This window comes from Myripristis murdjan, chromosome 19 (genome assembly GCF_902150065.1).
Source record: "Myripristis murdjan chromosome 19, fMyrMur1.1, whole genome shotgun sequence".
Classification (NCBI taxonomy): Eukaryota; Metazoa; Chordata; class Actinopteri; order Holocentriformes; family Holocentridae; genus Myripristis; species Myripristis murdjan.
Genome location: NC_043998.1, coordinates 18,967,171 through 19,089,066, shown reverse-complemented (window position 1 = coordinate 19,089,066; position 121,896 = coordinate 18,967,171). Strand labels below are relative to the sequence as shown.

At 41.8% G+C, this 121,896-nt stretch overlaps 4 protein-coding genes across 7 annotated transcripts; 3 read left to right on the top strand and 1 right to left on the bottom strand.

The window, feature by feature from the left end:
- The first annotated feature begins 278 nt into the window (after positions 1–278).
- On the top strand, positions 279–36,714 carry tmem94 (transmembrane protein 94). 2 transcript variants are annotated; one of them, XM_030077713.1, is made up of 32 exons: positions 279–392; positions 2,534–2,931; positions 9,045–9,164; positions 11,736–11,863; positions 12,693–12,829; positions 13,467–13,675; positions 14,323–14,474; positions 14,781–14,883; positions 15,045–15,131; positions 15,641–15,757; positions 16,850–16,906; positions 20,127–20,231; positions 20,508–20,681; positions 22,275–22,496; positions 22,746–23,058; positions 23,605–23,778; positions 24,325–24,427; positions 24,875–25,083; positions 25,262–25,443; positions 25,612–25,744; positions 27,549–27,664; positions 28,094–28,193; positions 28,403–28,511; positions 29,257–29,446; positions 29,557–29,634; positions 30,437–30,522; positions 30,616–30,697; positions 31,934–32,097; positions 32,184–32,278; positions 32,369–32,462; positions 33,238–33,408; positions 33,910–36,714. In XM_030077713.1, the coding sequence occupies exons 2-32, from the start codon at positions 2,908–2,910 to the stop codon at positions 33,980–33,982; spliced, it is 4,107 nt and encodes a 1,368-aa protein (XP_029933573.1). In that variant the 5' UTR covers positions 279–392; positions 2,534–2,907; the 3' UTR covers positions 33,983–36,714. The 2 variants fall into 2 exon arrangements, with proteins under 2 accessions (XP_029933573.1, XP_029933574.1); XM_030077714.1 differs by lacking the exon at positions 16,850–16,906.
- A 728-nt stretch (positions 36,715–37,442) lies between these two features.
- On the top strand, positions 37,443–51,272 carry tdrkh (tudor and KH domain containing). Of its 2 annotated transcripts, none has more exons than XM_030078331.1 (14): positions 37,443–37,551; positions 43,303–43,466; positions 43,592–43,683; positions 44,116–44,317; positions 44,654–44,793; positions 44,906–45,242; positions 46,193–46,359; positions 46,626–46,801; positions 46,937–47,001; positions 47,517–47,668; positions 47,804–47,914; positions 48,766–48,820; positions 50,459–50,536; positions 50,657–51,272. In XM_030078331.1, the coding sequence occupies exons 2-13, from the start codon at positions 43,334–43,336 to the stop codon at positions 50,512–50,514; spliced, it is 1,686 nt and encodes a 561-aa protein (XP_029934191.1). In that variant the 5' UTR covers positions 37,443–37,551; positions 43,303–43,333; the 3' UTR covers positions 50,515–50,536; positions 50,657–51,272. The 2 variants fall into 2 exon arrangements, with proteins under 2 accessions (XP_029934191.1, XP_029934192.1); XM_030078332.1 differs by lacking the exon at positions 37,443–37,551 and adding an exon at positions 40,338–40,417.
- A 627-nt stretch (positions 51,273–51,899) lies between these two features.
- On the top strand, positions 51,900–69,017 carry mbtd1 (mbt domain containing 1). 2 transcript variants are annotated; one of them, XM_030077548.1, is made up of 17 exons: positions 51,900–52,052; positions 52,895–53,099; positions 53,253–53,386; positions 53,555–53,669; positions 53,788–53,870; positions 53,965–54,082; positions 54,905–55,039; positions 55,176–55,264; positions 55,475–55,709; positions 56,682–56,737; positions 57,216–57,320; positions 57,447–57,594; positions 57,743–57,825; positions 60,373–60,607; positions 62,334–62,405; positions 63,066–63,218; positions 64,284–69,017. In XM_030077548.1, the coding sequence occupies exons 1-17, from the start codon at positions 52,032–52,034 to the stop codon at positions 64,400–64,402; spliced, it is 2,106 nt and encodes a 701-aa protein (XP_029933408.1). In that variant the 5' UTR covers positions 51,900–52,031; the 3' UTR covers positions 64,403–69,017. The 2 variants fall into 2 exon arrangements, with proteins under 2 accessions (XP_029933408.1, XP_029933409.1); XM_030077549.1 differs by lacking the exon at positions 63,066–63,218.
- Positions 69,018–70,405: 1,388 nt separating this feature from the next.
- On the bottom strand, positions 70,406–75,220 carry nme2a (NME/NM23 nucleoside diphosphate kinase 2a). Its single transcript, XM_030078312.1, has 5 exons — positions 75,110–75,220; positions 72,961–73,093; positions 71,348–71,449; positions 71,142–71,254; positions 70,406–70,889 (listed from the first exon to the last, which is right to left on the bottom strand). Exons 2-5 carry the CDS (start codon positions 73,087–73,089, stop codon positions 70,775–70,777), a joined length of 459 nt encoding a protein of 152 aa, XP_029934172.1. The 5' UTR covers positions 73,090–73,093; positions 75,110–75,220; the 3' UTR covers positions 70,406–70,774.
- Positions 75,221–121,896: the final 46,676 nt, after the last annotated feature.

Genomic DNA, 121,896 nt, shown 5'->3' with positions numbered 1-121,896 from the left:
AGAAGTGCTTGTGTTCAGAAGTGTTTACCAAAGTGGAGGCAGAACTGCATCATCCTGACGTGCGAAAGCTTCAGACAAATTTGCACGGGGGAAATATTACACATTTGAAAGTGGTTGTTAAACACGAATGTGGGTTTCCTATTTCAAAATAGAGCCATAAACCTGCTCGGAAGATAGAGACCCGCCCCTCTGCTGTCAGCCAATCAGAGGAGAGTGCTACCTAACTCCGTCCAATCATAGCACAGGGGCTCTTCTCCCCGACAGAGCTCGACCCATTACTCGAACATGGCGGCTGTGTTACGGGAAAGGCACCGAGCCACACTGGATATCCGAGAGAAAAAACAACATTAGAGAGGGCGAGGATACAATCAGACAGTGGGACACAGGGAATGGTAAGATCTTATAAAAAAATATTGTATACAGGCAGGCGGAGCTGTTTGAAAGCGAATGATGCAACAGCACAATTCGTAGCACCTCTTAGCATCTGGGTTTGACATCGAGTGAAGGGGTCGTCTGTCATCCAGACAACTAACGTCAAACGCCAAACTCCAAACTGCCAGTTTCTTTCACCGGTTGCCCGCAGCGTCACTTATCTGCTAGAACACGGTTCACGATGTTTTCTTATTTTTAAGGCTCTTTCCCATATCATATCAACGTGTTAGCTACCTTTGAGAAGCGCCTCTTGCATTATCACAGGCTTGACGTTAATACCGTTTGTGGGCGGTATAGCGACTATGAACGAACTCTAATTGCGGTTAAAAGTTCAGATTAAGTGCGTCTTGGTGGATGAAACTGCAAAGAGTAGGGGCTCCTAACGAATGATATAGTGGGGTCACATGGTATTTACTTTACTGTAGATAAGCAGTGACACATCACTTGCTTTTTGAATGGTGTTTTGGAACACGGCTAAAGCGTGTCTAGCTAGCGAGGTACAGTAGCTAGCCGCCGTATGAGGTAGGTAGGTAGGTAGGTACTTTATTCATCCCGCAGGAAATTCACATTTTCTTCAGCAGTATCCACAGATTACAGATTAAGTAAATAAAAAAAATAGAAATAAAGAATAAGATCTAAGTATAACAGCATAAGAATAACCTAACAACAGAACAACAGAATAACCTAAGTACAACCCAGTGTGCAAAAAGCAATGTGCAACAAAAAAAAACAGAAAAAAACCGTGTGCATGGGTGTATAAAATGTGCATAGAGGTAGGTCAATGTGCAAATTTAGAAGAAATATACAGTATACACATGATAAATAGCAGTAAGCAATATAAACACTATGAACAAGGATTATAAAAAGATAGGAATATGAACAGTTTCAACAGAAGTATTAACAGTTAAACAGCAACTCTGTATATGTAATTGAGTGCAATTTAGTTACGTTACGTGTCCCGAAGTTACTTATTTAAAATTCACGCGAAATGGCTTGTGGCATATGTTAGTGGTCATTATGTGTGTCAGTTGAGATCCCTGATAGGAGAAGGGAGAACGTGTTGAATTTCCCTGAGGTAGGCCGGCTATTTATTATGCATTTATTTGTCCCCTTGGGGAAATTTGATTTGCAGCAGAGAAATTCTCATGACATTACATAAAACAACAATTGAACACATCCACAGTCATTCAAGCACACCAGCTATACATAAGGAAAAGGAAAAATAATGTTTGTAAACACAAGTATCCTCAAATTAATGTCAGCTTGTTGAGGAGTTTACATTAATATTAATATTAGTGTTAGCATTTGTTGTTAGGTTTGGTTTGGTCGGCCACACTTACCAGAGAGACTGATGAGTCCAGGCAAAAGGGACGGGATCAGCACTCCAGCCAAGAAACTACAGCTCCAGTTAAGAGTGGATTTAGTTTGGGACTGACAGTAGAGGGCCACATAGATAGCTTTTGTTGGCACATGATGATGGTTGTGAGCTATGATTCCTATAATTGCACACACTCTGCAGTCCTTCATTAAAGCAAGGTGTGGCTACACCTCGCAATATTACCTGTAGGCTGTTTTGATTTCACTTCCATAATCTACACATGACATTTTCTCCACTTCCACTGTGCACCGTATGCAGTTAGATTTTTTTTTTTCCTCTCTGGATAATCATATTTAGTTGTCAGCGTACCCCCTCACCCTTGTGTCTGCCTGCCTCTTCCCTGTTTGGCTGAGCATTGTCAACTCTTTGCCAATGGAGACTGCTGACTCTGGAGTTCAGTGGGTTTTTTGTGCTAGAGGAAGCTGCTTATGTTGTCAGAGTGAGTGAGGCTGGTGTCAGTAGATTCAGGGCCTTCGTCCCCTTTTCAATAGAGCTATTATGCTAACATCTGGGGGCTGTAGTGCAATGCTATTTATAATGATGGAATGCAAGGTACTTCTTATAAGTAGCTCAAACTGGTTTGGTGACAGTAAAACCTCCTGGACTAGGATGATATCTCTTTAACACCCAACACCTTAACTGACATTGCTTGCAGTGCAGGGTGTTTGTTTGTCATCCAGTTGGACTTCCATAATAATCCATACCTGTTTGATTCATCCACAGATCCCTAAATGAATGTAATGAGGAGGACACTTATGCTGTGGCGAGGCCTAAACTGCAGTTAATCCTCCAAACAAAGCCCCAAACATCCCTGGTTCACTCTGCTGGCCACTGCAGGTGTGGGTGTGCCTCCTGTCAGACTGGCAGAGGAGGCGGGGAGGGAGGTGTTGCCGGGTGGAGGACTGAGGCCGCACCCGTCTGCCTTCTTTGTCTTCTTCCGTTCTCAAGCTGCAGCTTCCAGAGGCAGCCGGCTGAGAAGGATCACCCAAGAGCCTCAGGTGTGCGGTGGCAGGCATTGGATACTGCAGAGTGGCATTGACAGGGCTCTGCCCAGCGTCATCGGCCAGCTGAGGAGCGGAGTATGTTGAGTGGTAACCATGGAGCCGCAGGATAAGAAGCAGGTGAGTCTGGTTGCCTAGCGCCCCTCAGCATCTGCTTGTGCTGCATATTGGTCCCTGAGGTGGGGAGGTGTTTATGGGACAGATAGCGCCCCTGGGACTTTGAGGAGAATGCTTAGCTAGGCAGTAGAATGTGCCAGCATAGGCTCATGCTGTTACAGTGATTTTTATGTGTCTCCAGTAGTGATGTGTCGATTGGCTCTGACGTTATCTGAATCTGCATGCAGGCATAAATTATCCACCTGCCAGCCACCCTGAATGAATTATTTTCTCAGATTTAGAGACCCATACCTGTATGGATGTTTCACACAACCTCTATATGTCCCTGGAGGCTGTGTTGCTTTTTAAATTACATTGAGCAGCACAAGCTTTCCAGGTGATTTCTGTATGTTATTGATGTTTGAGTGTTAAGCGATTTACTTTAAAGCTTTGAATGGCTGCTCTCAGTAATTGTAAGCTTTTCCTTGCATAGATCAGTGTCACTGTGGCAAATACCGTGGCATATTTAAGCAGCAAATCTAAAACCTGTAGCTACAAACTTGTCAGGACAAAGGAAACTCTCCAGGGGAAACAGAATTAAACTTTTAGCTTATGAAACATTTTATTTAGATTGCTCGTAGAGCTCAGGATTTATCAGGAGGATGGCTGCTTTACTTAAAACAATTTCACTGTATGTATGGACTGTGTGTGCATGTGTGTTTGAGACCTTTCCGTATGTGCAGAAGAACACGGAACATTAATTACCATTAGCTCCTGACTGATTCAGTTGGCATGTCTTGAGATTTCAGTAATCAGCGAAGTTACACCGTTGTGCCTCATGAGTAAATACACACAGCCTTTTTCTCAATTCAGGGGAGATGCAGGTATCATGGATCACTTTAACTATTCATTAAACTCAAAAAATATTTTTTCACCCATCTGCTATTAATCAGAATGTTAATTTTTTTATGACCCGAACTGCCAGATATGTGCATTATCTGCGGTGCATGTGGATGTTACTGCAATCTATACAGCACTAGTTTCCAGTAAATGGTGATGTATTACATAATCTTTGGAGAAAGTCTTTGTAATAGCAGATGGGTAGGCAAAAAGCATAATGTGACGTGGATTGAGATGCTAAAGGGGAAGTTGAAATTCACTTCACAGAAGTGTCAGCTATAGTTGACCAGAAGTTGTTTTTTTTTTTTTAAATAGCAAAACCATTTTTGGTACTATGAAGACCTTTTTTAGAAAGGACTCTTATAGCACCATACTCAAATGGCTTTGCCTTATTTTTTATTCTTTTTTCAACTATCAGAGAGTTCTTTGAGCCGTTACGGTATCATATAGAATTGGTAGTTGCTACCATAACCAAACAACTATTGAAGCTTCTTCTCTGGCTGCTTTCTCTGCATCACATTCTCCCACATTCATTTTCTCACATAAGCTCTCACCATGACTGTGTAGGCCTGGGCATTTCAGATTACTCATCTGAAGGGTCAATAGATTAAACCTCTTTAGTTAAACATGGATGTGTAGGAGAGGCATTTCACAATGGAGCGCTGCTGGGTCAACAACACTCGTAGGACTGGAAAAATGGCTGACTGACCTGTTGCTCAACAGGTTCAAAGACAAGCTCTTTCTTCCTCTCCTATCACAGTTTTTCCACCTATGTGCTGCTTTCTATTATGCAATCATTAACTCATATCAGTGCTGGCAGTAGTGTGTAGCAGGTCCTCCTTCACAAGGAGGCATGAATGTCCTAGAAGTTGTAGAGGTAGAGTAGACGCTTCTTTTTCCACATTTCAAATTTTTACCCAATAGCTACAAGTAATTCAGTGAGCAGTATATAGTTCAAAAACACACTCTTTTTGGGTATTGTGTGTAATGACCATACTATATGTAAATCTGTGATTGCATGTTAAATTTCATAGTGACGCTGCTAAGTGTATCAAAAGCCTTAGTTGCAAAGGACTGATATTGTTGAGGCAAGTCCATTTGCACTGATTGCAGAGATTGTTTTTGATTTTAGTCCTGTGCAACTGTGTCATTTCTGTGATTTGTAAAGGGATTTTCAGCACAAAACACCCCAGACCTGATTGCTCAGAGCTAAGATAGTGTATCTCAGTCCTCTCTGCAGTCAGGTTTCTGCATTTCTGCAACAGGGTTTTATATTCTGTATTTATGCAGGATTGTGTAATGGGACTTTTGTTCGTGAGGACTGTGCAGCAAGCTTTTATTGTGTATGGGTGAGTGTCCAGTATTTTTTTTCCATGCTTTTGAGAGTTGTGCTGATGCACTTGCAGTTTTTCTAATTTTTCATGTATGATTGTGTCTGTATTGGTATGGATTTCATCTAAGTTTGTATATGTGTACATGTTGCCTGTGGCAGCTAGCAATCACATTTGCCTTTTTTCGACCAAAACTGTTCTGTTTCTTGAGCCAGTTCCATTTGGGGGTTCTTGAAACCGAGGTACTAACCAGTGAAGCAGGCATGTTTGCACCAGTTTGGAGTGGAACCATTGTGTCATGATCTCTGGCCACTGCCTCCAGCATAACTGTGGCTGAATTCAGCCCCAGTCTGTTGGTTTGCTGCACTATGACCCAGAATGGCGTCAAGGAGTTTTTAATACCCCTGATATTATCCTGTCCAGCGCCACTTATTCTGGGTCTTTTTTGGAGTCCTGGGTCCTAACAGACGCACCCTTCACCAGCTTTGTAGCAATTTTGAATATGATTTACTTAGTCTAGTATTCCTATCCATCCAGACTGCTGCATGCTTTTTGATTTCTCCCTTGTTTTCACCTTTCCCTGTAGAATAAGACATGCCCACTGTTGTTTTTGTCATAGCTCCCATTTCAGGTCCCACTATTTTTTTGGTTCCATCTGGGAACCAACTTTTCAGGTTCTGAGCCAATTTATTTTTGGTCAGAATGCTCAGAATGGTTCAAAATGAGGTTCACAAATTGTAATGGAGCCAATTCCTTGTTGGTGGCAAAGGCCTAAGTGAATCAAAGCAAAAGCTCCACTTGTGGATGATAAAGTATATCTTGGCCAGATTTTTGATAATAGTAATGTCATGCAAATCAAGATATCAAAAATTTTACATTTTTGGTGAACAATATATGTAAATTTCTTCTTATTTTCCAGGGACATCATTTCTGTCTTCATTGTGTCATGAATTATGGAGAACAATTGAAGTGACAAATTGTAAAATCTTGCCCATTATATAATTGTATCCTTGGTACTGGTGATGTCAGTGAATTTCATTATCCTGTGCGAGTGCATTTCATGAAACCACAGAAGTAGAGGGATAATTCATTAATTACATTAGATTCCCATGTAATTCTTAATCCCATGTGACCATAGCGGGAAGAGCTTGAATGACATTTGATGGGTCATTTTGCAAGTTGTCTCCTCAGCACCAGCACATTTATTTCCCGGCATGTGGGTACATGATTTTGGCTGAGAGACGCTGCTCTGAGTGCAGTGGAGGTTAAAGTGCTGGGACTGGTTGGAAACAGGCGGAAACAGATTCGTAAGGGCACCTGTTCTTCATTTCTTGCTTCGTCTTGCTGTCTGTCTTGCTTTTGATGGTTCTGTCTCTGTCTCTCGTGTTTAGTTGTGTCAGTTTGCTCTCTGTCCCCTCTTTGTGCATCCCTACATCATTGCAAAATATGCTTTGCTGGCTAGAGTGGAACAAAGCCCAAATTGGGGTTATACAGGCCAGGTTGGCAACGTTCCTCTTGTCAAAAGAGCCTCTTTCTCTCCCCCTCACTGTCTGGCCCTATTTTTCTCTTTCAGCCCCCCTCCTCTCTCTCTGCAGTCGAGGCTTTGTTGCTTAGTTGCCTAGCCAGACGCTGAACTGAACTGAACTGAGCAAGGTTTGGTCCGAGCCAGAGAGGCAGGCAGACTTTGTGTTTTTGAATGGGAGTCCAGCTGGCAGCCTGCACTGATGCTGGGCTTGGCTGGCTGGGCTCTGCTGTCTGCAGCCCAGTGAAGAGAGAAATTTGGGTGAGGTTTTTGCAGCATCACTGACTCTTTCCTGGCTGTGGAAATGAGCAGGCTGTTTCTCCTGCAATGACTTAGTTAAAATTTGCCTCTTTTTTTTTTGAGAATTAGTTTTCCGGAATATAACTATTCTCGTCACGCATCGTGGCTGCTGTTTAGACGTTGTCCTTGCAGCTCCGGCAGCGGTAATACAGAATTGACAGCAAAAGAGCAGGGCCGTCATGGTGTTGAAGATGAGAGAAGGGATCTGTCTCAGGAAAAAGAGGACTGTAAGTTGACCATCTTAGTGTTCTGTCTCTTGTCTGATTAATGCTGTATCTGTCAGTCTGTTGCGGATTAAAGCTCTCCTCCGAGTAGGGGGATATATAAATGTAACAAGGCTGTTTAGTGCCTGTGTGGGCAGGAGACAATGTCTGCCATGTAAAGTTCAGACAAGTCTTTAGTACCAATAGTCTTGATTGCATATTTTGTGTAATAAGCATGAGGCATGCTTGCCTGTGTTTTGCCGGTGAGTATCTGAGGTTAATCGAGGTCCTTGTTGGTTAGTGGGCGTCCTCTGCTACACTAACGCTGCTTAGGTTTCTTGTGTCTCAGTGTGTTTATGTCTGTCTTGAGGATTTTGTTGAGGCTTTGTTACTCTGGGGAAGTGAGTAGATATTTATAGCCAAGCTGAGTGGGATGCAGAGCTTGAAAGCTGAGCCTTGTGTGTATGTGTGTGTATATGTGCTCATAACTGTGTACGTCTTTCAGTGTGTGTATACACAGACCCTTGCAGACACACACATCCTCACGCTGACATGGGAGTGTGGGAAAAGGTTGCTTTCCCACTAACATATGATACGGCTCTGTAGCTTTCCCTTTCTCTTGCGAACACATTGATTTCCTCTTTGCTCAGCTAATTCCGTATATGGTCAATAGCCTGCAATTCAGCATCAGTATTTACTAGTCATGCAACAGTGTAATTTTCACCTGGAATTGACTTAAATCAACAGCTGTTCATAGTCAGAGTATGACTTAACCTTCTAACAATGTTTGTTGTCATCATTCTTTCATGGGTGTGACTAGAATGTGCATGTAATGACCTAAGTTGAACTGTGAACTGTCATTATTCAGTGGTGTTTGTTTCTGTTAGGGCTGTTTACTGTTTATTGTCTATTGCAGTTCCACACTAAATAATGTCAAAACACTGGCATGTCATAACAGCTCATTTAAAATGTCTGCATCATGTATCAGCATCTTCACTACTATCAACTACAGCAACTTGTACAGTAAATAATCCGGATCCGGATTCATTAAATCTAAAAACAGTATTCTCAAGTGCCTTTTTTCTCTTAATTTTAGTATTTAGAAAAGAAGAAAATAATATTCACAAAAACAGTTTTCATGTATTTTCACTAGTTTCTTGTGTTTCTTTCTAAGAAAAAAACAACGAATAAATGGTATTCTTGAAATGAAAATTCTCCAATTTGGTCTTGAATTCTTTTCTTAGCTTTAAGACAGTCCTTCACCTGTCTTAAAATTTCTACAATTAATAGGTAAGCCTCTACTTTTAGTCAAATTGGTTGTAAGTCTTCATAGGTTTTCTTACACCTAACATTAATTAAAGCATTATTTGGTATAGACCAAAGATGGATGGATTTAGTGATGTGATGTGATGGATTTGTAGGCTAATACATCAAATTAAGTTTTCTGCTACCTGAGAGACACCATTAATATTGATAAACATGCTTATGCCTATTTTAATGAATGAAAATTTAATTTGGTCTTCTAGCCTCAATGTTGGTATGGCTAAACTTTATTACCAATAATTAATGCAGGTCCTACTTTAAGAAGTTTTACGTGTATTTGTAAGAAATAACTTTAAAGAAACTGAGAATGTGTTGAGTGACTGCATGTAGGAACTTCTTAAAATTTCCTCTAATGTCATTTATTAAGATTTATCTTGACTTATCTTGATTTGTGAATCAGGCCCCAGGTTTTCACATCATTAGGAATGCTAATTGTGATGATGGCACCTGGAGAAATATTCAGGATTATTGTTTTACCCAAAATGGTTTCATTCGTTTGGTGGAATGAAACAGGCATGGCATGGCAGTATGAAAGCAGTGTGGAATCTGTCGTTGCAGGAGGAGGAGGCTGTGACTCTGGGCCTGTCCACCAGCCAGGCTCTGGGGAAGCTCAGGGACCAGCTCAGCAGCCTGCTGGAGCAGCACGAGAGGACTGCACGCAGACGGGTCTCTGCACAGGTACACACATATGCTCCTGTCAGTGTACATCCCCTCTAGGGATGCACCGATCCGACTTTTTCAGTTCCGATGCCAATGCTGGGGCCTTACGTATCGGTCGATACCAGATACTGATCCAATATCATTGTTGATTTAAGAAGCTACAAATCTCAACAGCAGCAGCGGCTCCCTTTGATCTGTTCAGCTACTGGAATTCATCGTGCTCCTTCGCGCGGTGTTTCTGGAGGTGCTGGATTAAATTTGGGGTATTATATCTGGCAGTGCTACCACCACCCCTGGCAACATTCATTTTACATACATTGCAAAAGCTAGTTGGCGTGCTAAGGGTGAAGTACCTCCTTATCGCAGACCCTCTCTTTCGCTCCATGTTGCTTGTGTTTGCAACTCAACTCAATTAACTCTCGCGGCATGCGGCACACGTGCCACACACGTGCCATATGACGTAGCCCGTGTCGCAAAGATTTAAAGGGGAAGGATCGGCTGCTTTTACAGATACCTGATCCAGGTTAAATGTTGATATTGACGCCGATATCTTATACTAATATCGGACCGGTGCATCCCTAATCCCCTCAGTACCTAAACCCAGTCTGTATTCATACAACACGCAACTAGTTTGCTAGTGCTGCTCCATGTAAGCCTCGTCCAAAACAGCTGAAGTGGCCAGGTCCTGCATCTTTAGAGTTCTAGGAAATTAGAATGAAGACCACGATATTACTACAGTAATAAATAAATTACTCCCTAATTCAAGTGCTCTGAAGCCAAAAGCATGTAGGCTCCAGAAGTCCAATATTTACTTTATCATCCATTCGATTTTCTTTGTTCACAAAGCTCTGGTTGAGTGACAGTGGTCTGGTGGAGGAGTTTCCATTTCTTGTTGTGCTCCTTGTAAACTTGTACGTCTGAGTTAGCAAGTTTTAAATATAAATCCTCATATATTCAAGTAGTTTTTGGTCAAAAATGGCAAAATTCACCCTGAAATGAAAGTAGCTTTTTCTTGGTAATTTATTTTGGACATCAAGTAGTACAGACGTATTTTGTGCTAGTGTAGCAGAACAAAGTGGAAAATATTCACCTGAGTTTTGTAATTGATATTTTAATAAGTACATATGCTAAAGGTTATTGTACATTCATGACACCTAAAAGCTAGGGTGACAATGACACATCCTCCTATCTACCTTATTAATCAGCCGTCTGAAAAACAGTGTTGGCATCAGTGATGTGGCGCTGGACTGGTTCATTTCCTATTTGTCTAATAGATCATTTTCTGTTATCCTTGGAGATGCTTCCTCCTCTTGTGCTCCTCTTGTTTCTGGTGTCCCCCAGGGGTCTATTCTGGGTCCTCTTTTATTCACTGTTTACATGTTACCCCTGGGGCAAATCCTGCATAGTTATGGTATTGATTTTCACTGCTACGCGGACGATACCCAGTTGTATGTCCCGTTAAAATCTGGTTCCTGGTTTGCACATTTTGTCCTGTCTGTCTGAAGTTAAAAATTGGATGTCAAAAAAAATTCTTAAGCTGAATGACTCCAAATCAGTAGTAATCATAATTACTCCTTCCGGCCCCAGTACTAGCAACATAAACAATCCCTCCTCCAGTCTGGGTGCCCTATCAAACAATGTTTGTACAGAGGCCTGTAACTTAGGAGTCATCTTTGATTCTGAATTGACTTTTGATGCTCAGGTGACTAAAGTAATGCAGTCCTCCTTTGCACACCTCCGACAACTCTAAAATCAGGTCATTCCTCTCTCCAGCAGATTTAGAAAAGGTCATCCATGCATTCATCACTTCCAGACTCAACTATTGCAGTGCACTTTATTCTGGTATAAGCAAGTGAAACATCCAAAGACTGCAACAGATGCAGAATGCTGCTGCCAGGCTTTTAACTCGTAGCAAGAAAACCGACCACATTACACCAGTCCTAGCTGCCCTTCACTTGTTGCCTTTGAGTTTTAGAATTGATTTTAAGGTTTTACTGCTTGTTTTTAACGCCTTGAACAGTCAGGCTCCTGCCTATATTAGTGAACTGTTCATTCCTTATGAGCCTGATCGCTGCCTGAGATCTTCCAGCAGGGCTCTACAAGCCGTTCCTAGGGCCCAGCTCATCACTAAAGGGGACCGAGCCTTTGCCGTCCAGGCCCCTAAGCTGTGGAACTCCCTGCCTGGAGATCTCAGGCTGGCAAACTCAGTGTCTTTTTTAAATCTCTTCTTAAGACTCATTTTTATCATATGGCTTTTGATTAACAAGTGGTATTATTGTAACTTGTATTATGTTTTTATTGTTGTATGGGATCCTTTAATTGCTTTAACCGTAAACCCAAATTTTAATCGTTGACTAACTGGTAGAATGCCTCCACTTTCGAGGATTTTCGTTGTCCTTGGATTCTAGTGAGGACGGTTGGTCCTCTTAGAGGTACAAGAACACGCACACACAAACCACTATGCACACACTGCGCTGATTCCATCTCCCAATTGTGGCACAGCTCCTGATCCAAAATAAGCGTCACATGTTCATGTCAAATGTGTTACATAACACTGTACATTGTTTTGCTGTTGTTGTTTTATCACAGGAGCAGTGGGTGAAGAGCTTCCTTTACCATGGCAACCGTCACTCCTGTCTCCATTGGCCGGGAGCTGCACTCACTCTTCTGGTGGTGCTGGGTCTTTTCTGTTGCCATGGCAGCCAGCCAAAGGGCAGGTGGGTGCCCTTTTTTTTTTAAACACAGAACTTAATCGTCCTGGCTTAGTTAGTAAGGACTTGCTGTGTATTTCTAATGTGAGGAGTGTAATTTTGTTCCAGTTGGCATTACCTCTTATATTTCTTTTTTTTTTTTTTATACATTGGCAAATTAAGGTGATATGGCCCTGTCCACATGTTGAAAATCACCCAATCTTTGATGATCTGAAGCTAGCAGTCATGCTACAATTGCTGCAAAATAAATTGTTGGTGAACTATTCCTAAACTCAGGAGGGATTTTAAATGTCCAATGCCTGATAGCAGCTACAAGCCAAGTGTTAGCAACATGGAGGTCTGCCTGTTTCTGTCATTCTTGCTCACCCACCCACAGACCAGTTCCCTCATCCACAGAACTTCAGTACTGATGAAAAATAATATGCAAGCTCAAGCAGAGAAGTGAGAAATTGCAAAAATCGCATTCGTGTCATTTTACACCAGATGTCATTGCTCTCTCTATACACCACGACAACCTTTCACCGCTTTTCTTCTCTCTATTGGACACTTTCCGGCAACTTTATTAATTAGGCTATCAGCTAGTCAGAACACCTACTGAAATCAGGTTATACTTTAAGTTTTTTGAACTGGGAAGTAGATAGCAGATGGATTCTTTTGACAAGCTAAAGGAATAGTTCCTTTAAAGACATTAGTTAAGGTTCAACAAAGGTAATAGTTATATTTGGTCAAATACTATATCCTTTAAAGGGTGAGTAATTTTCACTTGTCTGCCTCACATTTTGGATCTGTGCCCTCTGTTCCTGTCCACTTCTGACTCGTCTCTCCTCCACCACAGTTCTGGTATAGAGCTGGTGAATGCCGCAGCCCTCCTCCTCCTCCTCCTGCTGAACCTGCTGCTGGTCGGACGTCAGGAGAGGCTGAAGAGGAGGGAGATGGTCCGGCGCCTTAAGGGCATCATCACACAACTCAATGGTGAGTCAGGCTGGTCAGCTCAGCTGTTGAAATACAGCAGAATTGTGGCATTTGTACTTTTTATTTCAGGTGACATTACTGCCTCTCTGTATCACTCTCTAGCTTCTTCTAATTTGTTGTTGTTCCTTATGATTAAATCTCTGATGGAATATGGATTGGTCTGTTCATTTGTTTGTCTATTCTCATGCAATATCTCAGACTTCACTAACCGAATTTAATGAAACTTGGGTGAATGATGCACCTCAACACTATGTTCTTGCACTTTTAGAATTGCACAGATTAGCTCACAGGGTGTGCTGCATTGTTCATCTGTTCATCAGTCTGTCATAGTGTAGTCACAATACCAGAATTTTAACTTTTAGACCAAAAAGTCAGTGTTGATTGTAATCTAACAATGTCTGATATCGAAATACTATTGAAATGCATCACATCACAGTGTTGTGGTATTTCGAAAATTATGCAGTTTGGGTCTAGGGGGATGCTACAGTTACAGATGTGCAGTTATATATTTGTTGCTGATTGGCTCAGAGAGGAAGTACATTATTTGTGGGTGGTGACAAGTGTATGGTTGCAATATTCATTTTGCCTAAACTCACTCTCCATCCTCATTGTCTCCCTCCTCACTGCATCACTCCAGACTATCTGTCACGGTGTGTAGGTGAACCGGTGCAGTGGTCTCCATCTCTGTACCCTGACTTGTACACACCCTCGTCCCCCTCCTGGTCCCTCCACTGGACCTATCGCGACTCCCAGCTGGTCAACCTGCCTGTCAGTCTGCTTGTGGAGGGAGACATCATTGCCCTGAGACCTGGCCAGGAGGCATTTGCATCCCTCAGAGGCATTAAGGTTAGTCTGTGTTTGGATATACATGCTGCAAATAAGTAATTAGTTTCACACAGCCCACCAACACACAGCTGGTCAACAGCATCTGTTGTTTGGTTTGCATTTTTTGTATGTCCTTTTGGCTGCGTGTTTTCTTATTTTTTTTCCTTTGTTAACATTTCATCCGTTCTTGCCCAGGGAAGTATCCGTCTGTCTTTATCATGGAAGTATTACTTTGCAGCCTTCTGTTGCTCATTTCCAAGATCAAACAGATTCACCTTTTTTAAAATCTCTTTTCCTTGTCTCCTCCCATCTCCTAGTGAACACTACGGTTTGCAAGCTCCCCCATCTGGCGTTGAGTGTCATTAAACAGATCTCAAGACACTGATCTGATCCCCACCCCATTTACCCAAACAATTATTCAAAAAGTACCGCAGAGTACGCAACTTGGGGTATTCTAGGAGTACATTTGGGTAACTGAGCATGTTTGGGTACTTTTGGGTGATAAGTAGGACCCGTAAACTGACATTTGCTGTTTGATTTGATTTGATTTTTTTTTTTTTTTGCACATTTGTAGTATACTTCTGCCTTTACATCTAGGTCACAACAACCCACCCTGCTTGAAAACTCCACTCACACTGTAACCGGCTTCATCTGTTTCATCTGTTCAGGATGATGAGCACATTGTGTTGGAGCCAGGAGATTTGTTCCCCCCATTCTCCCCTCCTCCCTCCCCACGGGCCAATGAGAAGAGAGGTCCCCAGAACCCCCAGAAACACCGTCTCTTCAGAGTGGTCCGAACCCCAGTACTGGACACTGTCAGGTGGGGAAATTGGATATAATCTGTCCTTGTGGTTTTGAGCTGCCTTTCTAAATGTATTGCTTGAATTTTTCCAAATTGGTGAGTGTGACGCATTTTGAGTTCAATTATTGGGTTTCTCACTTCAGATTTTGTTGTTATGTAAGAGTTTGGTTTACTGATGTGGTTTACAATACACATGCACAATAATAACAGAACATTAATAACAGAACATTAATCTAACCCTAACCCCAACTATATAAGTGGATGTTTCGAGCCGTGTAAAAGTTTACTGTCCTTTCCTTCTTTGTTGTCTGTTTGTTTTAACAGGAACAGTTTGGAGCTGGCAATGTCTCGGCCAATCACAGCGCTGGATAATGAGAGGTTTACTGTACAGTCACTGATGGCCAAGCTAGCCTGTCCTATTGTGCTGGTGAGCCATTGCATAAAGAGTGTCTGAGATATTTGGCATTGTGTGTTCTTAAAACAGCCCAAAGGACAGCTCTTTGTCTTAGTAGCCGACCCCTTTATCTAAATGCACTGTGCTTGTGTGTGCTGAGCCTCATTGAGTGCATTTATGATCTCTGCCTTTAGGTTGCGTTCCTGCTGGTGAATACTGTCCGGTATTTCTGTGAAGCACCAAGTCTCACCCCGGCCCGTTACAACTTCTTTCAACTGCAGGTAACCATTCAAAACTATAAATCCACAAAGACTGGAGTCTCTGGAGAGTTTTGCTGTTCTCACCACGTTGTGTATTTGCTTATCAAATCATTAGAAATGAATGTTAATTGATACGTCTGGGCCAGCTTTTGGAATGGTACCGGACTGCTTCCTTGTGGCTCTGCTATAGCAAGCACATATTATGCTACGTATTGTACAGTTGTAATTTTTGATTTTGGACAGTGTATGTTGTCTGTCTTGAACTTTTATGTTTGTTAAGGATGTACTGCTAGCAGGAGCTGAAAAAGTCAGATGTCAACCCAAGGCCTTCAGTAGTCTTAAATAAAGTTAAATGAAGCATTGAACATCTTTAATTCAGGTCTTAAAAATGTTGGAACTAAAACTGTCTTAATTTGTCAAACAAATGTTTTTTTTTTTTTTAAATCTCAATGAAACTCCTTCATTAAATAAACATTTAAAGTAAACTAAGTAATTACAAATGAGATGACTGTCGGAAATTGTGTTTGCAGTTGATGGGCGTTCTGCCCATTTTGCCCTTGCTCTTTCCTGTCATGTGGGTGCTGGTGAATGCCTACGGAGAGGCCCGAGTCCTTGCTGAGTCCAGCCGGGCTTCACCCACGGGCCTGGTAAGACACACACACACACACACACACACACACACACACACACACACACACACACACACACAAAGAAGTTTGTGTTATGCACTGACAGGAGCTAAAAAATGCTATAGCTACTAACGCAGAGAGGACTCAAGCTTTTGTGTTCTGTGTTGTAACTAACATCTAAAGACACACGGATGCACACACACACACACACACACACACACACACTAGGGTGAGACTGTGTCATCCAGCTCTGATATGATGGAAGATTGATTTATCACTCATTTCTAGTGTAATTTATCAGTAGTACTACTGTCTGTGGGAGGCCCTGAATTGATTCTAGTGAGATATTTTGATCACATTTCACATGCGTTTGTATGAATGTCATTACAGTTTGTTAGTGGAGATTTAAAGTGTCCCATTACAAGCTAAACAGTTTTTTGTGCCTTGATGAACATACATTTTTTGATGAAATTTGTGGAATTTTACTGAATATGGGCAGAAATGATAGCCAGCTTCACTCCACAATTGGTTTTGGGATTCAAAAGGTCATTCTGCCCTATCAGCCAAAACACACTGACACACATACACACACGCCCCCACACACACCAGGGTTGGAAATTAACTTTTTTTTTCTCTACCTGCCACCGTGGCTAGTGGATTCCAAAATCTACCAGCCACTTAATTTTTTTTTTTTTTTTTTACCAGCCATTTTCTTGTTTTAAAAAAATAATAAAATGAGATCACAATATTCAAGCAATAGGCTGTTCTTAAGGAAAATACTGCTATTCTCCCCCTCTCATATGCACACCTTGTGCAGACACGCACGCACACACACACTCTCTCTCTCTGAGCTAAATCCTTATGTAGAGTCCAGTGCCAGACTCATTATTCAGTCAGTGTTGTGTAATGTCACAAATCCCTCTGTCATGCTACCACTTTTATTTACCTGCCACCATGGCCTGGTAGGTTGAGCAAATTCACCCACCCCTACACAAAATCACCAGGATGTGGCTGGTGCTAATTTCCAACCCTGACACACACACACAGACACAGAGGAGATGCAGTAAGGTCCTCCCTCTGTGTTTTAACTAGCCTCTTCTCTTGCCCCAGCTTGCTAAGTTCTCTGAGGATACTCTAAGCAGCTACACCGAAGTGGTTTCCTCCCAGGTATAACCTCTTGCTGTCTCGCTGCCCCTGCTCCCTACTTCGCTTGCTTGACCCCTCCACCCCGCCTGTCTTCACTTGCTCGCTGTCCTCGCCCCTGCAACCCCCTCTGTGGAACCCCGCACACAGCTCTCACTATCACACCATGCTTTTATTTCTTCACTATGGAAATCGTCATGGACGTCTTCTGATTCACATCACCTCTCCAATTCTCCATCCATTTGCCACCCGTTGCGTGTTTTTATTTTAGTATAAGCACATTACTTTTTTTTTTTTCAATATTTTCTTCATCTTGCACGACAAGTTATTTTTGTTTCCTTTGGCTCTTTGGTTATGGTCACTTCTTCATCTCTGGATTATCAGTCAACACGTCTTGACCGAGCACCTCTGGATGTAAGTTTATCCTCGAATGACTCCAGTCATATTTGTCATTTTTTTTTTGGCAGTCTGTCCTTGTATTTTTTTTGCACCTTTAACCCCTGGATACTACTTCCTGTTCCCACGACTCACGCAGTCTCTGACCAAACCCAGTCTTTGACCCTTCCATTGTTGGCTGGTCTGTAGTAATCAGAGAAAATCCAAATCAAATCCACAATCAGCAGTATATTACCACTGATCTGTTTTTCTAAGTGTGTATTTGTCTTTGGCTGTGGCATTGCCACACATGAATAAACAGGAAGTGGTAGAGTTTTCACCTTATTTTCCATGACACGAAGGAAGGGGCCATCTATGTTCATTTTGTCTTGAAACTTCCAAAGGGACAGTTATTTTACTGTTTTAGACATGTCAGGGCCGCCCTTTTTGAAGCTAGCCATGATAAAAGTAGAGGTGCAGTCACTTCAGCCCTGGCACGGTTAGATTCAGAAGAAGACATTGGAAAAAATACATGTATAACAGGCGTCTGTGTGTTTAAAAGTGTGGGCATGAATACAGTAATAAAATGTGATGAAGCAAGATGTTTGTGTGGGCAAAGCTAAAGCAAAACCTGTCCTGAACATGATGGTGCCGGTTTCTGAGGGTCGTGTTGTCAGAAGCTGAAGTCATATTGCTTCAACCTTGGCATAATTCAATTTAGCAGAAAACAGTAAACAATTTGGATGTATTACATGTCTATAGTCGTTTAAAAATGTGGACACACAGACAGAAATGAAGAGCCATTTAAAGCAAGTTTCTGCTGGAAACATAGATTTCTAGTTTCTAGGTGTCGATAACTTGGTTTACTAGCTTGCTAGCCAAGTAGCTGACTGGAATTTCTAAGTCAAAGGTGGAAAAAACAAACTTAAAAGTGGGTGTGATGGAATAAGGCGAAGAGGGAAGAGGTGATCTGAGAAGGGCTTTCACTTAAATCTGTGCTTGACCTTCCACCTCTACTTGTCTGCCTACACTGCATGACTGGAAATCAGCCCCACTTGGCCCTATGCCAGTAATTCTCTAGGTTTTCCTGTCCTGGTGTCCTGTCCTTATCTCCTTGGGATTTAACGTGAAATGTTTGTGATTTTGGCACAGGAATTAACACTCGCGTCAAATGCGTGTAGAATTGGTCCTCGATCCATTGCTTATGTTCACCTGCCACTCTAAAACAGTAACTTTTTGATGCAGAATCACAACATCTCTGCTTTGTTTTTTGCCTGTTATAAGACGTTGTCCCTGGCAACAGTCCACTCTCTGTGACTGTAAGCAAACCAAATCAAACCGACTCCTGATTGGCTGCCTGTTGCACCGCTCTGCACAAACCGGTAGCACCCAAACTTCTGTTTCTCTGCTATCAGGATGGTTAACTTGCCTGATGTTAGTCATTAGCATTATTGCCATGTGGTGAGTCACGTCATAATGAATTGTTAACTTGATTAGAGAGGCACAATATATTGTTGGCTGACATTATCCTCCAGTAATTGAGAAAATTAAATTATTGTTATTGTTCCGATAATGGAATTTCAGTTAGTAATTAGATCTGATGATGCGGAGCCTTTGCTTACAATAGTGGCGTTTCCTCTGTGACTCATTGTTCTGCTACATTTTAGTCATTAATGGGAAAAAACATTCAACACTGTCAGAAGTATTCATGTTTCTTTTAATTCTTTAATATGTATCTGTTTGACTGTCTTTCATTAGATATTGCTACGTTAAACAAACACTACATGTTGGGTGTTGTAGAGTGCAACATGTTTAATATGGGGCTCTCCACATAATTTTCTCTTCAATTTAAATGAATTCCATCACTGCCTGTTAACACCTGAAGAGAGAACAGGAAAAACATTGGATGGAGAATGGTGGTAAAAATTGCCCTGCTTTTGTTTACCTACAGTTTGTTTACAGAAATTGTATTGACATTTGACATCTAAAAAGGTTATTCTGGTCAGTCTGAAAAGTTAGCCTTCATTATCATCATCACATTTTTGCAAATGCAAGAGTCATGTTATCGGTTATCATACGTGTAGGCTGCAACAAACAGTTAATTATTGGTTATCATCATTATTTTCCCTGAAACTCCACATTGGTGCCTCCGTAAACTTGATCCATTGTTTAAATATGTTTTCAATTCTGAAAACTTGATTCAAATTCTATATAAAATAGCATTCACTTTGCCAGCTATTGGCAAGGAGACCAAAAAGTACATTTCGGACACTGCTTGCATTATAACAAGAGGACTAGGAAGCTGCTGTGACTCCATCAGGACCGCATCCTCATGACTGAACCAGCCATCCCGGATTCCACCCAAAACAAGAATCAAGAAGTGCATGGATGTGTTCGGACCATTTACAAATGCTGCTTATTTCTTTCGGCTTCAGCTTTGCGTTGTAGCTTAGAACCTTTGTCTTTTTCTTACATTTTCAGCCCGTTCACCAAACCAATATAGGCACGTGTTTGTTTTAGAGCTGGTTTAGGCTTTTCAGGCTTAGTTTTTCACTCCATTTCCTCTTCTTTGCTACTGAAAACTAGCTTTCCAAATTCTCATTTTAGTAGCTTTAAGCGCTTTAGTTAAAAGGATGCTTGTGCACTCTGTAATTTATTTTTAATCACCTGCATTGATTGAAATGTGTGCCCCTCTTCTACCATGTGGTAGAGACGAATAGTGTGACACTGTGTGTGTGTGTGTGTGTGTGTGTGTGTGTGTGTGTGTGTGTGTGTGTGTGTGTGTGTGTGTGTGTGTGTGTGTGTGTGTGTGTGTGTGTGTGTGTGTGTGTGTGTGTGTGTGTGTGTGTGTGTGTGTGTGTGTGTGCAGGAGATGCTGCGCTGTGTGTGGAGACACCTGGTGGGCGTCCTGAAGGGAGAATCTCAGACACTTTGCTACACTTCCAGCCTTTTACACAATCTGGGATCTGTTACTGTAAGTACTGTGTGTGTGTGTGTGTGTGTGTGTGTGTGTGTGTGTGTGTGTGGAAGTGCACACACTGGTATGGGCGTTGATTTCACTAGTTTGCATGTTTCCTACACATCATGTGTTCCGTCACTTCTGTTCCGGACATATAGCTCTAGTTATAGTTAACAGATTTACATATTGTAATGTTTTAAAATTCTCAGAATCAAACAGGAATAAATTGGAAGAGAATACTTGATGCATGAGTTTACATCTAAATCTGTTGTGTGTGTGTTGTGTGTGTAGGTGCTTTGCTGTGTGGATAAGCAGGGCATCCTGTCGTGGCCCAACCCCAGTCCGGAGACGGTGCTGTTCTTCAGCGGACGGGTTGAACCACCTCATGACAGCCAGGATGACCTCCGAGACGACCTGTCAGTCAACTCCTATGGCCGATTGGAGACTGACGATGACAGGGATGAGGTAGGGGTGTAAGTGTGTGTGTGTGCGTGTTTGCTGGCTCAGAAAACCTTTTTGTTGTCTTTTTGTCATCAGTTAATTATTCTGTCTGATTCAGTTTCTCCTCACTACAAACTTTTTGTTGTTGTAAAGCATTCCTGGCTGCCTACATACGTGAGTGACATGTAGTTAGACCTCATAGTGCAGCTGCATCATGATGTTCAGTTCAGTGTTGTCTCTGTGGTTGAACTTCCTCATAATTGTAGCCATTTGCCTTATTTTAGTCACAGTTTTTTCACATTTGTGGTGTGTACAGTTGTTGTTTATATATACATACATATATAGTAGTTAACGGTAATAATTAGGTATATTCACACAAGCACTAGTTCCTCCTTTTTTGTGACAAAACCGCCACTTCCAGCATTTTGTGCTGATTTTGAAAAAAGGGTCTTGTTTCCATAACAACCAGCAGTGGCAACAACTACATACAGGACTTGGATACAGCACGCCAACACTTAGCTGATAGACCCTCAACACAGTCAGTGTTCTCCATACTGTTGCATTAAAACATGCATTCAGTAATCTGTGACTTAATCACACTCAAATTGTAACTGGCAGGTCTCTGCTTCAGCTTTACGTTCGCCTGCAATTGGCAGAAATATTTGGTGGCGGGAGAGTCTTTAAATTCCAGTGCATGGTGAGTTACAGACTGGAAGTGTCACACACTGGACAAGAAGTCATTAGTATCGACTGGCGATGTGAATAACAGATATTTTGAGAACTGGCCATCCAATGTCATTATCTGGTTGAAGACCGGATATCCATTTTTCATTTGTTTGTTTTGTTTTGGTTTTACATTCATGCCTCACACAATCTGCCCGTTTCACATCATTTCTAATTCTATATACTAGGCTACATTCCTGACGGTAGCTAGCTCTTCTCTTAGCACACATGAGCAGTCCTTGTCCTTTTTGTGGTGCAATATGTTAATATTAATAACAAGTTATTAAATCTACTTCTCAGATTGCCATGATAATTGGTAAACGCGTGCATACTCTCAAAAGGAGCCCTCAGGCCAAACATGTGACTTCTATGGAACACATATCTATGCAGCATTAAATAAAATTTAATGGATGCAGTGCCATGTAATTTTCTGAGCATACTCATGCTTCCCAGCAAACAAAACTTTTGGTGTCACCATCACCTTTCCTTTAGCGCCACCATTGGGCCAAACTGTTAAATTTGTTACTTCAAAACATTTTGGGTGGAGTGCTGTGAAATTTGGAAAAAATGCTCACATGAGAGGCTGAGTCCAAAATGTACAAAACCCATCTTCCACTAGTTGCATTCCTCTGACATGTACCAAGCCAGCAGGGCACCAGTGGCAGAGGGCCTATGCTAGTTTATCGTCACCCTCTCCATTTTCATGCCATCTCCTCTTGCAAAAATTTTGTCTAAGTCTTGTGCCCCCCCCCCCCCCCCCCCAACCCCCCCCCCCCCCACCTCCCCCTGTAGAAACAATGACACAAGCCTACTTTGCACCAATTTGAATTCAGCAGTTCTGGTGATGCAAAATGGTGGATCAACTCCTGATTGGCTGTGCCTGCTGTCCCTCAGGTCCAGGAGGCAGAGGCTCTGCTCTGTCTGGGAACGGAGTCATCAGTCATTCTGGGGGAGGGGCCCGAGCCAAGCGAGACCTCACACGACACGGCTCGCTCCTCTGACACACTCCGGCCCCGGCTCTCCTGCCAGCACGCACACACTCGCACCAAACACCACTCCGGATCCAACGTCAGCTTCAGCCACGACACCGAGGGAGGAGATGATGACCAGGCACAGGTAATCACAGCGTTCTTACCTAGATTTGGAAAATCCAGGAAAATTAGAGCAAATGCATGTTTGTCATCTCCAGGTCTTATGAGTCACATAATTCTATCTGCTGCCCTTATGCTTTAATTAAAAATGAGATCTGCAATGTATGTCCTTTCTGTGTGAATTACAAAACTGCTCACAAAGGTTTGCAAAAGTATGTTGCCTGCAAATGTAAGTACACAGTGAGTCCATCTGACTTTGGTTTTTCATTCCCAGGACCTAGTGCTGGGCTGTCAGGAGGCTGAGGCCGAAGACTTTGTGTGCGACTACCACCTGGAGATGCTGAGCTTGTCGCAGGACCAGCAGAACCCCGTCAGCATCCAGTTCGACGACCTGTCCTGGCAGTGCCACCTGCCCTCCCTCAAGCCGCTGGGCCTCAACATCATGCTCAATCTGTGCAACGCCAGCGTCACCCAGCAGCTCTGCCGCTTCTCCGACCATCTGTCCAACCTGGCGCTCCAGGAGAGCCATGGCACTGTGCTGCCTGTTTACGTACCGTGGGGGCTGTGCGAGCTGTCCAGGCTCATAGGTCAGCATGGGACAGTGGGAAGACAGCAGGGCTCTTAAAGAGTGTGTTTAAGAGTGTTTTAAGAGTGTTTATTTTAAAATCCAGCTCAGTTTACCCTAACGTGGCTTTTGAGCAAAGCAGTCAGTCTGGAACTACAGTCTTGTAGTCACTGAAGCACATTTTCATTTATTCCTTTAACACATATTGCACAGTGCCTCGTGTTTTTGGTGATGTCACCCTCTCATAGCTTTCGCAACTGACAAAAAACAAACAAAACATAGTTGCCGGTGAGAACCATGCATACTCAGCCATCGAATTTTGTGCTTATTTCTTATTTTATTGTTAGTTTTTATTGTCTAGTCCAAAGGGTCCTCACCATTTTCAAAAGAAAAACACACTTGATTTAAGAAAATCATTTTTATAAAACAGTTGCATTGGTAACAAGTGCAATCATCCCAATTGGGTGTTGGTTTATCTCTTATATAAAGAAAATAATATTTTAAGAGTCAGTATTGGGTAGTGACAATAAAAAAAATATTACATGTGCTTTGTTTGTTTGTGTGTCAGGATTCACCCCCGGCGCCAGGGAGCTGTTCAAACAGGAGAACCACTTGGCTCTTTACCAGCTGCCGTCTGGAGAAAAAGCCAAGGAGTCAGCCTCCCGCCGCCTGCATCACTTCAACAAACGCCAGCCTCCCATCTCCCACCTCATCTCCCTGTTTGTACGAGACTCCTCCTCAAGTGAGTTCACATGCTTGTCTCTCTCTCACAACCTGCCTACTTCAGCTTGTTTTACTTTGCTGTTTTGTTCTGCTTCACCTTTTTTACAATCACAAGTTCATGTAAGGGAAGTGGAGCGAGACACTTTCCAACACGTGCTGTTAAACTTCCATCAGTGTACAGAAAGTCATTTTGTCATGTTTCTTTTTCACAGAGCGGTATTTATTTGTACAACAGAAACTGTAAACCTCACCTTAACTGTTTCCCCCACTGTAGACTTTTTGTAGTAAATGAAATTCATATGTAATCACACTGTGGGGGACAGTAGTTCCAGGTCTGTTTTACTGCTGCCATATTTTGTGATACACACACGTGATGATAATGCAACACATTTCTAGCATTTTACATTACCCGCCCCCCCCCCCGCCCCCCTTTTTTTCCTCCACTGTTTCTCTATCCGTCCTACAGTGTAAGGCAGAGTAAATTGAAGAGTTTGTTTTTCAGTAATAGAATTCACTCAGTCTGCTCCATGCCTTGACTCCCTGCCCTCTGCTGCCTCTGCTGTAGATAACGTCCAGATGCTGTCACATGGTTCAGCTGATCTCATCCTGGAGGCCTGCACTGACTTCTGGGATGGTGCTGATATCTACCCCCTGTCGGGCTCAGACAGGTATCAAGAAGACTGATCATTGTGTCAAATTACGACAGGTCTCAGTATACTTCAATTTAACAGTATGATCAAACAGCAGTGATCAAAACATTATATTCTAAAGATATAAACTACTCCGGTGTACATAGTGTAGGGTCAGTGTTTTGATCATTTCTATCAAGCTCTCACTCTCAGCTGTTTGAAAGACAAAACAATCGATGCATCCCTAGTTTAGATATGCATCACTTGCAGCACTTTTTCAGAATTTTTCCTCCTACATTTTGACTGTTTGGGCAGTGTTTCTGCTCGCAGAACAAGCAGAATGATGCAGTTTTACCACAGCACTGAATAGTCAAATGCAATGGTTTAAAGTAGAGTTATACAGGTGTATGTTTCCTGCTATACTTTCACCAGCACCTTACATTTTACCCTTTAACTCCTTTTACTCTTTCCTTTCCCCTCCTACAGAAAGAAGGTTCTAGACTTTTACCAGCGTGCCTGTTTGTCAGGCTACTGCTCAGCTTTTGCCTACAAGCCCATGCAGGTGTCACTGTCCTGCCAGCTGAATGGGAAGTGTGTGGAGCTGGCCCCGGGTCCCAGCCTCTTCTCCGGGGTGGAGCTGCCCTCCACCACCCCCATCAAGCACAGCTCCCGCAGGAATAGCTGGAGCTCCGACGGTACATGGGAGGGAGGCATAGTTAAGGGTAAAAGAGAGAGGGATCTGCACAGAAAAGGGTAGCATTTTGGAATGTGCTTCAGTGGAAAAGTGATGGATAACCGTCTCCAAATCCAACCCTCTTTTTCTCCCTCTCTCTCTCTCTGTCCCTTCCAACATCTTTACTGTCATCTCTCCAGAGGGTATCGGTGAGGGTGTTGAGCGTGAGGATTGCGTCCAGGCCCTGAGCGGTCAGATCTTCATGGGTATGGTGTCGTCCCAGTACCAGGCCAGGCTGGACACCGTCCGGCTCATTGACGCCCTGGTCACTGCCTGCATCCGCTTTGTTTACTTTTCTATGGAGGATGAGCTCCGCAGCAAGGTCAATATACTTATGAACCGCTGCATCATGTACAGTGTGCAACACAATACATGAGAATTAACCTGAATATGAAAATACACTGAAAATACGAGATACATGAAATATAAATTGAAAAAAATCTAAAAAGGTTTTATGCATCAAATAACATCTTAAGTGTTGTCTTTGCAGGTTTTTGCAGAGAAGATGGGTTTAGAGACAGGCTGGAACTGTCACATCTCTCTGACTCCGAATGGAGATGGTCCCTGTGATGGAGCTCCGTCCAGTCCCAGTCAGGGCTCCTTGCATGAAGACTTGAACCAAGGTACCATACCTGCCTTTTTACATTTTAAAATAGAGCTTTTAATGGGTTCCTGTGTGTTCTGGGGATAGACTGCCTGACTTTTGGGCTGATGATCACTGCAATAGTCCGTTTTCACAGTAGCTGTTTTGACATGAAAGAGCAGGGTAAACACATTACTAATACAATCAATGAAGGTTCTGTTACATTTAGGTCTAGCAGAGCCTTGTGTATCCTGGCTCACCAGAAAGACTCCAGTACACTTGAAATGAACAGAACTTAAATTAATGTCATTACATGCTATTTCATGTCAGAATGGATGCTGTGAGAAAGGTCTGATTGGTCATTTAGCACTGATTTTCAACACTGGTTGCACTTTGGATTTTCCATAATGACTTTGTAGTGTATGTTATTTCAGAACTTGAATTTCACTCACATCCAACTGGTTATAAAGTACACTATATTACCAAAAGTATTCGCTCACCCATTCAAATGATCAGAATCAGGTGTCCTAATCACTTGGCCTGGCCACAGGTGTATAAAATCAAGCACTCAGGCATGCAGACTGTGAAACAAGACATTTGTGAAAGAATGGGCCGCTCTCAGGAGCTCAGTGAATTCCAGCGTGGAACTGTCATAGGATGCCACCTGTGCAACAAATCCAGTCGTGAAATTTCCTCGCTCCTAAATATTCCACAGTCAACTGTCAGCTCTATTATAACAAAATGGAAGCGTTTGGGAACAACAGCAACTCAGCCACGAAGTGGTAGGCCACGTAAAGTGACGGAGAAGGGTCAGCGGATGCTGAAGCGCATAGTGCAAAGAGGTCGCCGACTTTCTGCACAGTCAATTGCTACAGAGCTACAAACTTCATGTGACCTTCAGATTAGCCCAAGTACAGTACGCAGAGAGCTTCATGGAATGGGTTTCCATGGCCGAGCAGCTGCAGCCAAGCCACACATCACCAAGTGCAATGCAAAGCGTCGGATGCAATGGTGTAAAGCACGCCGCCACTGGCCTCTAGAGCAGTGGAGACGCGTTCTCTGGAGTGATGAATCACGCTTTTCCATCTGGCAATCTGATGGACGAGTCTGGGTTTGGAGGTTGCCAGGAGAACGGTACATTTCAGACTGCATTGTGCCGACTGTGAAATTTGGTGGAGGAGGAATTATGGTGTGGGGTTGTTTTTCAGGAGCTGGGCTTGGCCCCTTAGTTCCAGTGAAAGGAACTTTGAATGCTTCAGGATACCAAAACATTTTGGACAATTCCATGCTCCCAACCTTGTGGGAACAGTTTGGAGCGGGCCCCTTCCTCTTCCAACATGACTGTGCACCAGTGCACAAAGCAAGGTCCATAAAGACATGGATGACAGAGTCTGGTGTGGATGAACTTGACTGGCCTGCACAGAGTCCTGACCTGAACCCGATAGAACACCTTTGGGATGAATTAGAGCGGAGACTGAGAGCCAGGCCTTCTCGACCAACATCAGTGTGTGACCTCACCAATGCGCTTTTGGAAGAATGGTCAAAAATTCCTATAAACACTCTCCTCAACCTTGTGGACAGTCTTCCCAGAAGAGTTGAAGCTGTAATAGCTGCAAAAGGTGGACCAACATCATATTGAACTCTATGGGTTAGGAATGGGATGGCACTTCAGTTCATAGTATGAGTAAAGGCAGGTGAGCGAATACTTTTGGTAATATAGTGTATGTGCTTCCTGAATCAAACCAAGTTGTCAAGTGTATGAGTCTGAGTGAGCAAGATAAAACAAATCTATGCTGTGATGTCCAGTTTTGCTGTGTCCCCAGCTGTTTTTGTGTGTGTTGTAGATTCTCGGGACGAGGCAGAAGGTCCGTTACTCCCAGAGGAGGAAGCCCACTCTGACCTGGCCAGTTTCCAGCCCACAGACAGCGATGTCCCCAGCTTCCTGGAGGACTGCAACAGGGTAACATTGGCTTTGTCAATACCAACAAAATTACTGTTAGTGAAAACGAGCTGGGAATTCAGTGACTTGTCTTAAAACCTTAAAAAAAACAAAAACAAAAACAAAAAAAAAACATGATGTTATCAGAGAACAGAGGTAGCCGCCTCTGAAAATGCTTTATGAATTGTCAAAATATGAATTGTGTTTTTTATTTTGTTCTTATTTTTGTGTTCTTTGCACTCGCCCTTTAGCATCTCACATTTTCATTTATCTTGTTAAGGACTGTGTAACCCAGTTTTAGTTATCTCTGAATAAATAAAGGGTAAATAAAGGGTAAAACCAGGCAAGTTTGTGGGTAAATTTTCCCTGGCGTTTCACATATTGCCTGTCCCATTATGACCTCACTGAATATAGTTTATATTGTTTGCGTTCTGTCTTTGCTCTCCCTAGGCCAAACTACCTCGTGGTATCCACCAGGTTCGTCCTCACTTGAAGAACATTGATAATGTGCCTCTTTTGGTGCCCCTCTTCACCGACTGCACCCCTGACAGTGAGTTTTCATTGTATTTTGTATACACTTAATGTCTAAAATATGAGGAGCAGCCTTTTAATATTTAACCCACCTCCTTTTTTGTCAAGGTGTCCTCCTCATCGTCTTTATTTCCTGATTCATACATGAGGTTGATTTTAATTGTTGCTTGGGTATTTGGCCCAGAGTTAACATTTACATATGTACTTAACACTAATGTTTGTCCACAGCCATGTGTGAGATGATGAAGATCATGCAGGAGAACAGGGAGGTTACTTGCTGTCTGGGAAGCTCCGCCAATTTCCGCAACAGCCGCCTGTTTCTACAGAGCGACCTCAGGTATACACACACAACCCGAAAAAATCTAAACAGTCATTGTTTTCCTTGAAATGGTGAAAGGTTGAAAGGTTGATGCTGATTTGTTTGGGATTAATGCTGTTCATAAGCAATATTTTACACTGGTAGTCAATATTTGGTCATGTTAAATTGTACCATTTTCCTGCCACAATCAAAAAACTGTGTGTATTTAGTCTTTCCTCTGGAATTTGATTCTTGGTAAGGTGGAAAAACCTCTGAAACAATATTTAGACTATTTTGCACAAAAACGCCATCATCAAAATCCAGGTCATATTAATATTCATACACTCTTTCATTAGTGTTTCCTCTGTAATTTTATGCAGCTGTGGTGTTTTGGGCAACAAGTCTACTTTTATCCCAGATCTGTCACTTTTGGGGTCTAAGTTATGTTTCAAGTTATGATTCTAGTGCTAAAAAAGTTTTTAATCATAATATAATACAATAATTACTTATAAAACTTTTGAGTTGCACTTATTTATTATTAGATAGTAGATTCAATTACAATATTTGTTTTCATTTCACATTTTCTCTTACAGTGGTGCTAATTGAGTAATTACTTTTGTGTTAAAATGTCACACAGCAGTCGCTTCATACCTCACATCGTATCAGAGTTGGACAGCATCGGCTTGCCGCATCTTAATTTTGACACATACAGAACAAATATTGGCCCCTAATCGTAATTGCTAGATCATGTCTGCCATTAACCCTGGCCCTCCTCCCTCCGCAGCATTGCTCTGGACCCTCTGTACCCGTCCCGGTGCTCATGGGAGACGTTTGGCTACGCCACTGGAGGAGGATTCAACAGAGACACTGAAGGCTTGTCTCCTCTGAGGCTTTCTGGACAGCTCAACAGTCTGGGCTGCTCTGTCACCTTCCACCAGGGAGAGAGCGTCAGCATGGTCAAGCTCATAGAGCAGGTTAGACACACACACACACATACACACACTCACTGTCTCTCAAGCACACTCAGAAAGTTAAATAGAACTATTCCAGCTATTAAGTTGTCTAATGTGTGAATACATTCTAGGCGCGACACACAACCTATGGCATCCGCAAGTGCTTCCTTTTCCTGCTGCAGTGTCAGCTCAGTCTGGTCATCATCCAGGTGAGAAACAAATGGAATAGAGAAACTGATGTAAAACTGTTATATGTGTTTAGAATGGTTGAAAATATATGAAAATGATTATTACATCGGTTTACAGTGAAAACAGGAAGCTGTGTTTTGCTTTTAGGCGACAGATAAACACATTTTCTTTTTAATGTATTTTGGGTTCTTTAGAGCACACTGTAACACTATTGTATGAAATCCCATACAGAAGCAAAGTCTGATCAATTGACTGTGGATTAAAGTTACACTTTATATAAAGATTTTAAGAAAAAAACACAAAAGTAGGGGTTGCCACAGCCATTCCACAGTTCAGATCTGTGTTCAGTGCCATTTACATGCAACCTCCACCCACCTTAATGTTTAATTAAGGTGATATATTTAAATACACTTTATTATTATATTGCATATACAAATTTTAAGAATGTTATTTACTTATTATCAAAATATGGAAATAAATGAATTGCCCAACATCATGCACAAAATGTCTAAAGCACAAAGAGTAGATCCACTCATTAATCCCAATTCATTTTTACACTTCCTGTTCTTTGACTGTGCTTTGTTGGTTGATAGGTTGATGGGAGTGGTGTGTCTTAGCCCATAGAACCTCTTTGGTCATTCTATCACATGCCTGTGAAGCCAGAGATATTAGCACCAAAGAATTGATTTGTGTGCCAGCATTTAAAAAGAGCAGATGATAAGAAGCAGGTTTAATGCCAAGTAGTGTAATTATGTATGTGAAAAGCAGAATTCATTGATATTGTTTGATTGATTGCTGGTGTCTCTGTTTTTTTCCCTGCAGTTTTTAGCCTGTGTAGCCCAGCTTCCCCCGCCCATAAACACCACTGACATACTGTGGCTGTCCTGTTTCAGCTGCCCACTGCTAAGGTACACACACACACACACACACACACACACACACACAGAGCCTCAGCTGCAACCGAATGTGACACTAACCATGTGCATGTATTTTGTTGACAGCGTGTCACTTCTGGGGAAGCCACCAGATAGCTCAGTCATGACAGTGGCCACAGGGAAGAACCTAGATGCCATCCCCAGGAAGGTAGGATCACATACCACTCCAGCTGCTGTACCCATCCCCCTCTGCTTCAGTTACTGCTAAAGTGTCTCATCATCATTATTAACCAGCGTATACTGTACATTGGTGCTTATAAGGGCAGGGGGGCCTCCGACTATATCACCAGCAGCACATAGGGGCGCTCTCTCACCTATAAGTCGGTTTGCATTGTCTGAATCAAAGTAAAACTGATGCTTTTGTTTCATTTTCTATTTGGTCCGATGTGGTTTCACACTGCACAAAGACAAGCATTTGAATTAGAGAAGTGTAAAGCCACATCCGCTATAGTTGGAGCCCTTCCTGCCCTTATAACCACAGTGTGTTGCTGTGCTGTGCTGCTGTAGTGGGAGGATGTGCTTGATGTTGAGCTGTTACTATAGAAATCTAGGGGCATGTGGGAAGGGGCACTGCTGCAAACATGCTATCAAAAGCCTTCCACTCATTGGTCCACACTATACTGTACAATATACCAGTGGAAAATGTAAACATAGCTCTCACTTACAACTCAAGGAAAATACTGAGCATGGAACATGAAGCTGGTTATACTTGTAGATACTGGCAGTAATCCTGCTTATATGTTGTCACCAAACACATTTGGAAGATTTTTATCAGTATGAAAAGTTTGTGTTGGTTGAATAAGTGGAATTTTGTCAAAACTTTGAACTTAAATAGCTTTCCCTGCCCTCCCGCCTGAGATTCAGCACCTCCTCCAAGCCCCTCCCACCCTCATGCACACTTGTACATGTGGCTCTGATGTTGATTTGATTTAGTAGGAACTGATGATCTGGCTTCCTGTGTGAAAATTCAAGATTCAAGATCTTGAATCTTGAATTTTCAAGAGGTTTATTTGTCACATGCATGATTGTACATGTACAACAGCAGTGAAATGGGATTGCAACTACTCCAGCAACTATGCAAGTAAAATAGAAGAAGTAATAAATATGTATGACTTCTATTTACAGGAGAGGGAAAAAGTTAAAAATAAACATAAAATATAATAATAATAAAAAAGAAATGAATGTCATATTCACAGGATCTATATGTTCATAGTAAAAATATACAGTTTGAGTAGTGACGCAGTCGCAGTGTGCAGGGGACTGTGAGGAGTTATCAGTCAGCAGGCAGGTATAAGGTGCTGAGCTGGGTGCAGGAAAATCTTGTGTAGGCTGCATTTAGGTTGAATTAATCTGAGGATTTTACTGTCACGTCCTCTTCCACCAGACCCAGAACTACTTCCTTGGCTGTTTCCTGTTAAAGTTTGGCCTGACTGTGTGTACCTACCTTCTGGGCTTTGGCTTCACCCTGCAAGAGGTTTGCCTCAGAACCAACAACTTAACCCTGGCTAACAACACCACCATCCCCTGCAAGAATATATTCACACTCAGGTGAGGAGGAACCCACACCATTGTCTTAATATGTATGAGAGATTTCATGGATCAGTACTGACTACTCGCTGTGTTTGTGAATGCAGGTCCTTCGAGACCCTCCCCCCTTGGTTCAGTGAGCTGTCCAATGGTCTGCTGCTAACTCAGAAGGTTATGGCAGGGTTCCTGGCCTTACACACAGGTAGGAGCTCTCCCCCAGACTGCAGCGTAAACAATGGTTAAAGTTGAACATTTTTTTTAATGAACACCTATGTGTATCTTAATTTCTCAGTGGTGATCTCCCTGAGCTATGTGCACCGCTCTCAGCCTCTGTGGAGAAAGAGTCCCTTCAGCAATACCTGGTGGTGCCTCACAGTACCTGTGGTGTAAGTGATTCTTCCTTCACTCCCTTTGCTCTTGCTCTCACACTCGTCAGTTTTTCTCCTTGTCTTTCATCTGCTATACTTAATCTGTGTAAAATTTTGACAGCAAATTTGATTTTCTTTGAATCTTAGTCTTCTGACTTAAATGTGTTTAAATTTAGGAACATTTTAGTCATTAAAATTGTGTTAGTTTTAGTCTACTTTTTGTCAAAAACGTCACTGGTTTTAATCAATGAAAACAAATTATTAAACTAATTCTACTGAATAATTTTCCACGTTTTTCCTGTAAATTCCTCATTGAATATTTCTAGTGACCTTTATACATAAAGTGATCTACATTCCTCATTATAGCTTCTTGTATGTAGTATCTAGCTTTTGTTTTTATACTGTAAAGTGTGCCCATATATCTGTTACCTTCCACACTGAGGTCATGAGCAGTGTTTTCATTGATTTATTTCTGGCATCTCCATCTCTTTTTTATTTGCTTTATAATCATTTTTGTTTAGATTTCATCTCATTTTTGTCCTGGAAAAAGTGTTGCTAAATACATGTAATCATGCTTTTAGTAAACAAAATGAACACTGATCTGCTCTGCATATTAAACATCAAGGTGTTTTGATGCTTCACAGATTTAGACAGTATTTGTGCTTTTATCTCATTTAACTCATTTAGTTTATCTCTTCTTTTGAGCCTTCCTCTTTAAAGTTATTTAAAGTCACTTTTAAAATGACTTTAAAGTTTATGCACAGTCTTAATCATGACTCCCTCTCTTGTCCAGTTTGCTTGGCCAGGTTGTTCAGGCCACAGTGGATTACCAGTTATGGTGCGACAGGGAGAGCACCCTGACCTTTAGCCTGGGAAACATACCACTGCCAGCCTGGCTGCTGGTCTCACTGTCCCCGTTGCTGGTGGTGCTGGTCAACGAACTGGTCAAGCTCCATGAGATCCGGTATGGAACTGGGTGAAAATGTAGGAGGGAGGAATACAGAACAATAAAGGGAAGGTTTTAGATTGAGCACATGATGTGATGCAGGAGAAATCCACATTGTAACTTATGTCTTGACTAGTGTTGGGTACTGGAATCCTGAGTACTGCTGAGTACCGGTACTCAAGTTATCCTGGTCTTAACAGTTAGTCATGCGAAAGAGGGTAAAATAACCTTACACATTGTGTTGCTGTTTATCATGGGGCATTTTGTGAGAAACAGATGGCAGAAGGGGAGAAAGTGAAGCAGGCAAGGCAAACAGTTTAAGACTGAAGAAAAAAAAAAACCCAGATGGCATCCGAGTGGGATTACAGAGGATTATTTTGAGATAAGATCAGACTTTCATTTTCTCTCATTGTATGCAGGGAAGGGGAAGTGCAGTGAGCCTGGAAGAGAAGCTGCATGTTGTACCACGTCTCAGTCATGTTATGTGATATGTCCTCTGTTTGCTCTGTTTGCTTGCAGGGTGCGAGTTCGCTACCAGAAGAGGCAGAAACTGCAGTTTGAAACAAAGCTTGGGATGAACTCTCCATTTTGATCCAAGGAACTCTGCAGTATGGCAATACTGAGAACCAGTCACTATTGTGGAAAACAGGGAAAGGGCAGGGTGCAAGTAGCACCCTCCATAACACTTTGTACCCCTGCCTTGTTTTAAGGGCACTTGTCCTGCTTCAGCCCAAAAGCACTGCAACCCTCATCTGGAGCAGACATCAACCAAATGGCAATGTTGGGGCTTTATGATACAAATACTCAATTACTGTTTTAATGAATCAATTGGTATTATATCATGGTTATTTTAAGGGCGGGGAAGGAAAAATTCCAAAGCATATTCATTTCTCTTTTCCTTTTAATAGAAAAGAGCCAAAAATAGTAGACTATTTATTGTATGATTTTAGTTTGTGGCATGAGGAATGTTTTCTGAAGAGGTTATGCTCCTTCACAATCACTTTATTCTCCCACTGAGAGACAAACACTTTGTGCATGGTCCTTCTCATCTAGTGCTTCATGATCGTCCCAGGAGCAATGCAGGTCCTTGAGAATCATGTGAATGCATTGGACTAGCTTCATAATTTCAAAGCTATTAAATGTAGTGATCCTTCTTAGTCTGAGATGACCAAGAAGGATGAGAGGCTGAGGTTTCAGCTTCGCTTCCTCGTCCACCCACACAAATCTTGATGACCTGCAATGAACTGTGACGTATCTAATCCAGCCTTTGTTTAAAGGACATTAGTGAACGTCAGTGTCTTTACCATTGAAAGTAGGTGGGGCTGAAAGCAAAAAGGTAGTTTGTGATCTTTTGCATAAGTTTGATATCGGATTGAGATGCCCATAATTTGGCATCTTACAGGAAAGGCTGTAATGCTACCTCTTGCAAATCACAACAGCTTGAAGTAAATGTGACAAAGAAGCATTCATAAACAGGCTTTCTGTGGGCCGGTCTGTAATTCAGCCCCTGAGCCACATTATCAGCATAATCTTTACTGTACTAGACATTAGGTTATTTATTTATTTTTCCAACAAAGGTTCTTTGTTCTTAACTACATGCACCAATTCCTGAGCTAAATCAAGGTCAATCCTGCTGTAATGCAATAAGGAATGAATAACAATGTGATTATCCTGTGAAGGAATAAATCTTGATTGGTCACGTTTTATATATATCTATATCTATATCCATATCTATATATACATATACCTATCTATCTGAAGAATGTGCTGGCATGCCACTTTAACCCATGTACTGTTTGACAGAGCAGTGTTTTTTTTTTTTTTTTTTTTGTGAGAATCCACACGACTTGCTGCACAATGATCCCAGCCAATCCCTACAAAAGTGAAGGTTTTACTGAGCAAATAAGGTTCACTCTGTGGTATCTGAGCATACCAGTCTTGTGAAAGGTGCTTCATATCATTCAGTTGCCTTCTCTCTCAGCCTGTCTGCCTGTTTCATCACTCAACTCTGTAGAAACCCATGGAGGAGAGACAGGAGCTCAGGATACTGTTCAGTTTTGATGTCTAAAAATGACTAGCTGAGGAGATTTCGTCCACAGAGTTGTTTTAATAACCCAGATTTATTAGTTTATCCTCAGACCAGCATATTTCAGAGATTAAGAGTAATGTGTTTGATCTTTTCTTCCCTGATAAACATCACCAGATAGTCCTTTTAGCCTGCAGCTGTCTACCCAGTTCTTTTTATACCACATCTTCAAGCCTATTTATTCATTAAGTAAATGTGTACCATCAACAGCCGACGTCTGTATCTCTGATGGTCTTTTTTTAATCAGACCTGCCTTTTATGTGGTGCTTTCATTGTTTCAGACGGACGTCATTTAATACTGCTATATGAATGGGATTGTTGTCACTTTCTGGCAACATATTTTTCAAAGTTTGCTTTGATGGCACCCAACCCTCTTGACATGAATATGAAATAGTGAAAGTCATTCATGTCTAATGAGAGTGTGGCTTGAGCTCAATGAGGCAGAAAACATGGCAACAGGGGTTAACTCGTGTGGTTGTGTGTGCCTCTTTAGTTATCCTGCAGTTAGTTTGCCCTCTCAAGCACACATTTGAATTTGGGTGTATGTGGATTATCTGAGGGAAACAGTTGATGTAAAAGCACCAGTTGGTCATCTGGTGCCATGTAAGGCACTAAAGTTGTGACAATCACTTTTGGACAAACAAACTAGTCGGCAGGTTAACCGATGCCTCAAGTGAAACTATTGAAGATGACTTTAAATCATACACAATGCTGCTGCAATGCAACAGCACGTTTCTAGCAGATGGTTTTTATTTGTATTTTTGTTTTGTTTGCCCTGCTTTAAATTTTGGATAATTTATTATCATTGCAAACATCTGGGCTATGCTGCATGAATACACAATGAATGCTCAGTCTTGGTCAATGTTGATACTATGTATAATTTTCCTGTTCCGTTGTCGTTTGTTCGCTGCACAAATTGAATTCAGTCAAGCATGGACTGCATATGTTGCTTGTGTTTTCTCACCACACTGACTGCTAAGCCAACAGCCCTCTGTCACATATTGCGAGGCTGATGCTAGCCATTTTGAGAACATTTTCATGCATATGCTAGGAGCTGAACCACGAGTCAGTTGAGTTTTGGGGGGGAAAAGTGATGGACTATGATATGGTTGTTCACAAGATACATAAATGTATATTTTGTATTTTTTAAAGTGTCTGTAAAATTATTATTATTATTATTTTGGCAAAATTTTGTTTGTGTATTGATTGTCATGTTAATAAATAGCCTTTTTTATTTACATGATTGTTGTGTCAGTTGATCCAGAGTTGGAAATTGGATTGTTGTAGCAGCTGCGCACAGCAATGAAGTGTTTAAACATTCAAGTAACACAAGAAAGAAAAGTATGAATTACTGCATATATTAGAATACGCAAAATGACAGCAGTAGCACATGCATAAAAGTCAGTAAAGGCCTGACATGCAGTATGAAAGTAAAAAAAATGAAAACTAATTATATATGATGCAAAACAATGAAAGCAATGCGATAATTTAACGCACAGCTAGCGAACATACTTTTTTAAAAAAAAATTCATAAAAAATTTTTATGATTAAAAAAAAAAAAAAATCCAACAACATAGCAGCATGGGGCTTAGTGCTGTCATCTGTCTTAGCGCTGATTGGTTGAGGTACCGTCCCTCTTCCGCATGGGTCATTTCAGTTTGGACACGATTGGATCAGAGAAAAAAAATCAGTGGAGTGATTTGCAGAAGCTGCATACTGTAGTGCAGACAGACAGACACTAGTGTCAAGCTGGCAGAATAACACAAAACACTTCCGGTTGAACTATCAAAATAAAACACTAGCTAAACTAAAATTCTAGCAACCAATTTCGGTTTGTCTCACTACTGTTGAAAGAGTATATTTACGTAGGAATCTATTGAAAATGTAATGTATTTTAAAATTTATTACTGTGATAAGTATACTTAAAAAGTAAAAACCAATTTCTGGACACAATGTGACAATTTTATTACACTTTTATTTTAAAAGGCAAAGTCATCTAACTTCTGTCAACGTTACATTGTAGCCAACTAGACGGTTCTTGTAGACGGCAGTCGAAACAGAGAGAAGGTCTATCTGTAAGTGTCATACGTTGTTTGTGATTTTACTTTATGTCTGTTCATGAATTAGACCTTAATGGTAACCAAAGGCCCCGTTAACTTGCAGAGTCTGTGTGAACCTTAAAGATTTCGCCTCTTGTTAAGTATTTGAATCGCTTGCTCACGTCAGCCGGCGGCTAGCTAACGTTAGCTGGGTTAGCAAACAGGAGAAAGTGTGTTTGCGGTCGTTTTGACAGCTCGTCAGAAACAGAGGATATATTCTCGCTGTTTGGATACTGTTTGGGCTGCGCATAACTATGCCGAGAAAAATAATTATTCCACATGACATGCCTCGGAGGTTAGCGTCAAGACTGGTCAAGGTTAACTAGCTAGTTACTTGTCCTAGTTAACCGTTAGGTGCCGTGTTCTGTGGTGCGGACGAAACGTCACGACAAACTCCGTGGAGAAAAAAAAAAAAAAAAACACATGGAAGTAAAATGTAATTTCGCTTGTCGACAGCGGTACATATTTAACAAAACATTATGAACAGCTTTTACAAACCTATGTAGGAGCCGCTCGTCCATTCTGCAGAACTTTAATTCAGCGCACCGTGCAGAAAATGTAAGGATGCGCCGTTCAGATTATTCCCGCCCGTTATCATCTCCCATCAAAATAAATCGTCGGTAGTGGGCAGCGTCAGCCCATTATAAAACTTTTCAATTCACTGGTACAGATAAAGTGGTTACTGGTTGATCTATGTATGCCGAATTTTTTAGACGGCCATAACAACTCGAAAAAAGACCTTGTGTCCTGTTTTCAAGGATTGTTTTCCATTCAGTACACACGGCTATAATAATTACCAGATTTCTGGTAGGTAGGTAGGTAGGTAGGTAGATACTTTATTCATCCCGCAGGAAATTCACATTTTCTTCAGCAGTATCCACAGATTACAAATTAAGTAAATAAAAAATAGAAATAAAGAATAAGATCTAAGTATAACAGAATAAGATCTGAGTACAACAGAATAACCAAAGTACAACCCAGTGTGCAAAAAGCAATGTGCAACAAAAAAAAAACAAACAGAAAAAACCGTGTGCATGGGTGTATAAAATGTGCATAGAGGTAGGTCAATGTGCAAATTTAGAAGAAATATACAGTATACACATGATAAATAGCAGTAAGCAATATAGACACTATGAACAAGGATTATAAAAAGATAGGAATATGAACAATTTCAACAGAAGTATTAACAGTTAAACAGAAGTAATAACAGTTAAACAGCAGTGGAAACAGAGTTTGGTTTTACATTCTGTCCATGAGTAAACGCATCTCGATTTTTGAGATGCACCTGCAACCCAAGCGCATCTCAAAAAATTAGAACATCATGGAAAAGTTCATTATTTTTTCCCCCGTAATTTAATTCAAAAAGTGAAACTTTAGTATATTCGAGATTCATTACACATAAAGTGAAATATTTCAAGCCTTTTTTTTTTGTTTTTAATTTCGACGGGTACTACTTACAGTTCATGAAAATCAAGAATACAGTATCTCAAAATGTTAGAATATTACACAAGACCAATCAAAAAAAGGTTTTTATAATACAGAAATGTGGTCCGAAATAAAAGAGAAATGTATTCATTAATTCCCTCAGTATTTGGTAGGGGCTTGTTTTGCATGAATGACTGCGTCAGTGCGGCGAGGCATGGAGGCGAACAGCCTGTGTTTTATGGAAGCCCAGGCTGCTTTGATAACGGCCTTTAGCTCATCTGGACTGTATATAAAGTTTATTATAACAGCTTCTAAGTATTTCACTTCATTTTTAACTGGAATCTAATACAAATCTATCAGAAGATGGTTACATATGGCATAAAGCTTGAGAAAACTTGTATATCTTCTTGAGTAGCAGAAGGATCTGTTCTGAACTGTTGACTAAGATGGAAGAATCATCTGCCAACTCAGTTATGTACAGATGATTTTTGCACACATTTAAGGGCTCTATATCAAGGCTTTTTTTTTTTTTTTTTTTTTTTTTATGAAAATAGCCAGCAATAATGCAACTAAAATAAGTGATAATCTGGAGCATTCCATGATATTCAGATTTTTTGAGATGCACCTAATGAGATGCACTAATAATAGATTAATCTGTCCAGTATTTGTTTGATTTATGGATTAGTGGTTTGGTCCATGAAATGTCAGGAAATTGTAAAAAAATGTTGATCATATTTTCCCACAGCCTAAGCTGATGTCCTCAAATGCTTTTTCCCCCAACAAAACAACAATCCACAAACCAAAGATATTTAGCTTACTGTAATAGAAGATGAAAGAAACCAGGAAAAATTCACATTTAAGAATATGGAATCAGAGAATGTGGAAATTTTCTTCTTAAAAGTAATTACAAATGCTTAGTTGCTTATCAGAATAGTTGGCAACTAATTTAATTGTTGGCAACTTATCGATTATTGGTCCAGTCATTCCAGCCCTAGTTGAATTATCTTCATTCATGCCAACCGTGAGCCCACTGAAATCACTTGAAATCATTTTGCTCTTAGAGGGTAGAGCCCAGCAGGCTAGCCAGTATTAGTCTGAATGCTTTTACCACAGCCAGCCAACTAACTGCCTGTAGGGTTAAGATGATTTATAATACCATGCTTGCTCCACAATAGGTTTCTGGAAGACACCAGACCACAATATGTCAGTGGTGGCTTGTAGGTGCAGGCTATGTATTGCAAATGCTATTAAGTCTTTTCCCCTTTCACCTGTCTGTCAGTAGTCTAACTTCAAAAAAAGCTCTCAGCTGAGATCGGAGAAGATTTGTGTCTTACTGTCACGATTCTTCCAAGATGGATGTGGGAATCTCAAAGTCCCACGTGTTTCTCAACTACAGCCCCAGAGCCTTCTTCTCCCAGTGAGAGCAGCATCTGCATGGTGGTGGTGTGTCGCAGTTGGCTCCTCAGTCCCGCGTGGGCAACATACACTTGGCTGTTGGCTTAGCTCAAATGCTTTTTGTGTCATGGCGTGAGTCGTAGTTATAGCAGTACAATGTTAAAAGCCTCAAAAAGAATTGGGTGGAAGTATTCTGTGCTCATTATTCATTTATTTATTTAATTATTTTGACCTTTTTAATGGAATGGCTGCAGGTCACCCAACTCTAGTATTTATTGTGTGCAGCAGTTTCAACTGCATTAGGTCCTGCAGCCTGACTCAGGGCCAGGGGCCTTAGCAGTTTGGCTTGGTGCTTTAAGCAGGACCACACCACCATTTGTGTATGAATGTGTGTGTACAGTCAGCTCCATAAGTATTTGGACAGTGACACAATATTCATAATTTTGCCCTTGTACACCACCAACAGTGGATTTGAAATGGTGTAATCAAGATATGACTGAAGTTCAGACTTTCAGCTTTAATTTAAGGGGTTGACCAAAAATATGGCATCAACCTTTTAGGAATTACAGCCAGTTTTATACATCGTCATCCCATTTTCAGAGACTCAGAAGTAATTGGACACTTGACTAAAAAGCAATTTCCTGGCTAGGTGGGGCCTTTTCCCTCATTATTCCATGACAGATTAAGAAAATGAAAGGTCTGGAGTTCATTTTAAGTGTTTGCATTTACATTTGGTAGCTGTTTATCAGATCTCTCAACATGTGATCCAAAGAGGTGACTATGCAGATGAAAGAGGCCATCATTAGGCTCAAAAAGCAAAAAAAAAAAAAAAAAAAATTACGATAGCAACAACTTTAGGAGTAGCCAAATCAGTGGTTTGGTATATCCTGAAAAAGTAGGAATGCACTGGTGAGCTCAGCAACACCAAAAGTCCTAGAAGACCACAGAAGACATCTAAAGTGGATGGCCGACAATTCTCTCCTTGGTGAAGAAAAACCCATTCGCAACGTCTTGGGAAGTCAAAAACATTCTCGAGGAAGAAGGTAAATCATTGTCCAAATCTACAGTCAAGAGACGTTTGTGAGAAAATAAATACAGAGCATGTACAGCGAGGTGCAAACCACTGGTGTCACTCAAGAACTGGAGGGTCAGATTAGACTTTGCAAAAAAAATATCCCAAAAAGCCTGCCTGATTCTGGAACAGGTTCTTTGGACAGATGAAATGAAGATGAACGTGTACCAGAATGACCAGAATGATGAGAAGAGAAATATCTGGAGAATGAAAAGAACAGCTCATGACCCAAAGTAGAGCACATCATCTGTCCAGCATGGAGGAGGCAGTGTTATGCCATGGGCATGTATGGCTGCCAGTGGAGCTGGGCCACTGGTGTTTATTGATGTGACTGCTGATGGAAGCAGCAGGATGAATTCTGATGTTTATGGGGCTCTACTATCTGCTCAGATTCAGCCAAATGCCACAAAACTGATAGGACGGTGCTTCACGGTGCAGATGGACAATGACCCAAAACATACTGTGAAAGCAACCCAATACGTACTGAAAACAAAGAAGTGGAATATTCTTCAATGGCCAAGTCAGTCCCCAGACCTCAACCCAACTGAACATGCTTTTCACCTGCTGAAGACCAAACTGACCCACAAACAAGCAGCAGCTGAAGGAGCTGCAGTAAAGGCTTCAGAGCATCTCAAGGGGGGAAACTCAGAATTTGGTGATGTTGTCCATGGGCTCCAGACTTCAGGCAGTCATAGACTGCAAAGGATTTTCCTCCAAATACTGAATATAATCCTTATAATTATAATGATGGATGTTATGTATAGTTTGTCCAATTACTTCTGAGCCTCTGAAAATGGGGTGACAATGTATAAAACTGGCTGTAATTCCTAAAAGGTTAATGCCGTATTTTTCTTAAACCCCTTAAATTAAAGCTGAAAGTCTGAACTTCAGTCACGTCTCGATTACTCCATTTCAAACCCACTGTGGTAGTGTACACGGGCAAAATTATAAATATTGTGTCAGTGTCCAAATACTTACGGACCTGACTGTGTGTGTGTGTGTGCGTGTGTGTACACTAAATGTCTAATCATTTAGTGAACCATTGTGCTAGTGTGACTATGCTTGTGCACATTTTTTGTGCTAATAAGCAACATTTTGGCAAGTGATGTAGTGAAAGGCTACATCATAATACTCTACTGCAGTGGTTCTCAAATTGGAGTCCAGGACCTCAAGGGTCCTTGAGGGGTTTCTAGTGGCTCCCCAATACAAAGAGGAATAGTTATAGCCCATTATAACTTAGTTCACTGCAAATGATCCCAATTAGACAGTGTATAAGTCTGTTTATTGTAATAATAAGTTTATCTCACTATGATTATCCCTCCTGTACAATGTGGACAGTTGCTCAGCCCATTACTAAATTACCGAAAACAAAAATCCCCCTGTGTCACTGGAACAAAATCTTATCAAATGGGATTATCTTATCAAATGGGTTATTATTTTTATGCATGTCTATTTAAGGAGATATAATATGAAAGTGTTTGAGAACCCCTGGTTTGTTGTGTTGAATTCAGGCTGGCTTATGCTTTCATTTTCTGCTGCATGACTGAAGCTGCCCCGTACCGATATCACACTGTGGACAGTAACTGATGCATTCTGATTGCAGTGAGGATCATTTTTACATACATATGTGTTTTAACACAATATTTGATGCCTTACTTCATGTGAAGACATTTCTTACACAGATGGGTTGCTGAACAAATGAATGACAGCAGCGTGAACGTCTGCTGGCATGACAATGCATCACATGACAGATCACGTGTAGATGAAGGACAGTTCAGATCAGTTGTAAGCCTTGGCTGCCAGTGTAAAGACTCTTGTTCCATGTCTCTGTTTAGGTGGAGTCTCCCGCTGGGTGCTCAGCGTGTCATGGATGCAGTGAAGGAGGGTCAAAAGAGCACCCTGAGCTCAGGCAAGATGGTGGCCCTGGCTGCAGGGCTCTCAGTCGGGGCCACGGTGGGCTACATTGTCTACCGCCATATAAGCAGCATCAACAACAACTGTGAGTCTGTGTCTTTAAAAGGTTAACATGCAAAAGGCAAATGTGTAATGTGGATATTTAACAAATGGAAGATTTAGTGTGGATTATTCCTTGATTGACTTGGCTGTGTGTTTTGCCATTAACAGCTCAGCGGCCTCATACTGAGGAGTCCAAGATGACGCTTCCTTTAGAAATTTATAAGAACATATCAAGATGCCAGGCCTCTTTTTTGGACATGGTGAGTGCCAGAATATTCATTATTTGTTCTTTGTTCTTTTGTTTGCACTTAAATATACAGTACATATCCACTTGAACCTATAAATCTGTCAGTGAAGATACTGTATTTTTATTTGTTGTGTCATTTTTCTATTCATTTGGATGCTATCTGGTAAAAATAATTAAATAAATAAAGTGAACTGGCACAGCTAAGACTTTAGTGTAGGAGAAGGACAAAAAATATGGCAAGTGTGGGAAGAAAAATACTCAATCTCTCTGCTCGTTGTTTCATTGTTGCTGTGGCAGAAGATCTGTGCAGCTTTCATACTTATTATGTGTTTCACCAATACTAGCTGGTCATGATCAAATGTGTGATTTGTAATATTTTTCTCCTGTTCAGCCATACACTGTAATGTGTCCTCAGCCTAACCCTGTCCCTCTCTCTCTCTCGCAGGTGAACCAAAAGTCTGGAGCCCAGGTTCGGGTCCTGTCAGAGTCAGGGGAGCCTGGATGCCAGACAGCTGTGTGTTTTCTGCTGCAGGGCTCTGCAGAGCAGGTCCTGTTGGCCCGCTGTGTCCTGGAGAACCTGGCCACAGACTGTGAGCCAGCCACTGAAGTCTTGGAGGTTCCTCAAACTGCCTTTGGGCGGATCATAGGTAGAATAAATTAACTAACAAACAAATTGAGGTTGTTGCGGATGATTAGATTAGGACTTGTAGCCCTTGATCAGTTTTCTGCAGGGCTTTTGGTTTTCCCCTTGGATGAACTCCTGTGATACAATTTGTCTTTGTCTTCATCCATTAGGGTTTGTCTTTCCCCAGTTTTTTTCCTTGTCAGGGTAAAAAAAACTTTTAAGCTGCATTTAGAGTATCATGGGACACTAAATCTCTTATTGAAACCCAGGATATACGACTGACCAGACCATATTTGATTTTTAGTTAAAGTTGAATATATGTTTGTTTAACACTAGTGTCCTTACCTTTGTGTTGCAGGCCGTGGGGGAGAATCTGTGAAGCTGATCACCAGGACCACTGGGGCCAGAGTGGTGTGTCCCAAGGATCGGGCGCAGGGCCTGGAGGCAAAGGGCAAAGTGACAATCACAGGGACCCGGCAGGAAGTCAGACAGGCCAAGGTGAGTGGCATTGCCCCCACTGGTCAATGACTCAGCTAACTATAATGTTGTCATACCACTGTTTATGCTGCTAGTTATATGTCATTTACATTTTTACATTTTCTGTTCTCAGGAGATGATTCTAGAGAAAGTCAAAGAGGACATAACTGTGAGGAAGAAAATCTCCCAGTCGTCCGCCCTGCGCCTGAAACGCCGCCCCCAGGAGCTCGAGGGTCAGAGGCCAGACATCATAGAGATTGAGCCAACAGTGGGTTTGAACAACAACAGGTCCTGTCCTCTCAAGGCAGAGGAAAAGGGGCTTGTGCATGCCAATGGGACCACAGGAGAACCAGAGAAAATATGTGACAACCCACAGGAGCTCCAAGTCACCAACCTAGGGATCAACAATGAGGAGGAGGAGCAGGACATCATCTCCCCAGACTCGCTTTCTGAAGTGTCCAAGTTTGAAAGTGAGTTTGCATCCAAAACCATGCCGTATTAATTCACAGTTCACAGTAGAAAAATACAAATGTGTAGTTCTTTGGAATAAGCATACAAATTTTACAATGTATAACAGATGTTGGGCCCTATGACAGAATTATGAAATTTGCGAAATGCAGAATTTGTGAAAATGTGGATGCAATTTATAAAAATCATTTTTTTTTTCCATAGGGCCTAAGCCAAATGAACAGGAAAAAAAACTATGCTGACATTTTATTGATATTGAAGCACTTCCTTTGATTTAAAAAAAAAAAAATGCAATGTTATGTTACAAATTCAGTGATATTCATAAAATTTTGAATATTTTGTTCTTGAATTATTGATATTTTTTCCGCAAACACCACATGATTAGACACTTTCTGATGCCAAAATGTGGTTAAATAGTAATAATAATATATTTAAAAAAATAAAATTAAAACAGAAAATACAAAATTGGGGGAAGGAAAAATAAAACAGAACCGGGAAAACTGATTTCATAAGGCCCTAAAGATGCAGCAATGAAGAGGAGATATTGTACAATTATAATCTATTCTAATAGCTTGATGAATAAGGGCCGTTGCTCCCAGAGAAAGCCATAATAAAATGCATATGTGTATTTGAATATTTACACATATTCATGTTTCTTCTGTACAATGCACATTTCCATATTTATGTACATTTCTCACCCCTGTGAGAACAGCTGGTGATGCACACTCACCTCAACCTGCAGTCTGTCAGTGAAGACTCTGTATAGAATTCACTGCATTGTTTTTCTTCTTTTCTTATTTAATCACATTTCAGCATTTTCTGTTGTGCAATTTTTTTATATCTTATTCTGTGTTGTTATTACAAGTCTCATCACAGGGATCATGTAATTGAATCTAATATTGCTCAATTTCCTCTAAGGGATCATGTTTTATTTGCTCCATGTGGTGTCCAGTTCCCAGCCCGGACCTGAGCTTTCAGCCTGATGAGCATCTAGAGGTTTATGTTTCTGCCTCGGAGAACCCAAGCCACTTCTGGATCCAGATCCTGGGCGTTCGCTCTCTCCAGCTGGACAAGCTGACGCAGGAGATGAGCCGCTTCTACAACAGTGGCACCCTTACTGTAAGGAGAAACCCTGCTTTTGGTTAGCTTTCTGTTGCAAGGAAAACGCAAAACAGAAAAGGAACATATCTAGGGGTGGGGGGAAAAAATCAAGTCACTTAAGTATTGTGATTCTTTTTTTATGATTGATTTTTAATCCGTTTTTAAAAAAACACTGAATGGGACGTATTCAAGTGAAAAACTAAAAATCGTAATCACCTAGTTATCTCAGAAATTATGCAAAAGTTGGCTTTCTTTCACTTAGTGTGTGGTTTTCTGTCCTCCAGGAGCACAGGGTGGACACCATTGTTGTTGGCGACATTGTGGCAGCTCCATACAGAGACCACGGCACATGGAACCGGGCCAGGGTGCTGGGAGTCCTGGGCTCAGGCCTGGTGGAGCTTTACTACGTGGACTTTGGAGACAACGGGGAGCTGCCCAGAGACAGCCTCCGCACTATGAGGTGAAGGACCTGCTGAAAGATAATTATTTGTATTCTGTATTTTTTTGGTTTTCTGTATTATTTGGTGTGTGGTATTTTTTAATAAATGGCACATCTGAGTTATTTACAGTAACCTTTTCTGCATTTGAATTTCAGGAGTGACTTTCTCAGTTTACCATTCCAAGCCATTGAATGCAGTTTAGCAGGAGTGAAACCAGCAGGTAAAGCTGGTGTTTTGAACTTTATCGCACAAGCATATTTACTATTACTACATATTTACTACATACAAAGCTCTCAGTTTGATATTGTAATTCAAAATACAAAATTAGGAAATGTAGTGCATTGTTCTAAAACCCCAACCTGATGCTCCTAGAATAAACACAAAATTGAGACAACTGAGACAAATTTTGAATTAGTGAAATGTGGGTCTGTACCAATAAGTAGGGGTATTTTTAATTTTAGCATCATGACATACAGTCTGGGTTTTCTTTTCATTTGTCAGTGGAGCTGAATGTCCTATCTAACTTTTTATTCAAAACACCCCAGTTTAGCGTCCTAAGACCAATATTTTAGTTTTCATTTTTCAAAGCAAAAAGAAATCATGTATGCATTTATCCGAGGGGCAGCAAACTTACAGTTTAGAATTCTGCCCTAAATTTTACAGCGTCTGATTTTGAGTGAAAATATCAAATTGAGGTGCGTTGTGTTGACCTGCTCTGTGTCTCCTGTTGTTCAGGAGAGATGTGGACTGAGGCAGCTCTAGACGACTTTGACAGACTGACATACTGTGCTGAGTGGAGACCCCTGCAGGCCAAGTTGTGCAGCTACTCTCACTCTGAGATCTCCTCCTGGCCCAGCGTCAAGCTCTATGACAACAGTGAGGGCAAGGTTGGCTACAAGTTCCTACATATTTCATCATGAGTCTTTTAGATGTGACTGCTGTTTTTATATATCATTGCTGTAGTTTATTTATATTCTCCCTGGGCTCCCTGTTTTGCTGAATACACGTCATCTGTATTACAGGCTGTGGATCTGGGTGAGGAACTCATACGGCTGGGCCACGCTATCAGCTGTCAGGATGCGGTGAATGGGAGAGGTGACGGAGACAACCTCGGCTCTCTGCAGAGGATGTTGGTGAGTGACTCAGCACACCACACTGTTATTGGCCTCATCAACAGTGAAGGTGATAACTAAAGTGCTGCTAATGTGTTTGTGAAGGTTGACACCTTTGTAAATGGACAAACTAACAATTTCTAGTATTTTTGCCCCTATTTAGTGTCCTTTAAATTGGATGATTTTCATGCCAAAACATCCAGTTTTTCCCTTGGAATTGAATCTTTACAGAATGGAAAAGCTACTGAAACAGACAATATCACTTTCCATTGAACCCCTGAATGATAAAAATAAACAAACCAAAAAAAAAAAAATGCAAAGTTTTGTGAAAACTTATCAGAATGTTACAAAAAAAAATCTCCCCATAGACAACCAACAATGCATGTAATCAATCAAGCTGCATCATATCAGGTGGACAGCACTCATTGTCTGATATCTAAATTCTATTAAATGGCCATATCGGCCATCAGTCTAACATTCTGTTCTATCTACAGGTGTAGCGAGCAAGTGTCAACAACAACAATAAAAAAAATCAAGACTCCCATTATAATCAAAGAGGTTGTGTAAATGTGACGCGTCTGCTTTTCACAAATCATCAAGAGACACTTGGTGTCTAATTTTGATGCGTTGTGTCACCTTTTTTGTGCCTACTGGCCCATTTTGCCATTGCCAGAGTTATATAAATCAAATCTTCCATTTGTTATAACTTTTGATTTGATGCCTGGACTTGATGTTTGCAGTGTAGTCACCATAAGCTCCTGAAATGTGTTGCCCAGACACATGGATGCAGTTAGGACAAGGTTTAGCCTTGTGAAAATGCATTCTCCATCCATAACTACATTCAGACATCCTTATTTCTCCTCCTCCTGCAGGATGATGTGATAGGAGCGTCATCAGAGCTCAGTCTCTCCTGCATCAGTTTATCAGGTGGGTTCATCACAGTGACCTTACTGTTATTTACTGTGGGCTAGGATTGTTTAAAGGCACTAGCAGCAAAACAGAGAGTGGGTGTCAGCCAGGGTGTCATCCTTGATGTCACCTACATCTTCACTGTGTTTTCTGAGATTTCTGGACCTCCAGAAAGCCAACATGGATGACACATCCTCATCTGGATTCTGCGGCTGCTTGAGCCACTCCATCCCTGCCAAACTGATTCACAGTGCCAAGTCATTCATGCTAAACCACAACAGACTTCCTGCTTCCTACTCCTCCACTTCCTCCTCAACATGCTCCTCTTGCGTTGGGGGTGTTGACTAGAGACTTCAGCTCTCTGACAATGGGAAACAGCAGCCTCCTGGAAGGAAGTAAATGTGATAGAGATTTAGAGAGCGAAGTGGCTGCGTCATCTGCACGGGGAGGAACCACAGAGAGCTCCCTCTGAGAGTCCCTTTGGATCTCAAGCACAGAGGTGGAAGAAGGGGTTAATAGCAACCACAACAGGACTGGAATAGATGAGTAAACTGAGAACCTGGGAAATGGATCGGGTGAAGATGAGATGGAAGATCCAAGGATGCCGGCCTGCTCTGATGGTAATAGCAGCAAAATCAAACTGGGAGACAAAAGGCTTTAGTCGAATTCAGTTCAGCAGGAGATGTTGAGGCAGAGAACAGACAGTTCACCAGAGCATCTGGCCATGACTTCCAGCCAAGGCTTTAACAGGGAAGTGAATCAAAAATGTACAGCCAGTTCCCAAAAACACCCGGGAGACACTCAAATACTTTGTATCCAACAAATTGAAAAGGTGAATATTGAATTGGAGCTCCTAATTTCACATGATGGGGATCATTTCTTTAAGAAGCACTGATATCTCTACACCACTTGTCATCTGCACGATACAGGAATATTGCGTATTGATGCACCATGGGTAACAAATGTATTCGCTCCCCTGCATTTGTGATTCCACACAGGCAGCACTGGCACTCCAACACCAGAAGCTGGATAATGTAAAAACCTGTCAAAGTGTAAAAAATGTACTTGAAATGGGCTGAAAATGTAATGAAACCCTATAATTAATTCTTCAGTAATTTAATATTATTTCTTTATTCGTATTATTCCTATTACAAATAGGGTACAACCCATGTAAAATTATAAACATCATTTAAAAATATGTTACACCCCTTATTGCCAGTTAATTCAGGATCATGTTTTATTGTGGTTATTGTGTGATTAACATATCAATACCAATAAATCTAACACTCTTCAGAGTATTAGCACTTTCATACAATAGCAACAACAAATACACAAGCACTGAGTACTTATTTAATCATTTTAATTCGTACCTCCTCCAGCAAATAAACACCCTTACTATTATAATACCAGGTAAATAAATTGAATGTAAACCAAGTGGAAGGATACCATTCAACTTTTGTTATGCAAGTTTTTTATATTGTGATTATAATCCCTTATAACAATGTGACATTACATACCTTACCTGTCAGTAATTACATTATCAGTTGCTACAAGGCATCTGCACTGCAGTGGATACTCAGTGAAAGGGGATATGTTGTGATTTCTGACAGGATGATTGTTGATTGTCCATTAACTCGTGTTCTCTTTACACTTCAGAAGTGGCCTCAATCTCAGGAAGTGTTGACGATGTTATAGAAGATGAGCTGCTCTGAGACCAAAGACATAAATACCCAGGTATTAAATTGTTTGGTAATATTTATTTCCCAAAACATCTGTGCAAAACGGAGGTGTTGCAGGATTTGTGCAGCTTTATCTTTGTCTGTAAAATAATCACAACCTCCTGTCATCTTGCAGCAATGACCATTCAGTCCTCAGCATCAATTCAAATGCAGTGAAGTGAACATTTCCTTACCTGACCCAAACCCAGCCACATGAATCCTCATCAAGAAGCCTTACTTACTCGACAAGTGTGCAACAGACAGTTCTTCCAGCCATATTCATTTTCCTGTTGTTTCTCATATATGGGATAAACTCTTCAGCCTCTGTTTTGCCTTTCATGCCATTCTGTTATGCCTAATGCCGCTTTGCTTTTATGTGTTATTACTATGTTACGTATTCAGTTACTGAAAAGTGAAGAGAGGAACAATAAAACAGAATTCCAGTATTTTTGAAATGTAAAGCACTGTGATATGAGACACTGGAACCAGAGGACAGTTGATCTGTGGCTGCTGATGTTTTTGTTTGTTTGCTTTTTGTATGTACATTAAGATATAAAGGCCAACATATTGGACCTCAGATGTTACTTATGTTGTGGAAATGAGAATATATTATGGAATGTGGTCCTCAGATTTTGTTCAATAGGAAAAATGTTACATATATCAAAAAGATATCATACAGAAGAAATTCTTGGTTTGTCTGCAGAGAAATGTTATATTGCACTTTAATAAAGGCTTTATTTTATGTCTTTAGCCTTGTGGTGTGTCTTGCACTTTGAAACACTACACATGACACCATAACCTTATTAATAAATAAACCTGTCGATCATTCAGAGCAATGCTTTTATTTTAGACAGCATGCAGTATACTTCAACTAATTAGTCCTAACTGGAGAATGCTTCAATGTGTAAGTAAATGTATACCTTTTTAGGATCTAAATCTAAATTGCATAAATTCATAGTGTGCATCCTATTAAATGGTATCAACTAAATGTAAGTTATATGAATATGAATACATGAATTAATACCGATAATATTTAATTGTCTATGCTGGAGGTTGTTTGCCTTGGTGATTATCACTTGGAGATTTACATTTCTATTTGAATTACTTGTTGATTCTGCTTTGCCAGATCAAAGGTTTAGTCTAGAAGAAATCACCTGTTTTCACTTTAAAAAGGGAATGACACTGGAAGTTTCTCCATAGTATGCTATATTATATTATAATATATGGTATTATTTTATGTTTTTACCAAGGAAGTCATTCATTCATTTACATTGCAGGGCCTGGTGTTGTTGTTTTGTGCATCAGTCGATAACCCCCAATCCGCACTGACCAATCACATGAAAGTAGGTTACGCTCGCGCTTGCGCAGATGCAGCAGAGTAATTTGTTGATATCCTGCTTGGTAGTATTCATTTTTAGACTGGTATTTCAAGCCAAGTACAGCCCCAAATCTGGGGTTTTATTCGTATTAGGCAGCCCAGTTGACTAGGACGTCATCTATATGAAGGGCTAATGGAGGACACAAGGGATTTGGTGAGTTGAATTGTGAGATTTTAGGGCCGAGAGGCTCCGCGTACGGAGGATTTGCTTAGGCTAGCGCTCCTCCTTTGTTGTTATCTGTTTATAGTGGCTAGCCAGTGGTCCAGCAGGTAACGCTAGCTAAAAACTGAAAAGCTCGCTAAAATCCACAGGCGCTGAAATGCAGCATTGCCATGGTTATTTTTTCCATGTGTGCATACATGCTCCCTTGCACGCTATTTGAAAGCGTGTGCTTTGTTTCTGTGAAACTGGAAAAACAGGTTTCCGCTTGCTAGTTATGCTAACGCTAGCTAGCACTTGGAGCTAATTCTCAGATAAGGCCGCCAGTGTCTTGCATTTAATTAGCTTGCTGTTGTACCTTGTGAATGGTGAGTTTCGGATAGTAACTTATAAATAGCTGATGCACTGTTTCAGTTTAGATTTTAGTCTATTTGGTCACAAAATAATGAACGGTGAATAGCCAGTGAGGATGTTCCCTTTAATGGCAAAGTAGCGTTAGACAAGTCACCTGTGATGTGATGAGGAAGTGAGCTACATTAATAACAACAGTCATGACTGCAGCAGGGCTCCGGGTCCAGTAGATCCTATGAGCAATGCACACCTCATTCTCTGCTTCTTAATCGCATTATTTATTCAGCCTGGACTGCTCTTGCTCTTTGCTTTACCTGTCCACGTTACTCAGAAAGCTAACCTCAGATTGTGATGCATGACATTTTCAGGCATTGCTGTGCTATCAGTTTTGGAAGAAGCTGATACAATGTAACAATAAGCAGATTAAACGTATCCCATGCATTGACACCTGCTGCCCGTGCTTGTGATTTTGGGTTTTCATGAAGGCTGAACGCACCCCGCGGTCAGAGCGCAAGCGGAGAGACTCTTTCGGGATGTTTGATGGCTATGACAGCTGCAGCGAGGAGTCCACCAGCAGCTCCAGCTCAGAGGACAGTGAGGATGAAGTGGTGCCCTCCATCCCTGCCAGCCTGCCCATCATCAAGAACAATGGACAAGTCTATACCTACCCTGACGGCAAGGCTGGAATGGGTCAGTGCATGTTTGTCATAGTTTTGCAGTGTGCACCGTGGTATGGATTCATGTTGTGGATGATTCATCAGTAGCTTCACCCGCATGTACTACGAGCTTGATGGATTTTTTTTAGCAGATCTTCTGATGTGTTTTGTGATCCCTGATTCACAGCCACCTGTGAGATGTGTGGGATGGTTGGAGTACGAGATGCTTTTTACTCCAAAACCAAGCGCTTCTGCAGTGTGTCCTGTTCCAGGAGTTATTCCTCGAATTCCAAAAAAGCTAGCATCTTGGCACGCCTCCAGGTAAATGCTTACATGTTTGTGACAGTGGGAGACGCTGCAAGTATTGGAATGTTCTCCTATTTTGGAGTAAGCGATCCATAGGAGTAGAAGCACGATATTATCCCAAGAGATGAAAGTGATGATATCTTTATTATGCACATATATTGACACCTGCTGTCTTTTTTAAAGGGTAAACCACCAACAAAAAAGGCAAAAGTCTTACAGAAACAGCCCCTCATGGCAAAGTTGGCAGCTTACGCCCAGTACCAAGCAAGTCAACAGAACCAGGCCAAATCAAAAGCTGGTAGGTCATGATAGAACAATGATCATAGCTGTGTTGTTGTGTTACAATGTTTGTGCTAGGATGTTATTTAAATGTAAGTAAAATATCTATCTCATGTAACACTGTTTATTTCTCTCAGTGGTCCCGGTGGAAAGCTTTGACTGGGGCCGATACATCTGTAGCAATAACACAGTCGGGGCTCCTGTCAGCTGTTTCAAGCATGTGAGTGCAAACTGAGGGCTGATGCATTGATAGATGTTGACCACTGATCGCTTGATTGACTGATTGCTTGATTGTGGGTGCCCCTGTCCTCCAGGTCCCCATGGGTACATGCTGGGGGGACATAGAGGAAGGAATGAGGGTTGAAGTCCTCAATTCTGATACCAACCTGTCCACTAAGGTGTACTGGATAGCAGGAATCATCAAACTAGCAGGTACGACTAGCTCTACAGTTGCAAGTGTTAAAAGAAAAATCATTCTGTACGTAACCGGCCAAACATTGACAATGTCAAATATGAATATTTCCAGTTCTTACAAGAGTTTGAATGCGTAAATGTTTTTTTTTTTTTTTAGCAATGTTAAAACATCCCTGGTAAACTTCAGGTTTTGCTGGTCGTCCCTCAGAATCAAAAAACAAGGGCTTTTTTTGACTCAAAATTTTGCACCAATGTTTAACAGTCTTAAAAGGAAAAAATCCATCGACTAGGAGAAAGAGAGATAATTCCCCCACCAGCAGTCGCCTCAGTAGCCCAGAAGGCAGTGTTGCCACAGTTTGCGTCACTGTACATCTGTTGTAGTTAGCCTGTGAAATACAACGCCTTCTTCAGTTGCCTTTTTTTTTATATATTTGAACAACCAGGCATGGTACTGTTGTTTCCCTACTCTCCTCTTTTCTCTCTATCACTCTCTCCACCTACATATATACAGCGCAGAGAAAACCTCTCCGGGGACTATTGAAAGGCATTGTGGCAAACATAGGAAATTGCTAACAGAGGCAGATCTAAATGAGGCGGGCTGAGGAAATTGACTACACCAGTACATACATTACAGCGTTTAATCCTAAAATTCTGCATTAAACATTACAAACTGGGGGATGCATGTAACCGTATCCGAGGCTGGAGTTTCCCTGATGTCAGACTTTTACCATATTTTGTATGAATTCCACAGTCAATTTCATCTCAGTTCCTTTCAGTTAATTGTTTTCTATAAAAGGCATGTTTGAATAGCTTCTGGTTGTGTTGTGTATTGTTCTCCAGGGTTCAAGGCTCTCCTGCGGTATGAGGGCTTTGACAACGACTCCAGCAAAGACTTCTGGTGTAATCTCTGTGTCCCTGAAGTGCACCCAGTGGGATGGTGCGCTTCTAGCGGCAAGCCCCTCGTACCTCCAAAAAGTGAGTTTGATCCGAGCCCACTTGTCTTTCACAGTCGGTATTCACCAACAAATGAGCCGTTGGGTTTTTTTTTTTTTTTGCATCTTTGTATGGTTAGTGCTAATTATTGCTGTTGTTTTTATAATCTCCCTCACAGCCATACAGCATAAGTACTCTAACTGGAAAGCCTTTCTTGTGAAGCGTCTCACTGGAGTCAAAACTTTGCCACCTGACTTTGCTGCCAAGGTGAGACACAAAAACCTGCAGGGGTACCTGTTGGCGTTTCACAGAGATGCCATAGACCACCAGAGTAAAAAGTATTCAGTCAAATAAACTGCATCATATACATCATCTTGAGTAGACAACATGTATTTGATCAGATATTATTGTGAACAAACCAAAGTACAGTGATCAAACTAGTAACTAGTAAAATCCATGTGTCCTTGTCCCATTTAGGTACACGAGAACATGCAGTTCCCCTTTAAGAAGCTGATGCGGGTGGAGGTGGTGGACAAGAACCACCTGTGCCGGACACGGGTGGCCCTGGTAGAGCAGGTGATCGGCGGCCGGCTGAGGCTGGTGTATGAGGAGAGCCAGGACGGCTCCGATGACTTCTGGTGCCACATGTTCAGCCCCCTCATCCACAACATCGGCTGGTCGCGCAGCATCGGGCACCGCTTCAAGCGATCTGGTGGGTTTGGAACAAGAAAAACTGGTTATGTTTTACTTGAAGTGGGAAAGGCGTCATTACCAAATTAAAATCACATTGTGCGTGTAGGATAATTTTTTTTTTTTAATCACAGCAGGACATAATGAGCACTGAGCAAAACTTTGAGGGTGTCGGGTACTTGATGGGAAACTGTAGTTAATAATATAAAACTGAATGTCATTTTCTTATGTTGGATTTTTTGTTAATTTTAAAGTATAAGTGTGAGATTTTGAAATAAGCGTATCACCAACTCTGGTATCCAAAAAATCACTAAGTACAAAGAGTTTAAAAAACTGAAAACATGTTGTTATGTTATTATTGTTGTATATGAACATTATGTCTGACAATTATATTATAAGAAATAATACCTCACAATACCCTTCAAAAAAAACTCATAGGCATATAATTGCATGCCATAAACTGTGGAAGCATTTGAGTGGCATCACAGTTTTTAATCATTGCAATTATTTTGAATGTAAAATGATCTAATGAATATGGGATTTACTCTCCAGACAGTCATTTTAAATTGGAAGAGATTTTTAAACCTCCTAGATGAATGGGGGGGAAAACAGCAGCATGTGCCCTGCTAATTCAGAAGACAGATTAACATTTTATTCATTTAAGAAGTTAAAGTTAATGAAATAATCATGGCACAGAAGGCATTGGTCGTGGTAATTTGGATGTGATTTGCATCATTTAATTAAATACTTAGAAATGAAAACGAATCCATTCCCTTAGCGAGACAATTGATGCGTTTCTTTCCTCATTTTGTCAGAAGCAGTTGATGTTCCCAGAAGCCCAACCAATCCTCAGCTGCCACTGTCTGTACATCTAACTTTATAGTCTTTATGTTAAACTGGTGCTTATGGAACTCTTACTGTTGAGGCTGTATTGCTCAAACACCTTCATCTCGGGCACGATAAGCAATTCTTATAATAATTTATTGTTTTACAGATATCACAAAGAAAATCGAGGGTCAAAGTGATGCACCTGCACAATTGTTCCAGAAGGTGATGAAAAATAAACCTTTTCTCTTTTTTTTTACTGTTCAAAATGACTTTTTTGCATAGTTCATGACAGTAGTTTTCACATTTCATTTTTCTTTATAGTGTATGATTACTGTTGAACTGGTGTTCTTGGGGTTATTGCAGTAGGTCCTTGGAAAAATCAAAACTAGCCCCAATGTCATATTAATTAACATTGAATAATCAAATTACATAGCTCTGCTTGGTAATATGAGGTACAATTTTCAAGTAATCCAAACATTGTTTCATTGATTTTGTCCAGTCCTAGCATGATGTCACTGGTATAAATAAATCACAAAATAATATACATTATCACTGGCTTTCTCTATACCATTGCTTTTCAAATTTAGATGGATTATGGTGAATGTGTTTCTGTGGTCAGATGAACTACCCACTCTCTTTTGTAGGTGTCACAAAACAGTATTTAAAGCAGATGAGTTATGTTTTTATGCTTGTGTGTCAGGTGAGAGACGTGGACCAGAGTGGGGATTGGTTCAAGGACGGAATGAAGCTTGAGGCCATCGACCCCCTCAACCTCTCAGCTATATGTGTAGCCACTGTAAGAAAGGTGAGCCAGCTCCACCTCCTCGCATCAGGCCGGGAGACTGACCCACAAACAAATACAAGTGGCTGTTTTACTGTCGTCAGTCACGCTGTGTCTGGCACCTCCGGACTAATCTGTGGCGCTGTGCAGGTCTTGGCAGACGGGTACCTCATGATCGGGATTGACGGTTCGGAGGCAGTGGACGGATCAGACTGGTTCTGCTACCACGGCACCTCTCCCTCCATCTTCCCTGTCGGCTTCTGTGAAATCAACAGTATCGAACTGACGCCCCCTAGAGGTGCACTCACATCCCCACTTCTCTCTTCACCATAACTTACCAGCATTTAATTAATCTTTCACAAATCTAAACGGACACTCGCTCACACTGACAGAACCACAGAGCCTCTGTGTCTTGTCCTGGTCTCACCATTGACTCTGTTCCCCAGGGTACACTAAACTGCCATTTAAATGGTTTGACTACCTCAGAGAAACGGGTTCAATAGCTGCTCCTGTCAGGCTCTTTAACAAGGTAGGCCCTGTTAATGGTTTCTACACCTTTTGTTCCTTCTTTTTTTAAGATTGCATCTCTGTGGCTTCTAATATGCTCTGCTTTTGCAGCCAATTTTAGCATCCTACTTCCCATTTTGATACCGCATTTTCTTTTGTTTTGAATTCTGCATGTGTGGTGTTGGAGATATGAAGACACCGTAGCCTCAACACTGAAGTACCCCTAGCAATAGACCTTTTTCAGAGCAGTCATTTTGACATGGATAGCAAGTAAACACAGGTGTTACTAATATCAGTAATGACATTAATTAAGGTTTTGTTCCATTCAGATCTAAAAGAGCCAGGGATCATGCTGGCTCACTGGAAAGACTCTGCTAAACTTAAATGGAACAGAACCTTAATTAATGTCATTAGTAACACCTGCCATTTCATATGAAAACAGCTGCTGTGAAAAAGACTGTTAGACCTAAATGGAGTGAAACTTGAATTAATATCATTGGTATCACCTGTGTTTACCTGTTATTCACGTAAAAGTGGCTGCTGAGAGCAAGGTCTGTCTGGATAAAACAAAACCCTCCAGCCAGCAAATGATTGTACATGAATTGTATTAGATACAGCACATGCTGTTAACCTGCATACTGTTATTGTGGAAAGAAAGAGAGTGCTTCTGCTAAGGGGACTAGGATTTTAAAATCTCAAATGTAGATGCTTGCAATTGGTATACAGTGTATTATAATGATGACAATATGATACCCAAAATCACAAAATAATACTTTCTCTATAAAATGTTTACATTAAAAATTGATTTCTATAACAAGAGCCAGTGGCATAGAGATTATGTTAACTGTTTTGATTATAAATAACTGCTTCTAGCAGGTCACCAAACACTCTCACCCTGCGTTCCAAATCGCATACTTATTTTTACTTTTAGTATGTACTGCAGCTGCCCTTACAAAGTATGTAGTTTAGTATGTATTGGGACATACCAATTATTTTTTTCCCTACTAAATAGTATGGTAGCATGAGTATTGGAACGCAGGGTCAGTCTATATGTATGGAAGTTACTTCTGGAGAGGATGCACTCCATGAGCGGTGGCTTCACAGTTGCGCCCTCTGTCAACAATCTGTTGTTACTACACGTAAAAAGTACATATGTTTATGTTTTGTAATAAATAAAGACTCTTGACTGCATAACAAAAGTGTTGTGCAGTGTCTATACGATGGCTATAATGCAGTACTAATGCAATAGCTCATAACTGCTATTTATGTGTTGACTGACAAACTTTTCAACAAGTATGATTAGGTAGAGGATGAAGGTTTTATTCTTATTTAATAACTGAATGATTGAAAATAGAGACGTCTTTCTGCTGCTATTTATTGGCATTTTCTTGATGAGCCACTGCAGATAAAGTGACATTCTCCCTCAATGTTTTTTTTTTTTGTTTGTTTGTTTGTTTGTTTTGTTTTGTTTTGTTTTTTTCTTTATTCAGTCTACACTAGCTGTTGGTGTGGAGGACCACTGCACCACTGCACATTGCAAAAAAAATAACACCCTTATCTTTAACTTAATGTACCATGATTCATTTTGAACATCAAACTCATCTGTTTAAGTTTTCTGATTTTGAACTTCAAATCATTGATTGTCTTGACTGTGAGAAGTTTCAGTGTTTACTCAACTCCATCTTGGAAGTTATTGGAAGTGGTAGAGTGGAGTTTTCCCAGCATGCTTTTGGGCACCAGACATTACCTTAGTCCAGTTCATTGTTGTTTGGCTCATGTTCCCTATTTAGTTCTTGTTATTAAGTTTAAGGGTGGTTTTACATTATTTGCGTGTACACAATGACTCATATTGTCTATTCTTTTGGTCTACATCCATCTGCAGTGCATTTGGCTGTACAATATCTGGTTTAATGCTGCTTCAAAGTGTAAGACTGAATATTGAAGATAGTCAAAGCAATGTTATTCTTCACACTCAAACCCAGATTCTGAAAATATGCTATGAATCATTAACTTTTAGAAAAATGTTGGAAGGATACTTTTTTCATCAGAAAGCCGTTATTCGTGACTTGCCGAATATGATTTGGGATTCGGGTGCATCCCGACAAAGCATAAACCTTTTCTCATGACTGATGTGAAATCTTCCGTTCTTTTACAGCAAAGAGTGAACTTGAGTTATCAAATAATCATTAGTTACTTCACTTTTACAACTTGGACTATTGCATTGGAAAAATTGAATCCTGGCAGTTGTATCAACATTTTAAACTTTAGTTTGTAAGTTGAATCAAATTCTATCCTTAAGTGGGTTTTACTCATGATCTTAAGACAGGAGGGAAACTTAAGTTTTTTATTTGAACTGCTTTTAAATGTTTTGCTATGCACTTTTAGCCAGGCACATTATTTACAAGAAGCCCAGATCCTTACCCTGACCTGTAAGGATCTCAGTCTGTCAGCAGCTCTTAGTCCAAAATGGAAAGCGGCTCCCCATGTGCCTGATTGGTTCTAACAAACTGACCTTTCTCTGGTCTCTTTCTCTGTTTCTCCTGTCTCTCCATCTCCTTTTCGCCTCCAGGATGTTCCCAATCACGGCTTCCGGCAGGGCATGAAACTGGAGGCCGTCGACCTGATGGAGCCCCGGCTGGTATGCGTTGCCACGGTGACGAGGATCGTCCACCGGCTGCTGAGGATCCACTTTGACGGCTGGGAGGACGAGTACGACCAGTGGGTGGACTGCGAGTCGCCTGACCTCTACCCCGTGGGCTGGTGTCAGCTGACGGGCTACCAGCTCCAACCCCCTGCCACACAGAGTGAGAGCACACACACACACACAATTAAATTCAGTTTTCTTTGAAGTCCCAATTCTTATCTTCATTTTCATTTGGTGATTTACACTGTCTACATCTGTTAGCTGAATATATTTGACAAGGCAAATAGTTGTTATACAATGCAAAGATGCTTATGCACAGTATTTGCAGTGCAGACCTGTTAATGTGAATTTTCCCTAATTTTTCCTTCCTTTCTTCACATATAAACTTACACTTTTTTTTTCATTTGTACATACAGTTAGGTCCATAAGTATTTGGACAATGACGCAATATTTATAATTTTGCCCTTGCACACTACCACAGTGGGTTTGAAATGGAGTAATCAAGACGTGACTGAAGTTCAGACTTTCAGCTTTAATTTAAGGAGTTTAACAAAAATACGGCATTAACCTTTTAGGAATTACAGCCAGTTTTATACATTGTCACCCCATTTTCAGAGGCTCAAAAGTAATTGGACAAACTATACATAACATCCATCATTATAATTATAAGGACTGCCTGAAGTCTGGAGCCCATGGACAACATCACCAAATTCTGAGTTTCCCCCTTTGAGATGCTCTGAAGCCTTTACTGCAGCTCCTTCAGCTGCTGCTTGTTTGTGGGTCAGTTTGGTCTTCAGCAGGTGAAAAGCATGTTCAGTTGGGTTGAGGTCTGGGAACTGACTTGGCCATTGAAGAATATTCCACTTCTTTGTTTTCAGTACGTATTGGGTTGCTTTCACAGTATGTTTTGGGTCATTGTCCATCTGCACTGTGAAGCGCCGTCCTGTCATTTCTGAGGCATTTGGCTGAATCTCAGCAGATATTATAGCCCCATAAACATCAGAATTCATCCTGCTGCTTCCATCAGCAGTCACATCAATAAACACCAGTGGCCCAGCTCCACTGGCAGCCATACATGCCCATGCCATAACACTGCCTCCTCCATGCTGGACAGATGATGTGCTCTACTTTGGGTCATGAGCTGCTCCTTTCATTCTCCAGATATTTCTCTTCCCATCATTCTGGTCATACTGGTACAAGTTCATCTACATTTCATCTGTCCAAAGAACCTGTCCCAGAATCAGGCAGGCTTTTTTAGAAGTTTTTTGCAAAGTCTAATCTGACCCTCCTGTTCTTGAGTGACACCAGTGGTCTGCACCTCGCTGTACACGCTCTGTATTTATTTTCTCACAAACGTCTCTTGACTGTAGATTTGGACAATGATTTACCTTCTTCCTCGAGAATGTTTTTGACTTCAAGTGTCCAATTACTTCTGAGCCTCTGAAAATGGGGTGACAATGTATAAAAGTGGCTGTAATTCCTAAAAGGTTAATGCCATATTTTTGGTCAACCCCTTAAATTAAAGCTGAAATTCTGAACTTCAGTCACATCTTGATTACTCCATTTCAAAATCACTGTGGTGGCGTACAAGGGAAAAATTATGAATATTATGTCACTGTACAAATACTTATGGACCTAACTGTACACCATACCTTTGGTTATTTTTTTTTGCAATTTATCACTCAAGTCACACTGTATTCATAATCATGTTTTGTCATACTTTAATATTTTCTTGTTTTCCATATGTTCAGCTACTGTTATTTTCCAATACTGTATCTGTATTTATGTTCTGGTTTGCTTTGCTTTATCCTACCCCTGCTTGGCGTTGCAATGAAGTTTCATTTTGTGGTTTTCCAGACCTCTAATGGCTTATGGTTTCATCCCAGGTAACAGAGAGATGCCACCATCTGTGCCCAAGCAGAAGAAGAAGGCCCAGCAGTACAAAGGCCAAAAGAAAAGTGAGTAACATCTCCTGTAATTATAGTCTGTCTCTCTCTTATCCATCCCTTCTTTCACCGTCTCTTTTTCTTATCCTCTTAATGGCACCGGTTACCCTTGATCATGATATGTTCGGTGTGTGCGGAAGATTTTCACTGTCACTTTGCGGGATGTTGTGAAACAGACATAGCAGTTTGTGTTTTGCCCTTTTGGGTGGGAGAGTTAACGCCCGGCCTGCACACCTGTAGCAACACAAGGAGTTTGTGGTGTTTTCAGACAAGCATTTGGATGCAGAAGGCCTGGTCTTGCACATCAATTTAAGGCTCGAGGTTTCGGAGCACTTAAGTGGATGCTAAATCGGCGCAGTCTCCGCAGAGCATCTTCAAAACAGTTTGATACAGTTACAACAGCTTTGCTCTTGTTAGCTAACAGTGCATTTGCTTACCTGGGTCCGGCGGTCTGAGTACAGCTTACCAGGGGCTTATTCAGATGGGCATATCAAGTGAGAACGTTGTGAGGCCAATGCTAAATTAAAAAATTTCACCCTAAGCTCTAACTTTTGTTTAACTTTTCTTCCTAATATACAATCTAAACTTTCACCAAGTAACAGAACAACTGAACTGATCCCCTGTATGTAATAAGCCCCTGGTAGCTTACCTCGAGTCTGGCTTGGTGTTTAGAGAGGAAGATTCCGGTTGGTCGACGGCCCTTCAGTCAGGCAGGCAGGAGGAGGAGCTTCTCGGGGGACGAAGAGCAGAGTCCGCCCCCTTACCCTGCCCAGGGGCCCGCTCGGCCCCGGCCCCGAACCCACCTCCACCAAGCCCACAAACCAGGTAACGGCACACTACTGATAAATCAGCACGGTACTGAACCCTCAGGAGGCTAGAGGGCGCTACCAAGGAGCTGTCTGTCACTCCCCGGTCGCAGGGCCTCACAGAGGAGCCGGCTGGATGCTGCTGCTGATGCTGATGCTGCATGTTCAACTGTTCAATCAACCTGGTTTTGTGTATACCTGCATTCTGACTCATGTTCTCCTGTCACGTTCATTGTTATCACCAAGGTTGTTTCCCATGTTAAAGGACTATACCAGTGATTTTGAATGTTTGGCCCATTTACTACACTTTCCCCACATTTTACATGGCAACAAACCATTTTGCAAATCGTGCGAGGGTACTAAAGATTTCACAGCGCATAATCAAAATCCCTTCATTCTCAAATTTGACATTTTGGTTGAAATACCCACCTTTATAATATTTCTGTGGCTAACAAAGTTGTCCACATTCATAAACCACAGAACTGATAATTCAAACATTTCAAGTCATCAAAACACAACAATTAAAACTAATGTGGAGCACTTTATCACAGTGATGGAATACTGGTGTGAAGAAAGTTTGATGTCTTTGAAAGTTCATTTTTATATCCTATTGGAATTAATAGAAACCAGTGGCTATATGAAAGGGAGGTAAAATGATATTTGAGTCCTAAAATATGACTGCTTGCTTTGGAAAAAGTCAGTACATTACAAACTGTACACAAAGAGTACATACATTTTGTAGATTTTAGGCTAAGCATGCAAAATTGCTGGCATGGTCCTTTAATGTAGGTCTGGAATATACTGCACTCTTCATTTATTTTACAAGAATTGTGATTTTTCTCATTATTAGTGCCACTGTTTGATCATACTATTACTGCCCTTCTTTGACAGTCCAAAGGCATGTTGTCGTTTTCCATTTGAAAATCTCCTCAAATCAACAAGTAGCTAACTTGATGCTTGTCATGCATGTGGATAGTAGTCAGCTGGAATCAAGGTTACCAAGGCTCCCCCCCGCATGACCGTACCTCGCTCATCTCTGTCGCCATTCTTTCTCTCTCTTATCTGCCTCTGTCCCTTTCGCTAGAGTCTCTGCTGCGACTGAAGGAGGAGACTTCAGAGGTGGACGAGTTCACCTTCTCGCAGGGCGTCTCCGACCAGGAGAGCAACGGCTCGGGCAGCTACTACATCAAACAGGAGCCCTGAGGTCGCCGGGTCGGACGGGAGCAGGACGAGCCAGGACAGGACGCACACCTCTGGGAATGCAGCAAACTCACCTGCAGTCAGAGACCGACGTCACAGCCCTGCCGTCCAATCAGAGCAAGAGACGGCGAAGGGGTGCTCGTGTTTTGTCTGCGAAAATCCTGGAGGAGATCCGCGTGAATTTTTTTTCAAATGTTGTAGCTGTGTGCTAATACTTGATCACTCTCAAAACCTGCTCAGATCAAAGCACCTGGGGTCTCGGTGGGTTACTGATGTCTGGGCATTTTCTTTCGTACCACCGTCGAGTGATTCCGAATCGTCTGTCTCCGCTGTCCCATCTGAAAAATCTACCCAGACGAGAGACATTTGAACTCTGGATGAATCCACACACACACACACACACACACACACACACACACACAAAACCCCTCTTTCTCCAGGGGTGGAGTCCTGCAAGACGGCGTCAGTCTGTCCTGCCTCTGCCAACACTCTGGGCCACGCACAGAGACCTGTAGAAACTGTGAGAAACTTTTATTGAGCCAGGTCTTTAGGTTGTTTTTTTTTTTTTTGTTGTTGTTGTTGATTTCATTTTCAGGTTATGAGAGTCAGCCACTGAAGGCAGCATTTCCATCGGCCTGCAAATAGAAGAGAGGCTGGCAGTGAGAAAAAATACTTGTGTATATTTTGATTTTTTTTTTTTTTTCCCCCTTTTGAACAGTTTTGCCAGGTGGACTTATGCTTTGTTTATAGTACTTGAAGTTTTGACTTTTTTTTGTCTTTAATTTTTAATGTTCTGTTTTGGAGTTGTTTTGTCTTAAACAATGATTTACTTATTTTGCTTACACATTTTTGGTGGCTGGATGGGAAACATACATGTGCGTTGTTGCATAAGAGTTATTATATTCATATAGTATGATGAGACCTATTCATATAGAACTACAGTATATAGATATTAGGGTCTGTGATTTGAAGAGAGTGAGCTTTGAATAGTACAAGTGCTGCTCAGCGTGATCGGTATTCCCAACAGATTGGCGAATGCTTTGTTTTTCCACAGCTGTGTTTCTCCATTTCACAAACATTGCAGAACCAGTTATTTATGATTTAACAATATCATTTAAACAAAAGGGAGTTTAGAAAAGCATCCAGGGCTTTATTGGCACCACACATAACCTCTTGAAACTTCCATAAAAGTGGGATGTATGATCCGTGTCACATTATGAGCTTAAACTGGAACAGGCTCATCATATTTCCTTTGAGTTCCATCCGGTAAGCTTTCCAGTTGTCCGCTAATGGATCAGATCACCTAAGATAAGCTTAATGACTCTCTGAGATTTTGGAGTAGCAGTGTCCGGCTGGTTCGATAGACCCACGTAGAGCTCTGGAGATCTGTCACGTTTACTTTGAGTGGCCTAAAAACTCTCCACTTGTCATTTCTCATGGAGGTTTCCGTGATATCTTTGCTAGAACAAAATGACGAAGCTGTGGAGATACAAAACTTCCAAAAATCACCTCCTTTTTGAATAAATGGTGAGTAAACTAATTAAGGTGTGACAATAACTGAGCAGCAGGGTATGTTATATAAATGAGAAACCTTACTGGTATGATAGGGCACACTCTGACATACTTTTTTTTAATTCCCATTGTCCAAACTTGCATACTTGTAACAGAGCACCTCTGTGTGTGCACAGGGTTTGACCGATACTGATACTTTTATGTTAAAGCTGCCCGAGGCAGGCATTCACTGTCTTTCAGTTTTCCATCTTCAGGCCAAAAATTACAACATTTCCCCCACAGTAGTATTCTTTTCAGGGTGGAAAAGCTTCTGAAACAGCACTGGGACCATCACGGGACACTAAAACTCACCACCGCAACCCAGACTAATTCACTTCTTCAAAGCAAATTTGAACAAGCAAAAGCAAAATCGGTAGAGTGTTGGGTTGTATAGTTCCCTGAGTGTGATATGAGTCCACAAGCTGATGAAATATCCTCATTAGTTGATCTGCTGGCCTGCTAATCCATAATACTTATCTCTCTCTCTAAATTCACTTCCAAAGCCGCTCCCAAACTAAAACTTTCAGTGCATAAACAAACATCAACACACTGGATAATGCCAATATAAAAAAACAAGCCCCGGTACACATTTTTTTTTCTTTTCATGTAATTACAATTTTAAGTATTTGTACTGTATTTGTAATTATAAGTACTATCAGGTTGTTTCTTCCTGGCGCAAGGATACTATGCAGATGTTTCCTGCAGACACTACCCACCAGATCTACTTTCCCATTCAAATAGGGAAATAACAAGAAAAGTGCTGTTTCATTTCCTTAAAAATGGGTGCTGTGGCTTCTTGTTTTTGTTTTTTTTTTCATATATATACTGGCAAAATCTACTTTGTTCATGCATGTTTGCTAAAAGTGTTATTTTGGGAGCCACACTATCAAAGCGACACACACATCCAGCATTGTGGATTCGCAGCCCACAGTGCAGAGCAGCTCTGTTGAAGTTCAGCTTTGCTTTATGAGTGACACCCCCACCTGACCTCCACCTGTTCCATGGTAGAGGAGATGTTGTAACGTGTTACTGCCTTTACATGAGGAGTGAATATCCAAAAGCAAAAAAGAAAGAAAGAAAATGAACAAGGAAATGAACAAACTGTTTGAGGGAAGCAGGCGTTACAGTGTTTTTTGTAGCTGTGGTCGGGGAGGACCTGCCTGGCTCCTGTCCCATACGTGATGAAAGGCCAGTGTGAGCCCCATGTGTTGGTCTAACCCTGCTGCACAGCACGGAGTGTTGTGGATGCATCACCTACACACTGCCCCAGGTTGCAGTACAGAGGTGAATCAGATTGGCCCGTTGATAGCGCCCCACACAAGCCCGCAGGGGTCCCCGAATCCGCTGCGAGCGCGTTGGACTGTGTACTGTATCCATGAAGGGTCCAAAGCCGAAGCTGGAACTCCTCCTCATTCAGCATGTCGTGGCGCCACACTTTGTTTTCCACGGCGGGAAGCAAAGACCGTGTACACTCGTCAGCAGGGAAATCTGACTCACAAAAGAGATCGGCTGAAAGAGCGGTTTGATCTCCACATGCTGAATGGAATGTGTCACGCACGGCATTGAGATGATATGCAAAAAAAAAAAAAAAAAAAAAAAAATTTATTTGGTTTTGTTTTTTGTTTTTCATCGCTTGTTCTCATGTCAGAGCCATATGTATGCAAGCTAGTCCAATATTCAGCTGAGCCACAGAATAACAGTTTGTCGTTGATGATGAAAACACAAACAATGCACTGCTTTTCCATTAGTCTCTGAAGGCAGCATTCACACAGACAATGGGATCTAAAAGTGGCATAAATACATAGCAGATTCTATATATAACCATGACTATGATGGTATGGAGCAACAAATCCTGATTAGTCAAATTCTTTCGACTCCGTGCTTTGGGCATGGAAATAACCAAGAATCCTTATCCTTTCATTCTTTTAGAGCTAGATTTTCGCAGCTATTTATCTACTACCTCCTGATGCTAGCCAAGTTTAGCAAATATAAGAGTGTGAAATAGGCTATGGCAGTGTGTAAGCATATGCAAATGCAAACAGTGACCTAAAATGATCCACTTGAAGACTAGACACCAAACATGGAAAAAAATTTATCACAGCACATGAGGTAGTCCTCTAATTTGAATGATATGCAATAATAGTTCCCGTATTATTTTGCTATGTTTAAAAAAAAAAAAAAAAACCCTCTAGCAACCTTATGTCAAAATCACTACATTAATATAATTTACATATGAAATAATTTAACAAAATTGTATTGTATAACTGTGATTTTTTTTTGTGAAAAAGGGTTCATACAGTATATAGGATACTTTGCATGGCTGTATGTCCAAATGCTATATTGAACAGATTTAAAGTGCTCAGTGATGGTTAAAAGACCCAGAATTTCTCTTTATACCAGTAAGGTTCACAATTCAATTCTCAGGAAGTGTTTGCTATTTTTTTTTTTTTTTTTTTCCTTTTTCTGTTTTTTAACTAGTCACTAGTCAAATCAAATTGCATTGGGTTGGAAAAGCTCAAAGAAGGCATCTTTACCATGCGCATCCATTCAACCGAGAAAAAGGTCTTATCTCACCATTTGTTGTACTTTTTCCATGTTTCGTTGCCTCTAATTCCCTTCAAAGTGTTTTATGTTCACACTATCACTTCGAGGTTTTGTTCAGTGGAGTTTGTGTCGCTTGCTTTTTGTAGCTTGTTTTCCTACTGTTATTTCCATTGGGATGTGAGATGAATATATTTTCTACCAGGTTTCCTTTGTAATTTGTCCAGCAGCTGGATTGGATATAAAACTTAACTTTAAAAAAAAAAAAGCGCTATGGTTCTAAGACCAAATGAGCAATAAAAAAAAAAAAAAAGATAAACAGTGTCTCACAATCAAATGAAGAGGAAGGTTTCAGGTTCAGGTTGGGGGTTTAATTCTCTCGTTGGGGTTGTTTCCCTCTGATATGGGAGGGCAGAACGAAGCATTAAGAAATTCAGTCACAATGTTAATTCACTTACCAAACTGCATAATACCTTAGTACAAAAAAAAAAAAAAAAAGAGACTGTTCTATTGACTAACTTTGCTGCTACCCTCTTCCAGATTAACCCAAAATTAATCAAATGCACAATCAACACTGTTTTGGAGCGTGTTTTTGTGAGGAGGAAAAAAGCCTCTCTCACGTTTCCTTGTAAGTTGTAGATATGAAACCTCCCTGTTTTCACCTTGACACCCAAATCTAGGAAGGAACATGTGTTTTTATTCCCCCCTCTGTTCTGCGTGTCTCTCAGTAGAGGACATCAGGACTCACTGAGGTGGGGTGGGGTGGGAGGGGGTTTGGCGGTGATTTGGGACTGGGTGCACTGATCATCTGAATGCATGTAGAGCAGAAAGCGTTGTGCTGATGTCGTGCTGAGCTTGTTTTTGTTGTTAACTGTCATTGGTTGTCTCTTCTCAGTGCGTTCTCCTCCACCCTGATCAGGACGGAGGCTGAGCTCGTCCCTCCAGATCAGGGCAGCGATGAGAAGCAGACTGGAGTTGGATATTTGTTTTCCTTGGATACTAACACGGGTCTTTTGTATGTGATAGTCCCCCAATTATATTCAACCATTATATTGTGGTGCTATATATTTGATAAAAATGACTTATTGTATTGGGATTATTATTGTCTGAAACTAATTGTGAGTTGAGAGGGTTAAGTTATGGTGCGAAATTTATTTTGGATACAAATAAAAAAAAATATATGTTCATAGTTATAAATCTATTGAAATTATTAACACTGACCCTTGAGGTACATATTAGATTGCAGTTTAAAGTTTGTACATCTTTTTGATAGTGTCTATACATGTTTCCTTTCATATGGTAAAATTTGTGCTGTGATCAAGCTTTGATAGACTTAAAAATTTGTAAATAAAAGCCAAATGTTTGGATCATGATATTGGTTGTAATGGATTGCTTCTTTGTTTACAAGCATCGCAAACTGTTTCCGCATGGCTGTGAAAGGTTATCTGGTGATTTTTTTTGTAAGATCAGACTTTTACACTGAATAAAAATGCATATGACTTGGAACGCTCTGGTATCAGTCTCATTTCGTTCCAATGAATAAATCTTTTCAAAAGCCTGGGGCAGTTTAATCCATCAAGGGCAGTGTGTCGTTTGGCCACAGGTCACCTGGCTCAGATCCAGGCCTGTGTGGCAGAGAAACCGAAGCGTCCTCACCACTGGCCTCCTGTCTGTCCCAGTACCAACCACTGGAGCTCGGAGGGAAACCTAATCCTCATCTCAGATTATGGAGCCCAGTACTAATCTGTCCTAGTAGCCAGATGTAGGCTGGTTAATGTTAACCATCACAAGATAATGCACCATTAAACCAAACCCTAGTTCCATTTAAGGCTCAGAGCAGGACAGCACACTACTGCACTTAGTGAAACATCAACATGCACCGAGAGCACTGGACCACAAGAAAAACCTCAGAGCCATGGTATTGTGTCTTTTATTGGAAACAGGACCACCGTTTAACAAAACTGACAGATGCTTTCAAGTCAGTAAATGTACAATCAAGTTTGGGAATGGAATGCTTGAAAAAAAGGGAATGGAACATGGAATAAACCACAAACACAGACATGGCCCTTATGAAAGACCAAATCAGACAGGTACAGCATGATGAGGCATAGAGGAGGAGGAGGGAGGGGCGACAGGAGGCGAGGAATGTGGGGAAATTGTCACTGATGTCAAGTCGGTTCTACCCTCTGTCCCGTGTGTGGGACAGACAGCCCACAGGACGCTGAGGTGAGTTGACTGGACCCCGGCCAGGTGTGAGGAATCCCGGAGAGGGGCAGGAGCGGCTCAGTAGAGCCAGCTGAAGGCACAGCTCGTGTAGCTGACCAGCTCCTCGTTCTTGAACCACAGGGCGATTTCCTTCTTGGCACTCTCTACAGAGTCGCTGCCGTGGATGATGTTCCTGCAACAGACAGAAAACTTTGAGGACAAAGGAATGGCTAAAAAGACAAATGCCGATGTGATGTTCCAGCACATTTAGTCTTTTGCATGCAAGCACTTCCTGGCCATTATTTAAAAACCTGGGCTCTAGATGCATTTACGCCAATTCACATTCAGGCTCCAGAAGTTTTCTAGCAGGACCCCAGAGGAACATGTTCCAGGTGAATCTAGCCTAGTGCCATGAACAGGAAGGCAGAACACAAACGTGACTAACTTGCTGACGTCGATGCAGAAGTCTCCTCTGATGGTTCCAGGGTTGGAGTCGGCTGGGTTGGTCGCGCCCAGCATGGTCCTGCCTGTCTTCACCGCACCCTTGCCTTCCCACACCTAGGATGACAAGAATTTCTCATTTCTGGTGAAAATGCAACAAAATCCAACACATTTCCCAACACTAAATAGGAAGGAAGCACTAATTCTTACCATGGCGACCACTGGGCCAGAGCTCATGTACTGGATGAGGGAAGGGAAGAACGGTCTGTCCTTCAGGTCAATGTAGTGCTGCTGCAGGAGAGCATCAGAGGCCTGCAGGAGGTAGACACAAGATGGTGAGCTCATTAGTTTCTGTATGCTGAGGTAAATCCAAGTCAAATACAGCAGCATGAGACCTCTCCCATCATCATATAATGCATTCAGATTTTATGGGGAAAAGTAGTGACATACCAGCTCCCTACTAGGAAACCTCACCTCAACCTTTCAGCTAGTAATATTACCAGGAAACTCAAGGTTTGGTATCACCAATGAAGATACACCTTTAATTCAAGTGAAGCATGAATTATGCCAAATAGAACCAGCAAACTGACCTGCACAGAACCCTCTGCAAATGGAGAATAGTTCAGTTTTGCTATGACTTACACACAAAAAGGTGATTATTTTAACATGTTTCAGTCATTTGGTCACTGTGCATTTAGGACACTGAAACAATGCAACACTTGACACAAGTCAAAAGCTTTATGTCAGGGTTCCTATGGCAACAGTCTTGAAAAAAAAAAAAAGGGTCCACAGCTTAATCAAAGTTGGAGGCTTTAAACCCACAAAAACAGGATATTGAATCTTACATCCATATAAGATGTGCTGCCCAGCCCAAACCGGTTATGGTTTTCATGTGTGGTTTGTTGGTGCTACAGTGTTTGATTTTCTGTCAGACACATGCATGGGTTATGGGTGAATGGTCTGCTCAAAGAAACCAAAGTCTACAGACAACATGGGAGTGTTTGACTGTGTTCAAAGTGTCAGCAGTTGGACATTGTCACTTTGACCTGACAAGTTGTTTCTGTAGCTTCGCCCCAAACACTCCGAGTGCATTAGATTTCTGGACACGTCGCTCATGCTCAGCAGGAATCTTTGACAAAGGCACAAGAGGAAGAAGACCTGAGGCTAATGAGGCCAGGTTTCTCTGGACTGAGCTCTCACAGGAAACGAGTTGCATGATGCTGCCAAGTTATATACCGACTCCCTGTGCCCACAAGACTTCCTACCATAATCTCATTTGAGCACACAGGGCAAACCAATGGTGTCTCAATTAGTCTGATACTTGACTGATCCCTGAGGAAATGTAGGTGTCTACTAGCTCAGCACAATACACAGTGTGGTAAATACAACTCAGTGCAAATTAGAATGCACATCAGATTTGCAGCCTACAGTAAAATAAAGGAGCCTGAGCATCAAACAGTGGCCCGAACTCTACTCATTAGCCTAAAGCAGTTGTATAGCCTGTACTTAGAAGAATGGGAAGCACTTGTACGCATTCTTGCATAATGTAGTTTTAAAATAAACCACACTGAATCGTGACTAGTTAAGAAGCAGCCTGCTAGGTCAGAGATCATTGGAAGAAGCCACAGAGAGGATAACAAGACCTCAACTCAGCCCTAATCGGTGGTGCTACAGTCAGGAATAGACAATCGAGCTAATCAGCTCACTGGAGGTCTTAGCTGTTTCTGTGCAGAGTCACAAGACCATGTGCATGTACGAGCAGCACCGAGAGCTATCACGGCATCTTTTCAGGCAGACAAGACAAAACTGAATTTGTTACTTACATGGAGCATTTTCATGCCCACGAGTTTGAAGCCTTTCACCTCAAACCTCTTGATGATCTCTCCAATAATTCCCCTCTGAACTCCATCGGGCTTGATGGCGATGAAGGTGCGCTCGTCAATGTTAGACATGATTCTGCAATAAACCAGGAAAGATTTTAAAAAAAGAAAATACAAGAACCATCACTACCACCAACATACAAACTGCACGAGCACTTACACCGATGGGCTGCATTTGGCACAGACGGTGGTGGTGGGGCCGGATGCCGAAGGCCCCGACCCCATTGTAAAAAAGCTGCATTGACGGAGCTACTCTGGTTAGTCTGAATCCTCCGGTGTGATCAACTTAACTGATTGACTTAGTGTGAGTTGACAAGTAAGCTGTCAGCCCTACGCCCCACCCCGAGCACTGTCACTGCCTGCTGTCAGTGTCACCCAGTGCTGAAAACTAACTGTCAAAGTCAATGAAACTCTTAATCCAAAATTGTCTTGAGTTTTTGTTTTTCTTCTTAAATTCTGAATCTAACCCAAGTTTCTGCACTGATGCTTCACTGATGGAAAAACAAGGGTGAATCACACTCTGCACCTCCTCAACGTCAGACAAGCCAGAGGAACACTATAATCTTAAAAATAAAAGCCTGTTTAAATTGTTCATATTTCTATTTTTTCTATATTCCTTGTTTATAGTGTTTATTTATCCTTGTTTATAGTGTTTATATTGCTTGTTGCTATTTATTATCTGTTTATACTGTAAATTATGCTTCATATTTTGCTATCCACTTTGCTGCTGTAATGCTTGAAATTTCCCCACTGTGCGACTAATAAAAGAATATCTTATCTTATGTGGAATATAGAGCCGTCTTAAACTTGCAAAATATGTTTCAACTGGGAAATAAAGCTCTCATCTTAGCAGTAGTAAGACTAGAAAGGTCAAAACAGTCATTGAGAAAGTTGAAGTCCACCGCTGTAACAGGACCGTCCAATGACGCGTCATGTCCCGAATGCACCCTAAACGTGTCCTTTCCGTGCCGGGGAATTATCAATACTTTACAGAGAAGGCAACACGCACAGTTGGTGTTATTTATGTGACTTGACGTGCCGATGCCCTGCCGCTGTAGCACAAGACAGCTAACGTGAAGAAGAAAACGTCACGGCCAAGCCCAACGCTTAAATGCTGCAACCACACGCTTCCACTCTGCTTCTCTGCACAAGCGCAAACCTGGCAGGCCGTGATTTGTGGTTTTAGGAAGCGGGGGCTCACTCCGCTCACATCGGCATGCAAACACTCAACCGTGCAATATTTTTGCTCTGCTAAAATCGATATACCGGTAACTTGTTAAGACTGCTAGCTATGAATTTGCTCAGTTTTGGTTTAGGTTGTTCGTCCAGCCGTTTACTTTGGTTGAACTAGATGATATACCGGTAGTTTCAGTAATTAAATTAAGTTTTGCTCTCTGGGATAACTGTGCGCCGAGTATATCAGCTAGTGCACACCGCTGAGCCTCTTGAGGTATTTTGTGTTTCACTCAGCATGTGTCGTCCATAGGCGCTTCCCTCAGAAATGGCTGATCTTTGACTCCGGCGGGATCGTGCTCCTCCGCGCGTCATGACGCCGGCACGAGACAGCAGGCAGTGACAGCAGGCCGCGCAGCTGCTCCGGGGCTAACACCGGGGCGTCAAGCTCACTCAGCCCCACTTCATCACTTCATGTTCAGTGACCGGTGACACGCCAACCGAGCCGTCACTTACATAATGTATAGATATATAGTGCTGAAGTACATTGTGCCGCCACACTTTGCTCCCCAGGCCTGCGCAGGCCTTCATAAAAGCGCGTGGTCTTTTGTTCGCGCAGCTGCGGCCGACACATTTGCACATAACTTCAACACAGCGCGGAAAAAACACCGACTGCACATAGACACCCCGCGTCCTGTCGCTTTCACTATTTTGGGTATTATTTTCATACTCGCCGGCTTATTTGCGATAACGTAACAGCATGTACCCGGAAAAGGTGTCTACATAAAAGGCTCTTTGATAGGGTTTCGGGTCAAACTCGGCTGTATCGGTAGAAGGTGCAACGCATCAATGCATGCCTCGTAATGAATACGTGTGTGCTGCAGAATCACGGCAGAAGATGAGTATTTTGCCACGTTACCTTGTCAGTGGCGCTCTGGCTGGGGGACAGGCGGATAATCCTCCGGTGGATGTGGCGTGAAGACCGACTGAGGGTGCGCAGCGGCTTTTTATACTTTAGGGCGGAGACTATATAACGGCAAGCGACTGGGCTCAAAAATAATGCGACCCTGCTTGGAGAAATGTATGCTGGATTCAAGTGCTGTAGGAGTTTTAAGCATTACAACATGAGCGCACGCTGAAGGCGCCCAATGCAGTTTTAAAGGGGACAGCTTCATGTACGACGGCGTACCAGGGCCGTCTTTAACAATCAATAATACTTACTGTAATTCTGAGCTAAAATCATCAGTATTTTCATCAGTATCTCTGCTGTTTTAACACTGGTCCTCCACTACTCAGCACCTTAACTGTTCATTTATTATTTTTATTATTTATATCTTAGTTAATTTACACTCATTCTGTTTTTAAATATTGCAAGCATCTTATATATTTCATACCATCTGTATATTTCACATTTACCATCTGTACATTCCATATTGTTAGATGTTTATAGTTTTTACTGTATATAGTCTTTATTGTATATATTTGTGCATTTATTCTATTTAATTTTATGTTTCCATTGCTGCTGTAACATAAGAATTTCCCAGTTTGGGATCAATAAAGTACATCTATCTATCTATCTATCTATCTATCTATCTATCTATCTATCTATCTATCTATCTATCTATCTCTCTATCTATCTCTCTATCTATTTTCTTGTCACTACATGTGATTGCAAAATGTTATTTGATGAGGTCATCAACTGCAAGCATGATACACGGCAAGCAGCAGCATCTGCATCTGCAGTGTGTGGCTGGTCCAGTCTCACAAAGTGAAGCCATTTGGTTCCCTGACTAAAAAAAGAAAGGAAAAAAAGTAAAAAGAAAAACAAATTTTCAGATTTTCTTCACATAAATTTATGGCTTCATAATATCAGAATTTTCATTTTTTCCTCCAAAATGGGTTCGTTTTTTCTTATGTATTTACCACTTTAATCCCTGAAATTCTGAGTTCTCAGTTTGATTTAATTTTTGATACCGAATTCAATTTCTTATTTCTGTATTTATTGTTGTACTATGTTCTAAGATTAATGCACACATTTAGACATAATGCACATCCTTTTTATTATTTCTAAGGCACATATTTTATTTTTTCTTATTTATTTTTCTGTTTCTTATAATTTAAATTTTGTCTTGAGAATCTGAGCAGCTGCAATTGCTGGCAGCTGGTCCAATTTCCCCACAGGGATCAATAAAATATTTCTAATTCTAATAGGAGAATTTCAATCTGTTTTTTTTTTTTTTTTTATGATCTTGTGTTCATTTGGCAGCATAAATTAGATTGAGACATTTAGAAGAGTTCCATTATTCCTATGGGTTTTTAATCTTGGCATGAACCTGAGGGGTTTTATCCCTCCTCAACGTCACCCTCAGTAAACAGCGTGTCGTGCCTCCCCATTTGAATCTCCATAGTCTGCCTTTAAAAGAACAGCACATCCAGAATGAATATTTGGTCATTATCTATGCATTGTTATGTCAATAAAAACCTGGTAAGTGTGTATGTCCACACTGCATGCTGTGGGTTTGGTGGCACAGCTCCATGTGGTGGGGGCTTCACAGTTTAGTGTTTATTTTTCAGAGGTGAAAGAGTTAAAAATGATGGTTAAAAGTTCTCTCAGCAGCTTGTGCAGCATAACCCAAATGTTCTGAATACAGCAGTTGCACTGTGGGTCTAAAAGTCCACATTTGCCACCATACTTGTCTACACCATATGGACAAAAGTACTGGGCCATACCTCTTAATTAGTAAATTCAGGTGTTTCATTCAGTCTCATTGCCACAGGTGTATGAACTCCAGCAGCTAGCCATGCAGTCTGCCTTTACAGACATTTCTGAAAGAATGGCTCGTCCTAAAGAGCTCACTGAGCTCCAGCGTGTCACTTTGCTTCCAATTTTCTAGGAACAGTTTGGGGAAGGCCCTTTTCTGTCCCAGCATGACTGAGCCCCAGTGCACAAAGCAGCTCCATTAAGGCATGGTTGGGTGAGTTTGGTGTGGAAGAACTTGACTGGCCTGCACAGAGCCCTGACCTCAACCCCATCTAACACCTTTGGGATGAACTAGAACAGAGATTGCGAGCTGGTCCCTCTGGTCCAACATCAATGTCTGAGCTCACAGATGCTCCTCTGGATGAACGGGCCAGAATTCCCACAGACACACTCCAACATCTGGTAGAAAGCCTTCCCAGAAGAGTGGAAGCTGTTGTAGCTGCAAAGGGGGACCAACTCCATATTAATGCCTGTGGGTTTAGAATGAGATGGCATAAAAACTCCCGGAGGTGGAATGTGGAGGTGGTCCAATACTTTTGTCCAGATAGTGTGTATCAGTTAAATTATTGGAGCCAAAGGTGCAACAATAACTGATAGCTGACAAAATCTTATTATCTGGTCAGTGTGATAAATGATAAGCCATGAAAAATATGAGCTTAGAGAGAAAGTTTAGATGATGGTGGTAAACGCTACTCTTTTCCATATGTAGTCGAAACCCATATTCAACTTAGTGTCCAAATGATCCTCCCTCCAGGCTGCTGTTACATAAAAAAAAAGCATCTGAGCATGTGAACCTGCAATCATGCATCATCACCATCATGCTAACACTCTGGCTTCGGTTGCTACGACGCCTGAGATTTGGCCATCAGCGTCCCACACATTTCATGTTAGCCCACACACAAACACACACACAAAAAAAAAAAATAGACACTTGCTGACACACACATGTAAACACTGAGCTGTTTGCTCTGCAGGTTTAAAGCCTACATGAGAATGCTTTTAAGGGGGATTAGGGATAGATATGGACCTTATGGCGCTTATAGTAAGAGCATCATATTTCTGCTGTTTGATGTAGGAGCTCTAAGTCATTGTGTATTGCATAAACGTCTAATGGCAGTAGCCCTAATGCAGGCTGTGATATTGCGGCCATCAGGAAACCTATTACCTCTCACCTAAACCACTAGAATTCCCACATTGCTCACTTTATTCAATGTAGATTAATGGAGTTTTTCAGAGTGCAGTGTGTGCAGCCCTCGCTCGCTAGCAGTATGAAAATATTAGGTATGTCGGCCCAAACCAAATCTCCCTCTGAGACCGAATCCGCTTTGAAACATTAAGTTTTCACCCCTGCTTGGTTGGCTGGCTGCCAGTGGGTTTAATGAATGCTGAGGCAGCATAAGTGAGTGAGACTGGGAGATAAAATGTGTCCTCCTGCAGGCTGACTGGACCATTATGCAAGGCAGGCTTTTCCACGCTGCTGTATTTGTGGCTCTGCACGCTGCCTGTGATTAAGTATGATTATTAGATGGGTGGAAGAAGAAAGTGGCGTTACACAAAAAGCCCTGCTTGACACCATGCAGCGCCGGGCAGATAAAGAACTCATTAAGTGAGATCTACGCCTCCACACACACACACACACACACACACACACACACACACACACACACACACACACACACACACACACACACAGTCATACAGAGTTAGGGCTAACCTGTTAATGGTAGCCTGCTGCCTAATCATCAGCATCACCAGGAGACGCATGCACACACACAACATCAGAGCTCATCCATTTTGAAGGATTCAATAGTATTGCACTTGCATTGACTTTGTATGTAAAACTCCCTTCACACACCCTAACAGTTAGCATGTGGAGCATCCAGCCAGTATCCAGCACTCAGTAACAATGAGAGGAAGAGAGCACCACTACTGTCCTACAGAACAGCTGGGGGGAAGTGAAATAATATCACATTTCTCAACTATCTTTTTAAGGTGGCTTGCATCTTTATGTTAAGAGATACGATGCTCACACACACGTGCACACACATACACACATGCACGCACGCACACACACACACACAGGTAGAGACACACTGAGGCTGGGAACAAACACTGCTCACTGATATTTTATTGATGGCTGCGGTCTTTGCAGTGCAAAGATTAAAGATTTAAAGATACTGTTGGACACACAAATAGTGTGTTTCCTCAGTGTTTTGCTCTCACACTCACACACCTACATGAACACACACACACACACACACCTCACCTACCATGAGACACTTCCACTCAGTTCTACGTTTGCCAAAAATCTCCCACCCTCTTATCGCTCTTATTTCTCTCCTCTCTTTATTTCCTCTCCTTGTTCCCTCCCCCTTTCCTTCCTCTCCTCTCCTCTCCTCTCCTCTCCTCTCCTCCAGCACTTCCTTCCTCTCCTCCTGAACCTCCAGCAGCGGATGCTCTTAGAAAACAAATGGAGAGTTAATCCCTTGGCCTAATCTCTTGCCTTCTACTCCCAGTCCTATTTTTACCAAGGCTTAAGGCCAGGATTAAACTGCCTTTTTTTTTTGCCACCATGTTGTTATACTGGAGGACAACACTGTTGATGGTTAAGTGCTATTCACAAAACTCCAGCAAAAGCCTGTTAGTTGTGTGTGTGTGTGTGTGTGTGTGTGTGTGTGTGTGTGTGTGTGTGTGTGTGTGTGTGTGTGGAGTGTTGTGCCAGTGTTGTCTTTTTACTATAAAGGCCTCCCGCGGTGCAGGGAGGCAAAGCAGACTGAGGATGGGACGTAACACATTGCCTTGGCATGTTTGTGATCTGTTCTTACTTGTTCTTACTTGTTTTTATTAATATATTTATACATGTGTACAGTGTACATAATTCAGTGAAAATGTAAGCTGGGAAGCTGTTTGTACTGTAATGGGCTGTAATACAGAGTCATTATTTTGCTTTTTGAGGCGCCCTCTTCCAGGCTGCGACAGGGTGAAGCTGTTCTGGAATTGCTTTCGACGTAAAATGATGTTGACAGGAAAATTTTTCGCTGGCAAAACGGTCGCCTTATTGGTTCCAATTGCTCACGCGGAGAGGCAAATGAGTGATTTCAGGTGTCATATTGGGTTTTTAGTGGCAGGCGGCCAGCGTTCCTCTAAATCCTCCCTACATTGTGAGGATGGGTGCTTGTCTGGGCTGAGATGAGGCTGCATGTGTACACAACACACACACACACACACACCGAAACACACCTGCCAGCCATATCTGTCTCTCCACAGCTCAGAGTTACATGAGGTTCCAGGGTCCGCCGACAGAGATGAAAAAGTGTAATTTTTTGCTAGATTCACTGCTAAGGTTTTATGAAGTCAGTAGATCTCTGTACCCACCGCCTGCCCAGAGGGGATTATTACACGGCCCAGAATCATTACTGTAATATAACATGCGTTGTTTTGGGACTGAGATTATGACAAGCCCATACTCCCACAGTCCATTGCCTCTGACTGTGTACTGACTATATAAGCAGCAGAGTCTGTCGTGTGGATTTAAAAGGCCAAAAGCCCCCCCTTCAGAAAAACTGTGTTTTATGAATTCATAATTTAAAGGAATTGCTGAACAAGCCTTGTTGGGAGATATTTCCCTGTCAGGTAAAATGGGTTTTGCCCTGTTTTTGTGCTGTGACTATTCTTCAAGCTGTCTCACATGACCTTGTACAGGCATACACACCCCGCACTACCCACTAAAAACACTTGCCACACACGCGCCGACACGCGCACACACACTCAGAGTGATCTGTCACCCCCGCAGTGCCACAAAAGAAGAAGCCCGTTGAACTATTATCCCAGAATCCACTCAAGAATTCCATTACATTTTCGCACACCTGCATTCATGATTTAAAGCCGCTCCAAACTTCTCTCCCAAAACATGAACTCGGTATTTTCCCCCGCTAAAGTGCGTGGCATGTGAACTTGCAGGAAAACATTTGAATTATTGATGCTGTTGGCGTCTGGCTTAGGCCTATAATAAAACCATCACCCGTTTGTCAGAACTCCTTTTAAGGCTGAAAAGCTTGAAAGTTTAATGCGGCGCGGTCTCTATAGAGGGACTCCAGTCAGTCCTGCAGGTCATCTGCCATTCATGGACTTGGCCAGCTCTCTAAACATGACGCAGGGTCATGCAACATGGCAAGAGCTGCTATTTTCAGCAGCGTGCACTGCAGTGACATGGCATTTTCTTGTTTTATTTGCTTTATGTTGTCGTGTTTATCGATTTGTATGTGGCAAAAGTAATACATGTTTAAGGAAGAAATCAATAAGTACATGTTTCTCATATACTGAACAGTATGGCAAAATCCTTACATCCAGTGATATTTACCACCAAGTGAAATGTATTTTATTGAAATATGATTAAATTATAATGAAAAATGAGAGGCGCCATCAGGATTGACCTGCCTCAGGAGATTACACTGGCAAATCTGCTTAAAACTCATTTGGCTTAGTTGGATGTGATGACTTTTCTATTATAGCTTCATTTGTTTTCTTTGCTTTTATTGTTCTCACTTTGCATTGCTTTCTTAGCTGATTTCATTAAACGTTTGTACCATTTAAATGATAATGATGATGATTCTTTTCCTCTTTTTCTTTTTATTAATAATAACAACAATGATAATAATAATGATAACAACAACCACAACAACAACAATAATAATAATGACAGCAACAAAAACAACAATAATGTTCTGTTTCAAACTAAAGTATGTTTTAATAATAAAAACACAACTGTTTTTAAATGTCATTTTAATCAAATAATTCAAGATTCAGTAAATAATATATGTATCTGGAAACAGGAAAAACATGTAATATTACAGTGCTATCAATAATGTATCTCAAAGTGCATTTATTCAGTGTGATGAAGTATTAGACACAGGACATCAAACTATCAGTGTGGAGGAAATCACCTTTTTTCATTATAATAAATAAAAAAAATCTAATTTGAGCCACTTAGTTTAAGGTCCAGCTCGTGCCCCGCCCTGCCACACCCAACACCCAATCATGCAGCAAAGCATCAATCAGCCCTCCAAACCAAACACTGTGGAAGTTCAATCTCCCACCACAAGGGGGCAGTCAGGCAACACGCCAGACAGCCGGCCTTCCCCGCCTATCCTGTCAGGCGAGGAGGAGAGGCACCGGGGAGCTGAGAGAATCTGCTTTCAGCGCATTCCCCAGCTTGTGTTCTGGTAACGAACTGTTACAGCGGCGGATCCACCCTGAAATGCATTTTCATCGCAGTTCCTTTGAAAGTGCATCCACACACATCCGGAGCGAGCCTCAACCAGCCGCTCGCTCAGCCACGTGAGCCCAGGCGCTCAGCTCAGATGATAGCTCCATTCTCCCCGCCTCAGATGTGGAGTTGCAGGTGGATTGCTGGGAACAACTCCTGAAAACATGAAATAAACACCCCTCATTCACCCCCGGCCCCTCCTTTGCTCAAAGGATGTTCACTTTCTAATGATGCACAAAATACTGTGTAACACCCTGTTTAAGGCTGGAGAGGTGCACATCAGTCTGATAGGATTTATGCTAATGGAGGCCTCAATATAAACTGTGGGGTTCAGCATCACAACCAGATTTACTGCAGCAGTCCAGCCCCCAGCCCCCAGCCAGCTCTGCCAGCCTCCTGGGGTGAAGGTGTTTGCTGTAAACAATATGTGAACACATGTCTGTGTGTGTGTGTGTGTGTCTCAGGTGCTGGCAGGTGGGGTCCTTGGCTGCTGCTGCTGCAACCCTCCAGGAGTGACAGAGCGGCGGGGGTGATTGGCTGTGACGCGCCGGTGCATTGGGAGGGGGGGCGGCAGGGTGAGTGATGCCTGGCTGTCAGCGCACGCCGGCTGACGCTTCCTGGCAACATCTTTATAATGTTGTTGTGACACTTTACCTCTTCTACTGTCAGCCCCCCCCCTCCCCTCCTGTGGCAGGTATCAATGAAGCTAATGGTGTGGAGTCTTTTACAACCAGCCCTCCATCACTCTGCTACACCCTCCTGTGTGGGCCTGCACGGGACGATTGGATATGGGTGGGGCTTTAGTTTTGTTTTTCTGCCGCGTGAGTGTGTGTGCATGTGTGTTTGCCCGCCTCCCTGCACGCTGCTATTTTTCTGTACGTCCCCATCTGAATGATATATCGCCTGGCAGTCAAAAATCAATGCTCCTCTATTAGTAGCAATGCCTCTTCCCCTCTCAGCCTACTTATCACATGCCTTTCCTGTGCAGAGGATGATGATGCACTTACCGGCACCAACCCACTTTGTAATGTTCTTTTCTAAATCAATGGACGTTCATACACAGGTTCAACACTGGTCTGTGTCCCGCAGGCTGCTGCCACATCATCATCAGCAGCTTAACTGCTTCAACTCTGCTGCTCCCACAGGGGTTTTGTCATTGGTACGTGGCTGAGCTTTGTTCAAAACCACAGGAGTTTATTTTAAATCTTACTGGAGATCCCATGGTTTCCAAAGACCCCAAATATGTCGTGAATTAAATGAAAATGTGTATTAAATGATGCCCAAAACATCTAGACATCTATGGAGCCTCAGGGAAGGATTGCAACCACAAGATGCACAATATGTATTTTTACCATTATCATTTTTTTTCTAACTCTGAAGCTACTTAAGGGGAAATTTAAGGGAACCTCAAGGTCAAGGTGTAAAAACTGTACAAGGCAGATTTGCATGCTTGCAGCAGCGAGAGGTGGTGGTTTGAGAAATTGGAACTTAAATGCTCAGAAATGATTTGATGTTATGTTAATAGGCTGCACATAACATGCTCATGTTTACAAATGGGGAAGGTGTCTTCAAGCTCAGTCACACCTTGAATTAAAATGCGATCTCTTTATGCTGATATATTATCTGGATAATGACATCTGATGTTGGGACTGGCATTTACATCTTGCATCAACATGCATTCTCTTACCTGTTGTTGTTGTTGTTCAGCTGCATTGTGATTTGATCTCAGGAGGCGGTTTGGTAGGGTAGGCGGGAGCAATAACAAAAACTGCAACTAAATCACTTCTCCCATTAACTAAAATAACTAATCTTAACTTTTTAAGTGTGCTTTCTCTGGCTGTGGTCCAGGTGCAGGTAACTCTTTATGGCAAATCACAACTCCTAATTCAAAATAACTTCATTAGAGTGAGCGGGAAGACAAGCTGCAGTGATGTTTTCAACTTATGGGTGGATTTTATCTCCCAAATGCGTCCCAGCTATACAGAGTGCATTTCCATTGGATTGCAATCGGATCACAGTGCATTCTGCGTGCATTTATACCTTGCATTAATATGTCTTTCCTTACCTGTACAACATATTTGTGTCATGCTTTCCTGTTGTCGTTCTGTCTATGTTATTGTTTCCATTTATTTTGGTTCAGTTTTGTTTCCCCAGCCCTTCTCTACTTGAACCAATCCTCTTGTCCTGTTTCCCTCCAAATTTCTGCTCTGCCCTGGTGTTTGTTGTTCAGTCATTAGTGTCCCGTCTATATATCCCTGTCTTGTAGTCTCCTTTGTCAGGTTTAGCACTCCAGTTTGTGCTCCAGGCTGAACCCCTGGTGCTTTTGATGGCTATCCTGTTCCTACATTTTTGGTTATGTCTGCTGTTATTTTTAGTCAGCGCCTGTATATACCTATTTTGTTTTGATCTAGTTGGCCTCCAGTCTCTCTCTGCGCTTGGGTCCTGTTTTCCCGCCTCAGTTTGTGACAATCCGGATACAGGTTGCATTTTAATGCAGGTGTAACTCGGGCCTTGGTGTCAGTCTGAGGCATATGCCATGTAAACACGACTGCCTGGGTCCCAGTCCTCCTTGGGACTTTTGTTGCATAAGACATTCCCTCTATTCCCTGCTCACTTATCTGTGTGGTAAAGGTGGAAATGCCAAAGGGATTGTTTTTATTGAACTAGTGGTGCACCAGTACCTATTCCTGGCATTGGTATTGGTGCCAATAAGGGGCTAGATTGGTATGGGCGATTTTACCCGACATTAGTATTTGATAACAAAAGCTCCAAGTACAATGTCAGAAATAAAGGTGAACTGTGTTGAATTTCTCTACTTTTGGCACACAGAAGCCAGTATTTCTCATCCTGTGGGGAAAAAGAAGGGTTTTATATCTGTTATTTTGTCCACTGACCCCAAAGTAATGGTCCAAATTACACTGTTCAGTGAAAGTAAAGGATCAGATTGGTACTTGGTATCTGCTTAAAGTTTCGTGCTCGACATCAGTATTGGCTTTGAAAAAGTGGTATTGCTGCGTTCCTATCTTACACCAAAGAGATGAAAGAAGCAAAAAATCTAATGTTGTTGAGTCCGGCTTTCTCTGGATGGGACATTTGTTGCTTTTTTTGGTATTTTGCTCTCAAGTTTCAATTTGTCCCCTCCTGTGGGCAGAGGAGTGTCCATTCTCAGCCCTAATGCTTCACTTGTGTGTAAAGGGCAAATCTGTGGCATCGAGATGGCACACTCCTCTATGTTGCCGCCCCTCTTTGTGGTTTCAGCCTGGCATGATGGGTGTATTGCTACAAAAAAAGTCTTGCCTGGTGCAGCTTTAAGTATTGCTCAGCATCTCAGAGATATTTAGCATTTTGTCGGCACCCTGAATTTACAGCCCATTTCATTGGACTAGAGGGTAACTGCTACATTACTATGGGCTATGTGAGCAGAGCAAGATGGGAGCGCTACAGATTTTCCTTTTGTACTTCCCTTGGTATCAATTTTATTGATGCATCCCTCCTCGCTGCTGTTCATAAAAGTAGGTGTGTAACCTGAGATATCCATTTGCCAAAGTCATTAATTGATCACACACAGAATGTAGAGGGCGATCCCGTACGGCTGTAAACTTTTTATATCCACTTGCTACTTTTTTATGTTTGTACCTGGTTGTATGGTGATTTATGCAATCATAACAGCACAGTCTGTGGAAATGACATACTCTCTTCTATACATTATACAGAGGTATGTATGAATAACACGGCGCTGTGGCAGACATGAATACACTTTCAGCGAAGAGAGATGTGTTTAGTGCTGTTCACACCTATAATCATAACTCTGTCTCTGCATTATGGACTCCTCATGAATACTAAAATACACGCCTGTGTAAAGCCTTTATGTGAAGCTTTCCGCTGTGTATATACATGTGCAAATGCATGCATTTGCTAACACGTCCACTGTGTTAGCGCCGGCTCCGACCCTACGATTTGTCAAGGACAGTGGAGGTTTCCATTAATGGAGCATTAGCCCCTCCCCGCCCACGCCTCTCTACTTCACAACCCCTGGCTTTGTCTTCATTAGGCCCCCCTGACAAGCTCCCACCATGCCTCAAAGTGGGCCATTACCGGCCCCCAGAACACCATAGGGCTCTGTGCTCGGCGCTAATAGCTATCTACAGCCTGCTGGTTCCCCTGGACTCCATCGTAGGCCAAGAAGTGGATGGAGAGTACAGTGCAGCAGATAGGGGGGATGAGATTGTTAAGTTGTCTCATAAATGTCTTTTATATGTACCTCTCCACACGTTGGCTAGTCCCTGTCCTATTGTAACCACTTAAGATGTTATTTGGCACCTGCGACGTGGGGAGGCAGGGCAATGTGCTAGCCGTCTTGTCCGGGAGGAAAAGAAGACAGAGGAAAAAGAGACAGAGCTGGCCTATAAATAGGTTTACATATGCTGCATCCTCACCCTAACTTCAGATTGAGAGTGACGAGGCGACAGGAATTGAGTCATTTGCAGTGGGGAGCTGACACACATACACAGATGCATGATGGGCACGCACAGCAGCAAAATTAAGTGGAGCCTCAGTCGCCCTCAACTTTTTTTTTTCTTTTTTTCTTCACGCTCCAATGGCATGATGAAGCGTCAAGCAATTCCAGTAGTCAGAAAGTTGTTTCATTATTTTCCATTTGCCTTTTCCTCAAGGTGCTCTTAGCTCTCCATCCATGTTAACACAGGGAAATAACATGCACTGATATTCAGGCCTGGCAGCTCCCTCGGAAACAGGAAAAATAACACGTGGCGATATAGGATAACATGAGGAAAATATTTGCTGGTTCTATTAAACAGGCGATACTTTGTTTGCCAGTTTCTAGCTTCAAATCCATCAAAAAAGAGGATTAAAACAGTGGTTTTCAAAGTGAGGTCCGGGGACCCCCAGGGGCCTTTGAGGATCTTTCAGAGGGTCCTCAGCAAAATTAGGAATAGTTTTAATTTCACTTTAATTTAAGGCATTTAAATACACAGGAAACCTGACATCAGATCCAGCATCACTAATCTGACCTGTCATTTTAATAATTAGAAATACAATTTCTTTGTCATTTTTAAAACATTTTTTGCAACTTTTCTGCTACTTGTTTTGCTCATTTTCTTGTGATTTTTTTTGTGTTCTATTTTTTTTTTTTTTTTAAACTTGCATTCCAGTATTTTTTTCCCCTTTTTTAACTAATGTTTTGGTCATTTTGAGCTAATTTGCTAAGCACAATTTTTCCTATGTTCTTGAGAGGAAAAAAGGTGAATTTGTTCACATTTGAAAGGGTTAATGTAGGATGTAGGTTCACCACGACACAAAAATATCTATGAGTGATTATTTTAAGATGATCTTTTAATCTCACCACTTTGAATTTATTTGACAAGCCTGACACCAATTCCATAATTAACAAAAACCAAATTATCTCTTCATATCTGAGTCCCGAGGGCAAATCACTTGAAGTGGGGGCTCAGGGTTTAATGAGAGTCAAACTGGGCCTGCGAAATATGAGAAAGTCTGAGAAGCCCTGCAGTCAAACAAGCGTGTTTGGAGACAAGGTGACACCAGCAGGCTGCACTTCCCTGCCTTGTAGCTTTGTCACTCCAGCGCTTGAATGTTCCATAACCTGTGGGTTTATTGCCACCACTTAGAGGCGCTTTGCTGTATTATGTTCCTATCAGGCTGAGTGAAGTTTCCCAGTTCCTACTCTCCGTCTCTCTGCACTCTCCCAGCCTTTTTCTTGCCTCAATGGCTTCATCTTAACCTGTCAGCTTCTCCGTCTCTCAGGCTGAATAGATAGCAGCATCACATCCAAGCCCATTCCTTGAGACATATCAGAGAGAGAGAGCTTTGTTTCAGACATATTGCAGAATGCCTTGGTGTAACTCGCAGTAACCCAGGTTGGACAAAATATCAGTGCGCATGAGATATGCATTTTGTGTTTGGATCGTGAGGCGGCAAGTACGTCTGTCAGAAAATGATAAATCGAGGGAGAGATAGCCGCTGTAAGAGAGAGATATCTGTCAGCGGCGAGGCTGATGGTTAGGTAGTGGGTTGCAAGAGCTGTCAAACCCCGAGCTGTCCGCATAAAGGGGACTAGGTAATGACTGATATAGCAAACTGGGGCTTGTCTCCAAAACAACAGAATGGATAGGCTTATTTGGCTCTGGATCCCCTGCAGGCTGCTGGTTTCTGTTGTATATAACAGGAGGGCACAAACACAATCTCTTGTAATGGATGATATAATGCAGAAAGCTGACATCCCCCTGGTATGACATTATTGCTTGGTAATCCTCATCCCTTGGTGCAAAGTGTTCAAAAGCTGAAATCCCACACTGCAGAAACAGCAAATTTACACGCACTTGTGAAAAAGTCAAAATGAAACAGCATTTTTAAAGCGTCTCGCTATCTTAATTGGGTTGACACATAGTGCAGGGAGGGGTCTTTCAAATGTGTAAGCCGATAGGATATTAGCTGCTGCAGGGAGTGAATGGCAGTTTTGTTTTATGGGAAGGGCAGAGAAGCAGGATCATTAAAAAAATCTGTGATTTTTCATCGAAAAAACATGAATCGAACATGAATTGTCAAACAAAGTGACTTAAGCATGTGAAAATGTTAATTGTTCCTTTAAAATGTCAGTTGTTAATGTAAAAATGCACTAAAATTATATATTTTGGATTGGATTGGATACTTTTAGATATATTGTCAGCAAAAAAATTTGACATGCATTTCCAGTGTCCAAAATGTGTTTCAAATGAAGGTCATGACCAGTTGTTGTATTTATTTTTAAACATATTCAATTTTGTGGATTTATTTATTTATTTATTTTGAAACCTAATAACTTTTAGAGTTTGATGTGACCCGCCACCTCCTCTGTCACATTCTGAGAGAAACCTGAGCGGTGCAGCTGCTTCGTGGCTCACACAAGTCAATATGTCATTTTCAGGAAAATATTAAATATCAAAAGTTAGACACCCAAAATACTGTATAGGCTGTGGAATTGTTAATGGAAAATATTTTGGCTTCTTGACTTTATAGGGAAATAATTGTCCCATAAGCCACAAGACAAATCGTGGAATAGCTCATAATGAAAAATCACCTTAATATTCTGCGGTACCCATATGGAGCACTTTAATATTGCTGAACCTGCTGGTGCTCATGGTGTGTCTGTGATGCTCAACAACTTTTAGTAACATTGCAGTATTTCATGATACATTTGTCTTTTATGATCACCATGACTTTTAAAGATAAATACCTTGGATTCTGCATAGTTTGGGGAAATGAGCATCCTATAAGCCTCAATTTAACATTTTTTTTTTTTTTAAACAATTTTTTGGTAATTTTCTGGCAACTTTGTATTTTTTGTGGTAATTTTATGATGTGTTGCTTGCAATTAAAAATTCTGAATATGTCATATATTTGAAAGAAATCAAGTGAATTTGAATTTGCTCAAGTCTCAAATCCTGGGTTCAAAACGTTCAAAAACTGACTGGCATTGCAGTGCGGTTTGTTTTGACCTGGCTGTTTGGTGCTTATCCAAGTGGCCACACACACGCACACACACACACACACACACACACACACACACACACACACACACACACACATGCACATTTTATTGGGTAGTCTATTGTGTAAAATTGGTCATATGATCCCACAATGCCCTCCTGCTGAATTTGTTTTGGATGTTTTCGTGAAAAGTATGAGAGTAAATTCAGAAAACACATTAAGTCAAAGCGTGGGGCAAGCTGCATGACCTTGAGGCCTTGGGGAGCTGTGTGTGAGAGTGGGGAGGAGGGTGGGGTCCTACAGTAGTGACAGAGAGGTTATTGGCTGTAATGCCCCCATACAGCAGGACAACAGGGTGACTGATGCCCCGCTGTCAAAGCACTGCCCTGCACACAGGGATGCAGTGGAGGATAAACCCACCTCAACTCAGCTCCTTATAATCTCCCAAGAGAACATACACCTTTTCAGACTGACATGAACTATATTGTGAAATCCCTGTTATACATTACAGTATGAATCTAGTGTACATTATGGGAAAATAGGGTAGAAAAATAGTGCTTTTCTGAAAATATTACGGATTTTTGTCTTTATTCATGCTTGTTTGCTTCATGATCACTGACTAGAGGCCATTGTTCATCTTCCTTTTTCTCTAACGACACACCACCGCCTATGTTGGGATGTATTGTGTGTGTGTGTGTGTGTGTGTGTGTGTCTCAGTGGATTTGAGTACTTGTGAATAGCATTGTGTGTAATTGACTATGTGCTTGTGTAAATTATGCATCTGGCCTACATCCAGCATAAGTGATAATGGTTAAATATACAATAAGTGGCCTAGAAAAAAAGAGCAATATCAAAAAATAAAAAAAAGCACTAGCAACAGCACCCTGTAGCACCTTTCTGTCTCTTTAAATTGTCAAATGCAATTTTACACATCAATACAATACTGATAATTTATAATCTTATAAGATTACTATTGGTTTGACTTGTGTGTGCTGATCATAGTTGTTAATGGAGATCCTGAGAGGGCAAACAGGCCTGCATTCACCTCTGTTTTCAGAGGCATTATGTTTTGCAAGGACTGGAAACATCATTAAACTCAGCCCTGATGATAATTGTTAATAATAAACAAAGTTTCAGAATATATTTTATAACACTTTATAAAAAGTATATGTTTAATTTGCAAATCCTGCGTTGTGGGGTAACCCTCTTCCCAGTGTTGTTGTAGCCTACAGTGTTTGGAGATGGAAAGTAAATTGGATCTGTTTTACAGTAGGCAAAAGCCTTTTAATCCTGTTATTTCCCACAATATTATATTTGATATTGAGCCTCCTGGTTTGTTCTGATTTGTAAGTGGTATTTTTTTTATTCAGTAGCCTGATTAATTTCAGTAAGACAGAGAACAATTTGCTCAGCTCATGGTAAAATGTTACATTTCTTGTGTAAGCTGTGACTGAAATGAACAGTGTTGGGACTGGTGGTGTTAGTTCTACTTATTGTTCAGGTGTTCAGCCTGTTGACACTTGCTAAGGGTCTGTCACTGTATTTTGTGCAGCGTATATGAGAATGATTCACTGTTGAATGTCTGAGAGTCACTACGTTGACTGAAGTGTAAGTGCAGCCAATGAGTGAGCAGGGGGCCTGGCCAATGAAAAAGCTGCAGGCGGGTCTTCAGCTTGGTGAACTTGCAGGTGGTGCAGGTGAGGCCTCCACAACTGCTCCTGCATGTGGATTTTTTTCTGCAACTGTTCTTCTGAGCATAAAGAGCCAAGACATGGATGACAGCCCAGTGAACTGAACTGAAACATACTGCATACTACACTACATACTTTGTAAGGGCAGCTGCAGTACATACTAAAAGTAAAAAAGTAGAAGTATGCGATTTGGAACACAGCCCAAGACTGTTTAGGCCCCAGTCTGCACAAATACACCATTTTACAACAGGCCAAAAGAACACATGTGGACTGCAGGGTTTGTGGCCCAAACTGCATGGGATTAGCATTTTTCCCAACCCCTAGAGTACGTGATGCAAAGTATTACTTTATTTTCCAAAGATCAAGTGTAGGCCAGTCCAATACGAAAGACTTGATTGCAAATGTAGGTTAGTGTGACACAGTGGACCTGGCAACCATGAGCCATGGAGAGCCGAGAGTCTGCAGGTTTTCATTCCAACGCTAACCCTAACCTGCACACAGAATTGGTTAAGATGTATCTGTGATGAAGTGATTATTCTGTAGCAAGTATAATAAACAGAATAATAAACTTTATTTGTATTGCACTTTTCAAAACACAGTAAAAAGTGCTTTAGGAAATTCCTTGGGCCCTCAGCAGTAAACCTACCAAGCGTGAAGTGGATCGAATGAATGGTTGTCGCGATAACTAAAAGACAGACATACATACAGACATTCCTTCCACTTTAGTGAGATTAGTTAGATTGACATGAAAGGCACAACCACAACCAGCATATCTGGAGTGTTTTTTCCAAACTATGGAGCTTCAGTTTGTGATATATGAACTGCGATGGCACCAAATAACTGCAGCAAGATTCCTATAATTCAGTTCTTGGTCCTCCTCCAGGAGAACTGTGCACTTTGAACAGAAAACGAGAATGTGAAGTGAGGGCAAACTGCACTGATGGTAGACTGACGCTTAGATTCAGCTGTTTCTTTGTGCTTGTGACTGAACGGCATTGAAGGTATATTCCAGCGAAGACAAAGCCGCATCTGCAGCTCCACACAGACTCTACCAGTGCTGTTTTTTTTGACTCTGATAATCCATACGTGTGTGACCAGCAGGCCGCGGCAACACTTGATTAAAGGAAAAGCAGAGTGAAAACGGAGCGGGGAGAATCTCAGCTATATGCCTGACAAGATCACCACGCTTTCATTACATATACTTGCTCTATAAATAAATAAACAGGTGGTGGATTATGAGGACAGTATGGTGAATATTAGAATGGAACAGTGAGAGGAATAAAAGCGCCTCACCATTATGTGACAGGCGGAGCGGCAGCCAGCTCATTAGAGTGCAGGAGATCTCCTATGCCAGGCAGGTGATGATACACACAACTCTATGAGCGCCTGGCACTCGGATGGTGAGGAGGGCCCGGATGATCACACAGTAAACGAAATGAAAGCGCACAGGAGTAGTTAGTATTCACGGCAGTCTATGTCCTTGTAACGGCATGGAATTTTGGTTTTATCTCATTGGAGGATCTCATCCATTATTTAGGATGCAGGCGCGAACCGACAGACGCTCCTCAATAATTCCTGGGGAGCTCGGCTGCCTGCCTCTGCTGCTTTCTCTCTCTCTCTCTCTCTCTCTCTCTCTCTCTTTCTGTCTTTCTCTTTCACGCTCTCTCTCTCCCTCCCTCTCTCTCTCCTCCTTCCTCTTTCCCCCTCTTGCTTTGTAGCTGTTTTCTATTTCCCTAGCCGGCTGCTCTCTCATCTCTACTCCTCAACAAGTTTGTGTTTGCTTGACCTGAGCAGGCTTTGGCATACACAGAGCAGTGGGTACACACACACACACACACACACACACACACACACACACACACGTGTATGTACTTAAGCCCGAGAGGTGCCTGAGGAAAGTGAGTGGGAGAGAAAGAGTGTGAAGTCGCCTCAGATGAATATGTGATGTGGAAGCTCAAGTGGGTCTCCGCCCTCGTTTGTTAATTTCCTCTCTCAGATTGTTTCTATTATTCATGTGCGTGTATGTGTTCTGCAAGCGTGTCGGATGTGTCGTGTTTGTAAAGTGCGCCCAGGGACCGGCTGACCCCCCGCTGACTGCACACACGCAGCCTCGCAGGATCCCATATGGACGCGGACCGCCTCGCGTCGAGATTTCTGTTGACTTACTGAGCCTCGCCTTTCATGTCGAGACGCAGATGAAGATTATCTGTGATAAAAATGTTAATCAGTGGATTTATGAGGGATAAGATTGTCATTTATAAATTGTGCAACACGGCCATCCTTTACGGCGTGTGACTAAAGGTATTACAGTTTTGTATTATTTACGTTTACTGCGTGCCAATCCTGAGTGGGGATGGTGGCAGGGCCTGAACAACAGGTGGCAGTGTTGCCACAGAGAGATCCCTTTGGTGCATGGCTGTGGCATAAACAACACCGGCCTCTGCTCAGAGATATGCTTGATATGCAGTGCCTGAAAACATTGGTGGAAATATACATATGATTGACGCTGACAGGCCATTTCATTTTGTCCATCAAGCCTGCTTTGAATGTCTAGTCATAGTCCAAAAGGATCCACTTCTGTAGGCGAGCCCTGATGTAATTGTTTCTCTTAGTGTGAGAAACCGGCTCAAATCTATTAAAACACAGCCTCTGGAGTCTGGAGAGCAACAAATGAGCGTTTGGTGTGTGAGGATGTTTAGTTAGAGGCAGGCCGGGAGGCGTGGTATGTGCAGGGCACTAGAGGAGCTAATGGATCTGGTGCAAGAGCCCACCTGACATGCTCTGTTTATCAGTCCTTTAGCTCATTGATTGGAGCCGCTTTACAATGGGAACAATTAGCGAGGCAGCCAAGGGAGAGACATATAGCTTCATACACTGAGAGGGAGAAGTGTGCACCGCCAGGCAGAGTGTGTCTCATCGAGCTGCGGAGTGTTAAACGTGCGCTATCTTGTTGTCAAAGCGTCCGGCTTCAAGGAAGCGGCGGGAGAGGAGATTTAGAATGATGTTTTTTTTTTTTTTTTTTCCTTTAACCGGTGTGTTGTCTGCCCTTGAATGAGCTCAGGTGTGCTTTGAGATTTTATTGTAATACAGAGAAGAGGAAGGTCAAATTGGGATATATTCATCTTCAAAACTCCAACCGTTTTTCTTTTTTCTCTGTCCAGGCCCAATCTAGCATTTCTTTTTAGAGAAAGCCCCTCCCTCTCTCATGTGCACACAGGATGATTTGATGTGACATTCTGAGGTGATCAATAGTTTACTGTGTAGTTTATAGATTGTTGTGTTAACCCTTTAAAACCTCTGCTTGATTTGGTACAAAAACATGGGGAAAAAAGGCAATGAGCAAATTAGCACGAAATAGCCCCAAAATGAGCAGGAAATTAGTAAATGGTTACAACAAAATAAACAGAAAATGACCAGAAAATTAGCAATAACCACAAAATTTGGCAAAAAAGTGGAGAATTACAACAAAATTAGCAAGAAAATAGTTAGAAAATAAAAATGAAATAATAATACTTAGATAAAACAAAATAAAATAAAATGATCAATAAAAAAACTACCAGAATATTTGCCAATAATGTGCAAAACGTGCAAAAATTAGAAAAGGTGAAAGAAAACCTTGAAATAAAAACCAAAGCCCACCCACAGGCTCCTGGGTTTCAAAGGGTTAAAAACACGGCTGAATGTGAATTCACTAATTGGGATATTTTCTTGTAATGTGGCATGACAGAGCAGGGCCTACATGCGGAGATAAAGCGCCTTTTCCTGTGCCGTCTGCTTGAAGCTCTCCATCAGTGAGGCCCAAACCTGATGTGAACCTCGTGAACAGCAGCAAAGCATTTGCATCAGCGCGAGTCCCTCGGTTAGACAACGGATCAAAATGCACTGTAGCGTAGTGCCTCTCTTTGCCTCTGTGGAGCAGCACTAATTCATATTCTGGATGCACCAACGAAGATGGAAGCGTCATGTTAATACCCGCCAAAATGGCATCACACCCCCGTCCCCATCTGAAATCTAGAAAGGAGCGGGAGATCGGGGAGAGGAGATAAGGCCCAGCTGGAGAGGCTGGTGAGAGGGGAGGATAAGACGCCGAGGCTGCCGCCGCCGAGCCTCATCTCTTGTGTTTGTGTCTCATCTCTCTCACTCTGTCCTCAGCCTTTTTCCCTTTTATGAAAGGTCAGCTTGTTCCAGTTTGACTCGTCTCTGCACAGGTTGTGGCCGTTTTACACTCCCGGGCGCAGCCACAGGGCCACCTCAGCCAATTTCAAAGCAAAGTGTGATTATCAGCATGTTGATGCAGCGTCTACATGAGACCGCCACCAGTCACCGTGCCTCTCATTACCGCACTTGGAAAGCCAGTGCACCCTCACATAACCCTGATGAGAAAATCCTCCTCCTCTAAGGCTGTAAATTTTGTATAAGAGAGCGGGAACTGACACCCTGAAATGATTCCCGCTTCAGTGCCCACTTCAGAATTACTGTGCTAATGCACACTGACACCTCTGTAAATAGATTTCCCAACAATCCCTGCTGGTTGTTGACTGGCTTTCAAGCGCCTCTTTTTGTCCTGAAATAATAATAACGGTCATAAATTGTTACGGAGGAGGAGGAGAAGTTAAACTACTATTAGTGTTATCAATGAGGAGAGAACAGAAAGGGATTAATGTGAGTTCCCCAGGGAAGGCAAACACACCAAAACAAGCAGCATATGTTGATTTTATGACGGTAAATATAAGAGGAGCTCCAAGGAGTCTTTTTTTTTTTTTTTCTAGGATTCACAATAAATATTTTTCAGAGTTTCCAAGTTTCTCCCTCATATATTTGTGACTTCATAATCTCATTTTTTCTCAAAATTTTCTTTTTTCCTCATAAATTTACAACTTTAATCTCAGAGTTTTATTTTTTATTTTTTATTTATTTATTTATTTTTTTTTGCCAATTTGTGACTTTATAGTCTCAGAAATTTCTCCCTCTCAGAAGGAGTTTTTTTCTGGTATATGTACAACTTTAATCCTGAAAATTCTGACTTCTTTTTCTTGGAATATCACCGCCCTCCCGGCTCGATAATTTTTTTTCTACCTACAATGGCCCTAATACGCTGTCATCCATAAGCTTTCATCACCACGTAATTTACCCTTTTTGTCACAACCAATGGCTCTGCTTCTCTAGAACGTGAAAAGCAGCAGCTCATTAAAGATCCCGAGGGGCGAAAAAATCCCCGGTGAAATTTTTTTAAGCCATTTTTTAGCCAGATTTAGAGGGATATCTCATTTCTCATTGTCATTCTCATTCTCATCATTCTCATTCTAAGTTCTCACCACACCTACCTCTGTGTTTTTGACATAAATCTATCTATCTATCTATCTATCTATCTATCTATCTGTGTCTATCTGTGTCTATCTGTCTGTCTCTCTGTCTGTCTCTCTGTCTGCCTGTCTGTCTGTATAGATAGATAGATAGATAGATAGACAGTAATGTGCGGTGGGGTCCTTGGCATGGCCATGGCTCAATTAACGCAGCAGAACTCAAATTGCATAGTGCATGCATATGAAATATCTATTATACAACACGTAGATCCGACCGAGCAATCTGATTGGTCAATCAGACGTTTAGAATATGCTCAAATGAGCATGACCGCAGGGCTAGCCGTGCTCAAATGAAAAATACCTCATCACTGAAAATATTACTCCTCCTATATCTTATTGCCCGAATCTGTGTGGTTTCCATGGCAACACAAAACGTTTCACTGAAACCACATCAAAAGCTGCTGTCAACTTTGTTAGCCTGCATAATGGACAGTTTTGTTGTCCATTTTGATTTACTTGGCGACCTAAGTTTGGATGAATGGCTGAATGAGGAAGACAAGACAGAAGAGAAAAAGCCGAGATACACAAGAGTGAAGAGTGAAGAGCTGGATCAGCTGGAGAGGTTAGGAAATGAAGCCAGTTCGGCCCAGTCAACGTCTTGGGCCGTCAAATGTCTACAAGACTACCTGACAAACACCAGGCAAATAGCTGATTTTTTCGACTGTAAGTAAAGAAGAGCTAAACAAGATCCTCTGTGAATTTTATGGAGCTTTAATTTCTATAATAAAGAGAATGGAAAGCCTCAGCAGAGTCAGCAGCACAGACAATACCTGCTGAGGCAGGTTCAGCACCACGGACAGTTCCGCTGAGGCAGATTCAGCACCACGGACAGTATCTGTAAGATTTTCCACGAAGATGTGCAGCTTTAACTTTTTTCTTGTTAATAATGCTTTAATGTTATCAGTTATTAATTAGCCTATTAATTGTTATTACTTATTACAAAGGTAAATTGATAATAGCCTGAAAAGGTGATTAGCAAAAGCTCCCGAAAAGTGGGGTTGAAATTATATAACTTTTCAGCCTTAATGTGACTGCTTACTGTTGTTACTTTTGCTGCTTACTGTTGTTACTTTAGCTGACGTTAAATTGGAGTGACACACCCCCAGCTGAAATAAAACATCTGCCGGTGAGTTTATGAAAGGATAGATGTTTGTTCTGGCGCCGACACTGGAAAGCACTAGTCTATATTAAAATATAACTGTTAATATAAGTTCGTTGTAGATAAAAATCAGCAGTGTTGGTGAGTCATTGTCACGGCACCTGTTAGCTTAAAAATGACTGAGAAGTCGGCAGAAGTATCAGTCCATGAAAAAAATATTTTTTTTTCCAGCGGATATTCTAGTTATAACATGAATGAGCTAGCAGAGCAGTTTTGTGTTGCTATGTGTGGTATTTATTCAATGTTAGAGAGAGAGAGAGAGAGAGAGAGAGAGAGAGAGAGAGAGAGAGAGAGAGAGAGAGAGAGAGAGAGGATTTAATTTCAAGAGACAGTAGTACAACGTTTCGTGTCGAAAAAAAACTTTTCATTGCTTTTCGTTCAAGACGGGCCCAGCTGATGATCAGGGCGGGCACAGCCCCCTAAAGTCTGCCCTTGAACACGGATCTGGTCGACGTCCCAGTCTCAATAAACATCAGCGCCAACACACACTCATGCTGCTTGTGACCAAACTGACCAGCAGCAGCACTAAACACACGCTAAACTCTCTATAGTTTTATTTTGGTTTAGTTAGTTTTATAGGTACACAATATCATTTCAGTTAGTTTTCAGTTTTTTGTAAAGTGCAGTTTTTATTTTTGCTTCAGTTAACTAAATTTTTTTTATCATTACTAGTTTTAGTTTTTAGTTTAGTTTTAGTGAACTAGAATAACCTTGGTTCAAACCAGCCACATTAGTCTATAATAATCTACTGTAAATTAACTTATTAGCTAGTCTGATGAAAGCCGTGGCAATGACTGAATAGAAATAAGAAGTCATATGCATTTATGTTTTTCAGCTACAATATGACCAGAACTCCTTCTATGCTTTTGATGCCTGCCAGGTAGCCAACTTGCATGCCAAAAACTGTAGTTCTTAGGCTCTGCCCATTCAGTTTCAGCTCAACCACTGAGATTATTCCTGCCTTGGAGAAATATTTGTATAACTAAAACTCCAATCTGCTATTTTCCCTGTGGCTGCCTGAGGCAGACAGTGTGTGTATTATAGGTAGCAGGCAGTACGACCTGTTGTGCGGTGAGCCTGGACTCCTGGGCTGCCGATGTGTGTGAATTCCAGGGTATGATTTTTTTTTTCTTTTTTTTTTTTTTTTTTTGGCTGGGCTGGCATAACTGTGGATCCCCAGCTCTATGTTTGGAGGCTGTCATGAATAAGTGATGGTAATACAGAGTAGCTCAGCGCAGGAGATGGCTAGGCAGGACGTGACGGTATTATAATGCAATGAAAGTAAATCAGGTCAGGCCCCCATTGCCCCTGTTGTGCTTCACTCCAGCTCAAGTGATGGAGGCGGGGCTACTGGGAGACAGAAAGGCAGAGGAGGGAGATGGAGGTACACTTAAACACATACTAAAACAAAAAAATATCAAGCAAACAAACCCCTTCACCACCCTTTTGATGAAAAATTACAGTGTTGGTTCCAGTAGCTTGACATTGAACTATGTATGTTTTGTATGCAGAGCATTTGTACAGCCAAGTCTAGTTTTGAAAGAAGCATTTATATTATTTCAGCCAGTCGTTTGAGGCTTGCTATAAGTCACTGTGGAAAATACATGTACATAAAGGTCATGCTGTGCTTATTGACCTAATAAGAAAGAATGCTGGGTTTTTAGCCAGCAGGATGACCATGGGGTCCTAGGGCTTGGGTTCACTCTCCTGTGCAGCAGTACTTGCTGAAGTGCCCTTGAGCAAGGTGTTCAAGCTCTACCCCTAACCCCAAGGATGCAGCAGTAGCTGGCTAACCCTTAGCCCCAACCAAACTTCAGGAGGATCCCCCAAGTGCTGCATAAGATACATCAAATCAAAAATGGCGCACCTGAGTCAAATTTTGTCCAGCTCTAAGTCTCTGTCCACCCTCTGTGAGGGTTTCACATGAAGGTGTACTGTCTTTGCAGACATGAGAAACATTTTAAATTGAATCCTTCAGGCTGTAAACACTAGAGATACAGGCTGAAAAAATGGAGCTTAAGATAAAAGCAGACAGCATTTAAAAAACCTTGAGATGAACAAACCACTGGCAAAATGATGGTTATGAAAGAGAGCCAAAGGAATTAGATTAAGAAAAGAAAGTACATGGGTAAATATCCATGGATACATGGATAAAGGTTGTGGATGAGAGGGAGATTATGGGGATGGGGTTGGGGGGGGGGGGGGGGGGGGGGGGGGGGGGGGGGGCCGGAGTGCTAGGGAGGTGTAGTCTGCTCAGGGCTATGGAGGAGGATGAGCAGTCAACACCAGCAGCTGTGCCCTGGGTGAATGAAAAGCCCTGGGGGAGCAGGAAAAGAGGAAGAGAGAAGATAGGAAGAGAAAAGACAAAGGGGCCAGTTACTATGGGCCAAGAAATAAGTACGGAGAAGAGAAAAGAGAGGGAGGGAGGAGGAGAAGGGAGAGTAGGCGATGCGAGGGGAAAGGTAGGTGAGCCGTGCCGACTGAATGTAGGAGGAGATCGAGAAGAGAGCCGACGAGGGCACGATAACCCAAAGCGAACCAAAGATCTTTGATAACTCCTCAGAAAACCAACTTAGCGGTGAAATTGATGTGAGCAGGCTCGTGTTTGAACCAACACACGCTGTGCCTAGAGTGCCTAAGGAAATGTCTGCGCTTATAATTAATGATACTTCAGAGAATGTGAGACAGGGCGAGGGGACTCGAATCAAACCTCAGGCCGCTGCTGCACTTCTGAGTGTTGAGAGTTTGCACACTCCTAATAACAAAGGACAGCTCAGTATCTCTATGGGTTCTTTGCTTTGTCCTTCGTGCCAGAATCCACACAGTGCAATGCAAAACCCTCAGAGACTGAGATTGCGTTTCTTTTCAGAGGCTATGAATGCACAACACTGTGTGGAACTAGATATGGATAAGAAAATAGTAATGCTGCTAAAACTTTTCACAAAAACATTAAAGCACCAGCATCGGTGGATTTAGCATTAAATTGCTCTCTTTCTCTAACTTTCTCTACAATTTAAAGCTGCTGTCGGCAGCTTTGCTTATTGACAGCCCCAAATGACAAGAAGTGCTTTTGAAGACTTATAAACCCAGAAATCATTTTGCATGGCGTCAGTAAAATGCACATTTCTTGGACCTAAATGTTTTCTCCTCAAGAAACATTTTGTGGGTGTGTGGGGGAAGTTCAGCCACCGTCACTGATGAGTCCAGCCTCTGCCACTGTTAAGGAGAAACTTGTATTTTGACTTTGTTTTGAATTCTTACTCACTTATGACCAGCATTTCATTAGGGCAAAACGTGTGAACGTGTAATTTCTTAATGTGACTACAGTTCGTAATGTCCTGCTGTACAACGTCCTGCTTGTTTTGTTGAAACATAAGCATTTACCAAGTATGGTTATAGATTAAATTATTAGTAAGAAGATACTTATGTGTGTGCAAACAGTATGTGTATATCGGCATGGAGATTGTGCATAATGTATATTTCATGTGGTTACAGTGAGGATTGCTTAAAATTTTACATGGATTATTAAAATGGTGTTGTTTTGTGATGTCTATAAGGTTTTAATAAGGGTTGGGATGTGTGGGGGGAAGTAATGTAAATGTATTTATGTATGCATGTATGTCAAAACATGTATATACAGTATATTTTTAATATGGACCCCAGGAAGAGTAGCTGTTGTGTTGTAAGAGCTAATAGGAATCCAAATAAACTATAAACAATAAACTCTAGATAACATCTGTTGTTGAATTTTTTTTTTTTTTTTTTTTGCTATTATAAATTAATGACCTAATCTATTTTTTATTTCAGATGTTGTGTGCTCTTATTAACAAAGACTGTTATGTTAAATGCTATTGTGTTATGCACTGATTTTGTACCTGTTGTGCACTCGGCTGGCGGGAGCGTAAACCAGGGGGGCCTCATAACTAATTTAGCTTAGGGCCCCAATATGGCCAGGGGCAGCTCTGTTGGCCACACTGTGTGCATGTAGAAACAGAGGTAGAGTGTCGTGGATTAGCAGCCCAGGGGAGCACAGAGCAGCTAATGTGGACTCCAACAACCAGGTAACTTTAGAGCCCAACACTCGGCCAAAGTTTAATTTGACTTTAAATAATGCAGAGGGCTCTTTATCGGTTATGCTCTTACAGGGGACAAGAAGGATGTACAGCCAAGGAGCTTTGCAGAACCCTCCGTGCAGAGCTGTCTCACAGAGAACCCTTTTGGAATCCATATATTTTTTAAGTGTGCGCTGCCTTCTGCAACGCGAACAGCATTTGGAGATGAGAGAGAACGAATGGGACGGCACATTAGGGAGCAAGAAACAGGCGGAGAGAGAGAGAGAGAGAGGTGAGGTGAAGAAAAGGAAAAATAGAGCGGAGGTGGAAAAATTAGCGTGAGAAAGCCAGTATGAGCACATCAGAGAGAGAGAGAGAGAGAGAGAAAATAACCTCTTTTTTTTTTTTTTTTTAAATGTATCAGCTGTATGAAGAGGAAGAGCATTGCGATTGCTTTTCAATTAACCACCATGTAGCTTCACAGTGTGGCTCCATTCACTGTTTTTTTTCTTTTCTTTTCTTTTTTTATTAGGCAGCCTATCAGGGGAAAGCCTGTCTGTGTTGCCCCCAGGCCTAATCCCTCTGCATTCAAGACAGGACCATTGCAACTCATCCCCGGCCTTTCTTTCTTCCTCCCTCCCTCACTCCATCCTTCGTCCCTTCATCCCTCCTTTTCTCTTCCCTTTGTGCCGTCATATATCCGATTTCATGCCGTAACGGCCTGACAGGCAATTAGGCGAGGATTTGACCAATTAAGAGGATAAAAATGGGGTTAAATCTTTCTGCGCTCGGCTGTGTTGTCCCAGTGTGTAGGCCTAAATGCCGCAGTTACATTAAAATACTGTAACCTTTGTCTCGCTGAGATGAGGATTAAATGGAGTTAATTGACATCCAGATCTGACTTTTAAGCCGCATAAACTACCAATGCTTCATGTGTCATTTGACGTCATCCAGATGATTGTACATGTATTCTAAAGCAAATTAGATTAGTAAGAAAAACTACTGTTGGTCGAGAGTTTTTCGTTCACTTAACATGGAGTGACGTGCAAATAATGAATGAAACGCTGAGTCAGAGGACATCACAAAAACTGCAAAAAAAAAAAAAAAAAAAATGAAGTGGGCGTGGCCAGGGAGGAGGTGGGCATGGCTCAGTCAGTGTGAGGAGTCAATGGCTCCGTCCCAATTCAAAGGTTGTACGCTACCTAGGTTGTATTTGTAGGCTGCTTACGTCACGGCGGCGCGACAAGTGCTGTCCCAATTCAGTTTTACTGTGGGGGGTCCTGCAAATGCAGCCAACAGATCCAGTCTATTTTTTGACTAATTTGCAGGAAACACCTCCACGCTGCTTCGTGGCCGACATTACAGCCTACTTCCCAGGGTACCTTTCGGTCCAGTTGAATTTCTGGATCAGCCACCATTGCTGGAATTATGAAGCATGTTTTAGACCGTCTTCATGTTTATATCATGACGTTTTGATAAGTTTTCATGCCTATAATTACCATAGATCCAGTTGACTGTATCTGAACAACGCCTGAAAATGCAAGTTTAGTTAGATGAGTTAGATAGGCATTTTGCATGATGTTTCCATAGCAACCATCAGCACATCAGGTACGTTACAATGTAGCCATGTGTACAATTACTTTAATTGGGATAGTCTGTTGCAATTTGTGAGGTGTAACAGTTATCTTAATTTTCTGCATCTTCACGAAGACAAAATACAATAAAATACATAAAACTACAGAATCAATGTTGTCCACCTTGAGAGCGTCGAAGCTGCTTATCGTTTTGTTTCATGCACAGGTGTTGACTGACACACCTCCGAAACCTACTTTGGCATTTTACGCTGCATCACTCGAATGCGCTTCGGGAAGCCTCGATAATAATGACGTAGGAATCCTCCGCAGGCTACACCGTCCCAATTCACTAAACTTTTAGTTCCGGTAAACCTGATATCGGCACCTACGTCGGACGCCTCCTACGTGGGCACCGTAGGCTGCGACCTAGTAGTCATCTAGCCCTTCGATTGAGACAGACCCAATATGTTGCTCTTTAGCCCAGGACAATGAAAATTTTGTGCAGTTCTGTGACTTTGGTATGCCACGCCCGCTGTCACACCCACTTTATCAAGTCTTCTGTGGCCCTTCACATCCCTGCTGGTATGAAAGCATTCACAAGTCATGAGCCATACTGTCACATGCCACGCCCTAATTAGCCACTTCTTCCTTAGCCCATGACCAACCTTCACACCAAATTTGGTGGGAATTTGAGCATTTGTTTGGAAATTATGCCACTGTGATGAACTACCGATTCATAGCCTGGAAATCACCTAAAATTGCAAATTTCATCAGTTTTGGTCAAGACTGGGTGACAGAGCTGTCGGTTCAATTCTCTGCTCTTTTTTGACCCATGCATCCTGTTAAGTGTCCGTCTATCCGTGTTGGTGAACATCCACTTGCCACCAGTCCTCACACTTTGATGTGCTTTGTCTGTGTTTGGCATATGCTCTCATTTTTTTCCAAACTGTTCCCCCTGCAGCATGAAATAATTTTGTAGTTTTTTTTTTTTTTTTTCTGACTGATGCTCCTATTTGTCCTCTTTGTATCTCTGGTAGTTGCCTCACGTTGCTTTGAAAACTCCTCCTGGTGTGTCAGAGCTCTTTTAATGCTGACACATCCTGCTAATTAGCATTCGGCTTCATAAGACTGACCCGTGTAGCTGCCTTTGTAGCTGTCATCTAGTCACTTTAAAGTCCTCCGCCATGTGGTCATGTTCCGGTGTCGTGTCCTGTTCATCTCACCACTCCTGTACAGTTGTCACCTGGTACGAGTCACTCATTCTCTTGTAGCTCTCTTGTCTTCCTTTAGATATATCAGCTATTAGTGTAGTCAGTCCCTAGAACAAAAGTTATCTGGAGGCCAGACTGAAGAATACACAGTGTTTCTCCCGCTCTCTCTCTCTCTCTTTTCTCGCCCTCTCTCTCCAAACACTGTCTTGTCAACGCTCTACGCTCCTTCACACTAATCTGCTACAGTTGTGTTTGAGCAGAGAGCCAGTTATTTCTCCTGAACACACACACTCTGACTGACAGCAGCATTTGTTAGACTGACAACGGCATTAGGCTGCCCGTGTCCTTGTGGGCTTTACCGACGCTGGTTACACCTATGCATCAGCTTTGGGGTGTGACTCAACCAGACGGATAGACCGCCGCATGCACACACACACACTCACACTCACACACATACATGGAGACTCCCTTAGGACCCCGTCCCTAGAAGACTGACAGGCTGACCCGCCCAGATGCTAATGTGGTGGGCGACTAAGGAAAGGTAATGATGTAAATCAAAAAGTCGAGGCACACCTCTCAAGCTGTGCTGTCCATTATCATTCACCCTGCCTGCATTTTACTGGCAAAAACAGTCACAAGCATAAAAAAAAAAAAAGTTTGCACGCGTCTTTTAATGTACATGTTATAATTTTTCCCCCCAAAGCGTTGCTGTAGTCAAACAGTGCTGTCCTCATACATAATAAATGTTATAGACCAAGGTGTGCGCAGCAACTGCATAAATAGTTGATATGCATATTTGAGGTTCTACAGACTACAGTTTGCTCTGAGCCATGTTAATGAATGTGTTGTGTGGGCTGTGGTGATATTGCTTATTTATATAACTCCACAGAGCACAGTGATACGGCGTACCATTTAGGATGTTGGAAATATAGAGTAAACTCACTTAACGACTATTTAGAATTGGAGAATAAGTTCGTGTAAGGCCTGATGTGTTCCTGCAGCTAACAAGAAGAGGGGGAACTTCTACACCGTCAGCAGTAAAAACTCTAATAAACAAGGAAGAATGCTGTTGATGAATGCAAAGCATATGCATTTTACTCTTACTCGCCTGGCAACTGCAACCGCTCCATTAGACTTATCTGCAGACATGTAGGGCGCAGTCAGTAGCGCGGTGGGAGAAATATCGACGCTTTCCCAAGCAAACATATTCAAGCGGCTCGAGGTTAAATTGGCTTTTCCCTGATTTGCCATTCCAGGCTCATTTCATGTCTCTTTCTCGCTCTCTGGCAGGCCTCCACCTGGAGCACCTGTCATGCTCGCTACCGCAGACCAAAATGGGTTTCAGAGGACACCGTCGGATCACTCGGACTGTCAGTCCATCATCTTGCCGCGGACAATCCCATCTCTTCCTCTGCCTGGGAATAAATCCAACGTGTGAGCCTAATTGAGTGTTTTACAGCTAAAAAGAGCCCTAATGATGGCAGACACCTCATTGGAAATGCACAAAATAGCAGCAAGGAAGAGATGAATAAAAATCAACATATCTCAGTAGGAATTCAAAGTGTAAGGTCTTTTCTCGATGCATTATTGAAAAGGCGGTGGCTCCTAGTGGGGCTCGGTAATATTTTCAGGTTCACGAGCTGATTCCTGCAGCAGTGCCGGCATCACGCCTCACACTTTCTAATGGGATATTCTAATGAGGTGCAGGTATTTAGAATACATCAACCCCGAATGCGATGCAATCAGTCATTAGATTGGGCACAGTAATGAAAAAAAAAAAAGATTTTTACATTGCTAACATTAAATCATGGGAATCAGCCCCCAAACAACTTTTTAATAGTGCACTTCTTCCATGAATATTAATTATTCACAGCTATCTGTGCATAGCTGAATATTTCCTTTTCAGCAACATGTGATGTGTTTTTCAGGAGCTCAGTTATATGGCCATTGCTTGTTTTCTTTGTCTTCTATCTATCTGTCTGTCCATCCATCTGTCTGGTTTCTTACATTAACATTTGTTTCCAAGTTAAAAAAAACCCTCTGCTTGCCTCTGAGCTGAGAGGATTTGAGTGTTAAGTGGCTTGTTCAAGGGCAAACCTGCCTATTTACAGTGATATCAGTGTTATTACCTCGCTCAGATACTTCCAGCTGGTCTGAGGATTGAGACCGGTGACCCTCTGGCCACAAGCTCGCCCCGCTAACCTTCAGACTACCACCGCTTCTTTGAAAGTCCAGCACTCTCTAACACAGCGGGGCTCATGTAAAAGTTCCATTTGTTACTGCGAGCAGAGCTATCACCAACGGGATTCACTTGTGATTTCTGTGCAACCTCAGTCTAACCTAGGCTGTTGTTCGAAGCATAGTGTGTGCTGTGAGAGACAGAATTCAGCTGCTGTACTTTTCACTGCTCACGGACTCCCATTCACTCGCCGGCTCCATCAAATATCCTGCGGACAGATGTTCTCGGCAATCTGACGCCATAATCCATAATTGCGCAGTCTGGGGTGTATTTTTCTGAAGAGAAATAGCGTCCTTGTTCCTGTTCAGGAAATAACTTTGATAACTGCACCGGCGCTCTGATTTGAATCTCAGTGCCGAACGCCGAAATAACATAATCTGCATGTGAACCGATAGCGGTAAACTTTTATCTCGCTGTTTTGTTTATGAAGGCAGCATCACACGGGTTGCCAGCCCTTCCCCCACCCCCATGCCATTTTTTTTTTGTTTTGTTTTGAGCAGCAAATGACCTTAAGTGATCTTGCCCTTAATTAAAACAAAGCCCCACGTCCCATTGTCTGTAATGAAAGCAATAGCTAGGGCTTGTTTGTGTGTGTGTGTGTGTGTGTGTGTGTGTGTGTGTGTGTGTGTGTGTGTGTGAGGGAGAGGGAGAGAGAAACAGTGACACAGAGAGAGCGAGGCACATAGTTTGTATTTTCTAATTAAAGCTTTATGTTGACTTTTCAGGAAATCATTGCTTTCACGGTTGATTACGTACTTAAACACCTCTGCCTGATTTATAAATGAATTCGTGGAATAGAGCTGTAGAATTAGCTTTTTCCCCTTTTTGCTGCAGTTTGCATTTGAATGCTGCGATGACTGGTACAAGTTAAAGATGGAGTCGGTGATTCAGGAGAAAGATTGGCGATATTTGAAATCAATAGCCAGGTTTTAGGGTTTACAGTCACCTCCCCTCCCCTTCCTCCTGTCCTGTGCACCAGCATGAACGCCCCCTGTTGCTGATTGGCTGGCGTAGTGTTGTGTGGCCCGGTCTGGAGCACGGTGTTTGTTTCCCATTTACAGATCCAGGGCTGCATACAAACACCAGATTTTATTCAGCGCACACACAGAACGGACAGCTCGTGGACCGTGAGGAGAAAGTCAGTGAATTCACTGATTTCAAATATCAGTGGTCTTTCTCCAGAATTGCTGAATCCACCTTTAATTGGCATACAAACTTATTTCGCAGTGTTTTTTGTCCTTCATCAAACGGCAGGGCGGAGACTACACACTCATATGGTGTCTTCATTCATACTGAGAATACTCATCCATATTGGAGTTTTAGTTTTACAAATATTCCTTGGAGGCAGAGCTGCTCTGGAGGTAGAAATAATCTTATTTGTGGAGTTACACCTCAAAGAACAGCAGTTTTTCTTGCTGCAGGAGGTGAGAATAAAACCCAGGGCGAAGCTGGCCTTCCCAGTTCCAGTCTCAATAAAACAATGGAGGTCTGAAGAACTTCTCATGAGAAAACACTGTGACCCTCTGGATCCAGAGGCAGCCATATGATTGGCTCTATATGTGGACACACACTCCTGTCCTTTATTATTTTAACTACACTATAAATTAAAATGGACACTGCTTCAGAACACACAAAAACACACACACATAGCCGGGCTGATGTCAGCTGCATCGGGCAGCCTCAGCCTATAGAGTCTGTTGTTAGCTGACAACACACACATATTTGAAGCTGCTGAATGGCGTAGTACACTCAGCCTCTTGGGCCCCACAACTTCATTAGAGTTCAGAATGGAAAATGCAAAAGTTTTTTATGAACCGGCTACAGGGTCATTCACCATTTTATAGTATCAGTTGGCAATAGAGTGTCAAAATGGACATTGTTTTTTTAATCTATAAAAAATGTTGTGGATTTTTACTTTAATCTGAAAACTAGATGCTGAGAAGTGGATAAAACTTGGAGTCGGTCTAGAGAAGCTCAGAAGTATTGGCTTGACTCTGACAAACAGCAGTAATCTGAAGTTCAACCTGCTTCCTTAAAGGATTAATTTAAACCTTCATTTACTCTGGGACTAACACTAATCTTTGACCTGGAAATCAGACCAGCAGTAACTAATCTGAACTTAATCCGTGTTTCAGAAAACGACTTTTTGGTTACTCATCCCTGCCTGCAGAGCAGCTCGGACTGAACTGTAGAATTAAAACTTTAAACTTCAACCTGTCTTCATACAGGTGCAGAGGCGGGCATCCGATAACTGCTACTATATCCCCAGTCAACACGTACAGCGTGTAGCCAAGTGGTCAGCTTGCACAACATTGACCCTTCTTATTCAAATCTGTTTTTCCATTTCTCTGTGCATATTTGTTTTAGTTTAAGCAGGATGCGCACCACAGGCCCTGGGCGCTCCCCGAGTCAACATGGGTGATTGTTGAGGGGTTTAAACAACCCTCCAAGCAATTTGTTGCCTGGGAGGAATTAATCTAATGAATTGGCTCGAGTCAATTAGATCGAAGGCTGCAATTCTTTGTCTTTCTTATTTGGTGCTGCGTGCTAAGTGCTCACCTTGTCAGGCGATCCCATTACGACGCCCGTCGTCCAGGGACAAGAAGGGGAATCATAGAACGTAGAGCCCCCACTTGTTGCCCCCACCCTGCCTTTGTCTCAAGCGCATAACTGTGTGTGTTTGTTTGTGTGCATGTGTGCAAGGAGCTTGTACTGTTGTTATGGTGATTGGTTGATATGGGGTGTGCTGGGATGAGGGTGGAGGAATGATACCAGTTACACTGCAAAAATGCAAAATCTTACCAAGATTATTTGTCTTATTTCAAGTCAAAAATGTCTTATTTCTAGTCAAAATATCTCATTACACTTAAAATAAGACATGATCACCTCAGAAGTAAATTGTTTTTAGACAATTTTCACTTGTTTCAAGTGAAATTTGCTTGTTTCATTGGCAAAATTTGCCAGTGGAAAAAGTGAAAATTCACTTGAAATAAGTGAAAATTAGCTAGAAACAAGAAACAAATTTTGCCAATGAAACAAGCAAATTTTCACTTGAAAGAAGAGACAATTGTCTAAAAACAAGTTACTTCTGAGGTGATCATGTCTTATTTTAAGTGTAATGAGATATTTTGACTAGTAATAAGACATTTTTGACTTGAAATAAGACAAATAATCTTGGTAAGATTTTGAGTTTTTGCAGTGTATTGGCAATATTGCTGCATTCAGACAACCAGAGTGATGGTCACTGGCACACAATAACATGCATTTATCAGCAGACACACACACACACACACACACACACACACACACACACACACACACACACACACACACACACACACACACCGTTCCCATGTACGTGACCTATCAGTAAGACATCCGGAATTCAGTTCAATCCATATCGGCATCATGTTATTCCCAATCTGAGCCGCGGCACATTCACTCTCCTGACCTTTAAGGCGTTTCTCAGACAGGGATCACGTAGATGGAGGAGCAAGAGCAAGACCTTCACAGCACAATTACCAGCCTTGACACACGGCTCAGCTGCTGAACGGGCTGATACAAGGCATCTTAGCAGATTAGATGTGCTTCACCATCCATTTATCCACATTTAGCCGAGAACAGGGAAGGTTAGGCTTAACCCGGGCGCAAGCAGCAGAGATGACTTATTCACTTTGCTGCAAAAATAAATGTTGAATACAAATCCATGTAGGCAGCCAGTTGTTATATGAGTAGAGCGGCCCGTGTGATGTTTGGGTTTGCCTGTTTGTGCATGTGTGATACCACATGTGGACAGAGTGAGAGTATAGGAGGATCTGTGAAACACTTCTAGTTAGAACAGTGAACTTGAACGACCCTGGCGCTGTAATCTCTGAATGAAATAGCACAACGTTGAACGTGCAGCCGAGCTCTCCTGCAGCTCTCTCTCTCTTGCAGCAAACGCAGTGTGTGTACGTGTTTGTGTCTGCCCCTCTATCCTTGTGGGGACCAAATGTCCTAACAAAGACTGAAAGATGAGGAAAATTATCCAGAGTGACGATGTTTCGCTGCTCCTCTGGGGTTAGAATAAGGTTAGCGCTTAGGCTGTAAAGGCAGAAACACACAGGCAGTGGCAGTGTTAACAGTCGCACTTGTACAGCCGATTTCCATTAACCTCATGCTCTGTGGTTTAGATGCTGTGCTTCACTCTTCAGGCGCATATGTAAATATGCGGTGTCGACTCTGTAAGTGGAAATGGTTCATTTTATGTTAAAATATATTTTTTCATTTCAGTCGTTGTAACTGCAGAGAAAAGTCTTTCATGACTCAAACACAGCCTTTTCTTTGAGTAAATGCAGTATATTAAGTCAACAAAGTCCAGACAGTGAGCAGCTTGACAGTGACGTTTTGCATTTTGCTTTACAGGGCTTTAGCTAAGATATGTACATACACTACTCACAAAAAGTTAGGGATATTCGGTTTTCGGGTGAAATTTCAGGATGAACCTAAAATGTATTATAACCTTTACAGGTGAACTTAATGTGACCTTCTGTAAACTTTTGAATGCACATGTCCAACTGTTCAATGTTTCAGTACTTTTTGCACAAGTTGCTGTTCTCTAACAAGGAGTTTAACGGCAAAATTCACATCAGGTGTTTGATGCTCCAGCTCATCGAGGTCGTATCATTAGGGAACGGCTGCTGGAGACTGGGGTACCTCAAATGGAGTGGCCTGCACTTTCTCAGACCTGCATCCCATAGAAAACCTATGGGATCAGCTGAGTGGCCGTGTAGAGGCTCGGAGCTCTGTACCCCAGAACCTCAATGTCCTGAGGGCCGCCCTTCAAGAAGAGTGGGATGCCATGCCTCAGCAGACAATAAGTGGACTTGTGAACAGCACGAGACGTCGCTGTCAAGCTGGAATTGATGCTCAAGGGCACATGACAGGTTATTGACACTGACATTTTTTGTTGTGGTATACCCACCACTGTTGTTGGCATGCTTCTACTTAAATGCTCTACTTTCATGATATAATATCACTGTAGCATGAACATTTTACATTTTCCATAAATTTCATCCAAAAGCCAAATATCCCTAACTTTTTGTGAGTAGTGTATATGGTGATGTATAGCAGCAGAACTGGGCTTATATTAACAGAGACAAATGAACAATGGTCAGTGATTCCCACTGACCATTCTAGAACAGTATAGACTTTTTTCTTTAATTTATTTACTTGTTTGTTTGTTTGTTTTACTTTTTAGTAGCAAAAATGACCAGAGGCTGGTTAAGAAATGACACATTTCTATGTGCTTTGATGAATGAAACTGACTGTGTATGCAACCATCAACTTTTCTTAGGTTAGCCCTTATTGTATATTTTTAGTTTTAGCCTATATAGTCTTTATTGTATATATTTAGCTTTTATTCTATTTTATTTAACTTTATTATATGTTTCTACTGTTGCTGCTGGAACACCAGAATTTCCCTGGTTGGGATCAATAAAGTATATCTATCTATCTATCTATCTATCTATCTATCTATCTATCTATCTATCTATCTATCTATCTATCTATCCAGTCGACAGCATCGAGCTTCAATGCTAGTGGAAGTCCTCTGACACTGACATCATTTTACAGCCAGAGTTTCATGTGAGCTTATACAGATCTTCATTATAAACATTGAGCTGTTAGCATTTAGCTCCACTGACCGCCATGTATTCTACTGTTTAGCAAGTGCTCAGCACTGCCCCGATGGCCAAAAGCCTGTACTGCACTCTTTTTCTTTCAGTCCCACAGCAGGCAGTGGCCGCGGTTCGGCTAATGTAACGAACGCCATGCATCACAGCTAGGCCCTCACAAGTATGGCGATACAAATGTTTGTGTATATGTTGTGGTGTGTGTATACTAGGATGAGTCTCGGTGTGTAATCGCCGGCAGTCAAGGCCTCTTGGCTGTGGGGTCGTAGCTGCGGTGTGTTTGTTGGAAGTGGCTGGCGGGCAGTGCGACGCTGCATCCTGGCAGTCTGCTGCTGCTGCGCCGTGACGAACAGCTGATCACACTGCAGCTGAGAGGCCGGGAAGGGGAGACGCAGGAGCTGGTTGGCTGGGAGGAACAGAAGAGGAGGAATGGCGGCTTTTGGGGGACATATGATGAATAGACTGGGCAGCAGAGACCAGAGGACTAAGGATATGAATAGAAGTGTGTGTGTGTGTGTGTGTGTGTGTGTGTGTGTGTGTGTGTGTGTGTGTGTGTGTGTGTGTGTGTGTGTGTGTGTATGGGGGTTGTGGGGGTCGGGACAGAGGGAGGCAAAGAATGACTCAGGACTGTGGCTTATCAGAGGAGCAGGCGCTAACAGTTGTTTCTCATAATGAATTTTAATACACAAGAGAATAAAGTTTGGAGAAGATAATCTGCCTAAGCTCAGCAGCTTGTAATCCAATATAAATTTTCATGAGTAATGTTAATAATGACCTTGAAACAGCAGAAAGGCTGCATTGTACCTAAGGAACTGGAGTCTATCAACATGACGGCCTGCTGCTTGCTGTTTTCTCTCCGTTTCTACACCCTATCCAGCTGCGTGCCTCATTGAAAACACTGCTATTTCAGTAAACTCTGATATAAGAACCAGAGGGGAGTGGTAATAAAGTCGGCTCTTAATATGTTTTGGCAAATTGAGAGTCAGAATGAGGGATGAAAAATTATAGTGTTGAAAACAAATAACGTAAATATGGCCAGCGTTGTGAGGAGATATTGGAAAATGTCAATGTCCCTGTGGATGGAGAGAATGATTCTCTCCTCTTCTGCTTATCTCCCCCAGGGTGTGTGTCTGTGTGTGTGTGTGTTTCCTCTCCCTGAAGTGAGTAATAATGATGATGATTACCATAAAAGACTAAACCTGGCTCTGACTGATATGGCAATACCAGCATGGGAAGGCTAGCTGTCACGTTCCTCATTCGCCCAAATTGATAAACTCTACAAATATGAGGCTTTTTCTATATTATTTTCTTTCTATCACATTCTGACTCTCACACAGATTGCCTGGAGCAAGTTTGTATTTTGATAAGGATGGTGGAAAATTCAATTGTGTACGTGTGTGTGTGTGTGTGTGTCTGCACAGCTGAAGCAGAGGGAAGTTATTGTCAGTGGTATTTGACATCGATCAATATTCAGTCTACAGAGTTCAAGGGTCAGTCCCTGGAGAAATGCAAAACTTTGTTATGGACCTTTGGAGTTCAAACAAACAATTGAGCTGCATTGATTGCCGACACATTTTCTGAGTGAAGTATTTTCTTAATGTCACATGCGGTGCGTTGCACGGGATAGCCAGTTATTTAACCTTTTCTTTTCCATTTTTTTTTTTTACACACTTGAAAAATTCCCATTCCCATCACAAGTCCTTTTGCTTTCCGTTGTTGTAATTCATTGCTCTTTGACTTGTAGCTTTGAGTTACCGCCCAGATTTGTAATATCCTACAAAGCTATGGATTTCCTCAACTGCTCTCCAGATGAAAGCAGGTTTCTTGAGTTTGTGTGTACTCACACACATATATTGGTATTCATCGGCCTCGCATCTAGCAAGGATTTTGTGAACCCTGTGTGGCACACGGGGGTGGGTGGGGGGTGTTTTGATGTGCAGTAGTAGTGAGGTAACTTCCACAAGCCATTCATCATGCTGCAGTCTGCACCATGGGTTAAAAGGTTTAAAACTTTTCTAAAGGGCTTTGAACTTGCAGTGGCAGGGGATTGCCCGGTGGCCGCCGGCTGGGGTGTATCCTCTCTCCTCTCCGAGCAGCTCCCCAGTGAGTCCTGTGTCAGCCGGGGAGAGGAGATTAAGCACCGCTGGTAAGTGGTTATGGCATGTAACCTCTAATGTCCGACCTCCACACACACTGTCATCCCTAAACTCAAGGGAGCATATCCCTTTAGTGGGGACACCTACTAGCCTCCATTGGCCCCCAGGGTGCAGATTTCAATTGCATAATAATGTGATTTGGTGTAATTTTAATTCACTCTGAAGCAGACTGACAGATGGGATTGCATTCATTTATTTAAAGATGCCATGTGTGGCTATTTAACATCAATAATCATTATTGCATTAATTCTGAGACATTGTTGTAATTACCATAAACAAAGCATCACTATAGAGATGGATCCAGTGGGGACAACAACAAGAGATAATGAGAGCGTCTCCCTAACATGGGGCTCAAAATGGCTCAGTGTCACCCAGCCAAAGTTAACCACTTCATCACACCTGGAGCAATCCAGTTTATTATGACACGTTCAACAACCACTAAAAAAAAAAAAAAAAAAAAGACCACTGAGCTGCAACTATTCAACTGAGATGAGCCTTTTTTCATATCCAAACTTATAACATACGTCAGACTTTTATAGCATATTAAAAGGAAAAGAAATCAAAACATATTATGCAGCTGTAAAAGATGGGCCTCATTTATCTGAAGTCTGTTTGTATCAGTTCCATACAAAATGCTAAAGTTGATGTAAATCAGTCTCTATAGGCCATTTTGACACGAATAGCAGATAAACACGGGTGATACTAAGGACATTAATTAAGGTTCGGTTCCATTCAAGTGAACCAGAGCTTTTCAAGTGAGGAGGAGGACCTTTGCTCTGTTAGGCCTACAGTAAATGGAACAGAACCATAATTAATTTTGTTCGTAATGCCTGTGTTTGCCTGATATTCATGTCAAAATAGCTGCCGCTGTGATGGTCTGCTGCTGTGCTTAGAGGCAGCATCACCTCGTGCTCTCTGCCACAATGGAAATGTGCTCTCAGCTATGAAAGCGAAAGAGAAAATTGAAATTGTACACACTGACACAAACAGTAACTTAGTATTACAGCAGATATACTGTGATTGGATGTGTTCAAAGGAAATGTTCAAGGGAGGAGGGTCATGGGCACCCAGTGAGCCCCTCCCCACCCAAGCCACAGTGGTCACAGAGAAGAATGTCAGGAGATGCTTCACACAAAACATGCAGTTCAAGCTGAGCCAATGGTATGAACTGAGTCATTGGGGTCTTTAAGCACAGAAACACAGCTTCTATTTCAGTTTCAACCATTAATTCATGGTGTCACAAAGAAGTCCCTTTACATCTCTGTTTACCCAGTTGGAAAGCGATGGTGGCAGCACGGCAGAGAAACACAGAGAAGTGATATCTGTGTTGATATCTGTGCGTCATCTTGTGAGAGTGTGCTGCTGACACAGAGACAGGCCTCCAACCAAGTTCATTTTCTCCTGATTTGTTTGTCTGAAAAATGCCATTTTAGTGTCAGAATGTTCGGAGGATGTATGGTTTGTGAAAAATATGTACTTCGGTGACCATGGGGTGAAAGAATCTTTCATAATCTGTGCTCTTGTTCACTTCAAGATTCAAGATTCAAGATTCAAGATTTTTATTCGTCACATGCATGAATGTACGGGTACAGCAGAAGTGAAATGTGATTGCCACAACTCCAGCACTGTGCAAGAAAAAAATAGATAGAATAAAATAGATAAAAAATAAAATAAAAATAAAATAAAAGTATATATAACATTCCTATATACAATATACAACCTATGTACAATATACAGCAGCTTGTCTCCTAAAGGGGTGGGGCAGCCAAACCCACGTGACAATGACTCTAACGGATCTATTTTAACAATCTAAGAGCATAGTCTGAAGAGCATGGTGCAAGTGCATTTAGGGTGTGTCAAAATCAGAATTTGTTTTGGGTGTAACATCCAGTAAACCAGTTGGAACGCCTCTCCCATTCCCTTTAGAAGGCAGCTAAACTTGCACTTTGGTGGATTGCTATTATAATGGCACATTTGCCAGGTGAGAAGGAAGGCTGCTCTGCAGAGGAAACAGAGGATGATAGGATGACAGAGGATCTGCTTGTGCGCTACACAGGGGGCCCGTTTCAACTGCCTCAAGATAGCAATGCTGCGCCTGGCCACACCTCATTTTAAGACCAACACACCCATGGGCGCTCAGATGGACACAAGGGCTTTTGCTATTTACACAAAGTGGGCGCTGGATGGGAAAATGACAACTGCATCAGTCGGAGCATAAGAGCATACTTTCCTCTACATGTAAAGTTACCTCGGGTTAATGCATGTTCTCTGTTACTGACATTTCATCTTTAAATTTGCTGGGTAGCCTCTTTGTAACAGGAAGTGAAACATTACATGATTAATTTAGAGAAACGCCAGGTGCTACATGGAGCACGAGTACTACGTCTTTGACAGCAGACTGATCTGAGCAGGTTGGTTGGTGTGGAAGGCTGGCCTTGAGCTCCAAGTCAAACTCAGCTTAGCTGTGTAAAGTTCCCTGGTGTCATGGGGCCTGACCTCCTTGGTTGGGTTACGCCGGTTCACCAGATGGTATCGTTAGCATCTCCATTTTGAACACAGAACCGAAACATGTTTGCTTTTGATTCAAGAAATGCACTACATTAAAAAGTGTTGGCTTGAGCAGATTCACCTTGAAGAGTTCAGACCAGCCCAATCCATTCCAATCTTTTAACCCCAGTTCACATTGAGCCCATGGGCTTTATCGGCAATAATAACATGGTTGGCTCTTGGTGGTTCTTTGTTAAGATTTCATTCTCTCCTCCTTGCTCTCCCTTCCACTTTATGATCTAAAATTGATGCCAAAGCCCTAGTGGCCTCTCTGGTGGATGCTGGGAGACTTTGAAGTGGGAGAAGTTTGACAAAACGCCCTGAGGCGAGTGTTTCATGGGGCTATGGGGAGGCAGCTTCTCCCTGAGTTACACCAACATGGAGGGGGTAACACAGCTTTCACACGGGAAGGGCATCAGGAAAAGTTTCTGGAGGACGAAGATGCTGGAGCTGCAAGTGGTTAAAGCTTGCTTGCCTGTGTGGTTGTGTGTGTGTGTGTGTGTGTGTGTGTGTGTGTGTGTGTGTGTGCGCTTATCACGTTTAGCAATACTGCTCTCATTTTAAAGCAAAATACAGGTCTGTGCCACCTTTTGAGCCATTTCCTTCACACACCCTCCATTTTCCTTCTGTCACCTGCCATCATTTTCCCATTACATGCTGTCCTGTAATTTTGACCATGGTCATTTTTAATTCAAAGGTTCCTGAATACATCACAACACAGACTTAGATATTTAAATGTGTTCCAACCTGAATAGTATCCAATAAACAGCAGAAAGAAAGGTGACTTTGGATTGCTCGTCTCACACTAGGTGGTAGGCGTTCAACAGCATTCTAAATGGGTCTGAAGGAACCGAGAGCCAAAAGCAATGCTTATTTTCTTTTAAAGGAAACAAAGTTTGCAATAACTAAGTGACTTATCCAAATGAGTAATTGCTACAAACAAATTATTGGACAATGTCTCTTTGTCATTCCATCTGCAGAAATTAGTAATTTAGAAATAATTGGTTGTTTTTGCATTTAGTCTGTTTATAAGCATGGACCCCTCAAGGCAGCGACCTGCTGTGTGAACATCGCGAGCAGATTGTATTCTTCTTTCCAAGTTTAGCTGCAACAAATAACTCCACCTTGCTTCACCGCTTTAAGTGAAGAAACTATGTTGGAAAATAAGCGAAGTATTGTTCTCGTAATTATGTAGTACAGACCTTGATGCTGGAAATGAAATCTACGCCTGCAGCCTTGCACCAAAATACCTCATACTTTTTCTTCATAGATTCCTTGCAGTGACAAGTCATATTTTCCTTTCAGCTGTGGCGTTAAATGAACGGAGCGCTGCTGAGACAATCAGAGCCTGTTGCCGGTGTTGATGGGCAATGATGGCAAAGATAAACAACTGCTGTGAAACAGGAGTGCAGACTCCTCTATTAAATTTGTGCACACAAGTTCAATCAGCCTTGTGATTTTGATTTCAGAGGAGGACAAGAGAAGCAAACAGAGGAGCAAATAGTGGGTTATGAGTCAAGTTTGAAGTTTAAAGCAAGTTTCTGATTTATTCCCAAAGAAAGATATTTTCAAGCCATTAAAAGCCCAGAGGCCAGATGGATAAAACTCTGTGTTGATCCATGATTAAATCTGTGTACACACAAAGCCCGAATTATGCAGATGCATTCTTTTCATCAGGTTTATAAAGCCGTGAGCACGCATGGCTCTGTTTTGTACGTCTCAGTCATTGAGGAACTGGGCATATGTGCACGAGTCTCTTTTCCACTCCCACAATTTGCCAAAAATGTAGGAAGACACACCTTTAACCAGCTCTTTTCATATCAGCTCACCACATGCTCCACCAGTCTTTACACCTGTCAGCGTCTACGCTTACTTGCACAAAATATTCGTTTTTGCCCTTATTCCAAAAAAGACACTATTCCTACTAAGCTTGTTACATGGCTAACGAAGGTGAATATTCCACTAATATTTCTCCTGACACGCAGACGTGCATACTCTGGCTTGTTCAGTCGTGTGAACACAGCCTCCCTCTTTCCGTCACTCAGCCACCTTACTGAAAAGGTCATTGTTGAGATATTTGTGCAAATCCAAGAACGTCTTGATATCCAAGTCTTCCATAATGTTTAAAGTAGGTGGGTAGCAATTTGTGCAAGAAAACCACAAATTGAGACGCGTTTTCCCAATGCGCTGTATACATGACCAGAGAACGCTCCTAAATCCTGAATAATATCAGCACATGTATTCACTGGAAAATGCTACATCCAGATAAAGGCCTAATTGGGAATATCCAAACAGAACATGCTGTTTACATGACCTGTATCAAATGTGTAATGTTGTCATATTTGGAATAATAGTGGAAAATTAGTGCAACTGTAAATGAAACACACGGGAAATGAAAATATCTGTTTCATCGATTGTGTTGCACCAAAGAGGCTTTGAACATCTGCCATTACTCACAGCTGTCTGCTTCTTTATACCTAACATATAATTCATTCATCATATGGACCTGGAAAGTGATATCTCACAAATGTATCAGTGATTAGTTTGCAGCACTCTTATCTACACCAACAATACGAGGTGTGTCACAACTTAGGATAACATAAAATAATTATAACATGTCAATAAATTGTTGACTCTGACTTATTGTAAATTAAAAGAATGATAAAATTAGTCCCACAAGAATAATTAGTCAAGGTTACCTTAATAAATGTGCCTCTGATTGTCATGTTAAAAATGCAGAAAAAAAATCAGTGCAGCTTGTTATTATGATGGTGTGTTAGAGCCATTGAAGGGAGACAAAAAAAAAAAAAAAAAAAAAAAAAAATATCAGAGCTTCCGGGATGAAAGTGGCAAAAATATGAAAAAAAAAAAACAAACTTCTGAGATGGCCCGGGAACGGCCTTGCAAACTAAACTGACATGGTTCCTTGACCTAAATTAATAATAAAAATAAATAAATAAATAAATAAATAAAAATATTTTTCCAAGATTTTTTTTCTCATAAATGTACCTCTTTAATGTCAGGGAATATCTGAATTCTCATAAATTTCTGACTTTAGTCTCAGAATTTTTTTCTCGGAATATTACCCTCCCCCTTGCCTTGGCTCTGTATGTTTTTTTTCTCCCTACAATGGCCCACATACGTTGTTGTAGGTTATCAGCCTAATCAATGTTTTACTAAAAGATGAAAGACATTTCATTTCCACCTCATCACCCTCACATCGCACCAGATGAACGTGCACGCTCGGTCTAAAGAATGCATGAGGAGCGCACCTTCTCACTGCACATCCTGTTTTTAGAAACAGCACGTTATGTGTGGGAGATGGTGTGTGTTCATGGTTTTTGTGCGGGCGTGTGGTTTATGCATAAGGCCCTCATGTCTGTATAGATTTTGCTGGTGTGCAGGTTACATTATTGAACTGTGTTGTCTCTTGAGCTGGTCCAGCGGGGCGACTTTAATGAAAACCTGAGGGAGTCCACATGACAGGCAGAAAACCCTATTTATCTGAGTATACGTGCACTCTCACTCCCCTCAAAATGCTCAAGACAAACAGACATGAACATGCACTTAGAGGAATCCCCAGATATGTATTTCCTCATTTAATTATGAATAGGTCCTTGTTGGCGGAGATCTTCTGAAGGTATCGAAAGTTTTCTGCCGTTTTTTAAAGCTCAGAACAGTTTCATCAAAGAATTGAGGCGGTGCAAGTGGGGGTTTGAGGGCGATCGAATCCTTCTTAATCACAAAACAAAGGAGTCTGCGTATACTTTTATGAAACAAATGTGGTAATGACAAGCCAAATAAATCAGGCTTTACAGTACAGGAATTGCTCTAACATCACCTCTAACTAAGTCATCACATCATTCCCCAGAAAGAGATTAATTCATTAAACAGAATTTAACATCTGATACAAAATGCAAGCACATGATCTTCTCTCATCTTCACTTTATCTAGTTAATAACTCATGTTAATGAAAGATACAGTGGTGGACTAGTGCGTAAAGAGCACCACTGAAGAGTGAATTATTCATGTATCATTGTACATCGCTTTCCATAATGACGTTTTGACACTGGAGACGAGTTCTAATGGGACAATGTTAGTGACACCGCACTGATCATCAACAGAGAATTCATCCCATTAGAGCTGGAGCATCCCGGAGTGTTTTGCTTCCATTTTTCATGGCAGGAGGAAGATTTGAATCATGTGTCTAGAAGACGAAGCAAAAATTTAATCGCTCACCAAAAATGATTTACAGCTGAGAGTTTGAGTTACATGGGATCAGCAATATCAGAGGACTTTAGTCTTTACCAAACTAAATAAAGTGGGAGTTTTTGTACAGAGACGGCAAAGGATTAAAAACACCAACCAGCTCCTAATTATCGCAAATAACTTGATGTAACCAGGGGTAACACCGTCCTATTTTACACACATTTGTTGCGTGACGGATGAGGTCAGCTTTGGGTTGCGACGGCACAACAGTTGAGAGGCGGCGTGCTGGAGGTTATATAG

Excerpts from the sequence above, each read along its gene's own strand:
- nme2a (XM_030078312.1), bottom strand. The coding sequence starts at position 73,089 with ATGTCTAACATTGACGAGCGCACCTTCATCGCCATCAAGCCCGATGGA. Across the intron at positions 71,450-72,960 it reads TGGGCATGAAAATGCTCCAT|GCCTCTGATGCTCTCCTGCA; the intron begins GTAAGTAACAAA and ends TACCTCCTGCAG. Across the intron at positions 71,255-71,347 it reads CTGGCCCAGTGGTCGCCATG|GTGTGGGAAGGCAAGGGTGC; the intron begins GTAAGAATTAGT and ends TTGTCATCCTAG.
- tdrkh (XM_030078332.1), top strand. The coding sequence starts at position 40,353 with ATGGATGTGGGAATCTCAAAGTCCCACGTGTTTCTCAACTACAGCCCC. Across the intron at positions 40,418-43,302 it reads CCCAGAGCCTTCTTCTCCCA|GTGGAGTCTCCCGCTGGGTG; the intron begins GTGAGAGCAGCA and ends GTCTCTGTTTAG. Across the intron at positions 44,794-44,905 it reads AGGAAGTCAGACAGGCCAAG|GAGATGATTCTAGAGAAAGT; the intron begins GTGAGTGGCATT and ends TTCTGTTCTCAG.
- mbtd1 (XM_030077548.1), top strand. The coding sequence starts at position 52,032 with ATGGAGGACACAAGGGATTTG. Across the intron at positions 53,670-53,787 it reads CCAGGCCAAATCAAAAGCTG|TGGTCCCGGTGGAAAGCTTT; the intron begins GTAGGTCATGAT and ends TATTTCTCTCAG. Across the intron at positions 56,738-57,215 it reads CTGCACAATTGTTCCAGAAG|GTGAGAGACGTGGACCAGAG; the intron begins GTGATGAAAAAT and ends CTTGTGTGTCAG.
- tmem94 (XM_030077713.1), top strand. The coding sequence starts at position 2,908 with ATGGAGCCGCAGGATAAGAAGCAG. Across the intron at positions 32,098-32,183 it reads AAGAATATATTCACACTCAG|GTCCTTCGAGACCCTCCCCC; the intron begins GTGAGGAGGAAC and ends TTGTGAATGCAG. Across the intron at positions 32,279-32,368 it reads GTTCCTGGCCTTACACACAG|TGGTGATCTCCCTGAGCTAT; the intron begins GTAGGAGCTCTC and ends TTAATTTCTCAG.